Consider the following 144,179-nt stretch of genomic DNA (forward strand, 5'->3'; position numbering starts at 1 on the left):
TACCTGCCAGCTAAAGCGTAAGCTCCCCTTTCTGGCAGCTCATTAATGCACAGATTTTTGATTTTCAGTTTTCATTTTAGATCGATTTTCAGTCATTTGCATTGCTGATAAGTAGACCGGAGCCCAGCAAATAACTTAGATCCAAATAAAAGCAGGATATATTAAGCCCTCGGGTGGAAACCCCTCAAACACACACACACTCACAATTATAAGCAGATTTATCAACTGCAATAGCACTTGTTCTTGCCAGGCAAATAAAATGATTCGGAGATTCATTCGTTTTGATGGAGATGGATTAAATGCTCGCCCAAATGCGCATGGAAAAATGACCGGGTAGTATTAGGGGCGAATTTCCATGTTCCCTCTCGTTTTCCACACCACTCTATGCAATTGCAGCTGCACCTTGACCGATGGCAGACCGGCAGATGGAATAATCTAAAAGTAAGTATGCCAAGTCTGGGCGCCTTTCTGTTTGGTGATAATGACGATGCCGTTGTTGATGACCGACTGAATTTTCATTGGCCCTCAGCATTAAATTTCCAGAAATGCACAAATTCAGTGCTCACGCACTCCCGCAAAAGTGACTTCCGTTGCCAAATCCTGCATCCTTCAGTCAGCTGCCACTACTCCGCCTGCACATCCTTGCCGCCCGGCGTTTTGACTACTCCTTGTCGACTGCCAGGCTGTTGGGCCACTAAAAAATTCCATTTGTAAACGGCAACCGCATTAAACCAAACTCATCTCCGGTTGTTAATGACTGCTGCCTGCCACTGGAAGACAAGCAACGTAATATGCTCAAGCATCCAAGGCGGCACAAAGATGTTGAGAGGCCAGCACGGCGAGAAAATTATATAAGATATCTGTTATATATATAAATCGATAAATAAAAGGAGGGTCAACTATTTATAGGGAATAAATGTATAAAATTCGATGTTTACAATAAGATTACAAAAGGAATATTGCATAATTGGGAACACACATTTTTCCCTCTGCAAGACGGCGCGCATCCCGATTTCTCACCAGCTGACATCCTGAATCCTTAACCAGTTGCAAACAATTGACGCAAATGAAAACTGACGCCCACTAACTGCTACTCTGCAGCTGCCATTGAGTGATGGGCCAGCCAGCACGCATACGCCGTGTGAACCGCGACTCGATGCACGGCGCGTAAATGATACAAACAAGCCGTGCAGGTGGGATGGCCAATGGGTGGCTTATCTGGTGGTTGAGTGGTGCGAGGAGTGAAAAGCCTGCTGCCGAGTGGACAGCTTGTCGCTGCTTGTTGCGACTGTCGGGAGATGCGGCCGCAAATTAGTGCAAAGTGCCACCCGGGTTGCGAGGATACGGCGAGGATTTCGCCCAGGACGCCAGCCTTTCGTTTGTTGTGGAAAGATTTGAAAGTTGATTAATGAATACAAAATGCGGAAATACGGAGTCGGGAATCCAGAGTCCTGAGTCCAGAGAATCAAGAGTGGAAAGAGATCGTTGGCCTCGGCAGATGGAAAGCATTTGATGTCGGACGGAAATGAATAAAGTGCGAATTTTTGTGTTCTTCCCCGCCATTCCTTCATTCTCTCTGTTTGAAGAATGCAATTTTGTGATGAAGAAAAATTGATTGTCGTCGTCCTTTGGACCTCACCAAACGAAAAGCGAGCAACGACCAGCGGGAAAACTCTGCCGCCACAGTCACAGACGGAGTTTCGAAGAAGAAGAAAATTTCCAGACTTGGCGGACAGGTTCATGAATAAGAGCGGGCAAAAATTAATATTTGCTCAAATTGCGGCGAAGAAAAATGGTTTGTTCCCAGGCTCAATAGTGCGTGAAATGAATTGTTTCCGGTTTTAATTCACCAGCTCAGGAATACGGAATCCTATATCGAAATTATATCTTTAAGGTCGCGATTATCTGCACTTTAAATTCATACTTACAATATATTTATTTGTATAGCCAAAAGCCCTCTATCCGTGTCCATTAAATATGCGAATTGATAATCAATTTGTCACTTTGGCCCAGTGTTTTGCATACCAAAACTCAATTAAAACGCACACGCATAGATACAGATATAATTAAAGTTTGTAACTGCAGCTGCGACTGCGAAATGCTGAAATCGCCCGACGATCCATATATTGTATGAGCAGTATTTGCGCATGAATTATGAATTGTGTAAATTGTGGACACTGTGTGTGCTCGCATCGGGCCAAAAAACTTGTCGCCAGTGCTGCCAAGTGCCAGTGTCCCGACCGAAAGGACGAAAGGCCTTGCCAGCTGGGTCCTGGAGCTGCAGGACGAAAGGATACAGGGGAAAGGGGAAATTGGGGAAGAGAGGATGTGCTTTTCGGGGTACAACGCCGCAGATACACATAACTTTACAGCCGGAGCCTACAGACGACAAAATTTAAATCACTGCGTGGCCTCGAGTGCTTTTTGTTACAATTTACGCTTTATGGGTGACATTTTACAATTTACTTTGTCGCAGAAGCACTTTGCGACCGTGAGTGTGTGCGACTCAAAGCGAAATGGCCAATATAAATTACCCAGTTATGTGCAGCCAGGCAGTGTAACTCCCTCCTGCATCGCGCCGAAGTAACAAAATATTACTTAAACACTAAATTGTGCCAGCTCAGAACGGAACAGGACAGGACCCAGTGAAGGACAGCGACAGAGACAAATCGATGGGACGCGCTTCCGGTTGGAAATGCCATCGGATGGCCCAGGGTGGCGGTAATAGTCCGGTGACAATTACTGCGAAAGCCGTTGAGACCGAAAATTGCCACAAGAAGCTGCAATTGAAGCTGCCACAAAAAATATCAGCGAACGAACAGAAAAAAACACTTCATATACTTACCTAATGGTGTTGAAAAGTATTATTCTGCAGGATAGAAAGGTAATTCAAATAATTCTTTAAATACTATATGGAGTGAGTAAAGTGTCAAGGCAAGTTGTCAATTATATACGTTAAATTCTGGTTAAAATTCATTATACATGCTTACGACACTTTGACAGTTTAGCAGTGGTCATATTTATTTCTGGGAAATTTCTTGTAATTTTTGTTTTCCTAAGTCTCATTGTGGTTTTATTGTGGATGAAAGGCACTTTTATTTGTCAAGCACTTTGGACATTATACACATTCCCACAGAGCGTATTCAAATCAGTTCCCAGAACGTGACTTATAGATACCATTTCACTCTAAAGGCCCCACTAACTCAGCCCAAAAATATATATAATCGAGCGAAGGGTGCGTAACTCTTTCGCCGGCAGAACCGACTGTAAATGTTCGCGCCTTCGCTCTTGATTATTGGCAGTCATAATTTGGTCATGCATAATGGGACAGGCTGGATATATGAACACCACGATTTGCTACAGTTTCACATTTGAATTATTCCAGTTATTTCGCGCTACATTAAGTCGGCCGCACTTGCACAAGCCGGAGAATACGGCTCGTTCTTGGCCAAAGGACCTTATATTTGAATGCGATAATTCATGCGGGAATTTTCCTGAAGCGATTCAGATTCAGATTCAGACCCAGACCCACTGGAGATTTATCTGGCAGACCGCAGACTGACGAGCTGGCACTCGCTCCATTTTAAATTCCAAATTTTTTGCCTCACCAAAAGTTGTGTGTTGATTTAGTGCGCTTGCTTATTCTTTATTTCTCTTTATGGCAGTGTGTGGGATTTTATTTGTGTTTGACTTGCTTTCTGTGAACACTTTAGCACCCGTTCGTGTTTGCCTAACAGGCGTGTTTGTGTTTTCGTGGCTAGTGCACATTTTAATTAAAAAATATTAATAATTAACATGGCAGGCGGTCGCCCGTCCGACTGGAGGGCTCAGTTGAAGGGCGGGCCGAGCTCTAAATTCAGTTGCGTTGGTCACATAATTTCATATCTGCGTAAAGTACATTAAAGGGGCATAAAAATTCATTACGCAGCGCCAGCGCCGCCAGTTGCCAAACAAATTATCGTTAGCCAAGTTAAGAGGCAAACGGCGATGGCCTTCAAGCCGTGTCCACATCAGTCGGCCGGGAAAAGTGGAGCCAGAAAGCGGGGGAAATACTAAACTGTGACACACGGCAGAGCCCAAAAAACGCTAGTACTTTCCTGGGCTTGAAATCCCCCGTCGGGTACTTATTTTCATTATCTTACACACCTATTTAAAAATTTAAATCTCCAAGTGTGACCCCCATTAGGTGGCACCTAAGACCGGAATAGGGCCCGCATAAATAATTCACTTATTTTGGGTTCATAGTCGTCTTGAGCATGCGAACGTGTATTTATTTAGTGGCAGTTTAAGGGTGCCGGCACCCCAAATTGCAAATTCCTTGCTGAGCCATCAGTGTGGCAAGACTTTCAGAAAAGGTGCTTAGTTGTTTTGGCCCAAAAGCACCACCAGCGAATTCTACGCCAACCTTGACCCCTCTCCACAGTTTTCTAGCTTGGGTTGGTCGTGCCTTTCCCTTTTGTCTATCCCATTGTCCTTCAAGGGATCTATTGGCTCCAGCCCAGGCAATTGGTTGTGTCAAGAAGTAGGATGTTTGTTGTGGCTTAGTTTGATTTGGCTCGAACCCTATTAATATGCACTTAAAACTTTGGTTTTAAAGACTTACTCAACTTGCACTTTCAGGCGCAAAGTGAAACCAATTTTGTAATAAGTATTTTATTTTATAATAGCTTAATTTGATGAAAAGATATGTGCTTCAATTTAGAAAAAACTTCAAGAGTTGATTACCAAAAAGGAAATATGAATCCAGTTCTCTCTGTGCATTTAAGTTGTAGTTATTCGTTTGAATATGTTCCTACATGCATGCCCGAAATGCATCTGCCCTTTTCATAATTGTCAAGAAAATCCCTGTGAAGTTTTCCCCTTCAGTTTCGCGCCATTATCCTTGGCAGCTGTCATCCGCCATGAAATATCACGCATACGCCGTGTTGTGTCCACACTGCCTTCGCGCCGGGACTCTCGACTAAATACCCTAATTGGCTTTAACAATGCCTTAATTTTGTGCTTATAAGAGGGGTGCAAAGGCCCCTCCTCGAGTGAAACAACAACAATAGTACCCGATGCGCTATTGTTATGCCGCCACACACACAATGACAAACAAGCAAACATACAATTGTACGGGTGTACTTGTGCATGGTCACAGGTCACATTTACACTCACACAGCCGTGCACTTCATTATAAGCAAATATTTTTAGCCTCATTTCAGCTAAAGACGCTTAAGCACGTTATGACTTTCCGCACGATGATATTGTTGTTGTTTTCTCGTTGTTTTTGCTGCAAAGGCTCGCTCATTCACACAATCGCACACTCACACACTCGCTCACCAACACACTCATGCAAACTGGCGCTGATTTACCTAACAAGCGCAACTCGAAGAACAAAAGGCCAAAAGGCAGGGGGATCCCAGTTGTTGTTTTCATTTAAAGGGATTTAAAAATTCAAAGGGCAATTGTCACACACACAAGTGCATAGAATCGGTGAGAGCGGCAGAAGGACATGCAGAAAGAGTGGGCCAAATAAGAAAGAAACTCGTCTTTTGCATCGCTCTAACGGCCTCTTCTTATTGTTTACTTCACTTTTGTTATTACGTGAAGTTGCTGCTGTTTTTGTTGCATTTAAGCACATGCAATATGCACTAAAAGAAAATGATGTTTTTCATAAATATATAACTATAAACATGAATTTACAATTGAATCGAAATGTTTTGTAGAACATTCAACTGGAGCTGAAGTAATAAGCTGAATCCTTTTGAACTTATTTATTTTTACGCGGTAATTTTTAAAAAAATAGAAAGTTGAATTCTTTTTTTCCGAGTACATATGTGAGTTGGGGAGCAGGGACAGTGCATTCAGGACCCGTTGTCCGCCACATGAGCTATTTTATGGACACTCGACGTCTGTGCCGTGCGACGTTGATTCTATGCTAAATACGACCAGAACAATGATAATGTCGCATGGTAAATTACATGTAATTATGTATTTTCCCAACATTTCCCCATTTCACTGGATACTCCTTCCCAGCCCAGACACTTTTTCGAGCACAGCTCTTTGCAACATTACCTCAGAACACCTTCGTCCTTTCGGTCGCTGTCCCTGTCACCGCTGTCGACACGAGAAAGTATGTTAATAACGCAAAAAGAGGAGTAATAACGAGGAGGAAAGAGTGCAATAATAGGGAGATGCACCTTAAATTGCATCCTTTTTGTTGTCCTGTTTGGATTTCGTTCCAGGGCTACAATTAACGCAAGGCAATTGGCAGCAGGAGAAGCAAAGCTTATCATGCGATTAAAGGTATGTAGCTTATACAATATAACATTTCATTTTAGTGATACAAGTATAGAAGAAAGGTAGTTGCTTTTATCTGACCCTTTTCAAAATTCTTGGCATATCGTTCAAAAGCTATAGCTGTTTTATCCTATATTATATTATCTTGTTATATTACTTTTATAAGTTAATATCCTATAACCATTTGGGCGCAAGGATAGATTCAGATGAAAGTATAGAAAATATTAACATCTGCTCGATGTTATTAACATTAGCATTGTCCAGCAACGTATAACAGTTTTCAGTGCATGCCATAAAAATACTGGTATTTTCGATTGACGAGCCGCAAAAGGACATTTCTGGAGATGCTATTAAAAGCAATATGTGATAGTACGGAAAATCATTATAAATACTATGACTAAATTGTAAACTACATTATTAAATGTAAATCTTAAGATTTTTGTTTAGATCTATAACAATTTTACTTTTATATTATCATTTAAATTATAAATCAGAAAACAAGCCTTCGCAGTCAATTTCAAATGTGGCTGGCGCTTTCGAAAAGCCTGTGCTCTCAGCCGCTCGGATTCTGCGCTCTGTGGCGACGGGAGCCGAAAGGACCTGAAAGGACGAGGCTTGCGACTTGTGAATGGCGCCCGGAGCGAGGAAACGAGCCAGTTGGGATGGCGAGAGGGACGGCGAGAGGGCCGGAGAGCAAGGATTCAGCAAGGAGCAGGCGGCGCGAGTGAGAGCGAGCCATTCGTGAATATTTCATGAACGATGGCAGCGATGGCAGCCAGCTTCGTGCCGCCGTTAACCGAGCTCCTCGCCGCCGAAGAGAAATGTAGGGAAACGCATCCCGTCGTCGTCATCGGCGGCAGAGGCAGCAGCAGCAGCGGCGACAGCGATTTTCACAGCAGCAGCGACAGCGGGAAAATCGGCAGCAGGAAAATCGGCAGCCTTTCTGCCGTCGTTGCAGTGGCAGCAGCGCCTCCGAATTTTGACCAATGCGTGTGCTCCTGGCGTTCAGTAAGAAAAGCGTCGCCCAGCGGTCTAGTACGAACGTATACCGAACGCTTTGTATATCCTGTAAATTATATCCTGTGTGTGCGATTGATCACGTCTGCCTGGTTCGTGCGTAGTTCGAAACATAGACTTCACAGTTTGCCTTGCCGTAGTGGCAAATTATTCTGGGCTTTGGGCTTGAACCTTATATATTTTTTAAAGATCACCTTAACCCATACACGACATTTATCAAGCTGGTCTTATCGCGCCCTTGGAGTCACTGACTTCTAAAGTTGCCAGCAAATTCGCGCGCGACAAAAACTCAGAGGCTGCCGGCGAAATAATAATTGCCATTGCAGCCAGCTGCTTGAAACTTTCCCAGCGACTTTAGCCTTTAGCCGGCTTCACTTTTTTGTTTGGCATTTTACCCTGTTATATTCTCACACATTTTCATTATTTTTTCATATTTTCGTTTTTTTTTTTTTTTTTTTTTTTGGCCTGACATTTAACATACCAGACATTGATATTAAAGCAGAAGACGTCTGGCAGGCAGAGAACTGAACTCGTAGTACTACTCGCATGACAGGAATATTTATAATTTCCGCTGCCAGCAGACACAACAGAAAAGAAAGAATAATTTGCGATTACTGGCAGGCAGAAGGCGAAGGAAATCCCTGAAACGATATTACAAGCCAAGTGCGCTTGAGTTCGTGTATTTCCGGTTGAACAAACACATAAGCGAAACATAAAAGAAAGCGAAAAAAATATACTTACATATTCTCCACATGCCCCCCCCATACTTACGTCGATATATATATACATATATGTAGCACATAAATAGAGTAACCAGCCAGCACGAAAAGTTAAAATACATAGAGGCGAGCGAGGCGAGAGCATATTTCATAAGTTTGCACTCCGCACACATAGAAAGTAGAAAGCAGCGGCGAGAGCCAGAGAAAGCTGGCGACAAAGGCTAACGCACGACCTTTGGCACCGAGTTCAGATCCTGCGGAGGGGTCAGCAGCAAATCAATAAAGACAAAGACTCACAGCCAGAGCAACTGCATCACCAGCCAATACAGCTTCGCGTCCCGAGTCCAGCGACCAAAATTCACTCGCAAATTATGCTGACCATGTCGACCCTGATGATGCCAGCACCGACCATAGCCATGGGTGCCCCGCAGATCACAATGGGTCCGCACAAGCCGCCGGAAACGAAGCTGCTGGCCATCCATCCCGCTGCAGCGGCCGCAGCAGCCGCCCAGCAGCAACAGCAGCAGCAGTCGGTGACAGCTGCTCATTTGCAGCACAATGGCCAGCAGCAGCACTCGCAGCAGCAACAGCAACAGCAAATGTCGCAACAGCAACAGCAGCAGCAGCAGCTCGTGGGCAACAACTCCAAGCCAGGTGAGTGCAAAAGCGAGTTTCCCGGGGTGAATGTCCTTTTCGTCCCGTTTCGGTTTCGGTCTTGGTCTCGGTTTCGATTTCGATTTCGGTTTCGACGCAATTTCCACCGGCAAAAGGTGTTGCATAAATTGAGAAATGTCGCTGCCACTTTGCCCCTGAGACGTGTTTCGAATGCGGCAGACAACGAGCTCCGTTTTGTTCTGGGGGTACTATTCGCATCAACAACTGGAATACATTTTCAATAGACAACGATTTCATTCAGCGACTAAACTTCTGCATATTTGCAATATCAAAACTTAAACCAAATAACCCAACTTAGATAGAATTTTCTTTCTAATATTAACAATTATTTGTGCCAAATTTAATGAAATGCCCTATATGAAAACTCTGGGAAATGCAAACCGTTTAATATCATGTAAAGACCAATAAATCAAGTATTATTTTTAGACAAAAAAACGCCAGCATAGTCATTTGCAATTCTAAACGTATTCAGATTGGCTTTCAGTTAGGATTTAATTGAATGAATTTTATTTTGCGATATAATTGCATTTCATTTTCAGCCAAGGATTTGTGCAGGCTTAAAAAGTTAGCAAATCATTCAAACACGGCCATTGCAAAAAATAATTTAGCCTATTAGTTGTATCCTAATGAAATGCTGTTTGTGCTAAAATGTGTTCTATTTGTCAAATTTGTGCATTTATCTTAAAGCGCAATAAATTAGAGTACGCAAAAAACACATTATGCTACATTTTATATATAATAATAAAATTCGAAACTTTAAAATAAACAAGAGTTCAAGTGCAGCAAAAACCAAAAGCAAAAGCTCAGTTAACAAGAAGCTCTTGAGAAATAACAACAGCTTACGTATTCATAGCACTCTGCTCTGAACAATTACAATTCAAACCAAAAAACACCCCAGGCGATCGATATCAGGGCACGATAACGTATTTCATATTTATAGAAATTTCGTATGCGTCAGATGGCCAAAATCATACTGGCAACACATTCAATTAAACGTGGCCCAGACAGTCGGAAGTCAAGGAGGTAGATTTCAAAAATACCAATAGAGCACACGTATCACTTTCGGGCAGTTTTAAATGAGTAAAATTCCAAGAGCCAAATTCGCACACGTAATCCGAAAAATAACAAACTCGAACACGCATTTCAGAGATGAATTATTGTGGACACCACCCCTCTGTGCTGAAAATGTCAAGCGTAGGCATTACAAGCATAAATATCAGTTACAATTTTCATATTTTTAACCACAAATGAAAAATTTGATACAGCTTGGGCAGGCAGAGGAAATTGCATGCCCGTAGAGATTTACAACTTAAAAACAACTTAAGCCGAAACTTGGAAACAAAGGCAGCAGCGATAGAAACTGGGACTATTCTCCAATTTGTTGGCTCTACCATCCCCGGCCCCACAACACCCCTAAGTCCCTCAAACCGACAACGGTTGCTAATGGCAAAAACTATACACAAATAGACACTGGCAGGCATAAAACCGGAAACAACGGCACAGGAAGCTGCATGAAAATGAAACGAGGAAAAGCGGCCAGGCGACCAGGCGGCCTGACTTTGGGCTGTAATGAAAAATGGAAAATGTCTACTACTGCGACTGGGACGACTAGTGGAATAGTGGAAAGTTGAGTGTGCGTCGGTGTGGCATTTCGTTGAGTCGAAAGCCGGCAGAAAGGCAGCAAGAGCAACTTGAAAATGAATTTAATTATGGCAAAAAAGTGAAAATTTCCACACTTGAGTCTGCGAAGTTTGCCTTTCCCTTTGGCCGCCGGAGCGTTGATGAGCGGCTGAAAAGTGTGAGAAAATTACTAGACAAGACAACACCAACTGGCGGGCATGGCACATAAATAGGAGCCGGGGCGAAAGTGAAGAGTCCGCCGGTTCCGGGCATTGTGTAAGTTGGCTTAATGCGGCCCGGCTTACTAGAAGTCCGGGAAATAGAGGAAGGAACACCCTGGGAAACGAGTGCGAAAGTGGAGCAAATTCGCTAGTTGTTAAGGGCACAAAAAATATAGATGGAGAGTCATTTCCAGGACAATTGACTTTGCGATGATCCGCACTTATCCACTAATTAGCGGGGAAATAGAAAAAGTCGATGGCAGCACAGCACTAAAGCCAAGTGGTCACTAATTGAAATCTAGATAAATTTTACTTTCGAATAGATTATTTTCTATATAACGTTAGTACAGAAACAGTAACTATTATAAAAACTATATCTTTATATTCTTCAGAGATCTTACGTATTCTAAGTATTAGTCTAGTTCAACCAGTACAACCTTAATTTTTTAATCATATTAAAGTTCCATACAGCTATAGTTAGTTAGGTAGAAATCGGAAATGTTATATGGGTTCTTCCGTAGCTCTTGAATGAAAAGAATCCGATTGGGAAAAGGCAAGAGGGACAATTGACTTTGTGATGAGCCACACTTAGTTACTAATTAGCAGAGGACTAGAAAAAGTCGACAACCGCAACCGACAAAGCAAACATTGATTACCAGGCCAAATGATTGCAAATTGAAAATTAAGCACGCCGCTGAATTTCCAATTCAAATGAGAGAGAGTCGGCCAAACTGCCGGCAAACCGAAAGGAGCAGAGCGTAACAGGCACATGCATATAAATTTATATATGCACTAAGGACACACAGTGCACACCCACACAGCTGCACTGGCACACGGTGCATGAACTTTCGAGCAGCACTTACACACACACACACACTGTGAAAGGATGGTGGTGGGTCGGGGGCGGGGGCGGGTTACACCTACATGCCGCTGTTGCAAAAACAAACAGCGACTGCGAGTTTCTCAAGTGTCGCAACTGCAACAGCAGCAGCCAAGCCAACAAGTGCCACAGTAGTTGGCTGTGGGAGGACTCCCGTCCGCAGCATCACAACAGCATCCACCTCCTAATGGAGGTTCAACTACAGTGGCAGCTACCCGTACGAGATGCTCCATATGCTGAACAACTCACCTTAAATTTAGCTTGAATTCAGAACATTGAGGATTCTGGTGTTTGTTTTTTATTTAAATTTAATGAGAAAAGAATGGAATGGGTGGCTTATGCAATAAGTTATATAGGATACTTGCAACTGCTTAGTCTCAAGCCTCTTGAATGATATCCTTGGCCAGATTTAATTGGTGATGCGATTCTGCCAACCTAATTTCCACTGTATTTCGGTGTATTATCTCCATCTGGCTGTGATCCGCCTGCACTTGGCTGTTTTTCCGTGCCCCCAAATGATGCAACAACAACGGCGAGCGCGCTTTACTTTCGCTCAGGCAACGGCGACAGCAAAACTTTTAAATTGGTTGGCAACACTTGCAGGCAACATACACACACACCCGCATACGGACAAACACACATACTAAATGTTTGTTTTGGAAATGAATTTGGCAATTTTTGTACAGCAGCAAGGCTCTGGTGAGGAGCGGGCAAAAGTGGCAAAGTGAGGTGAGAGACAGCAGGCAACACCTCAAAGTAATTTGCCAGCAAATCATTGGAAGGAGTCAGTTGCGAAGGCGGAATAACCGAACAGGATATCTGCAGCCGAAAAGTATGCAACGCCAAATAAAACACACACAGAAACGTTAAGGATAAGCATGTAATGTGAGTGTGTGCGGCAGTGAGCTTGTGTGGGTAAAAAACCACCAAAGTGAAATGCATTTATCGACCGCAAAGCGTTCGAAATGAAATCTGTTTAAAGGATTTTAATACCCCAGCAGAAACGTGGAGTCTGCATCAGAATCTTTGACTGCGATTGTGAATGTGTATGAGTGTGTGTGTGTGCAAGGAGATGGTTGTGCGGGTGTGTAGGTGCATGGGTGGCGAACACAAAAAGTCAATGAATTCGTTTGGCGAATTGAAAAATTAATTCAGTTGCCGTCGCTGGCATTGATAAGGAAAAGTACAGGGAACTGGAAAAACTTTTACACGCCGCTTTTCTTTTATGTGTGTCTTTATCTTCGCTTCGTCTGTGTGTGTGTGTACTTACACACACACTGACAAGCTTTTTACTTACTAATGATTTCTCATTTCGCTTACGGTATTTCTCTCTTACTCGTGCTTTTTGTCTTACTTTGCGTTTTACAGCACACCCCTACACCCATTCACCCACACAACCGAATTACTCACTGACGTTGTTGTGGATTTTCCCTCCCAGTTTTCCCATCTCGAAAAGCGAAGGAAATTAAGCAAAAAGCGCAAAGATTTATTTCGCTTTGATCAAAATTAAATGAATTGATTTTAATACGCCCCGTGGGCAAGATATTTCCTACGCTTTCGCAAATGAAAACGCATAAAAAAGGTGTTGGTTGGCCTTGTGGGCGTGGCCGTTTCTGGGCGCTGCTCGTTGTGAGCTTTATTTTATGCCAGCGGCCATTACAATTGAGTAGCTTTGGCCATAGCTATGTGTCCGTGTCTGTGTGAGCCATTTGAATTCCCATCCGCACTGGTGTTGGTGTGGAGTGCCCGTGCTTAAAGACTCTCAATAAATTCTACTTGAATTGGGTACAAAGTGGAGGATGCGATAAAATGTTTAAGAAAAGCGTGTCGGAAAATTAATGTTGTTTGTTGTTTTGTATCTTATAAATCGAATCTTCATTGGCATTTTCAATGAGTACGTACAAAATGCGTAACCAAATTGTTTTACTCAACATCTATTTGGTAAAATTAGTGGAATATTCAAATATCTGTACGTGAAATCATTAACGTGTATCTTTGTACCAAAAATAGCACACTTGTCATGGAGTGAAACATAAAAATTGTTTGTTTGATTTGATGTCTCCCCGCTGTCCTGTTCATTCCGTTTGATTACATTTCATTTGATTGGTAACATTTTTGACTGTCCATTTTTTACACTGCAATTTCTTTTGTGCTCCGTTTTGTTTCCTGTTGGTGGCGGCAAATGAAAAGTTCACATTTCATTGCTCAATTCGACATTTGACATTTGGCAGCGGCAGTGGCATAGAAAATGAGGTTCAGTTTTTCCACAGTCTCAGATTTTCAGTGTTTTCGTTTCGTTCCCTTTATTTTCTTGCTTTCGGTTTTCAAAATTCAGACAATTGACAGCGGCGTCATTGTTGTTGTTCGTATTGTTTGTCATCGCATTTGTCGCTTTTTGTCTGTCGATTTTGCCACCTTCCTCCAGCCGCTTGTTTTGTTGGCGCCGCGTAATAAAAGTGTCTGCGGACCATTCGCTTGTTGCACGGTGTATCCAATTGCTCATGCCCACATCGCATCCGAGCAAAGCGGATTTCAGTGGAGGCAAAGGTGTGGGTCCAGCCACTGGTCAACACTTTGGCGCAATTTAAATTTCATGCATTTTATATTAACGCCAAAAAGGAGGCGACCACTCGACTGAGCTCCTCCATTACCCGGCGCCAAGGACGTGAACTGTTTTAGCAACGAGTGGCACAGCACCGGAAAAAGAAGTAACAACTTACTTCAAAGATATTTTAACCAATTTAAAAAAATTTAAAGTTAAATTTGGCATAAACTTTACAACGGAAGTACAAAACGTTCTAGTCTCCCATCTGCTAAGATGGCAAGATGGCATTTCAAACTCGAGAACATTTTTAAAGACCTCTAAGCTCGTAACTAAACAAAACGTACAGCCCAAGGGAAATAAAAGGAAAACGTTTTTCAAATGACTTTGCAATGAATTGGCCAACTGATCTGATGACCGCAAGTGTGGATTAAGAGACTGAGAATCGGAGGGCCGAACGGGAAGTTGGCTCGTCTTAAATGCCCATCTATTTTACTGCTGCAGCCCCATATACCATATAAACACACAGAAGCACTTGGGCTCGAGAACCAAGTCCCATTTACATTTTCGTACTTTTGCAATGCCCAGCGTCCAAAGGTTCCCATCCACATATATCCTTCGAAGTCAGGACCATCCTGTCGTTCGGCTCGTATCGATTTTGAGTGTCGCCTGCCATTCAAATGGTTTTTATTTCGCATTTATGTGCCCGGCCCAGACTTTGTCCTCACACTTTTCAGTTCTTCTGAGTTTGGCACGATTTAATGCATTGGCCACAGTTCCTCCTTCAGTCGGCCAAGTGGATACAAGCATACACAGAACATAAATGCACAGTACACAGTTAATTTGCATTCATGAAACATACAAAGTAAGCCATCGGTTCCTAAAGTAACAACTTTACTGTCAACTTGAATAGAGATTAAATAATTATTTTGTAATTTTCATTTTCTTACTGTGTACCGCAAACGTGTGAGTCCTTTTCCTTAACCCTTTACCGCCATGTCCGCATTGTTTTGCTCGTTTGGCATTCCAGCTCCTCGGCTTTCGGTGCCTTTGTTTTTTATGCCCGGGCCAAACTTTTGCATAAAGTCATTTGGGGCGTTGATGGAATTTTTGAACGGACCTCCCATCGCCGATCGGCGGGCAAAAGCGTTTAGTCTTGAGCTAAGTTTTATGAGCTGTGCGTGCGAACTTGTGTGACTCTGGTCTCATTTGCGCTGGCAAATACGGCAATTTATGCAAATAATAATTTATAAAATTTCGCATAGTTTTCCCGGGGCCAAAGAGAGCTTAGCCGAAAATAAAAACAGTTCGGGCTAAATAAAACAAACTGTAGGTAAATAAAACATGGACTGCGGGCTGGCCAGGGTTTCCGGCTTGGCCAGGCCATAAAAAGTGCTAAGTAAACACATGTGCCCGGCATCCCCGCTCTTTGCACATCCGCACCCGCAAAGCAAATGCCTGCACATAGTGTAAACACATAAATTTATGCATTTTCAATGGAGAGCTGTTAGCATAAATTTACGGCCCAAAAAAAAGACGACAAAAAATGGGGAAAATCAACGACTGTTGGGCGGATGGGCGGGGCAAATGGTGTTGGAGGGTCAGCCAGCAACAACACATTGTACAAAAGTGCTCAACAAAACCAAACAAAACAAAACTGAGCGAAAATAGCGTTAAAGCAACGCAAAGCAAACAGTCGACAGTTGAGTTGCTGCAGAGCTCGAAACAAACAAAAAAATGCAAACAGAAAACAAACACAGCAAAAAGGCAACTCGCCGGAAAGCGGAAAAGGGCGGCGAGGGTCCAATGGGCAGTGGGTGGTCGGTTAAGGGTTAAGGCGTGGGCTGGGTGGTTAAGGGTGTGGTGGTGGTGCGGGTGGGGGTGCCCAGCTGGGGTGTCCTGCAAAAAACTTGAAGCAAATAGAGAGACTGCTTTAAAAACCTTAACACATTTCCAATGATTGAATCAATAAACGGCGACAAGTGCGTTTGTATTGCTCGGTGTGATTTTGCCTGTGTGGGTGCACGCACTGAGAGAAAAAGTGGTTGGATTAAGGGGATTTAGAAAACAAATGTGCATTTTGGAGGATATGCATAGCTTAATATGTTAGTACTTAGAGATAGAGAGTTTGAATCAAACGTAGTTTTGTTGGTACCTTTTTGTTGCCCAAGTTAACCAAAGTACTTCCTAAGTGCATTTGTCTGACTGCCGTTAACTACTGCCAATTGGCGATAGCGAAAAGAGCAACTGCTGCTCTTTTTCGGCAGGATGCGTGTTCCGCTGCTATTTTTGCATACTTGCGTTTGTTGCCAGCTGACACTGGTCGGTACCAGGACCTTTTTTCTTGGCCAAACGGAGTGATTTTGGGCTGCACCTCTTTTTTGTGTGCTCACCTTTTGGGCCGAGGGCTGTGGCCAGCTGCGCTCCGAATTGCATATGGCAAATGTTAAAAGGTTTGCCTTCTGTCCACTGTTAAAATGGGATTACTGAGTCGATTCGATGTTGAAGCCTCAAAGCAACTAATCCGGAACATTCCCTATTATTCAGATATGATGCCGGCATAAACCACGCCAGGAGCACGCTTTGTGCTGGCTGCAAAAACTTTCTCTAATTATAAATATCTGTTGCCATGACCGTTTCACATTCGTTGCTTGGCCAAGAGTTGAATGGAAGCCGCAGAAAACAATTTGCAAACTTTGCAGGATCTGCGGTGGCCTTTTCTCATGTCTCCAGCTTCCGCAAGAGGCAAACTTTAAACATTTTCATCGCACTTTTCAACGCACAAGTCATGGCGCACTGGAGTTAGATATGTCAATAAGCACGCACACCGTACATCCCCGGCAACTTATCAATTTTTGCATGCTCAAACCCACTTAAAGGAGATTCCCAGTGGGAGGGGCGGACTGCAGACTGTACAAACATTTGACTCCGCCGGAGAGGCAATGGCAAAGTCAAAACGAAGCGGAGATGCAGTCGGAAATGCCATTGAAAATAGTTTAAAGTTGCACCAAAAAGGATATTGAGCTAAGCCAGTTGCAGCTTACAAGGCGGAGACTGTGTGAGGGTTTTTACACTGGAAACATTTTTGACCGCAAAGTAAATAGAGTAAAGTATTTGGCACAAGACCATCAAGAAGAGTTTCATGTAAGTGCCCCCGATTTTTTTCAAGTGCACAGTGTGTGTTTGCTCATGAGCTGGTGGTGTCCTGTGTTGGTTTTCTATTTGCCTTCGACTCGCTGCTCGCTGGCTGCTTATGGAAATCCGCATGATGATTGCATATCCTTCGCCAGAGACGCTGCCATATCCCTAATGCCGCCGAAAGTTTGCGTTCATTTGGCTGCTGCATGCCAGCCGGAGTCCCGCCGGTCGCCTCCTTCTTCCTGCCATGTATTTTTTGCTATCCTTTTTTTCTGTGATGCTTTCAGCTGAGAAAACTTTTACTTGGGTTTTTCCTATTTTCCTTGTCGGCTGCGGTGGCGGTGGCCAAAGTGTTTCTCTTGCATTTGAAGAGCTTTTTCTTAATGTCACTTATGCATAAGTTCCTATGAGTTTGGCCACACACAAACACACACACTGCCACACATAAGGAAGTATATATACGTATATGCATATCCATGGCCGGGGTGGAAGCTCACTCATGTTTGCATGTGGATAAAAGTGCAGCGGGTGTGCGTGTGTGTTTGTGTTTGAGACTAACTTGATGGCACATCCTCCATGGGGATTTACAAGTGCTTAGTTCTATGTCGCAAAAAAACGCTTTAATATTATTATACTTTCTTCTATGTGCTCTAGCAATTTTAGCTATTTTTTCATTTGCTTTTAAATTAAATGAAATGGATGGGAAAAGAGGAACGAGACGCGAGCGTGCAAATTGAAAGCCCAGATTCTTAAAGCTCCTCGCCACAGCCAGCCGCAAAACATCATAAATAAACACCGACGCACACATGGGCGCCTTGATGTATTACATGTGTTGGCATTATTTACTTAACTCGGCTCTGCTCTATTTTAGCCGCTCCAAAAAGTCAAGTCTACTTTTGTGGGCGCAGCTATTAGTGCAGCAGCGACATCAACGAAGGCAACGGCAAAGGCAGAGGCAGCGCTGAAATGGCAACAACAATGCCATATAGCCAGGCTATAAGGATGAAGACATTAAGGCCCAGCATGCGTTACCAACGCACCCATACACACACACAGATTGTCAGACATGGGCGTAAAGAGAAAGAAATATAATGCCAACATAACATTTAATCCAAGGAATTCCATATCGCAGCCAGTGGGAAAGCCAGGCGAAGGCAAACATTTGCCACCGTGAAGCAAACTTGCTTGTTGTCCGCTTTAGACAGTAGGATGGCAAATGTGGCAAACAAACATCGGTGTAACCCTAGAAGGACCATGTGAATTATCAGTTTAGGCGTTCTCTGAAACAGTAGAAAATAAGTATTTCATTAGACGAACTTGCTTAACGTGGCCAAAAACTATAGTCAAGAAAACCAAACTTCTGAAATTAGCTCAATCAAGCTAGAATTCGTTAATTTTTATTTGGCAGGCAGGTAACTGTAAATCTAATATCTCGAATACAAATTTCTTTAGCAATGTTTTATAACTAAAATTTAGTAGCAAACTATCCTAAAACACCTGAGCTTTCCTATTACAAGATTGCTGCCACTATCTGCCTGATGGCTAATGCCTGGACGATCATTGCGTAATCTGAGCAGTAAGTAAATGCTTCCACTAAACTCGGACCCCGTGGCAACTTGTAATGTTTATTTCCACTGTGCTTATCTGGGCAGAGTCAGAGTCCTGGCTTTGGCGCACTTAAATGGCGCACGAGGAAATAGAGGAGCGCAGCAGATATACTTTTAGCAGCTCAACTGAGCTGAGCTTCTGGTCTGGTCTGGGTTTTGGTCTGGGTTTCTGGCCGGGCTGTGCATGAGCCAGCAACGGAAGGAAGAAATAATCATAAAAATTATTTCAGCATACACACACTACACACGTAAGGCACATGTGTGCGAGTGGTGATCATAATGTTGCAGGGTGGCGCTGGGCGAATCTCTTCATTTTCGATGCCTCGGAAGGATTTACACTTTAATGGCTGAGGCAAGGAAAAAAGAGGAAGACGAAGTCGAAGGCGTGGCTGCCTTTTTTAATTTTCCTTCTTCATATTTTCTATTTAGCAAGAGATCTTTGCTTATGTGTGTGTTGGTGTTAATGGGTCTCGTGTCTGGCCAAATTGATATCCCGCCGTCGTTTTTAATGCCTTATGAATGCGGCTAATGAAAGTGTGCGTGCCGGCAGCCAAAGCGCACTTTTTATTATTATTTTCAAAGCCGCACTTAATGCTCATCGCACTCCCCCGTTATTCTCGTTACAGGTAAGCCAAAAAAAAAAGAACCGTCTCGACCGAGAGTTCATTTGCCAAAAAGGGAGCCAGGGAGAAAACACGATTGGAAGTCGGTAATTTTGAAGGTCGCTACAGCGAGTTGCAAAAGCCGCATACCGACTGGTAAATTTGATTTATTCGGGCACGTGGATGCACCCGGGGGCGCCAAGAAACTGAAATGAACGAAAAAAGGGCAACGCGGGACAACCACCGACAGCATCGTTAACATTTAATTATGCCATTTTCATTTCCGTAATGAAATGAACTTGTTAGGGCCGTCTTTGTTCTCTTATTCATTGCCCTGGCAAATTATCATTGATTTTGTTGCTTAATCCGCCTGACCGCCGCACTAAGGTGAGCATTAAATCGAATTAATTTCGGGTGCTCGGTGGTGGCGGTGGGCCACCACCCCATTTGTCGGTTTCCAGTTGTCCTGGAGAGTGGCCATTTGACATTTGTCGACAAAACGTTTACATTAAATGTCCTGTGCCGTGTGACCATTGCTCGTTTCGCCTTCTCCGTTTTTGTTTCGCCCCTCTTCACAGCTCCTTCTCCCTGTTTGTGTTATACCAAATGTCTTGGTCCCGTCTACGGGTCGACATTCCTGAAATTTTGCGCATTGTCCGAACGGAGCGAAAGTGACACGGATGGTGTCACTGGGGGCAGGGAACAGGGAGCTTGACGCTTAGCGCCCAAGTTGAGACATTTGCGTTGACAATTGCTAGGAATTGGAAATAAGATATTTGCGACTCTGGACTCTTATGTGAGGCAGGAATTCGGATTTTTAGATTCGAATTATATTTATTGCCAGTTCGGGGAATGTCATGACCAAACATTTGTCAGGACCATCGGCAAATGCAATTAAGCACGTCTTCCCCTCAAAAATCACTCAATTTGAAATTTACGTTTTCGGGTTTTTCGGGTCTCGCACACGCTCCATTAAACGGCAAACAAAGGCCGAAAAGCCGGAGTGGAATAAGCCGCCCGAGGTTTTGTACGAAAATTTTTTAATTTATTGCATAAAATGTTGTAGGGGTTTTCCCATGTTGGCAAGCCACAAAAGCCAAAGAAATTGTTTCAATTTGTCATGACAATTTCTTTGAAATGCCGCTGCTAAAAAATGTCCGCCCCCGCAAAACGTCGTCTGCCATCAAAGCACTGAATTCAATTTGGTTTAGAGGGAAGCCGGGCCGGGCTCATTCCTCTGGTAATTTCCCAAAGTTCCTCCTAGGTCTATGTCGCCGAGCTTTATTTGCTCGGCTGTAATTTGCAATTTTCACCTTGCCCCGTCGCCGAGGGAGTGGCAAAATCGCGGGAAGGAAATCGTTGAGGGCTAGACCATTATCAGAATTGCGAGTGGGCCATGGGCCGTGGGTCGGCTGGGTTGACAAATCAGCGGCGCCCTCCCAATGACATTAAAGGCAGCTCAGTTGAGCTGAGACGAGGCCGTAATGCTTGGCTGCCGCTGACGATAATGGATGCTGTTTTTGGCTCTGCCATTTGGCAAGCGGCTGCAGTAAATCTGATACATCCCCTTGGCATAAATAAATAGGCACATGGGTGCTGCCAGGGGTGGGGCGGCCCAAAAACGATCGCAATCTGAAATTGCATCTTGCCAAATCGAATGAAGCCAACTGAGGAGTCGGATGACCCAAATTAATGTTGCAAATTGGAACAACCTTGTTATTAAGCACAGCCAAGTCATTAACTACTCACAAGGTGTTAAATGACCTTAAATAAAAACATTGAAGAAAATTTTATTAAGTCAAAAGAGATATTTAAAGTTATTGAATATAAAATTTAAAACAAATCGTTAAGTGCACCTAATCTGAATACGTGGAATGGGGAAAACAATTTGGCTAATATATGCATTCCAGCATTTGCTATCCATTCGCCTGCATCTTGTGGCTGCCACTCAAATGAAAAGCAACGTGTCCCTGGGCAACGGGTCCCCAGAATCCCGGACCAAACACATCTTACGTGGCAAAACCCAAACTGAACCCGAACAGGACGATAAATCTTCAGCTGGAAGCGTTGGCATCGATGATGCGCCTTTAAGCTGCTTAGTCTCTGTCCGCATCCTGATGCCCCACGCCTTTCGCCCCGCAGCCCCACATCCCCACATCCCCACATCCCCGCAGCCCCCGGCTTGGCTTGCAATTTCCGCTGCGCCGGCGGGACGCATATTAGCTGGCTGCGAGTGGATTCAGGACTGAGGACTCAGGATTCCGGGTGGACAGGCGACGGAAGCGTCACGGCGGAAGCGCAAGAACAAAGTAGCCAGATCCGGACAGCTCTGAGCAGCCAGTGCAGCTGGAATTTCTCCGGCTCCTTCTGGATCCAGATGACTGGCAGTCGCGGATGTAACATTATGATTGGATTATTATTATATTATTGAAAGGGTCCGGCTCAAGTGTTGGCTGCTGCTCCAGAGATTGGGGCGCCAGATAATGAATGGTGGCATCGACATCGGCATCTTTTCCGCTCTTTTTTTCCTTGCTCCACTCTAGTTTTCCTCCGTCGGACTCTTTTTTCTTCTTTTTGGCCTCAAATGGCAAGCAGACATGCAATCAGCCCGGGATCTCTGCCGTACGGGCGTTTGTAATTGGGCCCTTTTATCTCGTCCACCGTTCGGGCCATTAAAGTTAGTTTGCAAAGTAATTAAGACGATTATGTGGCGCTCAAGTATCAATAAGCGCCAATTATCCAAGTATTTCGCATCGATTGTTACTCGTTGCGGCGCTCTTTTCGGTTTTCGCTTGAAATAATTTGGTTAGATAATTTTTTAGCGCCACTTAAGTGATTGCCTTCGGTGGCCGCGGCAAAAGGTTATGTAAATGGAAAATGGAAAACGTAATTACGAACACGAAAAATAATTATGGCAAGAGGGTCGAGGGAGGAGAAAGAGTTGGCTGACAAGGATTAAATTGGCTGTACGGCGTGGAGGGAATGGGGAACTTAGATTTTTATAAAATGAAGAATAGAGAGAAAAATTGTGGCTGGAAATACTATTGTAGTACTTACAGTTAGCTGTAGCGTATTTCTTTAAGCAGCAAGTCACTCAAAATTTTCCTCTGCGTGGGAAAATGTTTTCCCAGCCAAAAGTAACTGTCAAGAGCCTGAGCAGAAATCATGCAACTTCAGTAAGCTAAACTGCAGTCAATGCCGGGCGTCAATCAAGCAACTTTTGGCTTTTGCTAATGAACTTCGCATCCACTCATTTGAAAGTCACTCAGCTTAATTCACAACACTGCCACTGCCAGTGCCACTGCCACTGCAACGGCCACGCCCATCGTCCTTCGTCCGCCCTCACGAAGCAGAACTAATTCCAGAGTCTTTCGCTTCGGCAGTGTCAGAAAGCCAAATTTTAATCTGTGATGTTGCCAAAACTTGATAAAGAAAGTTCAGTCTTGTATGCCACATGTTTAGATGGATGCCACGCCACACCCAGTGGATCATTGGGTGCCGGGCCTTGCAGGGGCTCTTCTGGAGGGGATTGCAGTGGGATTGCTGCACTTTGCAGGCCATACTTCACTCTGACATCGCAATCCCCCATCTATGGCGATTCATACATCTGCTCTCCGCTCTGGCTGAAAATTCCTTTGCGTCATTGGCAAAAGTTACGCGCATTTCAGACCCCCCCGAAACCCCTTGGGGAAAAAATAAATCTTCGACTTTAGTGTGTTTGTACTGCAATGGGGCCAGGATGAAGGGGTCAAAGGGGTCCAGAAGGGGGTGCTAAAAAGCATTTGTTATCGCCGCAGCAACATAAATTCACTTTTGTAATTATTTCTGGTATTAGTAGCTGAGGTAACAAGCGGAGAAAAGTCAGCCAACGACTGCTGGCTCTGACCGAACTCCATCATGGCAGCAGATCCTCTCGCTCCACCCTTACCCCCCCGGTCCTGGGCACCCACTCATGTCCTTACACTGAAACGCAATAAATTTAAAATCAAAGCGGAGTGGGTGAAACCACAAATCTAAGGATTAGGAATATGTAATTTCTATAAATATTTCCTAATAGAAATACTGAACGATTTTCAAGTGTTGATACCATGAGTTGAGAATGTAAACCTTAATAGGGAGTTTCAGTTATTTAACGTCCCAATATTTTCCTAGGTGCATCAAAAGCAGCAAGGACTCAAAACGAATGGACGCCAGCGAGATTATTTGTTAAAGCTGGCAACTGAGCAGCAGACTGTGCTTAAAACACACACACACGCACAACCGAAAACACACCACCCACCCACACACACGGACGCAGGAGCTTAACCCACCAATACACACATAGCAACAACTTTAAAATTGAATCAATCATTCTCACTTTGATGCACATCAGCAACAGAAGCTGCCGTCGTTGCCTCGACTGCAGTTTTAGCCAAAGAAAATGGTTCATAGGCGAAATGGCTTGGTCACTGGAAAAGCGGGAAAGCGGAAGAGCGGGAAAGTCGGGGAATGGCGGTGAACAGCGGGAAAGGCCAAGGGGGTGGGGGTTAGGTGGCAGCATAAGCTGTAACTATAAACAAGCAGCTTATGTGTGTTTCAGTCGTTCGTTTTCTGCTTTTTGCACTGGGTGTTAATTTTTGTTGGTTCATGAAGTCGTCTTCTCCAGCTAGAGCTTTCTAGCTGCTCGAGCTCCTTTTCCCATTGCTACAGGCAGAGAAAAACCCGAGTAAAAGTATTCGAAGCTCACTCACTTTTAGAACTTGTCATTAGGCTTTTACAATTACCATAAAGCTAAGTACACACGCCTGCTTTTGAATGTTCGCAATGAGCGGAAAGACTTCTCAGTACTTGTTTCTCGCTGTGCAGCCCTGCTTAAACACTTCTCAACATGGCCCGGCAGCTGTGCGCAGTTCTAACGAGCAAAAACTAATAAATCCCCACCAAAATGGCTGCGGAAACGGAAGCCGTGTGTTGTGTTGTGTTGTGTTCAGCTCCCTGTTCACAACCCAATCCGAGTCCCAAAAAAGCAGCGGAGAGTCGAATGCGAATCCGAATCCAAATCGGAATCCCTGGCCAAAGCTATGGCTATGGCTCGGATGTCTGTCTGATGTGTTTTCTTGCTTAATTCTTATTATTATCCCAGCCATTATTATGGTCGTTGTTGCTGCTGTTGCCGCTTTCACACGGCGTCTTTCACAGATTTCCTTGGGCCAGGCTTCTTTTATTCATTCATTCTTTAGCACTTGCGAGCCAAGTTGCTTCGCCCTGCTGCTTCGTGTTGCTTATCGTTTGCTTGTATTATTATTGCCACTGCCATTGTTGTGGTGTTGTTGTCATGCAATAGTTCATTTTAATCTAGCGGCAGGATAATGCAAGAAGGATTCTGTAATTTAGCCTCAGTGTTTCAGCTCCTTGGGCCGCCTTTCTTTGTCTTCCATTATCGCGGCGCTATATCTGGCCATTCCGTTGATTGTGCAAACTTTGCAGTGGCCAACTCGAGTTATAATAAATTTCATCACATTTCCACGACTGACCCTAAATAAAATAAAATACGCTCGAAGCCATAACATGATTATTTCATCGCCGCTTCTGCACTCAACTTGCCACCACAGCATCCCCATTGCAGTCAAGTGGTGGCTGTAGCTCTCCAGTTGGAATCAGATGCAGCAGATTTAGTTGAATCTATTTCCGGCTGCTTGGGCGGCGGCTTTAACTTTTTAAACAGTTTGTCACATAAATTAATTGCCGGCAGTGCAAACTATTGCGAGCAAAAATGATAGCAGCAACTTTTCAGTCACGTCTGGCACATGGAACATGGAACATGGCAGCTAAATTTTAGCCCCACCCAGCCAGTTGGCCTGTCCTGGATGTCGCTTGAGTGTAGGAGTGCTTAAAGAGTTTAGTTTATGCTTAACCATCTAGAAAAAGTGGCGTTTCATCTTTGTTTATGTACCTAAGCACTTGGAATAATTATTTAAACTGTATGTTATAGAAAAAGTGTTTCTTTTCCAATCAATTTTTAAGGTTCCTTCGGATTAGGTAATACTTTCATACTGAAGCTTTCTTGGGAAATGGTAATAGCTTTAGATCTCTTACAAATCTAATGTTGAATTCCTGGCCCTCAATTACACATCAACGCGTTTGGCCAATGACCAGCCCCCAGCTACCATAAATCCCCATCGCACTGACTCCATTCTGACCCCTTTTGCAATCCATTCCCGACAAACTGCAAGACAAACTTTACAACTGCCCCAATGGATCCAGCAGCTGAAATATATTGCCGGCAATGGAGTGAATAGATGCTGGGGGAAAGTTCCATGGAAATGGGGAAAAATAAAGGTCCCGGGTGGTAGGGACAGCAAACCACAAACTTTCGTTGTGCAGCCCAACTAATGAAACATCAGAGTGCACACAGTAAATGCGCAATGCAAATGCCAAAATAACAACAAAATTTGAAATAAATGAAAAAGCCTTTACAGAACTTGGTTTCGATTACTAATCGCTCTGTAATTACAGCGCTTATAAAATGGAAGAATGTTTTTAATTCAGAGATTAAATTAATAAAATTCTGCGTTGAACAAGTTGTGTGATGGAATAGCTACGCATTGTATATAAAACCGGTAATAACTGCTAAGTATTTTGTATTTGCTTTACGAACGAGTCACCCTATTGGAAAGTTAAACTAATTAGAATTTCCGCTTTTGTTTCTCCACTTCCGGGGACTTCTCTTTTTTTCCCATTGGCCATTCAAATTTTTTAGTTGCTGCCGCTTTGATTTGTCCATCCATCCATCTTGCTATCTCTTGTGCATGAATTTGAAAAGTTTCGAGTGCGAAATACATTCAAAACCATTCGGGGCCCAGTCAATCGTTGCCATGGCCAGTGGCAAAGTGTTCGCTGAATGGCCAAAAGTTGGACGGCGCTGCAAAAGGACATAAAAATAAAATACAACAAATACATCGGATCGGATCATATTGGAAAGTTTAGTCTCGCGTGTGTGTGCGCCGCGACAACAACAATCTAATTGCGCACAAAATGAATTGATGTCGGTTGCCAAGCGCAAATGAAATGGATGTGACATCAGGGCGGGATTTGGGGGGATCTGGAAGGGTCTGGAGCGGTCAGACGACGCCGCTCAGCCTCTCGAGTGCTTTATTAAGCGCTTGTATCCAATTTCGCAGCGGGACTCAAGTGGCCGAGAAGAAGGACAGCGCCACTAATTTATGGCGTTCCATTAAAACTTGAGTTCAATTGCCAAAAATTTCATAAAAATTTTATTTAAAAACCAGAGACTACAACAAAAACACCAAAGGACCAAGTGGGGTAGAAGGAAGTACAGCATAGGGATGCGCAATCAAGTTTATTACAGCAAACAGAGGGGCCAGTGACTGGATTTCAGAAAGATACAGTTCTGTATAGGAATACTTCTTATTAGATACTGAGATATAGGATCATAATTCATTCATATTCCCACTATTATCATATTAAGTGATAAACAACTGCTGGATCTTGAATCTAGACTATTTGACAAGCCTGCTTATATATAATTAGAGCGATGTACTTTTTTCTCTGTGTAGCCCCCCAGCTGGCAGGGGGGGGTCGCGGAGTAATCGTCCTTGTCGCCTGGCTGGCGTCATGGCAGCTCCACCACGTCCGACGACGAGGACCCCCTACCATTTACATTTACCAACCAAAAACGACAAGGCTGCACTTTGGCCATGTCCTGCGCAGTTCATTTGGGGGAAAATGAAATAAATTTAAATATATTTTTAGTGCATTTCGCATAAAACAAAAAGATGCCTTGCTGTGCTGGGGTGCTGGGTGCGGGGTCTCCCATTCCCATCCCTTTGCTCCTCCGCAAGGAGGAGCAGGAGGTCCTTTGGCGCGGCTTTGGTCGTCCGCTTTTATTTTCCGGCCGTTTGCCGTCTCAGCTTTTTGCGCCTGCCGCCTTTTATTGTTGTAGTTTTGCGTCTCCGCTCTGTTTACTTATTTACTTTTGCGCTTTATTATTCTCCATTAACTTGACAAAATGAAGAAGCTTCAAGGCGTGTCCTTCAGCATGAAATTAAAAAACACAGACCGGGGCTAAGAGAAGCAAAAAAAAAAAAAGTAAATAAAATAAGGGACGGCAATGTTTCATTTAATGCGGCGGCAACTCAAAGATTTTCTGGGCCAGAAAAGGATTTCTGGGCTGGGTGTCTCGTAAAAAGCGGCAGGCTTTTCCAGCTGGAATAAATTTTCATATTTTGATAGCAATCTAAGCTAATCCTTTCATTAGAGGCGTTCCAGCAATTTCAATTCCCTCTTCACTCTTTTTTCGGTTATCCTCCGGCCCTCGAGTAAAGTGTAATTTATGTTGTTGGCGAAATTGTTGCGAATGCTTAGCGCCTTAAATGAGTTTCTGCTCTGATTGTGTTTAATTTTGACGCTCTTGTGGTTGCTGTTGCCGTTTCTGGTTTTATTGCCAACATGTGTACAAAGACAGACACACAAAATGCTTATGCAAATAGAGCTCTCCGTGTCAGTGTGTGTGTGTTTTGTGTATGTCTTTGCGGAAAATGAGAGCACAAGCGACATTCCCATTTCCATTGAGCAGCTGTTAATGCGAGCAGAGAAGCAGGGCAAGGAAAACTGTGCAAGTCTCTGAGCCAATTCGACTTTAGCAACTTTCACAAAAGCCGGCTCTTGTCTTAGTCCAATTCCCAATGCAAATTCCATTCAAACTCACACACACACACGCACTGAGCTGCAGAAGTACGCCCAAGTTGGATATTCAAGTGTGGCGAACTTTTCAGGTTTTAATTAGCCGGCGGCTAGTTAACTTAGCCTCCACTTTAATTCAACCCCGAACAATTTGCGCACGCCTCGCATGTTATTTTGCCTGCATGCATCCAATTAAGAGGTTCGTCTCCACGCCCCCTTTTCCGACCCTCGCCGCCTCTTTTTTTCCGGCCGGACCAGAGGGTCTCTGGCCCCTTTGCTTTTTGCCTTGCTGCATTTTAAGTGAAAAATACTCAGCGCTATTTTACTTATTTAGTACGTAACTACAATTTACGCCATGCATCTGCATATAAAATGCATTTTTTGCAGCATTTCTTTTTCACTTTTTTGGTTGGTTTTTTTTCGACGGGGGCGGCACGCCCATTTTTTGCACACACACACTCGCCCACGGACTTATTATTTATATCTATCTCTCTTTCGCCTCTCAATAAATGGGTGTGTGATGGTGTGTGTTGGCCCTCTCAACTTGTTTTTTATGTACTCGCTGCTATTTGCCTTGCCAAAAAAAAAGAAAAATAGGGGGAAAAGCGGAGAGAAAATGCAAATAGCATGGAACACAATGCCGAGGCGCCTCCTCAAGCTCTTAGCTCTATCTCCCTCGCTCCGCTCGGTTTTTCACTTAGCTTCTCGTTGCGGATTTTTGTGTATTTTAAATGCATTTTCAGCTTGCACAAACACTGGCAGCTTCACCCTCTCCAAATCCTGCGAGGAGGAAAAAATCTTGCCAAAGTCGTCCCTCTTCCCCATCCTTTTTATTTCGTGGGGCTGCAGGCGGAAGACCTCTCTTCCTTAACATTTGATTAATGAGTGCAACTCGAGCTGGCAGTTCATTTTTGGCGGCTTCAGGCAGTTGCCCCGAATATTGCGCATACGCAGCATTGGCCGCCATCCATTCAAGTCGACTGGCAGTACGAGCATTATGCCAGCATCGATTGGCTTTAAGTATGCCAAAAAGGGGGAATGGTCTTTTGAGAGGTCATTTTTCTATAACTGATTGGGATTTAAATTTCCTACAAAACAGCACGGACATTATTGATATTGCTTAGTATATAAACAAGATCAAGTAAAGGTGGTCACCTTTACTTTCCGTAACATAAATTAAAACGTTAAGCTAACTTGTACATGATATATTGCAAACCCCTTAAAGCGGCCTCAGAAAATATTAAGTTCACGCACCACTGAAGGCTCAATCAGGAAAACCGCAAGAGCTCAATGCATCTGTCATAATATGGCGGCTTTAAGACCGGTCAAAGTGCTTCCATTGCACCGCAGCCGGCACAAAAGGCAGCCAACGATGTGGCCTCAGTCAAAGTCGGTTCAGAAATTGAATTGTAAGTAAGGACAGCAGGCAAAAAGAAATGCCTTCGCATAAATACGAGGCGAAAGTAGGGGACTCCAGGATTCAGGGTGCAGAGCGAAGGATCCGAGGAGTCTGCGTCTGTGTCGCAATCGAGGAAGCCCCACATCAATTCAGGGATTAAGGACACAGATTTGATTTACTTTTTATTACCATTAAGCGTAAGTTGGCGAGTGGAACTGCGAATACGGCAATTTAATATCCAGCCCAGTATTGGGTATTGGAATTTAAAGCTCTCCGGAACATTCTGTACTCGGTCTTTGCTACTACAAGTATATCATCGTTCGGGGCAACGGCCATTCCATCCAGGACGCCGGGCACGAGGACACCCCTCACCCAGTCATTAGCTGCGCACCATTAGCGCTAGCGACACCCCCGCAGCACCGAAAATTCTGTTCGCCATGCCATCCTGAGTCTCCCCCCACAAAAATCGTGGCTCGTTATTATGGCTGATAACATTTTTACGATGCCGACAATGACATGACATGATTTTTTGTGCCCATGCCTGTGCTCTGCCCCTTCAAACTGATGCCGCACTGTCAGGACACACAAAAACGATTTTTTATGCCGCCCAAAATGACGCAGTTTTATTGCGCTACGGCCGATGGAGGTGGACCCGAACCCGGACCGGGATTTCTTTCCATCTTTCCATCCCAATGTCGTCCAATTCATTGCCGCTTTTCTTTCGCCCCACCCATCTGGTTTCGCTCGCCCGCCGAGATTTTCATTCTCATTTTTAAAGCATTTAAAATCGCTCATAAATTTATGGTTAAAGTTGCTGAGGACGCCAGAAATATGCTGTCATGGTAATGATGGCTTTAGTTCTGCAAACGGAAAAGCATATTTTTCGCCATGTTGATTTTTTGTGTAATTTTCTACGCTTCAGGCTTTTAATTTCCCAGATTGCTTCCGTTCGAACACAATGGAGATGTTGCTTCTCGCCTCCATAGGAATCCTCCTAACTAATAAACATCTCATGCATAAATTAACTACAAATTGTTGCAAAACCAACTTTGGCTAGACAATGCCAAGTGGAACATGTGTATTTAATATTATGTAATTAATCGGCATTAAAAGCCAAGCACCACGGTGGCTGGGAGCAAGCAAACGAAAAAGAAAATCGTCCTGGCCAACTTCCATATTGAATACGCCACAGCGCCGCGGTTGCCCCACTTCTCCACTCCACCATCACCATCATGAACGCCCATGTTTTATTAATGAAGGGGCGTGACGCGCTCTGTGTGTTTGTGTGTTCTTGCATAATTAATAATAAAACTAGGCTTTGCTGCTATTATTTTAATTATACACACGTGAGGTGAGTGGCAGGGGCAGCCACTCAGCCACTTACAGGGAATCGAATGAAAATAAACCCATGTTGCAGCATCTTTATCTTGCTAATTAGGTTGTGTTAAGCGGTTGTAATACACAAATAAACATGGTGTAATTGCATAAAAGACTCAGTATTGAAGTACAATTAGAAGCCTCTGAATGCTATAGAAAATTCCAGATAAAATGGAATTGCTGGTTATATCATTGGTTCGATATTTGAAGCTGAAAGTGCCTGCAACAAAAATGCTACACCAATTTCCTAAATACAATTGTGTCCATTTAATCTCGAACCCCATTTGTCTGCGCACACACTAATACGTTAATGAAATTTCAATTCAATATTGCGGTTGTGCCCTGCTAATGCTCGAACGCCCCTTTCAGTTCAGCTCGAAATCCGAGGCCCCCCAGTTGCCCCATTTCGACCAGCTGCACATTCAGCAATTAGTGCATCGAACACAATTCTCGGCCTGTGCACTCGGACCACCTAACAATAATTCGAAATTACCCAAATGATTATTTAATATAAGCTGGCAACATTATCGGGCAATAAGTGAAATTTGTTTTGGTCCAAATGTCACGTACCCATCGACACTGTCATCCGTACGATTGCGTAGAATCGTTCAGGAATCGGTTCGGATCTCGACATGGTAATTGCCCATGTGAACCGCAAAAACTGGGTCCCTGGGATCGATGTGCCTGACTTTCGGCCACTTAATGCCGCTCCGGTCACAGGACACTGCACAAGTCGGCCAAGACGAGCCAAGAAGGACCTCCATTCGAGTCGAGTCGAGTCCTGCCTGCAGTCTGTCATTATTATAATTTCTGTATTTGCACAAATGTCGCCCGGACGTCGCCAGACCGCAAATTGCAATTGCCAATGATTATTGAATTAAGTTAAACAGCGTTTGTCGTGGTCGGTCATCCTGTTCTCATACTGCTCATACACTCCACCCCACCCCACTCCGCCAGCTGCTTTCTTCGTCTAATCGCCAGCTGTTGTTGGCCTGTCGCCAGGACATTGCCACCTCCTCGCCCTTGTCCTTCGTCCTCGGTCGCCGGCTCACTGCAATTGAACTTCCGCTGCGCTTGCGTATCAAAGTCCGTCGTCTCCGTCTGATTGACTTCCGTTGTCCACGTTTGTCAGTTTGGCCATTTCGGTTTCGGCCCTCCTCCCACTGATATTTATACACTGGCATATATAAAGGATATGGGCAGAGTGGTTTCTCTCCTCACTTATTTGCACTTTAAGTGAATTGTTTGCTTGCGTTTTAACGCAAATGCAATTATGCTCTGGCCGGATTCGTCGACGTCTCTGTTGTGGCTAAATGCCGAGTGGAAAATGGAAAATGCAAAATGCAGAGCGTGTTCCTGCTAATGTTTGACCATTACTTTTTGTTGTAATCGTTTCTCGGGTCATTTCTCAATTGCTCAACTGCGAGCAGGAGTTTTCGCCGCTGCCCTTGCTTTGTGGGTATTTAAGTCGGCTTGTTGAGTGCGTTTGTTTCACCTCCAAATTGACTTAGCAACACATTAAAATTAGATGAGTGAGCAATTGTGTCTAAATCCAAATTACCAACACTTTAGCATTGAATATTCAACTGGTCTTTAAAGTACCCGGGTTTCCTTAATCGTTAAGTATCACAATATTTGTTAATTTTTTCTGACATTACTGTCATGCGTTGTTTTAATTTCATTGTCATGTTGATAATCATATTTCTATTTAAAATTTCGCTTTTAATATCATCCAAATGTCCAAATGATTGTAAAATGTAAATAATAATTTTCCGTGGTGTGGAAAATTGCAAACTTTTTTTGTTGTACTCCACATGTCATTTCTTAATAGGGGCGGGTATGCGTCTGGTAATTAAAGGGGGCGTGGCTCGCGCAGATGGCAAAAACGAAGCCAACAATTAAACAACAACATTGTTGTCTGGTCTACCAATCTCTCTGAAAGTTTCTTTCCCCCACACACACAAACACAAAAGCACATGGCACTCTCACTGTAATAATACCGAGCAGACGTATGAATTGTAAATTTAATTTAATCAGACATGAGTGCAACGGCAGCAGCGGCATATTTGTGTGTATGTAAGCATAACGTATACGCCACGTTGCCCCGGCAAATATTGAAATTGTATTAGGCAGACAGTGCAGTGGGGAAATGGGAAATGGGAAAAGGGAAAACTGAGCGAAGAGGATGAGTCTCGGGCTGGCTAGACACAGGCGGACTTTCGCTTTGTTGGCGCACGGCAATAATTGTTAACAATTTATGAAAATGTCTATTGGCACTGCTCCTTGCCTTGTGTGTGGGTGGATAATTGTTGTTCCAGCCACGCACAAATACAAATATATAAATATATGTGTATATGTCGATGTAGATGTACGGCAGCTCTAATTATATAGAGCCACTGGAGCACAACAAGAAGGCAGCCTCGCCGGTAAAACAAAGGGAATGAGCGTCCGACGAGGCGTGTAAATTGAAGTTGTCGTTGCAACAATGCCAATGAACGCCACAAGGTGCAGGGCCAGATCAGACACATATATAAATATATATATGCACAGGCTATATAAATACATATATGCGAGTACACACAATTAACACCGATTAAGATGGGGGCCAGTGCGATGCGATTATACATGCACACAACGGCGAACCTCCAAAGGCTTAAATTACAAAATCAGCTCCCTTTGTCTCAAATTATTAGGATTGCAATGCGGCGAAGTTTTTGTGTACACATAAGCTGATAGTACTCATTAAATTAGCGAATTTCAGGAACTCCAGAACGAATATATAACAGAAGTGTGTCCCATTTGGGGTATCTGCACTTTCGGCTGAACTTCAAAGCTTCCGCTTATTGCTTATCAATCAACACAAATTGTGGATATGAAATCAGCAAAATTGGAATAGAAAAAAAGGCAAAGATACTGACAGGACAAAGGCAAAGGGAAGCAGCTGCTGCTGCATGAATGGGAAAATATGAATGTTTATGAATAAAAAATGAGGACCCTTTCACTCCCTTCAAGGATCTTTGCCTCCCTTTGCCAATTTGAGCTAATGCCCGAAAGTTTAGCCCGCCAGACGTTGGCTTTGTTAAGCAATCGCATCGATGACCCCAAGATTGACTTCTTTGCATCAATTTTGTGAGTGTGCTAGTATGGGCTTGACCTTTTTTTTACTGCTGCTCGGAGGGGGAATGTGTTATATATGTGTTTGCATTGCCTTAAGTTGTGTTCCTAGCCCGTAATTACCTATTTAGCCAAAGCGTCATTGTTGTTCAGTCTGAAAGGGAAATGACCATTCAATTAGGTTATTTTTGTGTCAACACTTGTTTGATTTAAGTTCTATATATATGATTCACTGAGGTAATAGGTGACTAATCGAATTTGTTCCTCGGAACCTAAGAAAACTAATTTTCAAACATCCATATAACAAAAAGGTGCTGATTACAACCCTTTATCTATAGATTTTTAAATGTATTTTCAGCGCCTTTGTACACATGTAAAATATATCCTTAGTTTTCCGCCCGCTTCTTTTCATCGGCACGTGTCAAAGTCCTTGCCGACCGCTTATGAAATTTTTATTGTGCCCGCTTCTCGTCCTTTAATATGCAAATCGAAAAGTTTTGCAATAAAATTACATTAAAGTACAATTTGTCTAAGCGCCAGTCGACGGATGTGGACTTGTGAGCAGGCAGGCAGGCAGCTTAAGTGCTCCAGCCGGATGGATACCCGCCCGTATCCTCCGTAGTCCTTGCCCCGTAGTCCTGCGTCCTGCCGATCCGAGTGAATCAATCAACTGCGGAAATTATGTTAACAGCGGAAAAAGTTTCTTTCGGAAAGAATAAGACAAGTGTGCGGTAGTCGAGGGGACTTCAATTGTAATCGGGCCTCGAGTGTGGGTATCTCAGTGTGTAATATATCATCGACTGACCGCAAATGGGACTCGGATGGATACGGGTGGTGGCTGAAAAAGTGTCAGAGCAGTATCAGCAAGTGTGTAGGACCTCAAGTATTCATCACTGTCAGCCAAGGACTCTGAATGCTCTGAATGTTCCGAGCGCTCCGGCTCATGCTAATTATTTTACATTAAATTAAATAATGATTCACTTGCCAGCGACGCAGTGGCAATGGGAGCGACACGAAAGGAGTGCCGAAAGGTGGCTCAGATCCTGGAACTGCTACCTCCGCGACCACCTCCTTTGCCTCGAAAGAAATCATCGGGGCACGTGACGCAATTTGCATAAATTTTTCAAGCGGCCTTCGTCGTCACGGAAGCGAGCGCGTAATTTCAATTGCGGTTAAACAGCAGCCAAGTAGAAAAGTGGCAAAATGGCTGCGGGACAGGAGCAATCAGGCGGTGAACCCGGCTAGTTAGGGTTGCCAAAACGTAATGCCGACTTTATTGAAAACGAAGCCCTCACTTAGATCGATATAATGGTCTTCGAATTTATTGAAAAATTATGAAATCCATTGGCCAGGTGGCTTTTTAGGGTTCGCTTTTCTCGGCCAAAGTCGAAAAGTTATTTCGGTCGGCCGTCAGGTCCTAAACAAACATTTGACCCGCCCGAAACATATCTATATTTTTTTTTTGCCATTTTCGTTCCTATTTGCTGTGGGATTTCTAATGAATTTGGCTCTGCCTCAACTGTTGGCCAAAGATAACGAAAAGCGCTTGAAGTGTTTACTTGCGACAAATTGATGTGTTTGCATAAGCACGAAATAATAAATTAAGTTTTCGTAAAAGTCTTTCCGTTGTGTGTGATAAGTTGGCTTACAAATAATAAGCGGGCAAATACAAAATACTAACACAACATACACAACGTCGACTTGCACTCTAATTAATATCCATTTTTCTTGTTTTCTCCATTTCAGGTAAGCAAGCAGAGCCACTTTCCCGCCATGCATAAGCAAACGTTTCCACTTTGGCCCCATTTGGCCCGGAGAACAAAGCCCGGGGAGCAAATCCTCCAACTCGAGTGGCGTACGGGGTAAATGTGAACTGAATCTGCCGACTGGGAGTGGGGTAAATAGTGCCAATATTTTCTAAAAATAAAAGCAGACGCTTTTCGGCCACCGGAGCCCGGCAATATGCGGCGGCTAAACGTTTCCGTGCACGCGAAGACTCCGGCTTAACCCTGCGTCTAACCCACTCTGGGCCACCCTAAAAAGGACTCGGAGCCACCCCGATTCTGCATTCACGACAGGCCAGGTCATTTCTTTACACTTTTCGTGTGCATTCATATTTTTTCTTCTTTTCTAACATTAATGTGGCCACAAATTGAAAAAGAAGCAGAGAGGCGAAATCAAAAGTTGCCCTAAAGTATGCCGGCAGAATAGTACACTGTAAAAAGTGATTAATATAGTCGTCTTAGACAGTAACAACTTAAAATCAACTTCATTAAGGAATAATTCTAAGGAGAAACCCACTTCATTGATTGTTTGTATGAGTTAGTAATTGAATCATTTCATTTTTTAAGAAATGTGCGATTTTATAATCGTTCAATCATGTGTATTATTTTCGATTTTAATCGTATAGTATTCTTCCGATGTAGAGTGTAGACTTGGCCACCAACAGAGCCAAATGGAGTGGGAAAGGCACAGCGCACCTGAACTCAATAAAAGCTTCATTTTAGTTTGCTCAAGGAGCAGAAAAGTAGCAGGACTGAAGGAGGAAAACAAAAACCAAAAATAAATTATTTAAGAAAAATATGTTTTACATAAAAATGGAGCTACCGAGCGAAACAAAAGCAAAAAGCCCGGCTAAATAAACAGAGCTGAGTTGGAGGAAAACGGGGAGCGAAAGCTGAAATAAATGGCATGCAGTTGGAGCGTTGAAAATTGCAAAAGTAAACAACCCAAGTGGGTGGCTGAGCGGTGATGTTGTGGGTGGATCTGGGATGGTTGTCGGGTGGTTTTTTGGCCAACCGCAAAAAATAAAGCACGAAAGCCGCGTTAAGGCAGCCCGGCAGCAAAACAGTTGCATAAAGTTGTAAAAGTATTATGAAATTTCAAATAATAACTACATCTGCATGGCCAGAGAGTTCGGGGAAGTGAATAAGTTCCAAATAAAGTGGCACGTTAGGTTCTCGACTTGCTGGTTGTTTTCCCGTTCAGCTGGTAATGCACAAAAAATGCATAAAACGCTGTGGCCACCATAGCGTAAAAATATGGCGGCATCAGCAACAGCAAATATCCATAAGGTAGGAGTCAATTGCAACAGTGTATCAAAAAGATCACTCTTCAAGTTGATCGAATGAAACACTTTGGCATACAAATTGCCGTAAAGAGTGGCGAAATTGCAATCCATTGATGCGTGCGGTCTCCGCAGGGGTTGGTTGAGGGGCGGGGGGTGTGCCACACCCATGGGTATCAGCAGAGGGCCATAAATGTTGCAAATGTCAGAAATGTCAAGCTTCGCTTTTGGACCTGGTCGGAACAATGGCGCCGGGAACTGGAAACTGAACTGACCCATTGTCAGTGGCCACCAGCATGCAAAAATAAATGTCACACATGCAAAGTATATATAGAATAGAACTGAAATGTGGCACACAGGAAGGAACAGAGGTCTGAGTCCTGCGGGCGGTTCGGGAGTGGGGATTCCCAAAGGACACCAACCAAGTGGTCGCCTGCAGGAAGAATCGAATGCATCCAGCTTCGGGCTGTTCTTTAAACAGCCGAAACAATATACTTCTCATTTCAAAGCTAGATATAAATTTTATGTAAATAACAAAATCATAAAGTTTAAATACACATTCCTCTGGCATACTCTAACCAAATCTCCACAATTTTTAAGCTGCGAAACTGAAATGGGTACCGAACTGGGAACACACCAAATAATGGCTGACACTCGGAGCTCATTGCCTTTGTGCGAAATCCCGCCCACAATTCCATATCCTTGGCGTTCATCTGGGCTCATTTTGTTTCTGCCGCTGCATAAATTGAATATTTTGACATATGTAAGCGAGGCGGGAAGGCGGCGGTCTGTACCCAGTTCGCCGGCAAAAATGAGCACAAATAAATTTACATGCATGCAGTTTTGGTTAAACTGTCAGACCACAAATCAGAAATACACTAACACCACGACTGAGTCAGTGAGTCAGTGCCATTGTGGCCCCACTGTACTCACTGTGTATTTATATGAATTGATGGAATACCTAATATATCCTTGAAAAACCTTCCTACAAGCGCCATTAATCATATTGTTAACATTGCCAATCACTGTCTTCAGGCAGGCTATTTCCCACGGGATTGGAAGATAGCAAAAATAGTTCCAATTCTCAAACCAGGAAAACCTCCTGATAACCCTGAAAGCTACCGACCAATAAGCCTATTAAGCGGATTGTCCAAGATTCTGGAAAAATTAATTAAATTGAGATTGGTGAAATTTTTGGACATACACAACACACTACCAACGGTACAGTATGGTTTTAGAAATGGTCTAAATACCATACTGCCGACCTTAAAACTAAGAAATTATATTAAAGAAAGTATCCAATCCAAACAATCTGTAGGGCTGGTTACACTTGATATTGAGGCTGCATTTGATACTGTATGGCATGACGGACTGTTGCACAAACTAAAGATGATTGGAACTCCCATATACCTCATTAAAATAGTTCAAAATTTTTTGACACATCGATACTTTAGCGTTAATTTGGACAGTAGTCAATCTGCTAGACGAATTTTAAATGCAGGTGTGCCACAGGGTTCTGTCTTAGGACCTACATTGTTTAATATTTTTACACACGATATTCCACAAGCTACAAACTGTGTACTTTCACTGTTTGCTGACGACGCCGCTGTCTACAGTGCTGGTTTCTCGTACAGCGAGATAAATCAATCCATGCAGAGTTACTTAAATGAATTAGACATATATTACAAAAAATGGAAAATTAAAATTAACCCTAATAAAACGAATGCTATATTTTTTACAAAAAGAAGGAAACCTCGTTATCTTCCTGATAGACAGTTGCGAATACTAGACTCTCCAATACAATGGGTTGACAACATTCGATATTTGGGTATAATTTTTGATAAAAAACTAACATTTAAATACCACATCAACAACACAATTATGAAAGTTAATAAAATTATTTGCACACTGTACCCTCTAATAAATCGTAAATCTAAATTATCAATATCCAATAAGATCATAATTTTTAAAACAATTTTTAATCCAATATTAATGTATGGGTCACCTGTTTGGGGTAGATGTGCTCAAACTCATATCAAAAAACTTCAAATATGCCAAAACAAGCTGTTAAAATTAATAATGAACTTACCTTATTACACAAACACTAAGTACCTACATATAAAAGTAGGTGTACAAAAAGTTCAACAAAAAATACAATATTAACAATCTTTTGTTTCAAGTCTTAGTTTTTTAAGTTAGTTGTAAGTCAATTAAGGTTTTTCTTCTCCCTTGTTTTCCTTAATAAATAATAAATACTGTTATACAAAAAACTAAAAACAGGTCAACTAGACATAATTAATAAATATTTCAGATGAAAGCCTTAGCTAAACACTGTAAATACCAAATTATACCATTAGCTTTAATGAAATGTACATATATATATAAGGGATAAAGCACAAATAAATTAATTAATTAATTAAATATGAATAACTACTGACAAAAGTGGTGGCATGGCCATGAGCACGATGAGGACGATGAGTACGATGAGGCTGGTAGAGATTTATGGATGCGAGGCGGTTTTAGTTGACGCTCCCTATCTGCGGGTGGATGCATGGATGGTATGGTTGCATGGATGCTGGGGTATGGATGTCGTGCACTCTATATTTAATGAATGCCATAATGACTGCAGTGCAACGCATGAAATATTTATAGATGCGCCTGTGCATCCGTATCCCTGCATGCCGGCATCCCGGCATCACGACATCCATCCACTCGAGGCTTTAAGTGTTTGCTCGAACTGGCTTTAAGCTCGCTGGCAAACAGCTGGCGGGAATCCGGAATTTACATTATCCCACAGCCATTCAGCATCCTTTGATCGGGGCTTTCGGGCATCCTGTCGTTGTTATTGCGAGTGGTGGTTCTGCGGTGGTTGCCGCATTAAAATACGTAATTTCCTTTAATAAAGCCGCACAAATTTAATTAACCAGCATGCAAATGCATTTACACCTTAATTATTAATTGAATTTAAATACATAAATACGCATCCAGCCACATGCCCTTATGCGTGCTTGTGTGCACCATCCCAGCCATATACAAACAATAATTCCATCTTTTTCATCGCGGGCGAAAATATGGTAAATAGTTGCTGGTGTTATTGTCTTTGCTTTTGTTTGCGCGCTTTTGTAATTTAATATTTTTTCCGCCAACATTACAAGATAAAACGAATACAATTGACCAACACAAAGTTTTGTTAGCTGCTGGCGTAATTTTTTACCCATATTTTTTCCATCGATTCCCTGGTGCATTTAATTTGTATTTAAGTTGAATTTTTGTTAGTTTTATGGTTTCTGCGGTTATGTTCGCCTAACAATGGCTATCGAATGTTCATCGAAGGGAGTCCGACTTTTTTTATGTTGTACAGAAAACCGACATGTATGTAATTGTAATTTAAAAACCTTACAAAATATAATTCGATTACAAGCTAGCAAGGAAACTCTAAACCCACATGAACTATAGAATTCCATTGAAAACATGTGTGCATAACAACGAAACTTATGCAATAAGTAACATGGATTTTAAAACTTTACTTCTCATACGGTAACATCTGAAAACGAAGTTTAAATTTGAGTTTCTTTGTCACAATTTACATGGCAACATGATATTAATTAAATAACTTCAAATTATTCATCTACTTCCCATTTATTTCGGCCTCATATGGTGCGTCGTGTTATGAATATCTGTTCAAAATTGCTTCTGTGTGAGGAATATGTAACTGAGAATCTTTGAATTACAAAGTTGGATTCGTTAAACAAGAAATATGATCGGAAGCGAAATCCGCACATAGTTTGCAATTCCACCGCATTAAAGCACTGCCAGCCACTCTTTTCTGGTATGTTCTGCAATCTGACACATGCATTTCATCTGCAGCGATTGTCTTTTGAGGCTTTGGCTTCACTGCAGTCGCACCGATGAGGAGAAGGACACGCTGCTATTTATGAACTGGCAGTGCGAGTGGGCGGATGTGCGCGGTTGTAGCCAGTGGGTGGGTGATGGGGCGAACGGGTGGCTCACTGGGTGGTGGCTAACTGTCAACGGCAACAGTGGCTGGGTAATGAAACCGCGAGGAATGCAAACCAGGGCCTGAACAAACAGCGCAAGACACTCGAAATGAAATGGAAGCCGGTCGGTTCGCCGTCAGGAAGCTCGGTTAACAGCCCAATGGCAAGTGGGCGCTCGCTGGGGCGTGGCTTTGCGCAAATGTCATTATGTAACGGCGTATAATTAACCGAAAATCGTTTAAATGCGCGCGCAATCCGCCCCGCCGACCGCAATGTGCAAATTAAAAACGCAGCAGCGGCTGTTCGGGAAATGGGGCTGGGGAAAATGGGGAAAATGAAGCGGAATTTCCAGGTGACAGAGTGGGACAAGCGGTACACTAGAGAAATTAGTTTGAGCTAAATAAAAAAATTATATAAATTCTTTCCATAGAAACTAATATATTTGCAAGATCTTATCGGAATTATATCATTACTCATAGTACTGAGCACTTACCTTTTCGTTGGTAAAAAAGTATTCAAATTTGAAGGATTTTAAAATACTTTTTTGAGTGCACCGTCTACAGAGTGGAGAGGCTGTGACGGCGTGTTTACTTTGACATTAAATAAAGTTGTTTGACTGGACTGATTGTGCCGTCGAAGGAAGGAGCCATCACTTGTCCAACATGGCACGCATAAATAACAAATAAATCATTTATGGTCAGGGCAAAAACATTTATTGAGGCTCTGCCGGGCAAACAGACAACGTCAGCGAGACAAAGCGAGTGCTGGGCAAAATAAATTAATTAAAAGTTTCAGTTGCGTACGAGGAGGATGTGAAACTTTGCCGTGGCCGATATATACTGGCTAACACATACACGAACTCATCCACGTAGACGTTCATATACAATTGCCAAGAAGGGAATCGCAGTTGCTTCGATTAAGAATCGCTTGCCTGCGCTTGCATAAATGTCAAATTGAGGACACGAGTTGGGAACTGCAATCAGCAGCCAAGTGCAAATCTTTTCACTCCCACCGATTCTTGGCTTATTTCTGCAGAATTTGCAAGTGTTACGTGTGTGCACTGCACTAAAAACAATCTGCAAATTAAGAAAAAAAAGTGTCCAAAAAGATGCAGCTAACATCGATGATTTAACAAACGCTGTTGTAAAATCTTTCTTATTTATGTTTGATCGGTTGTCACACAGTTATACACAAGTTTTTCTCAGTGTACTCCGGTTTTTAATTTGTCTTACAATTTTAATTGCAACGCCGTCGATGTTCAGGAGGCTGGCAGGCAAGCGGGCAGCTCGCACACGTCTTCATATTCATTTTCATTTCTTATTGACATGTCAATGCACCACACACATATACATACAAATAGCCATGCACACAAGCACAGTGTGAGCCGTTTAAATATGGCTAAAAGCCGGCGCGAAAAAATTCTATAGCATGCCTTTGGGCGCAGCGAGGAAGGCAAGAAAATTAATTAAAAATGCGCAACAAACTTGCTAAAAGTTTGCCCTCGTTTCGCCTTGTTTCTCAGCAATGGCGACGGTGTGCAATTTAAATTTTCATCCTACTTAGTCTAGATTTTCCCGCAGTAATTTCAATGCATTTAAAAATTCAAAAGCCAGCACAACAAGTTTGCCACGTCACTGCTCCCGTTCCCTGCTTATTTAAGCATACAACTTTTGACGTTTCCTCTATGCCAGATGCTTATCAATAATTTATTTATAAGCTTCACCTCAGAACACATGTTGTCAGTATGCCATGTTGGCCTCAACAGGCTCCGTGTCTTGCCGTCGCTTTCCGTTTCGTATTTTGTGTTTTATGGCCAGCCGAGTTTCAGCTCAGTCTCCTAGTTGGCTAACAAGTTGCTGCCAACTACCAACTGGCAACTGGCACACACATGTGTTTGTGAGCGAAATGCTAGCTGGTGGTTGCTTCGTTCTATTGCATAATTTATGACTGCGAAATGTGTTCATTTAGTTTTGCAAATTGTTGACATGAACAATCATTAGAGCGTCGCACAGATTTCAGCATCATTTCATCCACTGTGTGTTGCTTAGCGAAAATTCCTTGGCCATGGCATTTATGCTATTAGACGGGCTAATTTCTGCTGCGAAATGCGTCTGTCAGTCGAGTTCGCAGTTCGCAGTTCCCCTCGACAGTCAAGCTAAATTCGTTGTATTTGGTTGCTAAACAACTTAAGAAGTTGACACTTGCCAGGCAAAATATTTTCATCAACAACTCAGCAAAAATTAGCAAGTGTCAAAGATAAATAAAAGACAGCAACACCCCGCTACCCCATGTTTATTTGCCTGTTGAAATAGTGTCAAAGCGAGTGGACTCTTCACATGCGGGAAGCAGTTGCCACTGTCTTGGCCCAGACGCCCGACCCGTTCTTGGCCATCCCCAATGGGGCAAAGAAAACTTGACTAACCATGCAAATAAGAGTGCCATGTATGTCTATGTTTGTGCGTGCACCTCTAGAAGTACGGGTGCACTGACCAAAATATATATATATATATTTCTTGGAAAACTATAAACTATAAACGAAATTAAATTTTTCTGAATTCAATGGCAGAGATGCCATTCGATTGGAAATTAAAGTACGAGATCAGCAAGGTATAACTTTCCACGTTTCGATAATTTTGTCGATCGGTATGACCAAAATAGAGAGTTTTTGTAGGAAACAGATGTTTCTCTCTGTGCAGTTGGCTGAAAGGAAGTAGCATAACCACCCCTACGGCGACAGTTGGTGCAGAGTAAGTGCAGTTGGTAGAAATTAAGTAAGTTTTTAGCTGCAATTTTTGCCGAAACTATGTCAAGTTTGGTTTTAGTTGCCAGCAAAGTTTTTGCTTAAGAAAATGCCAAGTATAAGTATATCAAAGGAAGCTGGAAAAGCGCGACTCTCGAGTAAGACACTAAGCAGACGTCGGCAGAACCTAATGAATTTCATGCATGACATGCAACTCACGAGTCGGAGTTGCAGTCGCTTAATTAAAACCATTAGGCGTGAGTCAAACTTGCCAGGGGAATAAAATTTGATGGCATCGGGTTAGGGCAGCAGAGTGGGTGCTGGGCGATGGGGAAACCAGCCCCTTCAGAGGCCACGCCCCCGGCAAAGCAGCAGCAGAAGGAGCAGCCAATTTACATAGTTTCTTTAATGTTTGCTGCATAATTTTCACATTTTTCAGTGTCAAGCCATGGCTGCATTGTCTCTGCTTCTTTCGCACCCAGCCCTTTGGCAAACTGCTAGCGAGAAATCTTTTGCATGTTTCGGTCATATTCTAAAAGTAATAGCATGCCACCGCTCTGGGAATCCCCTGAACCCCGGTCAAGTGTCCCACTTAGCCTGACCCTTCATGAGATTTTTATGACTCGGCCAGCCAGCGACAGATGCATCATGTGGGTATGGCTGAGGTTGAGGGTGCAGTTCCGGATGAGGTCCAGAAAAATCGGGGGCGGTGCAAAATTATAATATTCGCCTGCAACTGAAAGCGAAAGCTTAACAAATTTTAGACCAGCTATTAAACATGGCTATGGAGCCCGTGCAAGAAAATTTAGCTAGCGGTGAACTTATATTAGAATAAAAAGGAACACAATTATTTAAAGTAAGAATGTTTAATATCTTTCATTTCGATCACATTTTCCTTTAATCCAACCCACAATTCGGTACATGCTACTTTTTCTGTAGTTACTCGAAACGTATCTGCTGCACTTGGCAAAATAATGAGAGCCGCGGAAATGAACTTGTTTCAGTTCGGTGCAAACTTTTCGCCCGAGCTGTTGGCCAAGATGGCCAGGCGATGGCGCAGCGGGCTAAAAGCCCGACAGTCGCTTTTACAGCCAACCAGCTCAGCTGAGCTGAGCTATGGCCAAGGCGAAAAAAGTTTAATTCAAAAACTTGTACAAAAATGCACATTTAATGGAAATTTACAACCTGGAGTCGAGTCAGCGACAGCAACAGGAGTTTTCCCAGCCCGGAAACCCCGAAACAAGGGCCACAAAGTTGCAAAAGGCGGTTGATGGCGGAAGGGGGCAGGGTATAAAGAGAAAAGAGCAGCGCAGAAAAGTGTTAACGGATTGTTTGTGCGCCAAATGGCTGCCAAGGATGAGTCCGGTATGTTGTCCTGCAGTTGTCTGCCTTTGGCCCTGGTTCTGCGCAACCGGAAACGGAAATTGCGTAGCGCAGCCAAGTGCGTTGCTGTGGTGCAAAAACGGCAGCGAGCCATAACGTGGACACCATCACTCTACACCCACTGTACACTTTCTCGTGCACCCAACAACCCAAAGAAGCACAGGTGCTGCCCAAGCTGCCATTAACGCGTTTTGCATTTTTTAAGTGCTGCGGGGTGGGAAAATGTCAAGGCTGCGGTTGCCGGGAAATGGAGAGGAAATAATATCTGCGGATGAAATGGATCAGACAGTGCAGCTTAGAAGGTGAAAAGACTATGATTTGATCATTCGTAGCTGCTTAAATTTAGAAGGAAGGAAAACTACAATTTTAAGAATTACTGTAGTTAAAAGCACCCAAATTCGCATAATTAGGCAAAAACTTAAATTGAATTCGTTGCGCAGCTGCCTTCATTAGCATTATTCCCCATTACGACTCCACGGCCATCGAAAGATCATCCAATCAGCTCTTAACTCTCGACTCCTCAACAATGCTAAGCCATTTGCAAAACCGAATCAAAGCCAATGAAAATACGAAAAGTTTTTCATGTGCAATATCCCGCTGGCCGGCAAAAGTGAGAGGGCGAGCAAATGAAAATGGAGCACTCCATTTGCCGGCCAGTCGCTGCCACATGGCAATCCCAGTTTTCCCCGCAGTTTTCCTCGCTGCACCGCAAGAGCCAAACAAATAAGAAATTAGTTCGAGCGAAAGTTGTTGCAGCTGCAACCGAATGAGAGAAAAATCGCAAACAGCGCTGGAAAGGGCAGAAAAAGGAACGGAAAAAAAGTTTTTCGCTAATGTCTTAATGTAAAAGTTTGTTAGCTGTAAGTGGTGGGAGTGGGCGATGGGGCTGCTTGGCAAATGGGCGTGGCACCGCCACCTGAGTGGGTGGTGCAACTTATGGCAACTTTTTAGCGAGCACGTTTGATTGAAATTTGTGGCAAATTGCTTCAAGCAGCAGCGAGCTGTAATGGAATGATCAAACTGCTATCAGTAAGCGGGGTCTTTCCAACTATTGGAAATGAGGCATAAAAGGCACCACTCTTATCAATTTCACCTCAAATGAGTGTAGCTTCAACCACCATACCACCCATACCGCCCATCCCGCTCGCTCCACCCACACGTATCTGCAGTTTGTGCAATGGCCAAAATGGCAACGGCAAGAGCCAAACAAATTGCCAACCATTACCAGCCAGAAGGGTAATTTTTACTTTTCCAGCTTTTCCAGGCGCTTTATTTGCCAGCCAAATTTGTACGAATTGCTGCAGCACCACCAATACTACCATCACGACCAGTTGTAAGAACCAACAAAGCTGGCTGTCGATTTGTAATAGGTGATTTGGCGAAGGAAATTGAGACATCAATAAATGTGGCTTGCCTTTGGTCGCTTTAACTTTGCTGTAAGGGGTGGGCCGACGTGAATTGAGCCATATGCAGAAAAATTTTTGCAGTTGCATGCGTATGCGTTGCGTATACGACACGTTGCCTGCAGTGATGAGAAGCCTCATAGATTGTTTTGTGTCCACATATTTGTCATTATTATTTTTTTATTTTAATTAAACTTGTTAGTTTGAGAGTAAACGAAGTAGCATAGACTTTGTTTTATTCGATATTTATTTTTAACTTAAACACAGACTATCACTCTTTATGAATAACTCCCAACCAGAAACTTCTTATTTTACAGCGACAAAATATAGTCCTTTCCCATCACTGCTTTTCTGCAGGTATAGAATCAAATTGGGGTTGTCTTTGTTTTCGTTCTAATTGCCCGAATTGAACTGCATTTGTGGTGTACTCCGCCGTGCCGTTTGACTCGATTTCTTTTGAACTTGCTGGATCTTGGGCAAATTGGACGTTATTGCCTGGATTGCACAATAAAAGTGACCAGGACATTGCTGGGACGGCCAAAATCAATGCAGTTTGTTGACCAGCTAAATTCGATATGACAATTTGACGAAGCAAACGCTGGAAATGTGAGTCCCTTAGCAAAATAATCCGTGGGCGAGGAAAATCGAACGACACGTTTAAAGTGAAAATAGATAAAAACATGTAAGCCAAGTAAAAAGGATATTTTTTGCTTTGAAAATCAATCTCACAACTGCTGGCCATGCACAGATGATTGGGTTACATAACGCTTCAAGGGATTTCCATGACATGTGGCACAGGTGCTAAAAGAATTGGTCACACAAACACAAAATGGGGAAGGTGGAAACTAAGCGATCTTTAAAAGTGGAGGATGTGCGTTTAAGATGATAATTTTAAATTAAAATGAGTAATAAACTCTTACGCACAGATAAAATTCGTGTTGCACAAAAACAAACGAATATAATAAATAATAACGAAACAAAAGCAGCTAACGAACAACATCACGAAATGCAGACGAATGTGACAGCAGATACAGATGTGTCGCAGGATTGGGATGAGCTAAATGTTTGTGCAAAACATTAAAATAATAATCAAAACAATGATAATTGAAAGAACACAGAGCGAAAAGAAATGCGTGGAAAAATTAAAAACAAATATCAGAAACTGCAATGGAAAATCGTCTGGCATGTGGATAATTTCCAGCAGACTTGTCGCTGCATTAGTGCACAGACACACACTCGTAAAGACAATCACACATATCGTGACAGGCAGGACAATATAATCTGCCGACAATTTGCGCCTAAAAGTTGGCTGCATTTTGTTGAAATGCAAACATGGCTGGTTATTCCGCTAGAGCGCCGACACATTGGCAAATCCAAATATTGTTGCAGCCGCCTCACCCGGAAACTCTCACATATCATTTAAAATGCATAAATTCAGCCGCCTGCCGGGCATTACACACATTTTCCGTTAACAGTTTTCGTTGCCAAAGTGTCGAGTGTTTGAGTTTGAGCCGAGTTTTCCCACCAGCCAGGCAAATACCCGCTTTGTTCATATATTATTTGCAGTCAAATTAAATCTAACAGCTGTGAGCTTTACATGTGTGCGGACTACGAACACATTTCGAGGCAAATATGAATTTTTAATACAATTTTCGGCAAACTTTTGTGCAATGTTTCTGCTTAATTAAGTATGCTGCAAAAGTGGGGCGTATGCAGTAAGTCGTCAAATGGTTGAAATAATCAAATAAATTCTTATAACGTCATATTAATTTGGAGGAAAGTTTGTCGAGGAAAAAGTTGAGGCAATAATTTACACAAATTGCCAATTCTGCTGGCCAAATAATGTCAGTCAAGTCAAGCCGGGCAAAAGTCAGAATTCAGTCAAAACTTTTCTCCAGCTGCCCGACAACTTGTTCTCACTTTATCGCATCTTTATCGGCTCCAGCTCGACAAACACGTCGCCGGAAAATTCAAATGATAAGGCTGTGGCGCACCGAGCTCAATCTGTGGGCGGTTGGGTGGTGCGGGCCCTCAAAAGTGGGTGGTGGTGCTAGTGGTGGTAGTGTTGGCTGCAGGGCATTGCGCGTTATGACAACATAAACGATATTTACTTTTTGTGCCTGGCTATTGCCATTTCGCCTGCCATTTCTTTATTTCTCTCGATGCCTTTTATGCCGAGCTTTGCTTTCCCTGGTTTTCCCATTTTCCTCCACCACCAGCACCGGTCCTCTCACTGCGATTCTATATCCCTTTTCCTATGAAAAGTTTTTGAATGTTTCTGTGTGGCGTATTCTTTTTGTTCGTTTCGTTTGGGTTCTTCTACTTTTTGCTATTTGAAGTACTTCAAAGATTTTAGCATATTTTATTTGAATACTTTATTTCGTGAAATGCGTTTGTGTGTGTAAGTGAATGAGTGGGCGGTTGGGTGAGGGGGAATGAAACGACATGACTTTTTCAGCTTTGTTGGTCCCACTTTCCACTAAACCCCCCTCTTGTATCTGCACTCCTAACTAGTTTCTATGTCTTTGGTGCAAAGTTTTCCTTCAGTCGTTGGGAAATGAAATTTTTTTGAAAATTTTTCCGCGGGGAAATGAAAAAGTTTGCCCTGGTGGACACAATGCGGCTGCCCTCGATCTTTTCACCCCACTATACACACTCGCCCTCACACACACACCCTACCACTTGTCCTGCAAGTTCTAGTTAATATTACGCATACGCCGCGTATGCCCTTTTGACTTTTCGCCCCCCAAACCCGAGAAGACTTTCTTCGTCCATTTTGCATGGCAGCTGCTAACGCGGGCCACAGGACTCGGAACAAGGCGTGGGATAAGCAATAAAGGATAATGTCATTCAATGTTTTGTGTGTCCCGCGCACAGCAACAAGGACAACAAAAACAACAACTGAGGCAGCGACAACGGTGACAACAACAAAAGCGGAAACGCTTGCCATCATCAGCGTCGTGCTCATCGTCTTCGTTGTCGCTCTCGTTGTCATTGGCAATAGTTGTGTACACTGTTCAAAAATCTGTTCAGTACTATTTAAACAAATTTTAAACCTAAATTGGTTTAACAACATTTTAATAACCTTGGAAACAAGACAAATTATTTATAAAAATTAAGATACATAGTTTGATTAATAGTGACCTTTTTTTCGAGTGCACCGACTTTGTTGCTGTTTTCAGCTGCCTGAGATTCTACTTTCAGCTCGCTGCTCCGCCAGACAATAGTCAAAAATGTCTTCATGTCGAAACGAGGAGCATAACGGAAATTCGCATTTGAAAAATACTTTCTTCATTTAACAACAATGTCGGACGACGACAAGGACGATGGGAAGGTAGTAGCGACAAGACAGTGGCAGGGCGGCAAAGTGTTGGCATTACTGTAAATCGTTTTCGTTTTACGTTTCATAATGACAAAGACAGTGGCAGCGGATTCCAGGCAAGGCGATCCGAGCCGATTGACAGACAATGGGCGGAAATGAAAGGAGCTGTTGCCAAAAAATAGAACAATGAAACAAAGAAATCCGACCAAGTGTTTTTTAATGAGCGCTAAGCCCTAAGGTCAGATCAATATTTCATAATAGCTTACACAGCTTTTATAGTAATTATCAAACGCAAATAATCATATTGAAAATATTTAATCCTCCGGTGGCTTACAGCCATTGTTCCATCGTGCGGGGGGGTAAAACGACTCAAGTTTCATGGGAAAACTTTTCGCATAAGCGTGTGTACGGATTGGGAATTGATTTTTCTATAAGCCCAAGTGAAAACTTTCGGCCGCTTTCGCTGTATAAAATAAAAATAAAAAACAATCAGCAAAATGCCGGCGTCCCATATGCGCGACAAAAACACTTGACTCCGCCGACAGCTCATTTTCATCGGGATGAGAGTTGCCAGGAGCAGGAGCGAAAGCAGGACATGCGGTGACATTTCGCCAAGAGGCGTTTGCGGGCGGGCATATTTAAATCTAATCACTCAACAAACAGCGACACGCTCACATATTCTACATGCAACTGATGCTGCTTATGCAGAGCGAAAAAAATAGTTTCATCAAGTGTTTGCAAATCAATGATAAAGATGTTTTAAGCTCATATTGGAATGTCATAGAATCGCTCAAGAATTTCATTTAACTTGAGATAGAATTTCAACTGTTCCCCTACGTATTAACCAATTAAGTTGAGTTTTTCCCAGTGTAGTGTTGCTTTTGACTCACTGTAATCGTGATTTCCTGTGCAACAGACGGCGAAGCGAAGGCGACAGGGTGAGCGAAAGGAGCGGAGATAGAAGCATTGTTGTCGCCCTGCTGCTGTCTTTGTGGGACGCGTTAAAAATGTCACAGCGCATTGCATACTTATTGGCGCATGTGTTAATGCACCACCACAGGCATAGCCCCACCGAACCGCCAAACCACCGCTGCAGCGCGCTGGCAGGCTAAATGTTACGCGCTGCATGCATTTGTGGCTGGCAAAATCCATTCGCTTTTTTCCCTTTTTTCCATTCGACGTTTGCATATTCTCAGCTCACACACACACATACACACTCGGCTTTTCCTACCTTTTGTGGCAGGTGTTTGAATTAGCTTTCTGTTGGTTGGCCGGGCTTTAGCTGCAGCACAATGGCTTGCAATTGCACAAAAGCTTATTAGGTTTTCCCTGCCGTTCGTTTCACTCGTTTTCCCGCTATTTGTGTGTGTGTGTGACTGCCATTTCGTTTCAGCTGTATTCGTGTGTCTGTGTGTGAGTGTGTAATACTTTTTTTACAACAAATAATGCGCTTTGAGGTCGCGTGCTTCACGTGTTTTAATCCATTCCCTTTTAGCCCCCTACCCCGTTCGCAACTTTTGTGGCACTTTTACGCTTCGCTTTTAACGGTGCAAACGGCGGCTCCAAATCCATTTGACAATGTAAACAACAAAGGGAAACTCGGTTCCCAAAATGCATAGTTCACTTCGATAAACAGAAGTAGAGGTTCCGCCGGAAAACTATCGGGAGTTGGAAGCATTTAAAGCGGTTTAGTATCTCGCATGCGCTATTCGAAAGTATCTTCAAAACTATCTGTGAAGAGCTTAACTTAAATTATAGATTGAAGCAAACGAAAGTCAGCTTATGGAAGAACTTGACTAAAAGTACCATTGAAATGAGACTAACAAACCAAATTGAAAGTGTCCTTCTGTTGCTAGTTAAATATTTCTGCAAAATTTCACTTCTATTCATTAAATTTAAACTTTAGCCTGGAGCTTAACCTTTATATGCCTTTTCCCTTACTTATCTGCTATCCCGCATGTATTATAGCCAAAAAGCTTGACGATGCGAGTTGTCTGGCTGAGCCATGAATTATATTCGGACAACAATGGACGGCAAGGACTCTCCAGCAGATGCGTTGCCCATGGCTATAATATGGCCCGGGGCACTCGAAAATGGATCGGGGATAGCCGGGATGTACTACCATTTCGTTTACACAGCAATTTCAGCTTGAGCTGCTGTTGATTTAATTCAAGAGGCCATGCATTTGCATGAAAAATGTACGGCGCTTCGCCGGAGTGTTATCCTTCTTTTTTCGATATAATTGCTCGGCTATTCGGGCGATGCAAATACAAGTGGCATTGTAACATAATTTTCGAGCAAAATACATCAAAATGGACCATCGTGAAAATCTCCATTTTCATATGTTTGCACAGCAGTCTAAACTTCACACAGGCAGATATGTTGATGTGGTTAGTTAGCATCTGTGTTTATATTTGTGTTTGCATTTTGCATTTTCTGCCTTCGAATGGTGGAAGTGGTGGTGGAGGTGTGTGGGGGCATACACATGTCCATGTCCGTCACATTTGTCGGTGAACATGTAGCAGTGTTTACCTCCGTTCCACAACCCATTTTATCGCCTTTTTCTCTGTCGATTTGGCCTGGCACATTTGTGTTTGTTCAGCTACTTTTGCGGTTTGCCGCTTTTCGCGCACATTTCAACCACATTTGTAGTCACTCCGGTTTGGACAACCGCCAGAAAAAGAGCCGAGGAAAAACCGCTCAAGAGCGCGAACTAAGAAAAGCCAACAAAAAATTGACTACAGCTTATGCAACACCTTGCAATACTATGATCGTACAACTCGGATACATATGTTCGTGTACATTCTTATTGTATTGTAAAATGGTTATATAAATTCAAAGTAAGGGGGTGCTATTCGTCTTTCTTTTAGATATGAGGAATATATGAAATATATTTAGTCCTGCCCAAGCAGTCATTACCACTACAAGTTCATACAGTACCGTGGTACTGCATTGATTGTCCATTGATCTACCGCGAATCGCCAATTTACCGCCCAAAATGAGGACAACGCAGTTTAGATAGCCACTTCTCATTTAATGGCTCATCATTTGAATTTGGTTCGATAATCGGGAGAGCGCGGGAAATGAATTAGAAATGCCGGCAAATTGAAACGCATTACCATACAAATCCATAATTTCAACGAAATTAGTGTACATTTTTATCGCAAAGCCATGTTTTTCAACTTTTCCACCAGCTCGTCTGTGTGTGTGTGCATTTGTGTTTGCGTACCACGGGGCGTATGCGCAATTTGATGTGCTCGCAATTCAATTAAATTCGGCAAATTAAAGCGAACTGGTATAGCTGAAGTGAAATTTAATTGCATGGGGGAACAATTCCCCTCTTGTTCTCTGACTTTTTCTCTTGGGAGGTCAGGGCAAAATGCAGCACGTATTTATTAGCTGACGTGCATTGATGAAGGTCGAACTAGCGTCGAATGCGTGATCAACTGAAACAGGGAATGGATATCGGAGGTGGAAGATGGAAGAGGGGTGGCGCAGGATAAACAGGAGCTGTAGTAACCGGCAAGGCATCCCTCTGGCCGCTGATTGACTCACGATTATGCAATAAAACAGCAGACGACATGCAGGACAACACCCAAATCCCCGCAGAGACAATGGTCCGCAGACCAGGCCTCTGTTCATCAGCGTCCTTTTCCTCATTTTCCCTCGAGCTTGGGGTGATTGTGAGGGTTTCATTGGCTTCATTTCAACAGCAGCTTTTCAAAAGCTAAAACTTTTTTATGTCCAACTCATTAAAAATGTGCGCCAATGGGCATTATGCAGGCCAGTCCGGGGATCCTTGATTCCTCGCCGAATTTGGCTCAAGCTTCGTTTGGTTGCCACACATACACATAGGAATACAAACAGAATCGGGCCAAAATACTTGTACACTTGAAATAATTGACTGCTGGTTCAAACATAAGCAACAAATGGTTTAAATGTAATACGTATGCTAATTTCTTGATAGAAAACATCGTATCATGCACTTTTTACTTACTTATTTTTTATCTTTATTTATTGCAAGCATTTAATTTTTTCGCGTGTAGATTTTAGGATGTTTTTCGCTTGAATTTCTCGCCTTTTGCCTGAATTCGAGCTTACGACCAAGTTGAAGGCAGAAAGCCAAATGCAATTTCCAAGTTTTTAATGTGCGAAATTTCTAATTTAAGATTTACGATATTTTTATGTCGAATTACGTACCACCCGGCATTTCCCTCCCAAGCCTCCTTTCGTTGATGTTCGCTCATTTTCGTGCTCTGGTGTTTGGCTGTGAATTCTTTTGGCCAGCTGCTTTATGCCCGCTCGCTGGGAAGTTGGCCCGGCTTTTAATGGAGACGCGGACTCTTTAATTGTGAAACTGGACTGTGCGTATTGCAGGCCGCACCGGATGGGTATATTTTTGGACTCTTAATTATGGACATCGCCTTTTGATGCAAATTTTATGGACTGGAACTTAATTGGCCCCGGACCCGTTGAATGGCCCACACAGAGCGCGGAAAAACGCTGAAAAATCTGCCGCTGGCAAATAAAATGGCCTGTCCAAATTGTTTTGCGACTGACCAGTTGACTAAAACCAACAAGAATTTGTAACTGGTGCAGATTTAATGTGCATTTGTTTTGGGCGCGGTTTGTTTTTGTTCCGGGCGGGGAAAGGATGAAAGGGTGGAAGGTCAGGGGAAGTTTTGTAAACGCAGCGATTGCAGCTGCAGTTTTGTTAGTTAGGGCAATAAATTGTTGGCTTCATTCGTTGGCCGGGGATTGAGGGGTTGGGGTTGTGTCAGATGCAGAGATTGCATAAAATAAATTGGTCAGCGATTGATTTGGGGGATTTGCCGAACAATTTATTACCACCGAGATAAAGGCATTTGAGTGTCAACATCAAAATGGCAACATTCCATTCCAGTCGAATGCCCGACCCAGTCAAATATTTTCCCTTTAATCCTTTTTGCGTGACCTACACGGAAACCAATGTTGTTTGTGACTGATGGGCTTTTGGGGTTGCACTTTATCAGACTTTTAGTATGTTAGTAACTGATTCAAGATAATATTTAATATTTATAAAAGGAAACTATTACTGTGTTGATCAGTACAAAAGAAAATGACACTGCTGGTTAATAAGTCACTGTTAAAAGATTTTATAAACTGAGCTACATGTTAATTATTTTTACTTTAAAGTAAACTTTCCTGGCCCTGGATTTTTTGCTGAGTGAATCTTTAAGGCAACATTTTACAGCACATTAGGCAGACATCCGATTCGAGTGGAATTTAAACCGCTTAAGTGAAAAGAGAAGCGTCGACACGTGCTCCATTGCCCGGACAGGGAGACAGCGATTCCCAGCGGTGCTCGAAAAAAGAAACCGCAAAAACCGTATCTCAATTGCAATCACTCAAAACAACGGAAATGACGCTTAGCACAAGTTCCTGCCGCTCCGGCGGACGAACGGACGGACAAATGAAAGTACCACAGCTACGGGACGACGCGCAGCACCACCGCCCCAGCTACTAGCCACCACCCACCCGAATTGTAATTCATGTCGCTGGGGGAGTTTTCTTTTTTGGCATATTTGTCAACTCTGTTTCCACTGCACACATGATGAGGTGGGGCGTGGGGTGTGTGGGAGTTTAGGGCCGGCCACGCCCACCAGTCGTACTCCACTGACGCGCACATTCAAGTGCAATTTCCTTGTAATGCGAAACTATGTCATTTTGGCACGGACGCGAGCCGAAAAGCAGTTTCAGGATCCCGGATGGTCTCTGCTGGTCTGTGGGTACAGGCAAGCCTCAGAAAATCAACAAAACTGGTCAATTAAACAATAAAGCTAAATATTTAAAATAAATCACTTTTATTAGATTTCTGTACGTAAATGCTTAAACATATTTTTAGTAGAAAGATTACTAAAGTGAATGCACATACACCACTTCCGAGCAAAACTATTTATAGATGTTGGCCCGTGTTTGTCGGCAGCGCGTGCATGCAAACATGACACGTTGGCGCACTTGTGATGGCACTCGTGTCCACCTGGCAGCCGGCTCCTGGCAGTTTTCACCCGGCGATTGCATCTGCAACCGGATGCGGAACCAGATACTCTGCATCTGGCTCTGAGCTAGAGCCGGAGTGCTGAAAATAGCCGGCAACAACCGGCAAGCAAAGTGGCAACTGGAGTGACGGGCTCAGGGTCTCAGGGAAACGATTCCGGGATTCGGGGGCGAGATCCCAGGCAGCCCGGCTGACAGTCGGCATTTGATAATGTCAAGCCCCAAATCAGCAACAGACACCGGCCAACTGGGGGACTCGGAGCTCGAAACTCGGGGGTGGACAATTGCACGTTGCGATTTCAGCCAGTTGCCACTTGGTCGGGCACACATGGCCATCTTGGCCATCTCAAGTGTCTGTCTGGGCCGTCGCGTGCGGTTTGTCGTCTGGTCGCCCGATGGCGAGACTAAGCAACTATAGTTTAACTCTTGCCCAGACCGTAATTGCCGCTGAATTTGTCTCCCTTTTTGTCTTTACAGAACAGTTTCACATTTTTGTGGGCGATCTGAGTGCCGAAATCGAAACGCAACAGCTGAAAGATGCATTCACCCCATTCGGAGAAATATCGTAAGTACCCGCATACGAATTTTTAATAAACTATATTGAGCTAATATCATATGTATCAGATCTTACAATTTGGTAATCGCCTGGGTCACTACTTTTTAATTATTAGAACATTACCCACTCCAATACCTTTTCTAGCATCGATTCCTTCTTCTGCCAGCACATTAACTCCAATCAAAGAACATTTTTCCGCACTTGTGCCGGCCGAGCAAATTGTTAAATAAACAAACAAGCGGCAAATGAAGTCCCCCGTCTTTCTGCGCCTAATTTATGAATAATTAGCGAGCCGAGGGTGCATGTCGAAGGAAACCGCGAAATGTTGTGCCACAGCAATGTGAATTTCTCTTATTTCTGGCTCTGCTTTGCTTTTGTTTTTTTCCGGCTGGTTTTCTGGAAATCACGAGTGAATGGTCCATAGAAACTGCGGCTGTGGCTGGGGCGCCAAAGCAAAGGGCAATAAATTAATAATTTAATTTTCGACGTTTTTGTTTGAGCAGCTAAAAAGGGGGAAAAACAAAGTGCATCGGGGACCGGGACCAGTTGAAAGCCACAAGCCGCTGTCGACGCCGAGGCAAACAAATGATGCCGGGCGACTGGCCCAAAAAAATATTAGAGCAGAACAAGTGAAAGCAAATAAAACTGATTTATATACATACACCCCTGATTCAAGTGGGGGGCTTACCTTATATATATCTTACCTTATATATATATATATATATATATATATACTTGTGCGCGGCTCAGAAATGTTGCGTCTGCTCATCAGGTCACTAACCAAAAAAAGACGTCCTGGGAGCGTTTTTCGCAGGCTTTTCATTTGCCATTTCCTTAATTAATGAGCATCAGGCTTCGTCTCCGTCTTCCATTCGCCCCTCGCTATTTGCTCGCAGTTCTTTTGAGAAACGTTGAACTCATTTTGCCAGAAACTATTTATTCGAGTGAACACTCAAAAAAATAAAAAAAAACATTGCAATACTGTAGTCAGTATAAAATTCTCTGCTTAATTTTATATATTATACGTGTCAAACTTACCTTAAGAGTTTAAAGATAATCATTATATTCGTTTTCTTTAAACAATAAGTACAAAAAAATTTTCATTGTGCAACGGCAAACATTCGTTTAATATTTTTGGGGGCTTGGCCTTTTGAATTTTTAGTAGCTTTTTATCCCGGGGCTCCGGATCTGCAAAAACCGTATGGCGGGAGCAAATCTACGAAATAATTACATTTTCCATCTACACCTGAAGTGGTTCTCCGCTGCCTTCGGGGTCCAAGGATTCAAGGATCCAGGCAGCCGGCTTCAAAGACATCCTCATGCCAGGACATCCTTCGCCTTCGCAGCTGCCTTCGCCTCTTAATTTATTGCTCTTTATGCCTTAAGTGCCCGCGTGGGAAATAATCGCAAATATGTTGTCGTCTCCGGCTTTACCTACTTTTCATCATCAGGTTAACAGCACTCATGGGTGGATTTTTCATTTAGGACGCTAAATTTGTACAACAAATTCGCCCCCAGACTTGAGCTCGTTTTTAATTAACTGGCCTAACTTTTCAGCTGCGGTGAACAGTGGAAACTTTACAGAGTAATATGTGTGGAAAATTCGACATAACTGAAAGTTTTTGTGGTTTAAGTTTCGGAGACGGGCCACCAGACAGAACTCATTATGGAAGTCGGTGAGAAATTATTGAAAAGCAAAGGCTGCGGAAACAAAAGGAACTTAATCCCTCAATTAATTGCTTCCCTTTGGCAATACAATCGCAATCGGCAACCGTAATCGCACTGATAATCCCTTCAAAATAATTAAGTCTCTTTGAGTTTCCAAATCAATCAACACCTTGCTCTTAATCAAAACCACCGAGCTCCCAGCACCCAGCACCGTCACTTGTCCACTTTCCCAGCACACAATTTGCCTCTGGGGCACCACTAATAAATAGTTTCCCTATCGCAGATGCTTAATGGACTGGCACCCACCAAAAATCTGATTAGACAATATAATGCGAGGCCCCTCATTCTTATGAGGCTGGCCATAAAACACAACGCCCCGAGTGTGTTTGCTTTAATGCAGCTAATTAATTATTCGACTGGTCGAAAGGATCAACATAAAACCCATGACCACTTCAAGTTGGCCAATTAGGGAGATTCGCAGAAACCAATCGACTGCAGCAGCAGCAGCAGAGTAGCATTAGCAGCCAAGACGATGACGGGCAGTTCAAGGGACTCGAGATATATATAGTTAGTATATGGTTATAATACTATTCGTGACCGGGCACAAAACTGAAATTCAATTATCCGCCTGCGGTGGGCGGCACAAATTGCGTCTGCTTGTCGCTGCAGTCGCCGCAGCCCAAAACCATAACCAGATAGCAGTGCTCCTGATTAATCACTTGCAATATGTTCTGGCCTCGATTTCGAACTCGTTTCACGAGGCGCATTAATAAATAAAACCAGAATCAGATTCAGAATCGGAATGGGGATCGGAATCAGAAGCAGTACCAGCAACGTAGAGACAGAGAAATAAAGAAACAAAGGAGTTCGGCACAATGGGCAAATTGATTAGCGATCGGGACATGGACACGTTCTGGCCATTTGGCAGGACTACTGTGAGTCCTTGGCTGATTAGTTTCCTCGATATTGTTGCCGCCTCTCATAATTCAATTACATTTTTGTGCTGCATGGCTAACGAGGCCTTCTCGGCCTGTATTTGGCAGCCTTTCTTGCTTGTTGCTGTTTGCAGCCATTCATTGTCGGCCACAAAGGGCTTAACTTGGCCTTTGTGCGCAAGCTTGGTTCGCACGAATTTCCAAATTTCCACGAAAAAAGTTCATAGAGCAATTAATCTTTCAACAAATTTCAATGGGTTCCAATTAAAGCTTTAAATTAAAAAGCAATATAACATAAGCAATACAAAAGTTTGGATATTGAGGACCGGAAAGCCGAATTTATTCCTATAATCCTACTTTCCAGCTTTGACAAAACTTTTTTTCCCGTGCACCCACACAAAACTTATGCTGAACTTACGTGTAAAAGTCCCAAAGAGGTTTCCCGAAAAAAAAGCAAAGAAATCAACAAGATAATAGTTGATAGTTGCGACTGGGAATGCGAAGGTAAGTAAACTCACTCGCTATCTCGTTTGCTTTTTTCGGTTACTTTTAATGACACTTGAAAAAGTTTTGATTTTGGTTTGCTGTCTACCATCGCCAGACTACAGACTCCTTTGCCACCTGGCCACGACGTCATTACGCTGATGCTCCTTCTCTCCATTTCAATTTTTTTTCAGAGGGGCATATAATTTTGTCGCCCCGTTTGGGACCCTCGATTGGGACTATGCTGAAAATGAGCAAAACTTTCAACTTAATCTATTCAGAAAGTTGGCCAGCTTCAGCGATGGATTCAGCCTCAGCTTCGGCCTCAGCCCTTTTCATAAACTTCAAAATGCGCTTGTGCACGTCGTCAAGTTAACTTGGCTCCTTTCTGCACTTCTGCAGTTGTACAGTTCTACAGTTCGACTTTCAGTTGCAGTAAGGGGAAACGGAAACCAATGATCGGCGACAAGTGGGCGGCGGAAATGGCGCAAAAAGTTGAGCGGCCCGCGCCATCTAACTCTGCTGTTAAGTAGGCGGCGGCTTTTGTTGCGAGGCGGCGAGTGACAAATCAAAATCGCATTCAAATGCGACGCGGCGTGCAGCGGAAGTTAATGCGAAAAACTTTTGCCCCAAAACGCGCACAATCAGTCAAGCATCATCTCCTTGGCACTCTTAGCGATTTTCCCTGCACTTGGAAATAAACTTAACCCTTTAATTTACAAATATATATTTATGGTCTAGAAAGTAACTTTGAGAAATACCTTTTACTTAGCATTAAATATGACATAATGAGACTATAAAAATGTTTTTGTTACACATCTTTCATTACTATTTTTGTTCAAAATCTGTATTAAAAGTTTAGGAAAATGTAAATGCAACATTTGGCTTACTTTAGAGTTCATTTTTTCTCTATGTGATCTTCCCGGACTTTCTCGCAATCCTTCGCTCTGTTGTGTGAAAAATGAGTCTTGGCAGTTTGTGTTGCAGCCGCAAAAGCCTGACACTTTTTCATGCCGCCTGCGACGATTTATATTTGTGGCAAGTGTCAAATGTTGGACCAAGTTCTGCGACTTTAAAGCGCCACTCAATGCAAATTAAAGCAAATTGAAACCGGGCCGAGTACATTCAGCTGTGTAAACTTTTTAATATAATTTTAATGACCAGCAAAGTTTGCACAATCATTAAATGGCAAACAAATTTCGTTTTCAATTTGTACAGATTGTGTATCAATACACACAGGTTTAATGCTTAGATAATAGACTGAGAGCCAGGCTGTGGCGGCAGCATCATCGTCCCTGGATCCTGGGGCATAAATTTATTTAATTTACTTTCATGCCGCGGCCAGGCAACTTTTCCCATAAAATACGCATTAATTCATTAAAATTGACAAAGGCGAAACACGAGTGCCAAGCACGGTTGGCTGCCTTTTGGACAGTGTCTGTTGCCAAATGCTCGGCGACTGAGTGAATGAATGACTGAGTGACTGACTGGCTGGCTGGCTAGCTGGCTGACTGGCTGACAATGTCCTGCGTTTTTGGGGCCAACTAAACGGAGCCAAAACAGTTGCAAAACGGCGCCCCACAGCGGCTAAATGTATATAAATAAAAGTGCTTCAGAGCGGCGGCGCCTTTTAAAATTAAATCAACGGAAATAAAAGGGACAACAAGGGATGTAAGGGCAGCAGCCCAAACTTTTTTATCGCGCCAACAAAGCCGCGCCAGAAATTATGCTGCAATGAAGACGACAACGAGTGTAGTCCTTTTCGTCCTTGGACGAGGGGCGACAATTTTTGGCTGCCGCTTAAAATGGCACTTTGGCTGCCTGTCATTTGCAGGCAGCGCGGCACAAATTGAATTTAACTGCAGTTTCTGGGCCTCTGGTTCTTTGGTCCTCCGCTTCTCGGCTCTGCCCGGAATTGAGCCGCTGCCAAAAAAAAACAAGTAAACGGCAACGACGGCGACGGCGGCGATGGCGGCGGCTGAGGAGTCGACCCTCCGGGGCCCGCACATATGTTGAAAGTTTATCACTTGGCCAAATAAAAATTTGCTACTCGGGCCGAGCTTGCCACTCCACGGCCTTGCTCTAAACTTTTGGCTACAAATTTATTGGCAATAAATTGACTGCCATTAAAGTAAGCGAATAAAAAATGGCTGCCAACGCATAAATCCCCCAAATAATTTGACAAAATGAGTCACACAGATTGAGTGGCCCATTTTATGTGCCTCCGGCTCTGCGCCGAAGTCACAGGTGCAATTTCGACACGGAAATGTAATTTTAAAACACTCAACGACCTCTGGGCCAGCCTCCTGAAGTTTGAGTCGGGAAAAATTAGCGGAGAGGTACAAAATAATATAATCATGGACCAATAAAGTCGGTCCATACACTAAGGAATAAAATGCGTATCAAAACTGGGAATACGTTACTAAAGGGTATACATTATTGTTGCACTAAGACTCTACTTTGCATTGCTTCCATTATGACATCATTCTATGAAATCAATTAGTCCCTCATTAGATGGGCCGTGGTTTTTCGCTTAGTGTGTCGCCTGTACAGGTGCCCCTACCACTTGAGTGACACTCTGCGGCAGGATGGCGAAGAAGGAGCTGCAAACAAGAGAAATCTAATCAAAGCTAATCCAACAAAAGCGAATGCCGGGGCAATGTCAAGCGCCTTTTGTTTGCCCCAAGTGGCGTAAGCGCGGAAATTTGCTTGACCAGACTCAAGGGCCCCGGCGATGGTAGACATTTATTTAAAATACAAGCTATAAAATGAGCTGCCGGATGCGGATGTGGATGGCGAATGGCGGATGCTGGACGGCCATGCAGATCTGCCACAGAGCCATTCAAGTGTCGAGTGCCCTGTAATTGCCGGACAGAGGTAAACGCCCGAAGGGGCGGTCCCAAAGTAGAAAAGATAAGGGCAAAGAAGATCGCGGGCTGGGGGTGAATTAAATGAATTTGATTTACGTTTTTAAAGCCAAATAAACGCCTTTCAATTAAGTCGAAAGCCGGAGCAGCAGCTGCCCGTCCGTTACCTCTTATTGACTTTGGCAGTGGCTGGCTGTGCCGCTGACAGCGTTCGTTGGCAGTGGTCTCTGGCAAAATACTCGAAAAACCACAGCAAACACCTGACGAGTATTCATTCGATGCCACCTGCCCCGAGCTGGGGCCATCTCTTTCCCGCTCCTTGTCTTGCGCCTAGCTCCCTCTCCCTTTCGACCATCCACAACCGCCGTTTGCTCATACGCCCTGTTGCCTCTATTCGCTTTTGTCGTTACATTTTGGAGCTGTCGTTTTGCACTTGGATAAATTTGGCCATGGCGCACGGATCTATTATGGGTTTTTTATTATTGAAAGAAAGCATTTTTATGTGACATACTTGTAAAATGCTGTGGCAATGCTTATAAAAGAAATACCAGCCCAAAGAAATCAAGCTCCTTTCCAATTTCACCATATTAGGTGGCTTTTTGCTCAGTGCACGCTCTCCGCTTGTTGTCATTTCGGTAGTGCCTCACCGTGTTCACTGATTTCGCTTGCAAATTAATGAGAAATTAGAGACAATGCCGGAGTCGGAGCCACAGTGGCGCAGATAGGAGCCGGAACCGATGGCAGGACCATTGCCACTTCCAGGTCCGCTTTCGCCGTCGTAAAAAGAACATTTGTGCTAATTTAGAAAAAGGCAAATTTGGACAGGACTTCATTACGGGCACCTAACGGCATTGGCATTGCCTTTGCTTTTGGCCTGCTCCTTGTTTGATTGATTGAATTTGTCTGGGATTGCTCATTGGAGGTCTGGGCGGTGCGGGGGTCGTTGGTTCGGGAGTTCAGGGGTCCTGGGATTCGTCATCCGGAATAATGGGCAAAGTGAAACGCTCCGGGTCCAGAAGCCATACATATTTAATATTAAGAATTTTTCCTTGTAGATTGATATCAATTTAATGTGTTTTTTGGGGCAGCAACAATTTGCATAATGTCTTTTTGATTTCCATTTAGTTTCGAGGGTCTATCAATTTGTTTAAAAACCAGCAGCACAATGGAGAATTGAATGCATTCCAAATTAATCTTTTCCAATCGAGTGCCGCAAAGCCCCGACCCAGAACCACTCCAGCGTTAGTCTGCAATTAAATTTAATTAAAACACGTGAATAGCGGACACTGCCACGCCCCCAAATAATAGGTAGGGCCTTCTCTACGCCCCTTCTATTCGCAATGCGCTGTAATTTCAGATTAATTTGCATATTAGACCGCTGACATTTCCAACAACGGCGAAAGGACTGTGACATGTGTGTGCGTAGTGACGAGTCGATTAATTGCGTTAGATTATCCGCTCCGCACGCACACACACACACACACACATATACACATGCATTGCATATGTGGGGTTGCTTAATTTGAGCCTTGAGGTAATTTCATTTCTTTGTTGTTATTGCAAAACGCACGAAGGACATAACGATTCTGGGCGACCATCAAACAAAATTATAATTGAGACCCGGCCGCACTGAAATCCTCGAGCGCACGCGCTCTTATAAAATCAACAGCTACAGAGAGAGAAATGTTACTTAATTGCTAATTGGATAAGGTCCCCAAATAGATTCATCTATTATTGTTCAGCAAAATGACTAAATTAGTGCTTAAGCTTAAGTAGTTCCACGGATATTGGTAGTTCTAGTGAAGACACGTTCTTGGTTTCTACACAACATCAATTAATCCGCCGAATACATTATTATTATAATGATATATTTCTTAGCCGTGTACTTGCAAAGGGGGTGTGAGATGTGTTTGTATAGCTAAATAGCTATGCATGCCTAATGTCTGTATTTAACTGGGCATGAACCGTGGGCAAAGTCTGGTTCTGGGCACGCTCGTAATTATCGAAGCAACATACCCAGCCAGGACCTTCCATTTCCCCTTTCCATCAGCTACTTCGTCACCCACTCACGCCACTTAATAATCAACTTACGCATCTGCAGCGAAGCACACACACACGGACAAGGAAGGATGCGTGCGTGGCTGGGTGGTTGCCACTCCCACTCCTGGCCATGATAATGTCAATTTGTCTGTGCCACATGGCCACGCGCTTTTTATGATTAAAATAGGTAATAAAATTGTGCATGTGTGGGCCTCTCGACACTGTCATCGTGCGATGAGACAGTTTGTTTGGTGGGGGGAGGCGCTTAAATTAATTAAACCAAATAGAAAAACTGAAGCGCAAAGCCACAACAAATTAAATAAAAACGTTGACAATTCATATGAAGCAACCAGCGACAATTCCCGAAATGGTCGAAATGACGCAAAGGTGGCGAAGCAGGTTGAATTAAAAATGATAATTTGATTTTCATTTAAACGGCTTCCACCATTTCCCTATGTTCCCAGAAAATTGTATTCATTAAGGGGCTTAAATGAGTAACTTATTCAGCAGAAGAAGCTCTTTCGTATTAGGTAATTATGTTTCGAACATCTTTAATAGCTTTAAAAGCATTCATCTGGTAACATTACTTTCAAAACGTGTATTCTTTCGGAATGCAGAACTTTTTGTCCATATTACATCTATGTAAAACTATCTCTAAATAATAACAAAATCTGAAAAAGTCTCGGCCAGATTTAAATGTCTTTCTCCACTACCAAAGTGTCGCCATCTGCTGCCAGTCTCGGCCTGATGAATTTGTTGATTTATCACAGTCATCTCAACCCACACCTACGCACCCCAAGGAATCCCAGACACGGCATATGAATATATCCTTTATATGTTTGTCTGAAGTATATAGTACATGTACATACCTACTATGTCCACAAAGAGCTGGCTGTGCACGTTGCGAGGATTTTGCCAAATGGCGTGAACTTATTTTCCAGATGTAAGCAGATGTGCAGTGCGGAGTTCATTGGCATCGTGTAACAGCTGCTGCAGTCTAAAGTCCTCGGACTTTGGCCAAAAGCGGATGAGCCGGCCAAGATGCTAAGTTTTCAGACCGACTGATTGCTTGCTCCTTTGAGAAGGCGGACGGGAAGAAGATGAAGTCATCAGATTAGTTAGTTTCAGCTTTCCCCAGCTGAAAGGCTCCTTCTAAATCAAGTCGGAGATATTAATTCGCCCACACACCTCAACTGAACTGCTGGCTGAGTAATTATGTGCGCCAATGCTCGTGCTCAGGTGGAAATCATGTTGTGTATAGTATTTCCGTTGCAATTGCGAAATTTTAAACTTGTTAACAGCAAATTGAAGCCATTTCCTGTTGCAACAAAAATATGTTGCGGCATAGTGCAGCACAAAATAAATGAGAAAACCACAATGCAACAGCAACCGACAAAACACAAAAATATCTACAAAACATAAAAAAAAAAGAAAGAAAGCCAAGGCACAAGGACTCAGGACCGAAGAAAACAAAAATGCCAAAAAGGTACAAAAGCGGAAATAAACGTTGCAGGCAGGCAGCCAAGAACCAGGGACCACGGTGCAAAGACCAAGGACCAAGGACCCGTTCCCCGGACAGGATAACCTGTTGACCACGTGCATACTGCAATTCAAACAACCCAGCTCAAGTTTTGCCGAAAATGCCAAGAAAATTGCATTTCGCTGGAGCAGGAGAAACATGAAAAAGGTAGCAACCTCGAATGGCGACGGTGCAAAATAAGTAAAAGGCAGCTGGGAAATAAACTCAGGCGTATTGTGTTTGTCGAAAATAGGCATTGGGAAAGGAACACTCAAAAAAAATGCAGTGCTATTATTATTTACGTGGAAATAATTAGCTTCGAAAGTTCAATACCCACTTACAAAAATCACAGACTAATTTTATAACAAATTGATATGTTCATACTCGCAAAATAGCTGTCAAAATAAAAACAGCTAAAATTGTTTAAAACTGCAAAATCATTTACAAATTTGTTCGAGTGCATTTCCAAGAGGTGGGAGTAAAAAGGGAATCATTGAAGGGGATGGCCGAGTGAAATGCGCGCATCGCGTGCTGCGAATGCAATTTCGGAGCTGCTGCACGACCACGCCCCTTTCCACCAAACTGCGTTAACAATTTCCAGTGAGGGCGTAGAGGAAAGCAGAGGCGGGCTGGGGCGACAAATGCAATCTACAAACAATGAAATGAATTGTCAAGTGCAAACATGCCACTGACGTGCAATTGCAACGCATATATGCAACAAGCCTCCATTGGCTGCAATTGCCGCACCACGCCACCCACCACCCACACATCAGCAGCTCGCGTTGCGAATTTATTTTGCATGCGGCTGGCAGTTAAAAAATGCGAGCTGCTTAGGCGCTTCCGCCGGTCGACTTAACAAGAGCCCATCAGCCGTCAAAGCGAGCGATAAAATGCTTTTGGCCAGAAAAGGAAGGCGGGAAAACGGCCAAAAACGAGTGGCGAGTGGATGGAAAGCGCTGCCACTTTTATGACACTGCAATTCGGCGAAAGCTGTTTAGTGTGTTGTCCTGTGCTGGGTTGTTGTGACACGATTAAAGGACTCGGCGACTGGCCGACTCAAGGACGCTGTTCTTTTGCCGCTCGCCCGCTGGCTCCTTTAAGATTTATGGTCCGCGCCGTGCACTTGCAACTCCGCCGGATATCCGGAATGACACGACAAGCAGCCGAAATGCATTGGCCGTAAACGGATACTTGGCAGCGAACGATTACTTCGCCCCACAGTAGAGGCTTTATATCCACTTCGAGGACATCTTACTGGACCCTGTGACCATAATTGTACACTGAGAAATGGGATGTCAATCCATACTTCATAATTTGGACAGAGCATGGTTGAGTATGATTGAAATCAACCAAAACCTTTAAGGTTAAAGTTCTGCAGACATTATTTGCAATGTTTGCAGAATCCTCCTATGGATTCTGCTTATTTTCGCGGTACTATCCCGCTGGCTGCTTAATCTTGGCCTCATTCAGGTCACCCACTCAGGATGTTTTCAGCAGCCTTTCGGCTGACTTTGAGTTGGATTTTCGGTAAGCAATACAAGAGCAGAGATGCCATAAAAAGGGAATGGAAACTGAAAGCTGAATGCTGCCTCTACCCACAATTGTTGCTCCGAGTTGAGGCTTGGCTTTTGTTGATTTGAACTTTTGTTCATCTTTTTTTTCCTTTTTCTTTGACAAGGCGCAGCCGATGTGGGCATGGTCATGTTATCTTGTTGACATGCCGGACGTTGACATATCCATTTTTTACAAGCCTAGACAAGCCCAGTGGCCCCTCCGGCAGCCTGGTCATTCTTTTTCTATTTGCCAGCACAGGACTTATGCTGGTCCCTGCGTTTCTGTGAGCTTGTGTATTTGTGTGTATTATAGGAATAACAATGCCATTGGCCGAAGGCAACGCAAATAACAACAACGACAATCGGGCTGCCATGAAGGTAATTTATTATTTTTTTGTGACTTGATTTTTCTGTTCTGTGGGTCAATTCCTGTCTTTCACCTCGCCGAATAGAAATAAATCAATTTTAAATCACGTCATTATTAAATGGCTATAAATGGGCCAATGCTTTGTTTTGTGGCTGAATGCCGAGTGGGTTTAGATGTGTGTGCTGCACTCACACAACAATTAACACTTGGCCATTACTTCCATTTGCGGCATGTTAATTTGTTGCCACATCAATTGCTGTTGCCAATATGCGAGGCGCATGCACAAACATACGGCGCGCTCGCAATCAAAGGCGCACCCATGCACTGAAAAAAAATTGAAGAGAAGCTAGGGTCAGCCAAAAAATTGCTCTCTTAGAAATATATCAATGTTTTGGATACACAATATTCAAAAAATATTGATATTCCTAAATTGATTCAATGACTATATTGAGTAATTTTCCCCCGTGTACATACACATAGACACCCTTCAGGACTCTGGACTCAGGATGCTTGTGCAACAATCTCACCGACAGCTGGCGCTGTTGCGGTTTGCAGCTACAACTATTACAACGGCAAGGACAGCAACAATAAGCAACGAGGGGGCTGCAAGGCAACTGGGTGGGTGGCTATTGGCGAGGGTGGTGGTTTCATAGGGCACCGGCGGCTTGCTGACAATTGCCTGACACTGGGCAGCTGCTTTATTTGCGCCGCACACGTGGGCAAACTCAAACCCCCGGTGGCGCATTGATTTGGCCTGGCCAAGTCAGACAAACAGAAGTCAGGAGATGGTAGTGGGTAGGGTGGCGACGGAGGGCGGTGTCGGCGGAAAAGTGGGCGTGGCAGGGAGACCAACCAAAACTGAAAGCGAGCGAGAGGCTGGCGAGACCCAGCGGTCGAACAATAACGCTTGAGTGATTATGCAATTGACAGCTAAATCAATCAATGATGTCAACTACATGCCGGCAAAACACACATCTACACCCACAGGCATACACACACGCGCATATATCCTGCTTGTGTGGTAGCAAACTGGCAAAACGTCCACGTTGTTTTTGACATTTTCAATTTTTTATGACAAAACTCCAAATTGGTACAAGTTGTTTTTTCAGCCTTTTTTTCTGGCTGCCTCTTCGTATTGATTGCCGTAAAAAAGTTGATGCCATTTCAACAAATTTTCTGGTTGTGCATTAAACTTTTAAACTCTTCAAATATGTTTTTTGCCGTTTTGATGCCAGCTTATTGTTTTCTTCACTGGGGAATTGAGCAGTTCATAATTATACGTGTTTTTTTATAACATTCGGAAAATAATTATTTTCATTTTCGCTTTAAAAACGAAAGAGTTTAATAAAATAAATGTAAGTTATGATTAAGCTAAGATGTTATAAAAACACTTCAGGCAAAACGTGTTCTATGTGTTATGTGTAAATAGTAAAACCACTCTCTTAACTTTCGAGAATAAATTTCTCATTTAATTAACTTTTTTGGCTGTACAGAGAATTGAAATTGAATTGAAATGATTATCGTTGGCTGCCTATTTGATGGCCCCAACTTTGGCCCAATCACAGCCACTCGAAAGGAAATTAAGCAGACCCCTTGCCGATAAACCAATGACAAAAATGATGACAAATTTGAAAGGAAGCACGAGCGGTGGTATCTGCAACTCCCAGTCAGCCACACACTCGTATTTGTCAGGACTCGTCCTTTTTGGCGCTGATTGTCGGCAATCGGCAGATGCCAACGCACGTTCGCAATCGAGAATTGTTATTGGGACGTCGAGTGATACCGCCTCGGATGATAAATATTTCATTTTTATGTTTCGGTCTATCAGGCTCTCCATATACCATACATACAAACATACATGCCACCTCCCCCGACCGCAATCGATGTATCGTATCGATGACGTTTAATTTATAAATATGATGAAGCTGATGTTTGTCTAGTAAACACCAGCAGCACGTTTGGTAAAAAAATAAGAACAGAATATATATATTTTCTATGACACACACACAAAATCGGTCTTCAATCAGCTGGGAAATCGGGGGAAAAGTTTACCCTCAAGTTTACATCTCGTAAGCGGAAGTGTACGCTTTTGTGTGCGTTATTAGCTGAGGAATATTTATGTCTATGATGTGGCTGCTTCCTGTTTGTTGCCGAAACAGTGGGGTCAATATTAAATTGCCCCCCTGGAATCCACTGCCTTGGCTCGCCATCTGGCCCACTGTATTTATCTGTGGCAGCACATCATCAATTTTGGCCACCGGAAGTAACATTTTTGTCTGCGTCGTATCTTTATTTTGTTGCGAGATGAGAGTAGCATGCGAAAGCCCACCTCATGATCTGGTAAGCCCTCGCCTCAAATCCCTCCTACTCCTACCAGTGAATAATTAATGACAAGGACAATGGCAACATCCGCTGCGACGGGATATGCAAAACACTCTCGGGGGAGAAACTCATAGACATGGCTCTTGAAAACGGCAAGGACTTGAATCGATTCTGTTCTCAATAACGCGTGAAAAGCTCTTCTTTCACCACGAGTATTATGCAAATCACGGCCCGAGACGATTTCTAAAAATCTGTTTACGAATGAGAACATCTGTTGGGTAAAATATTTCCCAACAAAGGCAAAGGCTTACTCCTTTGCCATGGAATTTGATTTCACGTTTTGTTTTCTTTGCCCATTGGTGTTTGTGCAGCACAGGCTGCGTTTGCGATTCATATATCGTGCTTCAATAAAAAAATTTTCAATATTTCTAACTTAAACACCCACACAGGCGAACGCACTAAGCCTGGCCAGGATCAAACTCTCAAATCGGCGGAAAAGTAGGAATGTGCCGCTCCATCGCCATCATCGTGGGCATTGCCATTGCTACAGGCTAGATTAACTCGGCTCTTTTGCTCTTTGTTGTGTTGTACTCGCATTTCAGGACAATGGGAATGCCAGCCAGGATGCGTGTATTTCACAGCACATGTTGCTGAGTGCACTGAAATTCCTTTCAATACCGAAAATACCGAAAATTGATGCACGGCCAGTGCTCTCACGAAATAAATATTTGGCCAATGTAGTAATGTTTGCAATAACATTATGGCCCTCATTGCTCTGAAATTCCAGCTTGAGTTCACGTTAGGAATCTTCGCCGCGGAATGTTCTCCAGACTGCCATTAACTTAATGTTCGATATCAGCCGAAAGCAGGCGAAAGGATTGTCAAATTCAATAGCAACACATGTGGAAATATTGACTATATATTAATTAATCGTCCACAAGACCGAACTATTTATTTTACCGGCAAAAGCGCAATCTGTTTTATAATCATTAGGATTGTTACACATATATATTTGACTTGTTTTCTCAATGTGTAGGAAGAGAAAACCAAACATTAGCCACGTACAGATAATCAGCACCCAAAGGTGCACTCGCCACCAAACCCATAAAACGAAACGAAAAACAAAGAGCCACAAAAACCAACAAGCGGCAAGAAAAAGCTCCTGCAACTCCTGCACAGCTTAAGCGGCGATGGACTGGCCAAGACAGAGAGGAAAAGCGGGGTCGGAAAAGCGGCCGGGGCAGCGAGTGGGAATCGGGGGAAATGCAACTCCCAGGTCAGTTGAGAGGGCCAAGACCGCCGCTGCACTCGATGCAAAAGTCAAAAGCATAAAATCCGATAGCTTCCGCTAAGCTGGCTTATTCAAGCGTACGTAGGGCTAATAAAACATTTCCAAGGATTTCGCTAGGATTTCACGGCCCAGGTCAGCTTGGAGATCTCGAGTTTTATTTACGGACTTTTGGCCGTCCACATGGCCAGCAAAAGGTGGCCATCGAGTGGCAGGTGGCACTGAAAGGCCACACTTGTTAACTTGTTGGCGCCCTAAATTATTTCTTAATTGGCTTGGGTTGGCCCAGCATAAGGAGTATGCCAATTGAACACCCACGCCGAATGGTGTTGAATTCAAAATTAAAGCTGACTTTATCTACGAAGATAGAGAACAGCTATCTCAAGGAAGTGAATAGCACAATGTGCAGAATGGCGACAAACAAATTCCAGAGACAGCCAGAGATGCTTATCCTTAATGATGCTGTAAAAGGTCCTTCTCGTACCAAGTACTTTTACGCAGAAAGAGTTTATGGTATTCTTGGAAATTCAAAGAACTTGAAGCCTTAACATTTGCTTTACGTTTTACAGATTAAAATCAATCAGCCAATCATAAAGTACTTTCTTTAAATGAAAATACTTGAATACAGGGTATATGCTAGTCTCATACCGTTCATAGCCCCAGCTGTAGCTTTATCTCACTCACCGGGGTCACAGTTTTACCAAGAAAACTTTCTTGAAGCCCCCGCTATCCGCTTTTTAGCCTTTTCAGGCCCGAAGCAATCAAAGTTTCGCAGCTCAAGAAAATGGCTGGGGCATTTGTCTTGGCTTCTTCGAACTGGCACTTAATTGCCGCCAGTGCTCGACTATCAATAAAACTATGGCCGGCGATGTGACATGCAAACGAATGCCGGATGAAATTATGCTTACCAAAAAAAAAAAAAAAATGGATAACGAGCCAAGTTGCTACAAGTTTTTAATAGAGCGAAACAAAGGAGCTGCATTCCAGACATCCGAACTCCGAAAGTAGGCAGCAAACTGGCGCATAAACTGCTGAAAAGATGATGAATTTACAAACGACTCCATAAAGTTGGCCGCAGTGAAAGCCACTCGAGTTTTTGTGTGCCGCTGCTGCCCGTTGTCGGTGTAATAAACAAACTTTTGAGCAAACTTTAGTTCACTACTTTCGCATCCCACTTTTTTTTGTGGATCCACTCGGCCGGGATGCTGAGTGGTGCATGTACGACAAGTTTAACACCAGGGAGCAGCCGAACAGGCCACGCTTAGTTAGCCATGTAGATGTAGATGATGTAGATGATGCAGCCGATGTCCGGGGGTCGCTGGTCCTGGTCGCCGGTCTCTGGTCGCATCCAGTCCATTGACACGCCGGGGTCGCTCATCTTTGGCATCATTAAGCGCCGTTTTGCGGACTTCAGTTGGCCAGTTGGAGCTGCAGGTGGAGTTAGCCAAGTGCAGTCGGGCAGAAAGTGAGTCTCAACGTGCTGGAAGGGGAACGCAAAGATACAAAGGCGAATATTTCAGCTTTTATGACTTCCAGACGTCCTTTCTGACGAAGGAATAATAAAAGAGCTTACTACTTTCAAGGAAGCTCACACTTTTGTTGTAAAAGCTTTAACTCAAGAAATAAATATGGCAATGATAATGTTAAGCATAGCTTGTTGCCATTAAATGGAAGCCAAACAAGATTATTCTACTTACTGGTGAAAGTCTTAAAAGTGCCCTAATGATTTATTGATTACTTCGCATTGAAATGAATTGTAGACATACATATGCTTTGGGTAATCAAAGGGAATCTTTACCACGTTCCCGGTAAAATTTAAGCTTTGCCGCAGGAACTCCGAGTCGCCTTGGTTCGCTTGAAAACTAATTAATCTAAATGGATTTTTGTTGTTGCATTTTGCACTCGTGCATATAAAACAAACACATGCACATACTTACTTTCACACACATACACACGGGATAAAGTCGAGTTAACTGTAAGCGGAGCACTCAATGAAAGCGAAAAATGGCGAGGGGGCGAAAGGGTGTGAGCGGGGGAAAAGCGATGGCGGGGAAAACCGAAGCGAACCGCAAGCAATTTGCATGTTTGAAACCGCCATTCCATTCACCATCGCACCACCCGGCCATTGCACCATCCAGCGACCAGCGCACCACCCAACCGCCCCACTCACTGGCCATCAACTACTATTGGGGGCAAACACGAAAGGGGCCGACCGTGTGTGGCATCATGCAGAAATCGGGGACAGCGTTAAAGTAGCCTTATCGCCCCGGCATCAGCTTCACTTGCAGCGGCCAACAACTTCAATGTGGACAGTTTGAAGCAGTTTTATTGACGTGTGTCCGGGCGTGGCCACAAGGGGGGCAGGATCCATGCATCCATGGATCCGTGGAGCCATGGATTCAAGGAGATACATGAAGGGGGGCGTCGGGAGGTGCACTATTGCGTTATAAATAACGCCCTATTCATTCAGTCGGTCGGTTGGTGGGTAAATGCACTTCAGCGTTTAGCCTGCGGCTGGCATCGGTTAATGGAATTTATCCATTCTCACGGAAGCCTTAAAGTTTACGAGCAAGATTTTCAGGAATGGCTACTAGTAGTGGTACTGCTACTGGCACTCAAGTCCAGAAGGACGAAGGACCCGCAATAATTCATGTCAAATCAATGCCGAAAGGATGAGCGCGGCTAAAAGCTATATCTTATATAATTTATTGAACACACATACACGGAAGGAAAGTTGCTGGATTTGCGTGTGTGTGTGGGACAACGGCGCCATTTTAATTTGATTTTACCAGTTTTTTTCCTGCACAGCCCGTTTTGGCTGCCGCTGGCGTCGTTTTGGCCATATGTGACAGGACTGACCATTTAAGGATTTTAGCTGATGAGAATTCAACTAAGCGGACGCAAATTGAATAAAAAGAATGGCCAAATGTCCGGCGAAAGGAGCTGGCGCCCGAAAGTAGGCAACGGAAATTTTGCAAATGGGATATCAATTTTCAATTTGGGTATAATATGTTTAACTACACAGCAGATCAAGACTGAACATAACTGTAGCAGTTGCATGTTTAATTTTCAATGATAAACCTGTTTAAGCAATTATTTCCCAGTTGATTTCCATATATTTCTCAGAAAAATAGATTTTATCGCTTTCATAAAGCGGTTTTTCCTCTTATTTTTTCGGCTGACCGTCGAACCATATTGTTTACCCTTCGTCCTTTACAAAGATCCTGCCATTGTCCGTTGTGTACATGTGGTGTTCTTTGTGCGGTGCAGCTGTTGGTATTTCTGCGTGGTTTTTGGCGGTACTCTTTCGGTTTCTGTGTTTTTTATGCTTTTCGTTTTTTGCCGGCACATCGTTTATTATGCCAAGCGAGAAATGCAATATTTTCTCCTGCGCCGCTACGTGGCCGACAAAAATATTTACAATTTGGCAGCGGCAATGTCCCTTCAGTGGAGCCACCATAACCATGCAGCGGCAGCTGCTATAGAAACGGAAGCCATAAAAGGAAGCGCACTCCATAAAAAAGGAGGCCACACACCATTCGGCTAAGCTCAAAAGCGGCAACTTCAATCTTTGAATGTTTTATTTACTGTAAAATCGATATGGCTTTTTGCTCCACCCCACCCCACACACCCATCCCCCTGTCCCACACTTTGCGCTACGTGCTCGGAAAAAGGGTTGGGGTTGCCAGGGGTTAAGGGGCGAGCGGGCTTAACACACAAGTGCCAAGCGTAACGAGTTGCATGCAAATTTCTCCTTTTTGTTTCTCGTTTTGTGCTCTGAAATATCAGCTCCGCCTCTTGCTCACTCTCTCTCAAAGGGAAATTTCAATAGCAAAGCGTGGAAAACCTCGGGAAAAGCGATTGCAGGGGAAAGCAGAGGCAAACGGGAAACGTTCAGTGTCCATGGCAAATCACACACCACATAATTTTCCCGCTGCACTGGAGACACACTAACTCACTCGCACTCACACACACGCGTAATGGCTGGCCTGGAATTAGTGAGACAGTCGCTGCTGCCAGGATCCCCAGGCGCATTACGTATGCATGACGTTGGCAGGACGAAAAGGACGAGGAGCCCACCAAAGCAGCCGCGTCGCATCGTGAATGGCGTAAATGCCTGGACAGGAGCGGCAAGAGCCTGCCTCCTCCCAAAAATAAGAGGAAAACTAGCAACACAAGTCAAGCAGTCGCATCCGCACCATTCAAGCGATAGATGGCCTTCTATACACTGAGACAAATATGGCTAAAATGGATTATGGACCACAAAAATAGAAGCATGTCTAAGGCACTTAAGTTTTTTTCCTCTAAATTAAAACTTGCTGTTCATGGGTTTCTTTGTTATACGTATACCGGTTTTCTGCTCATCCCCTTCCTAACTATTTTTTCCAGTGTTGGATTGAAAAGAAATGGGGAATGGATGAAGTTGGGGGTCAGGTCTCAATGCTGATTGCGATCGCTACCGGTTTGGCCATTTTGGCCACGACTCCCCGACGTCGGGTCCCATGTTGATAATTCGAAATTTGTATTCCAATCTTCAAATTGTCTCCAAAATGGAATTGATTTTATGCAGATGAGCATGAAATTGTCTCAATGCGAGTTTTGCATGCTGGTGTAAATAAATGTAAAGATGTCCTGGCCGAGGGAACAAGGACAAGGACGTGATGAGCTCGACTTTTCTCCGGTTTTTCGATTTTTTTCGATTGTGCTTGATTTATTTTTTCATCGGTTTGGCTCTGCCACTTTTGGCCATTTCGCAGAGTGCATGCCGCATCAAAGATGCGACGTTTACGGATTTGTAATTCACGGCAATTCAGCACGGTCTGCCATTTGGATTCGGTAACCGGGTGCCTCGAACCCAAATTTATTACTTAATTCTCTGGGACGGCAGATGCCACTGGCCGGAAAATCAAATCAAATAAAAGAAGGCAGCCGCAATGGAAAGCTCATAAAATGCTCCAAGAAATCCACTTTAAATATTTGGCTAACCAAAAAGCCAGAATTGGAGCTCCGCCCCCACCCGATTTTTACCCATCAGAGCTCAAACAATGCGCTCGCTTGCATTTCATTTGAATTTACAACTGTATTCGGTATTTGAACGGGTGCTGAAGTAACTCTGCCACGCCCCCCGTTCCACGCCGCCCGCGACCTGCAATCGAACAAGGAAATGGAAATCATCATCATCAGCCATCAGGGTTATCGGCGCAGAGGAAGCCAATAAAATGCAAGCACGAGACAAACACAAATCGAATAAAAATGCTTGGCGAAAAAATCGAAAAATTCGCTATGGAAATTCAAAACTGGGAGGCGAAAAAAACGAAATGCGGAATAACTGTGTAAACATGGCCAACAAAAATATTTCAAACACGCAACTCAATGTCGATGATGATGCCAATGTTGGATGCTGGATGAGATGCTATTCCTATGCGATGCGATGAGCTCCCCATTCCCGTTGCACCAACGTTGCCAAAAAGGAAATTGAAGGACAACCGCCATTCATTGATTTAGTGCCAGGGATTTTGACTTGGCTTCAGCTAATCCTGTAGATATATATGTACATTCTCCATTCTATATTCTTCCTTGTGCTGTACGCGATATTATCGCTTTTCATTTGTTTGCACTGCTGAGTAATTTGTGTTTGCCATCGCTGTTGATGTGTTCAGCATGTCCTGCCAGCCCGATTCCTAAGCCCTTTCCTTTCCGATCGCCCGATTTGTAAATTATATGTCTGCCAAGTGTGCCGATGGGGTGCAGATAATGCTCTTAAAGTGGCCAGGAAATTGCAAATTGCTGGTTAAGTTGCGTAGGCAAGTTACGCCCTAATAAATATGTTACTAGTCGATTTCTTGGCCGTTGTGGCCTTTCTTATGTCTATATTTGAATGGCTGATAAGGAAAAGCCAATGTCTGGCTACATGCGGAAGAATTATGCACGCAAACATTCAACTGTTTCCGTGCTTATTTGTTGTCTGGCTAGATATGTTAGGTTTTCGAAATCGAACTCATATTTTGTGCTTGCCACCGGGAAAAGCCCACTCAAACTCAAGAGCCATATCTCATGCAGTTATCAATGGGCTTGCCTTACACTTCCCACTTCAACCATTTCACCCATTTCACCATCGTGGAGCACAAAAATCCCATGCATAAGTTTATTTCGCCGGCCAACTTGGAAGCGTCTATAAATCATCTATGCAATTTTAATTCAAATACAAAAGAATTTCCAACACATGGCAAAGGGGCCGGAATGGGAGCTGCATTGCTAGCATAAACCAATTGCATAGGCCAAAATAGCGAGGACTCCACAACTAATGCGCTCAGCGCGCACCGCAAACATTCCTTCGTCCTTTCGGCCCACAAATCCCCCAAAAATAGATCGGGCCAAAAGCTACTCGAGTCCCGGGCCAAAGGCTTTGGGAATAAAGCCAAAAAAATATATGCAGTATAAATAACCGCATTTGTATGAGTACGTGCGTGTATGCGAAATATTTTGTTTAACGATTATAGTTTTATGCACTTAAGATAGCAAAATATTTTCCTTCTCCTCTGGTTAAATTTATTTTCGAGTATCAGGCACAGAGCTTAAGCCATAAGCAAAACTTTTGCCAATATTTGTAAAATATATATTGATTGGCCCGAGTCGAGAGTAAAAGAGGGGAAAACAAAAAGACGGAAAGGCTTATGGATGTACATGTGCATACAGATCTTACTTATGCACATTTATCCCCTTTCCCTAAGTGTTCTTGAACTTTTACCCTTTGACTTTCGAATTCAAATTGTTCTTCATTGTTGAGTGATACAACTCGAAAAGGTCATTAAACTAACAATCATTAGCTTGTAGAGCTCGTCAGTCTGTAGGCTTAATGTTTAAATTTTTGTAATACCTTAAAGTGCGTGACACTTCAAAACAACAAATAAATGGTTGGGGTCCCTTCAATATAAAATATATCTATATACCACTTTCCAAATAAATATATGACGTGATAATTGTCAGTATTCAAGCTCAGTCGATAACTATTTTTGAAAAAACTAGTAAGTTAAGGGTATATTGAAATCACATTGAAATCAAATTTTCGTGGCTGTGTTTTGCATCTCCCGAGCGTCTCACACTTTCCCCTCCAACGACTTCGTCGCTCAATTCTTTGGACAAACATTGGGCACAGCTGGTGCCACGCCCCCAAAGGCCGATGTGCCGCCCCCATTGGCTGCAGCCGTTGCCTGCAAATTTTGCAAGCATTTCGTGCATGATAACAAACTGTGTGGCAAACGCACAAACGTGGCCATCGATGCTCCTCCACGAAAATCTCTTGGCCTGGGGCACAAAGGTTGTGTTTGTTTTCTGTTAAATGTTCAAATATATTATTGCAGCCCTTAGATACTGGAGGCTACTATATGTGTGTGCGTATGTGTATCTACATGTGTGCGGAGCGAAGAGCACTTGCAGACATTTTCAAAGTTGTATTTACATGCAAGCAGGAAATTGTACACCTCCCCCACGCCACTGATGTTGTGTCTGCATGTTAAAATATTCAAACAAAAACGTTATGAAAATATGAACTGTGATTTTTATCGATGGTGAAATATGATATACTCCGGGGAGATGGCGGTGGATGGTGGGTTAGAAGGGTAGGCGGTCTCCAAGGGAGTGCACATACTGTCCTGGCCTTTAATTTGTTAGCACAATCCTTCCCAATGGCAGTCAGCACCGCTGACAGGCAGTCAGGAAGTGTGTGTTCTGTGCACTGGGAAAAACTTTGATTGTAGTCTCAATATGAAGAAAACCTACTAGTGCTTAGTCAGGGTGTATTTAATTGTCGATGTATTGTTCTTAAAAAGAAAAGAAAATTCTTTCAATTCAATTTAGGTCTTTCGGCAATGGCTTACATTCATTGGTTAAGTGTGTTTATATACGTTCACTGTGTTTTGCCCTCCTGAGTGTTTGCCCTCCTGTTTGCATTGGTGTTGGCCAGCATGCCTTGTTTGTGTGTTTGCTTGCGTGCCGGTCAGAAAACCTTTCGCCTGGCCAAACCAGAAAAACCTCGGCCCCGAGCAATTGCAGCCGAATTCCTCTGGTAGCTAATAAATATTAAACTTTAATTAAATATGTTTTTTGTTCGATATTTATGTGTGCATCGACTGAATTGCGTTGGCAATCGCATTGCAATTTCGCTTCTGGCCAGCCCACCCATAAATTTACAGCCTTGAAGCGCCCCACCAAAGCCAAAGCGCCAAAGGCCATTAAAATACGTTTCCTTCTTTTTTTCGCCAGCCACTTAACATGGTGGTTGCGAGAACGGGGGGCAACACGGACTAAACTAAAACTCATATTAAAAATTGACTTTTATCGTGATTTACAATCAAGTTGGCCTTTTTTAAATGCCGTGGTCGACATGCGGGTTTTGCCTTGCTGGCCCCCAGTGCACTTCGAAAAAAAGATACTATGTAGAATCTTTGGAAAGTAATAAAACAAATGCTGCAAAGAAAGCAAATCAGTTTTGCTTGGATTCTTAGTAAAAGGCTGTGTTTCGTAATAGATTTCTTCATTAAAGACAAATAGGCTTTTCATTCTTTAAAAAATGTATTTAAAATGTACTCCTCTGCCTTTTTTGAGTTTTTAAATAACGCAAACTTTTTCGGAGTGGCCTAAACTGGTTGCCTAGTAGCTTCGCCAGCTTGTTGTTGCTGTTGCGGTTGCCCCACACACTCGCACACACACATGGGTGTCGAACCGAAAAGGGGGGCTAAATATTTCTTCGTGGCTTAGGTTGGACGGGCCAACATATTTAAGCCGAATGCTGACGCCCGATTCTCGAGCAGCGTCCACGACATGGCACGACACGTGGTTTGGTGGTTTGGCGGGGTTACGGCTTTTCGGAATGGGATTGGTATTGAGAACCAGGATGGGGGATGGGGAATGGCGAATGGAGGCCGTGGCAAATCCCCTTGGCCACGCCCACTGATACACCCTCGAAGGCGGAGGGCTGCAGTCTATATCTCTGCACTTTCATTACGAAATCCCCTTTTCTCCGCCAAAAGCTTCATATTTCCTCACACGTAATTCCATTGGATTTCCAATGTCGACATCGACTTTTGCTTCTTGACTTCAACTGGGCCAAGCGTTTGCCTTTTAATTCGCTCAAGGGGTCCTGCCATATTCGCAGGACCCTTGCGCTGGGTCTGAAGTGTATAAACATTAAGCTGATAACTCTAAATTACCCAAATAAATAACATAAAGCTACATTTTAATTGTTTCCCACTCCTGTTCGGAAAAGTTTTACTCGAGATTAACCATTTTTATTTCCTCCATTTTTTTGCAGAGACTGCAGAGTTGTGCGCGATCCGCAGACGTTGAAATCAAAGGGCTATGGCTTTGTCAGCTTTGTCAAGAAATCGGTAAGCTATCCCAGCAGATTTGCAACATCAAAGGCTTCCTTCGCCGGCAATTAGAAATGTTTCAATCAAACTCGCATTAGTCGCTACACAAGTTTAATTCTCTAAGTAAGCACACACACAAAAGCACACTAAGGGGGAAGTTGGCAAATGAAATCTTAATTAAAACAAGTGGAAACTTTAGCTGGCATCCCATTTGACGTTCCAGCAGCAACTTAACATATCAAAAGACACCTGTGGCTCCACCTTCCTTTCCCAAACCCACACTTTCCCCACGTTTGCTCAAGATATACATAAGCCACAGAAAAGCCAAACGAAGCGCACACATTTTTAAGATTTAATGCATTCTGCTTTTCCTTTTCTCGGTTAACTGCCAAGGGGCGAGTATTTGATTTTATTCTCTTCCTCATGGACACACTCGTATATCAAAAGCGTGCGGCTCACGAATCTGTAATGTTTTTTTATGGCCACAGATGCAGCGAATCTCACGGGCTCCCGAGGCTGGAAAGAATAACCCGAAAAGAAACCACCCTTGGGGCACTGTAAACATTTACACATCATATTCAATATGTTTAAACCGCAACTGATAAGGGTCCAAGTAACTGCTGGCAGGACTCCATATCCCTGTGTGTGTGTTGTGATTGAATTTCATGTGCCTAATAGGTAGAAAATTCGACAAAGAGGCAGCAAAATCGGGAGAATGGGGGGTTTTACCAAGTTTATGGAAGGTCCTTGCGGTTAAATCCTGTCAAGAAACTTATTCAGCTTGCGAAATTCAAGACGATTTTTAAAGAAGTGTTATTCTTAAGAAATTTTATATGACTATTTCATAGACTAGTTTTATAAAAGATGCGGCTTTAATATTTTACTTACATTTTCTCTACCTCGACTTAGAAATTTCCGAAATTCATAGAACTCAAGGCATAAACATGGTTTAAATCATCAAAGGCTGCCGAGTAAAGCCAAGTGAATTGCGTGTCAGCCAGTGGAGCAGAAAAAATTCGAAAGCTTAAGGCTTAGAATCTGAAACCAACCAACCACACACGGAGATTTATGCTCTCATGTACTTTTGGGAAAAGCCAAATCAGTTGCCGGAGAAGGCGTAAAAGCCAAAGGTGCCGCTAGTCAATTAGGCGGCAAAATGTTCCAAATTATTAATTTAATTTTAATGCTAATGCCATGAAGTGTGCAGCCGACATGGCCCAATGATTTGGCAGCCAAGCCAATGATTTGTTTGACATCGAAGAGATGAGCGCGGATTTGCGTTGGAATGTGTCGTGTGAAAATACAACATAATCTCTGACACTTGGCTGCTGCCACGCCCCCTTCGGCCGCACGCCCAGCTGTCATTCGGCGATATATGTGCACAGATATATGTATAGATATAGATTTAAGCCAAAAACGAACTTTCCGTTCGTAGCCTTTTTGCAACTGGCTTGTTTTAGTTGGAATTATGGCCAATGCGGCGTACACTTAATGCTTTTCCCCAGCTAACTAGTTAACTTTTTGTGCTGCAAGTGGGGAATGGGATGCCAATTTTCGAACTTTCTCGATTAGTTTCGATGCAAACGAAAAGAGGAAGAAGTGCAAACACACAAATGCGCACACACACTCACAGACCAAATAGCAAACTCAAATATTTCAAATTAAGTTTCTTGACATGCGTTTTGTACACAGTCGCTACGCCCTAAGCTGCCACGCCCCTTGTTCCTGAGTCCCGGCGTCGCTTGCAGCTGATTTAATGCAAATTTTATTTATGCGAAAAGTTTTATTAAATTTTTGTGCAAAGTTGATATTTTCTGTGGTTTTGCGGAAATTGAAAAGTTATTTTTCGAATGGCTTACTGCACACACACACGCACATACTCGCATGTGTGCGCACTGCAATGGCAACTGCAAGCGGAAAAGGAAGAAACAGTTTTCTTTCATTCAGCACTTCCGTTCGCCGGCGCATGAAATTTTGCCAATCGCCATGGCTTTGCATAAACCCAATGCCAAAATGCCAGATCTGCTCAAGCATCTCGAGAAATATTTAACGTAAATTGTTTGGCAACATGTTTTAAATAAACACCAGAGCATTACCTCTCCTCCCCAGTCAGCTCCTTAGCCACTCCTCGTCCTCCTCCTGGGCGACGCATACAAATTGCCATAATTTAATAACCATCAAGGCAAGCTGAGCATTTGCATGGGAAGCTCTTCTCGGGAAGACGATGCCTGTCTGCGTGTCATTAGCATCATAAATCACAACAACAACGCCAGCGAGTTCGAAAAAATTTACGCTGGCATTAAACGCAATAAACATGTCGATGCCACGAGGAGAGTACACACAGAGAAACTGGCTATCAATCAGGTGGACTCTTAAAGTATACGATTTCATTTCATACCCTTAGGTCTTCATTTACTATAAATATAAATAACTGATAAAAGAAATAAAGCATGATTTTTTGTGAACAAGTCCCTTTTTGTTACCGTGCAGTACTTCCTGCTCCACCGGAAATGCTAATGCCTTTCGCCATTGCCGACGGCTTCTGTTATTGTCACACAGCCGAGGCATATTAACATATTATTGCATACTCACATGGCAAAAATAAAAAGTGATCAGCACATTCAGGAAGCGGAAATCACCGCCTGCTGCATCTTGAGTGGCTTTTCTTTTTGACACAAAACTTATTTGCCAGCGTTATGGAGACAAAGGCAGGCTCAGGGCCCGAGATGCATTTAATCGCATTACGCCCACCGCCGTCGCCTCGTTTTGCTTTCCACGACAGATTTTTCGTTGTATAATGCACTTAAATTTATTTAAAAGTTGCCACAACAGAAGATGGCAGCAGGGCCACAAAAATACAAATAATAAAAAAAATGCAGGAGGCAAGCGAATTGACAATGTGTGCAGCGAACAAGATATAATGTCGACTTCCCGGCCACGCCCCCCATTCTTTTCATCATCTTCTTGTGCAGTTCATTGTTGCATTATTATCATTTGTTCTTATTGTTGTCGCTGCTGCCGTTGTCGCGGCGCACAGAATGCCTGTGGTTAACCTCGCACCACCCAACCACCCACTCCAATAGCAGTGGTGATGTTTCTTTTATGATTCCGTTGCGTGTTGCTCCTGTTGCCTGCCTTGTCATGTGCATGTGCACTTAAATTAAAAAGCATTCCGCATACATTGGCCTTAATTTGCGCTACGTGCCGTCTTGCCACAGCCAAAATTATGAGAAAAATCAGCAACCACCATGAGATTGATTACCCACCTCTTCGATGCCAACTAATTTTTTTGGTAATTATTCAGGTGTTCTTTGAATAAAAAGTGAAAGCCCGTCAGCAAGAACCAATCTCCAAACAAGAGTAAATCAATTATATTCTCTACAGCAGGACATATGCAGAAATCACAGCTAATTTATCAAATCCCCAAAACTCTTCCAATATTTGTGCCTGGCTTTAAAGTTTATCCCCCGCCCTAGTGCTTTTCAATTTATTTAATTTCAAGCCAGGCAATAAATTTGCTGAAGCGTACAAAACTCGGTTATAAATATAAATGGCCTGGACATTCATTTTATGCTTTCCATAATAATTCAGGAACTAGTGATTTGAGGGCGATGTAGGGACACCACGGCTTACAAACTGCCTACACACGCATAAGCTCAAGCCTCGGGGGCAGTAACTATAAAAAAATGGTAGAACCGAATGGGAATGGGAAACAACGGCCAGAGCTGACATACATAAATAAATCCCATGGAATTATGCCTTGACAAAAATGCGTTCTAGCGTGAAATACTGATTTTTTGGTCAACAACTCCCAACATCGTCGATGTGTGTGTGTGTGTGGTGGTCAAAAATCGAAAAGCGTTTTGGGCCTAAGCGGAATGAAAACAGTTTTTACCGTTGGCTGGCCAGACAGATTCAAAGATGACTGGGCCTTATCTGCGCTCTTCGATGGCCAGAACATCATAATACTGGATGCCGACCATCATTATCGTTCGAGAAGTCCGCAAATGGAAGGGCATTTTCACTGAGCAAACGATTTGCCACTTGAGTTATTTTATAAATATCAAAAAATCATCATCGGAACTGCGAGTTGTGAACTGAGATGCTGGTATATTTTTTTTTATCTGGACAACTTTAATATAGAACTTGGGATTGGGACTCGGATTGGGATTGGTTGGTTGGTTGGTTACATTCACGCTTATCTAAATAGCCACGTTAATGAATCTGACCGAAGAACAAAGCTAAACCAGCTTAGGAGCTGGGAAGGCAAGAAAACCTTTTAGCCGATGAAAAAAAAAAATAAGTGGGTAGGGGCTTGGCCAACACTAAATACTGGGCGTCTGCTACCTTTTTAAGACAAAACGGTCGCCGTTAGAAAAGCCAGAACCTTCTTATTTTCCCTGAATGTGTCCATGTGCCAAGGGTGTCGTCTATTTGTGCGGGTGGGGATTATCCCCTTTTTGTGTGCCGAGCTGCCCTTTTTTCACCTTCTTTCGCTACAGTTTTTCCTTTTCCGCCTGGACCTTTTCCGTTTTCGGCACAAACCATTTCCTTATTGTTTTAATAAACATTTAAAATGTCTTGCTTTCGGCTTACCGTGTTTTGTATACACACGAAACGTCAGCCGCAACCAGCGGCATCAACCATTTTGTGGCGTAAGATAAAGGGTTCCTGATCCCGTCGAGATCCACATGAAAAGTATGACAAAACCCTTTTAAACCACTTAAAAATTCTTCAACTTACTTTTGCTTTTCTTCATTCGCTTAATGAAGGTATTTCGCCTTTTTGGTCTTGTTTCCACCACACCGCCCCCCCTGGAAACTTTGGTCCATCCCAGCTCGTTTCCGTTGTTAGCCATGGTCCGTCCACGGAACGCAGCATTAAAGGATTCTGCGCCTTATCAAGTAATCAATATTTACAAAAGACCCGGGTCTCACTCTCGGTTCGAATTGACTTTACACAAGTTTCGCTGAAAATTCAATCTGTACGCAGTGAAAAATGTTCTTAAATTTGAGTGTCGCGGAGGGGGAAAAGTTTTCAGCCAGCCATGTCCATGAAAATTAATTAACTTATCTCGAAGGCGGAAGTTGTCATTTAGGAAATTTTCCAGCGACAAGGAAAAACTTCGAAGCAGGCCTGAAGTTTTAATAAAAGGCGAGTTAAAACTAGAAACGGTATAGAAACTAAATATTATGACATGTGCGCGTATGAGCTCCAATTCCGATTAACTATAGCACCTCAGTTAAGCTTATTTTTGTTCAGTGTACGCCAAGTTGGTTGTCACAGCGACAGACCAGAAAACGATTCAAGTTTTCCTCCTATTAGCTGCAAATTTGCCATTCACCATTAATTAATTTCGCCCAGTCAACAAACAACAGGCAAAACCGCACACAAAGAAAATGTGTCGCTCCACCAATGATGCGAAATGGGCTAAAACCCGGGCCAATTCCCATTGTCGTCTGTCTGCAGACTTGATCCAATGCCGTAGATTTGCAATTAGCCTAGGCATTCTTGCCAACAACAGTTTTGGTTTGGATTCGGTTTTTGGGTCGGACTTTCATAAATAGTTCGACAAGTCGTAGTGGGTGCCATATTGCGGTCGTCGGGCTCCCATTTTGAGCAAGATGAATTGGCAAATTACTGGAGGGGCTCTTGAGGCCCGAAATTGTGTTATAATCAACTCATTAAGGATGCTTGAAGATTTCTGTGTCGAGGTGGATTAACTATGAGAAGAAAATTGTTGGTCCTAATAGAATTATTGTCTTCGAATCGAGCTTTAAGCAATGCAAAATTGCCCTCCTCCCAAGTACTATTATTTTAGTTATTTTTTTCAGCCATTATCCTGTTAACTTGCTTTCTTCTTTCACCAGCATACACTTCCTGTTTTCTAAACAATTTGCCACCAAAATGATTGATAAAGTTTCCTGGCTTCAAAGACTTGTCAAAGCTGGGGAAACTGGAAAAACTGGAAAACTCGACCGAAAATGTCCGTTGCAGTTAGGACAAGTTTTTGTGTGTGTGTGTGTGTGTCTGCTCTTGGCCATTGCATTAGCCAGGACCAAAGTTGTTCTAACAAACTCCCCGACTCATTTCTCTAATCCACACACAATCATGGCAAGACAATTTTCATTGACACATGCGATTGCAATTGGAATTGGCAAAGAAGAAAGCGGCACAACTGCACTTGTAACTGCACTTGAAGTGTCTGTCCTTTGATAAATCCTGAATGATGTTTTCCGCTGCGAAGGACGAACAATCGGGCGAAAAAGGCTAGGCTTTAAGCTGCCGTAAAGTCATTGGTGAAATATTTAAATAACATTTCATGCCCGGAAGAAAATCGCAGGACGAGGGATGGGCATTGTGGTATTGTTTGCAGGACTTGTTCTTGTTGTGGTTGCCATTGCTGTCGTTTTTGTTGTTGCTGTTTGTGCTGTGAGGGAACGTGAGTGTATATGTAATCAACGATGCGTATCGCTTAAAAAATGTAAAATTTATAGTTTATGCAAATATGAAAAATGCAACTGGCAATGCATAAAAATGCGCACGCACGCAAACTGAGCGACGTTGCCCGGGAACAAACGCACACTGGCAAACATGGGAGTCCACACACACACACATCCTGGCACTCACACATGCAGACATTAAATTACTGACAAAGTTGGGCGACAGTTGCATGGTTTATCGCTGACGGGGCAAGCACTCAATTGTTGACTCTTACTCAAGTGGTTAAATTACAGGGCCAAGAAAACCAATACACAGCAATTTACGCTGTGGGATTTTAAGTACCACGTAAAAGCTATTTAAGAAACGACTTTAATGCGCAATTTTTATATTTTAACCCCAGGAGCTCTGTGAAAATTAATGAATTTGTACAAGATCCTGTTCTGTTCAGTTCAATTGATCTAGTTCTGAAAAAGATTGTCAGAAATCAAGGATATATGGTAACTTATTTAAATATGGATACGGTCTATAAACGCTTAGCAATTACAGGCCCCCTCGAATGAGATCTGCTCTTGAAAACCCTCGAAAGTTTTTCCCTCTCAAAGTTCGAGTCTACTTTCGGTTGGAAAACGTCGTTTTTCAGCCGGTGCACGTCAACGCTGATTTCGAGCGCTGCACGTAGCCGCCACAAAGAGTAGGAAAATTAATGGAAAAAAGAAAGGAAAAAGGATGGAAGGTGGGCCGGTGGCCTGGTGTCTGGCACGCTGGTGGGTGGGCTGTTGTAGGTGCCTAGTTACAGTTGCTGCCAGCCGCAGTCGTATCCGGATGCGGATTCGACTTTGCCGCCATTTAAGGGACGTGCAATGAGCAGCTGCAGCGTCTGCAGCGCCGCAAATGCCATTATTGCATTGCATTGCTTTAGCCGGCTCCGTTCGGTTTCGGTCTTCGGTCTTTTGGTGTGCCGCAAGTAAATTGCTATGAAACGCCCACCACACATACACGGAAACACTCTCAAGCGCACACACACATACATATACACACGGGGAAAGCAGACTGCATGCAAGACCTCCTGGCAGTTGCAATCATTTCGGCATGAATCACGTTTGATACGCACGAATTACCTTTTATGCGAAATTGAAATTATAATTTGTGCACGGCCTTGTAAATGCTACGTATAGAGTCAGCCCCTTGCCTCCTCCTCCTACCACCCACTTTGCCCCTCCTTTACTTTACTTTACTTTACACAAACGCAGCCAAGGAAAATCAAAGAGCAGCAGCAACAATGTCGCCTGCTAACCACAAGGAGCAACTTTCCAACGCGATTGTTTTCCACGTTCTTTTTCATTTTTTCGTCTCTGCTTAAGCACTCAAAAAAATTATTATTGCACTAACATTTTCATAGTATAAATAATGAAAAAACAGTTTAATCATTTAATAGAGATAACTTCTCATTAAATTGTTAAGAATTTAATCTCGTTCGATAGGATTGCGAGTAGTTAGGGGATAATTATATTTTTTCAAGTGCTTGATACTTTTGTTGCTTCTGCCTTAACACTTTCTGAGCTGTTTGTTTATAAATTTTGGGCTGGGATCTCTACTTAAAAACCAGGAGCAGTCTTTCAAGGCGACTTAGCAGCCGCCGTAAGCGGCTTAAGCGGCTAGACAAGCCCGCGTAAATGGAATGGGCTCTTAGCTAATTGCGCTCTCCATTTAATTTGGCTCGTTGCAGGAGGCGGAAACCGCCATCACTGCAATGAATGGCCAATGGCTGGGTTCGCGCTCGATACGCACAAATTGGGCCACACGAAAGCCGCCGGCAACCAAGGCAGACAGTGAGTATCCCATTCCATCAGAGCAACCTATCCGAACCACCAAGCCATCCCGCGTCTCAATGTCACATCTCGCTCTTCCACAGTGAACGCCAAGCCGCTGACCTTTGACGAGGTCTACAACCAGAGCAGCCCCACCAATTGCACTGTCTACTGTGGAGGCATCAACGGAGCCCTCTCCGGATTCCTCAACGAGGAGATTCTGCAGAAGACCTTCTCGCCGTATGGCACAATACAGGAGATACGGGTCTTCAAGGACAAAGGATACGCATTCGTGCGGTAAGTTGACAGGAAACGATATTTACATGTATAAAAGTAAGATTAAGAACTCTACTGTCCATAAGTACTTAATATGTAAAAGATACTTCATTTACAAATTAAAACATTTTCATTTGCTTCTTAAACATATGTGTTATTCATATTAGAATTTTATATTTTGTGTGCTCCCATATTTCTGAAGTACCCCACCGTAGAATAAGCGATCAGGCAATCGATCAAATAATGGAGCAATCTTTCCCCATTTTCTGTGCCCCTATAAGTGTGCTGCACATTAACCCTTTGTGGCCCGCCATTTTGATTTGCCGCCTGCATGGGTGTGCGTGTGCTGCGGTCTGCGGTGTCATCGGTGTGTTTCCATTGTCATCGTCGCCGATGCACACACACCACGCCATATAAATGTGTGCGTGGCCCCCATCCAAACCGCTCGCCGTTAATAAATCAACAACACTTTTACACTCGACAACAATAACAAGGAATGCAACAACAGCAACATCGAGAGGCAAATTTGAAGTTACAAACAGAACAATGAACCGCAATAACAGCGACGACAACGATGGCACGGCAAAGAGTAAAAACCAAAACTAAAAAAAAAAAGTGGGGGAATAAACCCCCAGCCAAGTAGTCGGCGGTGCAGGAGGCGCAGAGTTGGCTGGGTACCGGTGGTGCTGGTGGTTTTGGCGGTGGAGATCGCAGCTGCCGTCACGAATGCTGATAGGGTTTTAATGGCAGCCGTTGGCCCACGACGGACTGAGTTCACCCCACCGCAACCAAAAGGGCAGATACGGATAGGATTCGCTCACTGAGCAAAAATATGGGTGACCTGAAATATAAATACAAATATATTACTTTTACAAAACTACCGCTCTTCAATAACAATGTTATACTCAAAATAGTTTAGACGAGAAAAATTAAATGTTTTCATTCATGAAAACTCCTTACTTTCGTATATTAGTAGCCTTTTTTGTCAAGTGTATGTGTGAAGTGTGATGAGTGCGGAGGGTGGGCAACAAACGCATTGCAGTTACTGGCCATGTCCATGGGCGCCTTTTGTGCACTGCTCCAAAACTCATTTGTGTGTTGCAAACGTGATGCAAAAAACAGCGACGAAGGGGAAAAGAAAGTCGAGGAGAAAGTGAGAGAACGGGCGGAGGCAGGAGGCAGGAGGCGGTGCGCAGCGGAGGCATTGTTTGGCATTTTGTAACATAATGAGCTCGGGGACTACAAGTGCAGCAGCAGCTGTGGCAGAGTTGCTGCATCATTATAACCAATCCAGCAACAACGGAATAATTCCACAGAGGCTTGTATCACTTTTGCGCTTTGTTGCCGCAGCGGGTTAAGCGGAAATTAAACCAGGCCAATCTGCTGCCTGCTTTTAAAAAGCAAAAATCCAGTAGTGAATGTGCTCAAGATATATCTGATAGCTAGTTATAAATTAAATATTTAAAATGCTTATTTTAAAATTTAATTTTATATTTTTGTTCCGTTTTTTTCCATTATTAAACGATATTAATTATACGAATTTAAGCCTTATATATTAAGCATAAATTTGTTCTCTCACCTCTCAGTTTCTCCACCAAGGAGGCGGCCACCCACGCCATCGTGGCCGTTAACAATACGGAGATCAACCAGCAGCCGGTGAAGTGTGCGTGGGGCAAGGAGAGTGGTGACCCCAACCACATGTCGGCCATTGCCGGTGGGGCCTTGGCCCAGGGATTCCCCTTCGGCTCGGCGGCAGCGGCGGCCGCAGCGGCTGCCTATGGACAGCAGGTGGCCGGATACTGGTACCCGCCGGCACCCACATATCCGGCGGCAGCCCCCGCCAGTGCCCTTCAGCCCGGACAGTTCCTGCAGGGCATGCAGGGATTCACCTACGGTCAATTCGCCGGCTACCAGCAGGCGGGATACATGGGGTGAGTTTGAGATCCAGATCGGGGCAGCAAGGGATTAAGCTGTAACAAAGAAATACATGAATACATTTTAATAATTTGTGTTAGTTATACGCTTTATTTATGCCCTCTCTATTCTTTGTCGCTTCAGAATGGGCGTCCAGCTGCCCGGCACCTGGCAGAGTGTGCCGCCCCAGCCTCAGCTGGCCAGTGCAGCGGCAGCCACTGCGCCGCAGATCACACAGAGCGTGGGCAGCGCATTGCCGCAGGCGGCCGGAGTGGTCGCCTATCCGATGCAGCAGTTCCAGGTTAGTCCACAGGTGAGTGCTCAAGGAATTCGATGATTAGGCGGTGCCTAACGATTGTACATCGTTTAGCTGGCGGAGGACGAGTGGATGGCGCCCAGTCTGCTCGTGTAGCTGCCATGAGGGATGGCCATGTATCCCACACAGCAGCACCAGCAGCAGCAACAACAGCAGCAGCAGCAGCAGATGCTGCAGCAGCAACATGAGCAGCAGACGTCCGGCGAATATGTGAAGGAGCCGCCCTACCAAACGCAGCAGCTGCAGCACCACCAACTGCAGCAGCAGCAGCACACACACAACCAGCATCAGCAGCAGCAGCACTATATCCACCAACTGTACTATCCATCGCACTGGGTGCAGCAGCAACAGCAGCAGCAGCAGGTCGCAAACAACGAGCAGCAGCCGCAGCAACAGCAGCAACAACCACCAGTGGCTCAGGTTTATGGCATGTCCGAAGTGTAGAAGGGTGCAGCATACACGTAAACGAAATCTTACCCTAGATTAAGTATACGCCATGGCGACAGCAGCAACCACACAGGCCAGAAAGTGCAATAGTCGAATCCAAAGTTGATCTAATCAATCGATAAACCAAGACGGTTAACCCGAAAACCAAAGTTTAAATGTGTGTTATTTGTGTCTATTTTTGAGGGACTTTCCTGTGGTTCGAGGAAATCGCCTCAGTCAAAAAGAAAAATATTAATAATGATAACACGAGAAGCTCTAAATGTATTTTAGTAGGTATAAACATATACGCGAGTATGTAGGTATGTATATACCAGAGTAAGAATAGAGTGGGTGCTACGAAGAGAGTGGTTTTGATTTACCAGGGCTTACGTTTCAGATAGCAAAAGAAAGTATAACAAACCGAAAACTAATATTTAAGCGTAGACTAAGCAAACAAACAAAAGGTTAAGAGAAATATGATTTGTTGACTGAGAACTCATTTGGGAAAATTTGCCCCATCTTCTATGAAATTCACAGAACCGATGATTTTCCACTAGATTCCATTCCGATGATCATTTCACCGATATATCGATGTGCATAGGCCTAAGAATTAGCAAGTAGTCAAGGGCCATTCGACTGGCCCACCATTAGCATCGATCAGTTGAGTCACGACTATGAGTGTTATCCAGCATTATCTAGAGGAATATCAAAGTAAATGTACTAACTGAGTTAAGCACCGACAACTAAACCGAACCCGAAAATGAGAAACACACCAGAAATCGAGTAGATAATTGCACTGAAAACAGAACGGATCGATTGAGCCAGAGAATATATATATATATGTAGATGGACCCATGACTAGATCAAACTATATATCCTAAACGATACCCATAGAAGAGGCTACTACACATACACACAAACAAGCACACGCATACGCAAGCACGCACACTCACACGTAAGGATCCTTATTCATGTATCTGTGTTTGTGTAACGTGTAAATGTATTAAGGTAACCTATAAGAAACTAAGGAAATAGCGAAATATTTAGAAAAGGATATGAAAGAAAAACGTGTAGCAAAAGCAAAATACAAAATGTAGTCAATGTGTAGCTAAGAATCGTAAGAGTAACTGTAACACTATACATTAAAATGTAAACCTAAACACAATTATTTATGGTATTTACAAAGGCAAAACGGCTAAGAAACGGAAAACGAAAGCGAATACAAATTGTAAACTATTTTTTACAAACCAAAGAAAACAAAAATTGAGAAAAACTAATTCATAATGCTAAAACGGAGAAATCAAAATTAGAAATCTTTCAATTGGATAATTGGAGTGGAGCCAAAAGAAGCGAGTCTAATTTCTATAAGTTGTGATGAGAGCAAATCGATGTTACGGACAAAGGAAACTGATTTATTTTTTCAACTTGGCATAACATGTTTTTGAAAGCCAACGACAAACTGTGCATCGACGGATGCATCACTTTACATATATACAAATCTATATATATACACCTATATATATACATACATATATATATATATATATATATACATACATATATATATACATACATATATATATATATACTAAATGTTATTTGAGCAGACAAGAAAACTGTGTGTCAGAGCAAGCTATGCGTAAATATAAATATATAAATAATGAAAATATATGGAAAACCAATGAAAATTAAATAAAATTGTAGCTGAACGTATGTTGGAAATGTTGGAAAATTATGGTAAAATTACGAAATAAATTTAATGAGACGGATGAAAAAATCAGAAATACTCTACGACATATACATAATAGCATAATTATATTTAATTATATAAACATAGTTATGGTGTAAGCAAAAGAAATATAAATAAATGATTCAATGTTGTGTATGTACATATAAAAATATGAAAAAGGTATATCTAAAAAACATATAATTAAAAACAAGATATATGTGCGCATAACAAAGGCAAACTAACTAAAAGGAAATTGTATTAATATTTGCATATACATGTAAAAACAAACAAAAAAACCAAAGCCTAGAGCAAACAACGCGGCAGGAGAGCATCTGTTTTTGCAAAGGCCCAGCGCAGACATATGATAGATCATTAAATAGCGCCCATCAGATCCAAACCACCAACCCAGCCACTCGCCTATGTAATTGCATTTGTGACAGCAGCAGGAAAATCGGAGAGCGAAACATAAACAAACAAACAAACAGTATGAAAAAGAGAATTATGAAAAGTGTGCAAGCAAAATGCCATAATTATGTTAAGCGCCTATCAAAAGCCTATCCAATTCAATCAAACCGAACGAAGCCCCCGGAACAAACTAACAAATACACATTAATGCCCACACCAACACCCACGCAATCACACACAACCACACACACACTTACGCACACTTGAGTGTGTGGCTGCAAACACGTTAATACATGCATAGAAAAAGGCGCTGCCAGCGATTGCAGCCGAGCAAGAGAGAAATAATCAAATAAAACGGAAAAATGTTAATCAAAAAACAGAAAAACAAAATTAAAAACAAATGCCTTGACGTCTTCTTATTTTCTTGGGGATCCTGGAAAGGGGTTTTGAATCGAATTACCAGAAAGGAGATTTGATTTACTAATTGTGGTCCATACTTATCGATTAATAACATTTCTATGACCTATGGCCTATAAATGACACCAATAATAAATTTGAGACATCTCGAAACCTTAATAAAGGGTAATGGCTTATGGAACAATACATTTATTGCCAGTAATCACACATCAATGCCTGAATGGATGCATTTGCTGAACTTCAAATTATTGGTGATTCCACCCAGGGTTCTATGGAATTATTTCAGCCCGATAAACTGCAAATGAATTTGCAATGCTAATTGGAAATAAGAGAAAAGCTGCTCCAAAGTCACCCACCCACCCAGAATCGAGCGCCGAATGTTTCGATTCAAACCATTTTATTTTTCAGTATGGAAGTGGCCCACACCCCTCCCTCCCACAGCAATCGTCGCATGCCAGTCACGTAAAATCAAAATTCTTCCCCACATGTGAGTGCACAGAAAAAAAAATATAAAAATAGTGCAGAGAGAACACTGAAACGTCGCTGGCATTGCGGCTCATTGCACAACGGGAACTGTACAATTTCAATATTTTACTGCATTTTGCACTTTGGCCGTGTCTCCTCTGGGCCTCCGTGTTATCCTGCCCGCTGGCCTGCCAGTCGTGATGCCATGGCCACACAAACAGCCATGTCCTGTTTAATATGCGCGCTCAAAATGGCACAGCGCGGCGAAATATAAATAAAACAAATAGGCCCCTACCCTCCATAAAGTGCACATGTTACTCATACGCCCCGTTGGCCGCACAAACGCAAACGCATTGAGCTCGAAATTGGGTGCACCGTAAAAGGGTCGGGGCCAAAGTTTCGGTCGGCTCTCGAGTTAGGGAGAGCTGTAAGCTGTACTTCTTAACAAACACTTGACTCGCTTTACAACAGTTTTAGTGGATAATTCTTTATACTGCCCTGCCATGCAAAATATTCCGCAATAAAAACTAAGCGCATAAAATTTCACTGCATCATGTAGTGGCTCCGCTCCGGCTTTTGTTTTCCCATTTTTATACATTTTTTTCGCCGTGCAGTGCATTAAGAACGCCAAAAGGACAACTGCAGAAGTGCACCTAAGCTGCCAAATATAAAAACTCTGAGTTTGCATGAAGATTTGCCGGGGCTTATTACGGCACAGGGAGCGGCACATCCTGCTACCAGCCAGCCAGGACCTTAACGATGCCTGAAGGCTGGGTGGGTTTCCTTTGTCTTTGGCCCCATCCCCCATTCCCCGCTCCCCAAATCGCAATTCACCTTCCACCTTTTTATGCTCTTTTAATAGCACTTGTTTAGCAAGCAAACAACGCTGGCAACTTAAAAAACTCGCTCACACACACTAGCTGGAAATTTTTATAGCAAAAGTTTGAGTGTTTGTCTGTTTTATTAACCGTGCCTGGCTGCCTGACTCGGCTCCATGGCGCTGCCAAAGTCAAAAGCCCAAGTTTTCGTCCTGTCTTATTCATAGCACACACACACACACACATAGTCACATGTGGAAACTGCACTCGTGCTGCACCTCCACGACCACCACCACAATCAAAACTCCGGGGAAACATTTTTATGTGTGTGAGCCATCTTCGGCGTCGGCTGCTGCATTAATTGATTGCACTCCGTTTCCCTCGGGTTGTGGTAAATAAGCACAGGAAGGACGTATGAACCCACAGAATGCGATTGAGGTCTACTACTTAATATCAGATTAGGTACAATTAATATGAAATGCAAGTAGTAGTATCATATATCATTGAATATACTTTGAGTTTGATCTGAATCTAACACAGCTGCTTTTCCAGTGTAGAGTTCACCCGCCATTAAGCTGCGAAATCGCACCACCAACATTGCACCACCGCCGCAACGACAAACAACAATCTCGTTTTCGGAAAGCAAACGCTAATGACAAAATGCTAAAATTTACCGGAGGGCGGCGGAGCGCCAAGGGGGCGTGTCTGGAAGCGCGGCCAAAAACCGCACAAGAGCGAGGCATCCATTAATTTTCGCACAACCGCAAAATTCAAAATTGTTTATAAAGCTACGCAGGATGCGGCCACGGCGGCGGCATCGGTGACACGTGCGGAGATAGAGAGAAAGTCCTGCCATTCCCACTATCTTAACCCATTGGTGGCCGCGGACCGAAGGCGTTGTGGAGCAGGGCCAAATTGAAATTAATTTTAACGAGTCGCAGCGAAAAGTGTCGGCAAGCAAAGGACGACACCGCTTGGTTTATCTGTAGACATGAATGCTGTAAGGAATTTAAGATTAGAGAGCATCAAATAAAATAAATTTTGTAGGACTTAACTCTTCAAAAGTAAAGAGGTCCTGCTTCATTACTTTTGGTGTGTAAGTGTTTATTCTGCGCTTTTTAATTTTTAATTTAATTTTAAAGAATATACTGTTTTCACTTTTGGTTACCTTTCTCAGTGCACTCCCTATTTATCTGCGCAATAACCCACCCAGTGGGTCCTCCGCTGGGCTACTAAATTATACGCAACGTCGGGAAACTCCCACTCTAACTGCAACCGCCTGCCCAAAAAGCCGGGCTTGGATCCGATGCGTGGCCTAAGTTTTTAGCGCGATATCCGACGGAGCTTCCTCTAAAATTGCGAACAAATTACGCAGAAAACTATTATCGTTAGGAGCATATGTGACGCTGTTGGATAGAAAGCCAAAGGGCCGATCTGTAGCCCGGCTAACACACCTAAAACCATCGCTACCAACCCAGACCCGTTCGCATGGCAAATGACTATGACAACGGCGCTTGAGTACCTAAATGCAGCTCCAACTCCAGGATGCCGGCGGCAACTATGCCCATCTTTTTTGGCACACTCTCTGCAGGCAGGACTCTCGCCTGTTTAACCCATGTCGCCCTGCGAGAGGCGAAGGTGTGGTGCGCGGTATATGGTGTGTGCATATGCAATAACCACCAGCACCACCGTTGCAGTCATCACGAATGGCAGAGAGCTCGCTTATTGTCTGCTTATGTGTGTGGCCCAAAAACCAGATCCAGGTCCAGGGCCAGGTCCGGGTCCTCCTCCTTTTGCTCCACATCCTCGCTGGATGCGTGGAAATTGCTTTGCCATGTTAATGTTGTTAGTTGATTTCAGTTTTGGCTTTCAAAGCCGCCGTTGAACCGGCGAGTGGACAATAGGGTCACGGGTATGCGAGTGCGGGGCTTGAGGACACTGGGCCGAGGGCTGGATTTCAGGTGATGCCAGCAAAGAGCATTGCCAAAATTGTTAAATACATGATGCCCCGAAAGACTCAGTTGGGGGCCCATAGCTACACTGGGAAAATGATTCGTAATCGTAAACGCCAAAATAATTGGAAGAGGCTTGATCGAGGCTGAAACTCATGCGGTTTGGTACAAGCTATTGGTTAGAAAACTTCGGGGAAATATAAAAAAGTTATTCTCTTTTCAGGTTCCTATAATTTAATAAGTTTAATTTTTGCCAAGTGCACTCATACCCCTACATGTGCCGTTTCTGTGTGTTTATGCCTTTGAGTTATGAGCGACATTCTGTTTTTTGGTGGCAGCAGCGGGAAGTGGGAGGCACCGCCCACTTTTAATGGTAATAAAAACTAAAGCTGCTTTTGAGCGGTCATGAATTCGCCGGCGTTGCCGTTGCCGCTGCAGCTGCTGGCGAATGGCTGATGTCCATCCGGCGTTGCGACAAAATGGCCGCTGTGCGCAACGGAAGTGCACTAAACTAAACTAAGCCAAATTAATTGCCAGCTGTGGTTTAATGTGCCAAACAAAACTTTGATTGTGCCCCCAGATACGGGCCATCCGAGCCGGATCATTTGCATATTGAACGCACTCCTGCGGGGACAAGAGATGTCCAGTCCCCAGCCCACCATCACATAGCCAGCCATCTCCTTTCGCCATAAAAACATGAAGGATTCGACACGAAAAGCTATTAATTCCTATCCAGAGACTTTATTAAAGAACAAGCGCACAGCCTGCTCAGAAGCTGCAATAAAAGCGACCAAAACTTAACCCAACAACCGGCAAAACATCTAAAACCGAAAAGAGAACAAAACCAGTCGTTGCATAAAAACCAGGACGAGGCGAATGGAGCGAGTGCACAGTGCGGGAAAATTAATGGTTCTGACATGGAATTTTAATAAAAATGCTTGCGTCCGGATAGCGAGAGGTGAAAAACCGGCCAGATGCCGGCTGCTAATGCTCCGGCCACCGAGAAGAAGAGAATTCTACTCAACTGCATTGCACTGCCACGGAAGCTGCTTGTGCTCCAGCTTTTGCTTCTGCTGGCGCTGTCATAATACTGCAATTGTTCATTATCCACTAATGAACAAAAAGTGTGTGAAAATCGCACAGACAAAAACCTAAATGAAGAAAATGCCGCACAGCACTCGCTGAGCGATGAAAAAGGAGCAGCGGACGGATGACACACGGGAGGCGGACTGGAGTGGAGTGGAGTTGAGTAGAGTCAACTGAAGGCAAAGGAAACGGCAAGGGAAGACCTGGAACACGTTGCTCTGTCAGCAGGTAAGGAATCACTTCACAGCGAGAAATTGAGCTTCTAATTCGCTGGGACTTCACATAAATGTATTGTAATTAGTCAAGAGTTATAGTTCGAAGCAGACCATATTATAAAGTATCAGAAACTTATGATAGCATGAGATAACACATATAGCATATATCAGCATACGATTAGATTTTCAATGAATAAATTAACAATATATTGCCAAGACACTCAACTGATTAGAATCCATACATTATTTCCAGCTAATTAAATGGTTTCCAGCGCACATCCCAAAGTATCTCAAACTTTAGTTCAGTGCAGGCGGAATCCAACCGGCAATGGCTTTAATTTGCGCTGCTCCTCGCACGTTTTCTTATTTGCCATCTGTAGTGTTGGGGCCAGGACGCGAGGGACTCGGAATGGGGACAGATCTGGGGGCTGGTTCTCTCTGACGGTCGGCAGACGTTGCTTTGAGTGCATTACGTGGAATTTTTGAAGCACTTAAGCTGCGCCATAAAATGCTGCTGCCGTTTGCTTTGCAGCACAGCCCGCTTTCACATGTGACAGTTGCAGTTGCTACCTCGGCGAGTCCATGCCTTTGGTCCTTGGATCCTGCTCACTGCTCTGTGCTCAGTGCTCGGAGCTGAGAGCTCTGTGCTTGGTCCTTGGTGGGTCGACCGACGACCGTCGACGGCGCTTTTGTCTGCGGCGTTTTTGTTCGTGCGGCATTTTCTAATGACAATTGTTTTGCAATATAAATTGCACAAGTGCGCAATATTTGCCTTTGTTTATGCGAAAACTTCAGCATTGCCTAGACTCATGCGCCTGACACCTGCCACCTGCCCACCGAAACAAAAAAGGACCAAAGAGGACGACTGCGACTGCAAGGCACCCGGAGATCTAGGCGAAATCCAGCCATTTGTCTCGCTTTGCACGTCGCCCGTCCTCCTTTTGGCCTTTATCTCGGCCAGTTTCTTGCTGCTTCTTGTTTCATTACGCCGACTCTGGGATTCCCGAAAGCCAAAAGCAGCAGCAGCAGCAGCAGCAGTTGCATTCAATGGCTTTTGTTGGGGTCGTGATATTTGCTAAATTAAATGACGTGAGTTATGAGATACGATTTCCTGACCGGGTTCTCAGTCCCACTGCGCAGACATGTTGCAGGCAGTACAAAGCATATATGAGCTGAATTTAATTTGCTAAATGTTTTCACCAGTAAATTAAGATGAAACCTTTTGGATATATGTATAAAGATATACTTAATATTGGGAAATATAAAACGACTACAAAGCATATATGAAATTTAATTTGCTTGATGCTTTCACTAGAAATTTAATTCTTTTGAAAAATTACTATTAAGTTCGAACAAATATATGATATAGGTCAAGTAGTGAAACATGATAGCTGCTTCCATTCTAAGTTTTCGAGTTTAATGTAACGTTTGTCGAACTCAATAAAAGGTGCCAAAATTGACTGACGATTGAACTTCAGTTTATAGCTTTCGAGAATTGCAAGAATGCACAGACTTGCATGCCAGAAATATTTTCCTACTTAGAGTGGCAATAAAGTAAAATTGCAGTCCACTGACATTAAGCTTAGTTGATTTGTTGGCAGGCGGGGCGAAGCGAAGCGAAGGACGTACAATGGGTGACGAATTTATCCCTATTTGCATATCATTTCGCAAGTTAACGGTGAGTGCACTCACCACAAACACACATGCACACACACACATACACACACACATATGAATGGCGAAAGGACACGGCTCAGTTAGTGGTGCGTGCATGTTTCTGCGGTGTTGGCAGTTGGATGTTGGCAGGCTGTCCGAGGCGGCTTTTAAAATGCGCTCCGAGCACTGCAAATATGTAACATTCTGCTAATGTAAATTTATTGTTAAGCAAAAAGTGGGCGGCGACAGGGGCTGGCCGCGGACCACGTTCGCTGGGCAGGTCAACGCGGTAACCGCAGCGGCACCGCGGCATTGGACCTCAGAATACCACCAACTAAACCACCCACAGTTACACTTGAATTATTTATCAACCATAATTATTTATGGCTTAGCAAAATGATAACAAATAAATGCAAGAGCTGGTCAATAGCTCATGTTGAATCTCAGCTAAAGATCTCCGAAATTTTAAAAATATTTAAAAAAATTTTTGAAATCAAGAAGTTTATTTTTGCAAATCATCAGTATCGTCATGAATTAATGCATTTTATGTGATTGCTGATTTGTCTCCCCAGTTTCTCTAGGTGTACCTCGGCAGTCACCTGGCAAGTGCAGTGGCGTACAATAAATCTAATTTGCGTCGCATTTAATGACTTTGTCCAGGCCCCGGCTTCAGCTTTGGCCACGGCCTCAGTTGCCAACATCAGCGTGAAAATAGTGGGCGCCTCTACTCTACCACTCGGCGGATGCCTGGCCATTTGGCCAGGTGGGCAGGAGATGGAGCTGAAGGGGAAGGTGGAGCAGCGATGACATTTAAGCCGTTGTTGCCCGGGCAATTTGAGGCAGACATATTTTTTAGGGTGCGGCGCAAAGTGCCTCATAAAGTAATTAAAAGCGTTAATTAGAATTATGTGACAAAGTTAATGCGCAAATTGTAAATTAAACAATGCGCGAAAAAGTTGTTGGCTTTGGGGGTTGTCCTTTTCGACCATTAGCCATCTAACTACAAGTATGATGGGAGATCTGCTCTACTAACAACCCTATCTGCGTCAATTTCAACGGATTTCGGATATCAAAGGAAATTCCGCTGACTAAGCGAAAAAACATATATATTTTCAATAAATGGTAGCTCATCTGACAAATGAATACTAAAGTCGAGAGCCCGACAAGAGTGTCCCAAATGCAGGCCCTTAAAAAAACACACACATGACGAGCAACATTTACACAAAGTGGGGAGACTTTTTTTTCAGACTCCATGAGTCTGTGAAACATTTGTTGCATCGTGATTTGGCTGATTTATACTCTTTGATAGTCTAGAGAAAAGCGGCTTCATTGGTCCAATAAAATGCATGAAACGGCTTCCCAGTACTACAAATAAATTTATGGCAACACGGTTATGCCTAAATATGTACATTGAATTATAAAGAATTTCAAAAAATAAATATTTTATTTTATATTTAGGTTCGTGTTCTCAAAAAAGGCTTCGCATAAACGCCGTACAGAAAAGCAAGTCCAAGAGCAATTTACATATTTGATGCCTTCCACCTCGCTGTACTTTAATATTTTGCCAATGCCCTGGCATTTTGATTTACAACGCAGCAACCGAATACCCCCGGACATTTTTAAATATTTCCACTGAAATAAATCCCCTCCTTGGTGGGCCCAGCTAAGCGATCCTAATTTGCTTTGTATTCCGGACTGGAGGCTTTCCCCCAACCTCTGGACAGACATTCATTCATTCGTTTCATTTGATTTCGTTCCGTTTCATTTTGGATACGCATTTCACGAGAAATGATTTATTAAAATTCCACAACGCAGCAGTTGAGAGATGAGTTCCTTTCGCAGAGCCTCAATGACATTAATAATGGAAATGCCTTTCAGCCGTCTCTGTCCGTCGCAGGCGACTCGCATAAGTATGCAACAGTTTGGCATCTGGCCTTAAAATATTTACGGTCTCTTCGGCATGCATGCTAAACTTTGCCAGCAATTGACCTCGGTCAACCATAAACAAAAAGCGGCATGCCAAAAAACCAGAAAGGAAAATTCATTCGCTTTGCCAAATTATTCAAGTCAAACAAGACCGACAACTCACCGGTTGAGTTGCATAAAATATGCAACAGCCTTTGCGAAAGCGGCTTCAAAAGCCGAGAAATTTCTTCAGTTCGATTCTTAAGTTAGTCGCCACTCGAGCTAAGAGCATTTAAGTTCACATAAAATTATGTTGTTTCGGTTTGGTGAAGGGAACGGTGTTCCGGCTTGATTTACGCCTCCCCAGAAACCAGACTGAATCTTTAATGAGAAGCCAACTAAACTGGTCAATGCTCAGTGCTCACCATGTACACAGGGAAAAATTTATGTATATACATTTATATATCAGCACGGAACATCAGAATGCTTGGACACAGTCGAATAGTAACAGGTTGTTGAAAGAAAACTCCTTATTTTTCCGCAGTGTACTCTGTTGTCACTGTTGTGGCTGTAGCCTTGTTGTTTTCCATTTAGTAACTGCCACACGAACCCAAAAAGTACTCTGACAGGTGGGAATGGGATATTACTGCGAAGGACTTTATTTGGTTTTGCGGCACTTGCCTTTAATTTCTTTGGGAAAGTTTGTTTGATTGTATTAATTGTTTTGTTATTCTTGGCAGCCAGTTAACCGAAAATTGTAAATTAATTGCTCGGAATCCGAAGCCGCACGCACACACAAAAGAGACAAAAGTGTCGTGTGGGATGTAATTATTATCTTTTCATTTGCATAAAACTGATTACGAGTTGGCCCGGCTTAAAAGTTTTTGCATAGCCTTTGTCGACCCAACTAACTGCCAGATGGATAATTGCCATTATCTGATTTCGCTTTATGGGCCAGCTATCGAACGAATGAAATTTATTGCTGTAATTTACATAGTTTTTATTTAATTTTCAATTTTATTTAAACCAATTGCAAAGTACGATAACGAACAGTCGATTAAAGGAGAGTTTTTGCTTCGAACAACAAGAAAATAATGCTATTTACCTATGGGACATCAGAAATTCAGGCCACAAATTGCTCGGATAATTAATAATAATATCATAATAATATCAATAAATTTTATCAAATATAATGCAAGCCAAGGCATCCCGGCTTTGTTCGCTTTAAATTTTCAATTTTCATGGCATTTACAAATTTTTCATTTGCATGAACTAAATGCGCCTAAAATAAACTTCATTTAATTTGAATTATTTCCAAATTGCAAAATAGACCGTTAAACGTACGAGAAAGTGGGTAATTGAACACAATGATGATCACTTATGTGTATTTAAACAGTTTTCTTCTTGTCTGCTATTAGTGACCTTAAAGTTATGGAAACTCACTTAAGCCTTGCGAAGCACTATCCAAAATAAACCTATAGATGAAAAAAAAAACTTATAATTCCAATCAAAAATTGAATCGCATTTTTGGCTTACCAGCGCAGCTCGCACTCGTAAAATATAGAAATATAATGCCGAATGATGCCAGCTGACGCTACAGTTTTGGTATTTCGTGTGTGGCGCTTGTACTTTATTACACTATGTAGCAGGAAAGCGCCACTAATAACACCAATGCAGCAGCACAGACAAAAACAATAAATAAATAAAAAGATGGCATGGCTTTGTCATTGCCGTTGCCACAGTTTCAGTTTCGGCTTTTTCTCCTTCTATTTCTGATGCTGATGCTTGCAAAACCGCAGTGGTCCCTCTCAAAACACCAACACACTCGCACACACTTACAGACACACACACACACATGGCACACACAGATACACCAGAGAAGGGGGTACGTTTTCCGCCTTTATTTGTTTTCACAACATTTGTACACATGTGTGCAAGAGTGAGAGAACGAGTGTTATATTTTCATTTTTCGTTGCTTTGAATTCGTCGCCCCAGCGAAAATTCCCAGAAATTTGTCTTCACACGCCTGTCAAACCGTTGCACCGCTGTCATCCATTCGCTAGGCTTAGCCTGCTGCAAAACTCACACTGAGAAAAATTGTGCTATTCAATAAATATGAGCCAAGCACTCGCAGGAACATATATATTAATTTCACAAAGAAAGAAGAGCAATGATACCTTGCCTTTTGTTACTAGAGAATAAGTGTTATAGATTACCTCATGGTATTCATATATTGAAATGCCGCTGTTTTATGTGCCATCTAAGTCTAAGCATCCTTTTGTATTCTTTTTTTTCAGTGCAGCGATCTGAAGTCCACTTAGTTGGCATGCGCGACCACAGACCGAAAAGCTCGTGTACGTGGACACAACAAATTTCTGGTTCTGAATTTTTACAAAGTTTGCACTTTTTTGTTGGGCTGCAGAAAGGGTTAAGGGTGCTTAAGTGGTGGGTGGGGGTGATGGGGGATGGGCCATGGGCCATGTTTGTTGTGCCCGCTGGACATTTGGGCTGGCGTCCAGTGGAGCCTTTGTTTGCCGCTACTGCTGCACGATTAAAATGTGCTCGACAAAGGAATTATTTAATACACGTTTCACCTTTTTGCCCAAGATTTTTATTTGCACTGTGTCGCATCTGGGATCCGCATATAGCTACGTACAAGCATAGTACATATGTACGTACGTATGAACGTTTGTATCTGTGAGTTTGCCTCAAGCAAATAGCGTGTTGGTTACACATTTGTGTGCCCGTTTTTGGCTCTGCACAAATATTTGAGGGAGCAGCGAGTCGCGTTTTGCAGCAGCTGAAAATATAACGTATACGCAACATTAGCATGCATACCTGTCCTGCGTCCTGTGCCCTGCGTCCTGTGCCCTGCGTCCTTCGTCCTGCATTCTATTTGTTGTAGGTGTGTGAAACGCTTAATGCTTGACAGCGTGCATGACTTTGAAATAGACAAACTTTTGGGCCATTACAATAAATGCAAATGCTGAGCAAACAGGCAACACTTACTGCAAGAGTTCGCCCCAACCGACTGGCAGGCCATAAAAATACACACAGCCGCAGACATAAAATTTATTTATTCAGCTTTCCAAAAATCCCTCAGATAATAATTTCATTTACGCATTCCCACGAAGCCGAACCCGAAGCCCAAACCAAAACCAAGATGCCATAAAAATCAACAGAGTTGGCAAGAGCGATAAGTCTGCCATTATTCCATTGCCAGGTGAACAGGCTTCCAAATCTCGGATAGCAGGCTGAGTGGAGGTGGCCATTAAATTAGGTACACCAAGTAGAAACAAAATCACAACAGGCACACACTCACATCAATTTAGCTTTAACTACATAAAAAGTAATGTCATAGCAATGGCTGTGATTCCACGAAAAGAAATCAACTGAAGAAGCATAGAAAAATATGGATTATCTAAACCTAATAGAAACTAAAGATTAAAAAGTATGTTTTTACATCCTAAAAAGTCTTAATAATTGATCATAAATATTTCTTGGTTTGTTGGACTAACAGCTAATTAAGTTCTTGCTTTTTTAAATAATTTTTTCTCAGTGCCCGCACACTCTCAACTTTATTTACTTCATATCATTGCTGCCCCAGCCATTTTCAGATTTTCCACTCACAATTATGCATAATACCGCGTTATCGCCCAGCCAATTGCCCGTGGAAGATGCCAGTTTGGAGTGGGCACTGCTTTGTATGTTCTATACAGTATCCATATACGGTATCATAATCATCTATTAGCAAGGCAAATCTGTGGATGGCCAACTCGATTCGCTCCACTCTGCTCCGTGTGGCAGGACATAAGTGCAGCATCATTTCCGTTACATATAAATACACTTTTCTGGTTCAATTGCGGCTGTTGGCCATGACTTGGCCGGCAGCAGCGTCGGAATCGAAATCAGAATCAGGAATCGGCTGTGGATATGGCAATGGGGCTATGGGGATACGGGGCATCGATATCGGCATCTTCCGCACGGCAGTCAACAGTCAACGAGCGCAATTTAAACTTGTTACGTGCTTCCAGCATCGTCATGTTCGGCGTAATGAAATGTGGAACACAGATAGACACACTGACTACCCCATTCCGACCTAACCCATGCTCCCCATCCCATCATCTCCCGTCAGATCCTATCCAGTATCAGCAGCTAGTCAGACACGGCAGCATTTTTCTGCCTGATTTGAGGATGCCGTCGTCTCTGGCCATCCAGGCGTGCCCTTTTATTACTATCCCATATCTGAGGATACAGCCGAGTCATGTCCCTTCTCCAAGTATCCCCATGTGCTTATCTCAAGCTGAAAATTATGAATCCCCTTACTTCAGACCATTTATTGCCAAGAAATTGGTTGGTCTTTCACCGTCATCGGGGATTATTAGCATTGTTTCAGTCACAACTCGTTTCTGATTCTTAAATGACTTTTGAGTTTAAATAAAAACGATTTCATATTTTCGAAGAGTACTTACCCCCAACAAAATATTGAGTGAAAATCATCTTTAAGCCCGCAATTGCTGCTCCACCCATTGTTTAAACATTCCAATATGAATGCCAATAAATAACCAATTGAAGGCAAATAGTGCTGCAAAAACAGCAAACCATATAATGGAATTTTTAAACTGGATTGCGGGCACAATGGAGTGGCGCAGACCGCTTCTTATGAGCATTCATTCATCAGTCCAATCAATCTGCTGGCGGATCGCTGGCAGAAGCAACCAATTTGAAATAAACTATGCACAGACACCTTGGAAGCCACGAAGCCATCAACTCGGCATTGGTTTGCCTGGTTGGCCTGGTTTGGCTGGTTTCCCTGGTTTGTCCGTAAGTTAGTCCAATAAATTCCATTCGCCAGTCGCCTTTCGCTAGGCCCTGATTGCCAGTCAGCCGTTCGCAGCCTTTGATGATAAATTAAACCGTGTGTCTACCGCTCGAATTTATTATGCGCCAAAACGCCAAATGGCTGTCAGGAATCTCTCTCTCTATCCCTCTGGCGCGGCCGCGAAACCTTTTAAACTTTAAATCCGCATCAATGCATCATCGGTGAAAGCCGTGCCAAAGTAACAAACTTTGCTTTTCCCTGCTCTGCCGCGCTTTTGCTCGCGATTTTTTCGCCTTTTCCCCGCTGCCATAAATTGCAAAAGTGGCTTTGCCTCGCCCAGGGAAAACTGCTAGGATCTGGCCTTTCTTCGCTGCAATCCTGTGCGGCTTGTTTATGCGCTTCACACGCCTGTCTTTACCTGGTCCTCCGAGTCCTGCGAGTCCCCCTGCGAGTCCTGCCTTCTGCCTGCTGGCATATTGGTTATTAATGTTTATGGCCGCACGCTGTCGTCGTTTGATCTGTGCCAGTTTCTTGGCCAATGAAATTTATAATTTCATTTGGCGGCCATTACAATAATTCATAAAGCCAGACAAGCAGGCCGTAAGTGAACTACGAAAAGGGGTTAAGATCTATATTAGTGTTTGCACTTTCTTTTTAAAGATAGTAATCCTTATTAAAAAGAAGGGTTAAGTATATTGCACATCTAATGTAACCATGCATCTTCTTAATCACTTAAGAATGTTCTAGCTTAGGAGTTTTTTAAAATATTTGTTTCTGTGTAGTGGTTTCCCTGCTATTTGGATTCCAAGGGCTTACTCTCGATTTAGGCAGATTTCATATTGCTATATTTGCATGTCGTGCTTTATTGCTTTTATATTGGCTCACATTTCGTGTTTTGTGGAACGGGTGGAGCTTGGGCATTGGACTGGTCCACCGGAGAAGGGATGACTGAGTCGATTCGGGAAGGACACGGGTTGTAAATTGCGACAGATTGCCAGTGGGGCTTTAAATTTCAATATGGGCTCTATGTCATCGAATGACCGACACGACCACGCCCTCGCCCTCCGAACGCCCCCAAGTGCGGGTGTGTAGAGCCGAAAATTTATGGCGTAATTGAAACCGGAAACTGCAACGTTTTGTGGTGAATTTTAATAAAGTTGCGCCTTTGTCCGTAGTTATTTATTGACAAATAGCAGATAATTTGATTTTGTGCCAATATTTAAAAAACAATGTGACACATAGGAGGGCGCAAAGGTCCCCAAATGGGGGATGTAGATTTAGGACCTCCAGGCAATTTATGTGACTCATGTTCAGCTTATTTGCCCCAATTCCATAACGATATTTTTTATTTTAAAGTCAAAGGGCTATTTGTAATTGGATAAAGTGTCGATGGCCGTGTATGGAGCAACGATTTTTGAATTCGGAAAAAGACTATAGTATGTGGGGCTGTGTGATAAAATAAATTGAGTTTTCAGCGGTAACATTTTAACATTTTACACATTTACTTTAACATCTGCGGTCAACGATAAAGTGGAAATTTAATAAACGTTGATTAAAATCTATCGATTTGCAATCAAATGTCTTAATAGTTTGCGCTTATGGCGGCTTTTAGGTAATTCGCTTTCGGCATATTAAATAAATAAATAAATATAAATTCAAATAACTAATCAGTCTAATTTATATTCACTACTAATCTTACTTAAAGTTTGACCTACATAACTATCCGTAGTTAACCATATAAATGAATGGCAAGTAAAGCTTAAGGAAACACATATGATTAGGGGATGGACTGATAACTCATAAGCTTTAGTAACATCCGAAATCCAAGCAACCATTCCCAGAGGAACGCAAAAACTGTCAGCATTCAGAGATGAGTATGATGGTTATTTTATAGCCCAACATTGTCAACTACGCCACACGCACACACAAGCTGATTTCAGGGCAGACAAGAAATAGAATACAGGACCTTACCAGATGGGAATATCCTGGTGTAGTGCGTCCAGTTCGGGGAGAGATTTGACATCTCCATCTCCATCATATTAAGGATATTAAATACAATCAAGAAGTAAACGACAGCGGCCAATAGCAACATTAGAACTGAACATAACATAGAAGTAAAAGTTTACAAATTTGTATTTAAATTTTAAAATCAAAATCGGTATTTGGGGCCATGGTTATATGCACATCAAGTGCGAGCGGCATTATCCAATCGGCGTAGGCCATTACATCGGTATAGACGTCCTTCTTTGACTTGGAATTATGATGGCTCAGAATGCCGTATTGATGAAATACTGTAGACTTGTAAATTTGTTTGATGAGTGGCCACCCAATTTCAATGGGTTGGGGGGGTAAAATGACATCGGGTTCTGGATCTCGCACTCCAAGCCATAAGAGAAAACGATTAAGGATGTCAACTTTGTCCTTTTTAGGCACTTCATTTTTTTTCATTTCCATCTCAAAGGTAGGAGCTTTTGGTACTTTTCCAACGTTTACATCAATGCATATCGGCTGTATATTTCTTTTATATACAACACTTGTTTTCAATCTGAGCAAGGCTATATTATGTTGATAGGTCTCTGAGGAATAAGACCTATGTACAATCGCCCTCGCAACATAGATTTCTTCATACTGAAGTTTACTGCTGTTTTTAAGGGTTCCGCCAATCTCTCCCAAGCGAACGATGCTGTGAAGGGAACTTAGTGAATAGAGTATAGTGTTTCTCCTATTATTACATACAGTTCAGCTTGGTAATCTATGCAGCTCGCAGCGGTCAAGACAAACCCTTCGAAGTCAGCAACATTGTTCACAAATTTTAATACAATTGTATTTTAATACATACGTTCGTTGATAAGCGTGCCAGTGCACGTGACATTCGAACTCAGTTCTGTTCGAATTTTGACCAGCCATGGAGTGGGACTAAATACAGAACATTTACCACAATTCTGCTCTAAAAGTAATGCTGATCCCTGGTAAAACAGCAGCAGAGCAAATACCGCAAACCGGAGTGCCGCACTCATTGTTTTAAACTAAAATATACTTTCAAATGATTCCCATTAAAAGCAATCTTCCATTGAGCTGGCGCTTCCCGCTGCGCTTTTATGTTTTTTCTTATCAGCGATCAGAACATTTATTTAACTGAAAGATTAAGCCACCAACAAATAATTTATTCAGAAATATGAGTCAGTACTTAAAGAGAAGTTCTTATTTGATATTTCCGTTTCATAGCGAGCAAATGTTGAATAGGAAACCAATTAAAAATCCAACTCAATACTGTTCAAGTAATGAATTTTCCATTAACTATTTAGTATACTGATTTCATGATTGGAGTACTTATCTAAATCAGTTATTATGGGACATAACATTGATATAAACGTCAGAATATGTTTCGTTATCACGATAACTAAGGATTCCTTATCGTAAAAAGCCCTTGAAAGGATCATTTCAGATTGTCTCAGTCCAAGGACTCCCAATGGCTTTTAGGACTTTTTGTGATACACATCGGTCGTATGTGTGTCTTAAATTCCACTTTCGTTTGCAACCGAAAGATACACAAATTATTCGTATTGATGAGCGGGAAAATATCATCGGAAAGTAGGCCTTTGTTACTCGGAAATTTTCGTGGCTATCATGATTTTTTCAAATTTGTGCTTCCTTTTTAAAGCAAATCGCTGCATAACCTGAGAAACAACATGCTGATTATACTAACGATTATTTATGAGTGCTCCAGCGCAGATTACTTTAGAATCCGATAGAACTTCAGTCAGCCAGGGAGCATAGTTTGATCCATAGATCCGCTCCATGTGGTACTATCCATCTTGCTGTGATCTTCGTTCCATGCGGAAATTCAACAGCCAACTGATTTTGAAGTCGAAAGCTGAGTATCAGTTTTATTTTCTGTTTAAAACCTTGCTTATTACGAATCTTATGTGTGTTTGTGCTAATTAAATTTGTATACATATTTTTGATTCGCTGAAGGCTTATCAGCTTACACTTTTCACATGCACTTCTTATCGTATATACTCAGTGGAGAATTCTCTTCGTGTGTTTCATAGAAGAACCAAAACTGAACGCTGAAGGCAGCGGGTCCGCTATGAATTATGAGTTTAATTTCAATTTCATTCTGGGTCCAGCATATGTGTCGTCCCTTCGATATCCTGCCCTTTCTCCCCTACCGCCCCTCTTTCCCAGTTTCCCTGGCAAATCACCTGCCAGCAAGCATTGGCCATAATTCTAAAGTCAGTGACGGATCATAAATTCGAAACTTTTCTGCGAAACGGCAGTGGCAGAAACAAGCAAAGGCAACAACAATGGTTCAAGATGGGCGACCTAAGATGAATCCATGGGAACCATCGACGGTCAATGACGAAAGCATAAAACTCGAAACCCGATTGCCATCATATTGAAAATATTGAGTTCAACACTCGAGAAGGTCGGCAGCTCAGGCAAACTTCGACTGCCAAATGCTCTGTTTGAACTGTTTTAATTGGAAAACCGCGGATGTCAAATCTGAGTATGTGTTTTGAGAAATAATAAATACCATTTATTGTTTTAATATTATTCAGATTTTTCGTGTGGCAGCTAACAAACCACTCACAAAGTATTATGAGAGCGAAATGCTTGATGAAAGGTTCTAAGAGTCCACATCCAAGCTTTTCCTCATTTTAAAAGCTGGTTTCTAGGACACTGGACCTTCAGTTAAATAGAGTATGAAAAAGAGCGTTTGTCAGCAAAATAATAACAACGACAGGCAAAGCAACTGCAAATTACACTTGAATGGAACAATGGGAAAATGGGAAATGTGGGGGCGGCGACGGTAAGAGGAAAAGGTAAACGACAAGAATACGATTGGAAAACGATTTTCATTTCTGCAGCTAATATGAGCGACAAATCTAAGTGAAGTGGGTCGAAGGGGGCGTGGCTACATCGCACTCACACTCACACACACACACACACATGCAAGCATCATGCAAAGGGACAATTTCGAAATCAATATTTATGACTGCCCCAGCAGATTTATTGCAACTGGCGATGAGGGTACGAATTTCGCCTCGTTCTAGTTGAATTCTTTTCTCTATTTTCCATTTTTGTGATTTTCCCATTTTTTTGCTCATTGCTACTGTTGCTTTTTGCCGAGCTCACAAAATAATAATATGCCGTGTTTGATTTTCGTATGCAAGCGCATATCTATTTATTGTCTCGGTGTATTTGTACATTGCTTCGTTTATGACACTGCAGCATTTGATGATTTATGCATTTTAAACAAAATGTCAGCAAATGGACGTATATAAAGGAGCTGGCATTTCTTTTTTTCCATTCGTACATTTTGCGTTCCTTCTTTGGCAAAACGATCAAAGAAAATTCCAGTTGGCAATGCATTTGGATGGTATACTGCTGCAATTGCAGCTGCATTCAATTAACACACATGCACGTAGTCCGCCTTTGGCGACCACGCTCCCTTCTGCTGCAGCAGCAGTGCACAGAAAAAAATGATAGAAGAATTATCAAAATCGTTCAATTGTTAATTATAATTCTTATTTACCAGCTTCTTTCTTTAACAAATCTAAAGCTATTAACTAATTCATATTCCAATTTGATCATGGCTCTTTACCTCTTTTTCAAATAAAGACTTCAAGTACTTAAATAATATATAGACAGTTCAATTTAAATTGAAAGCTACAAGTGCTCGCGGTTATATACCGTTGATATATCAATTTTAATTCCTGTGTATTTCTGTAATTCCATTTGTTGGTCTCGGGTTTTGTTGATGCTGCCAGCCAAGCACAACTTCAATTGAATTATGAATTTCAAATTTCAATTCTACTTCTTTGGCTGCAACGGCAACGGCAACAATAACAAATGCATAAACAAACAGTAATTGCTACCTAGCCAAAGTGAGTGAAAGGCCTCAAAGCGCATTTGTTTGGTTCGGGTTTTGGTTTCGACCAACAGACGTTGAAATGTAAAACATCCCACCACATTGGCCCCCTCTGCTAGCCTAATGTCCATCAAGGTTTTAAGCTGTTTGTCAGCCACAAACACACAGACGGGCAGACAAACACACGGACACAGGGATTTGGCTCATAAAAAGGCCTAAACATTGCACATTGCACATCAAAGGGGAAGAAGGAAGGGAGCAGACTTCAATCCGACATCTGTCATCGGCAGACGGGAAGAGGCCCATGATCAACATAGTCGATTTCAATTAGGAGCTGAATTCTGATTCTGGCCGGTTATCGAATCATTTCTGTCTGATATTCAGGGTGGACTTAGAAATTACACTTGCAATACTAATTGGTGCATGCTTAAAATGAGCCATACATGCATTGTGCACCACAAAAATCTGCCAAAGCTTCAATCTAAAAGTTTGCAAGTTTGCAAGATGTCCCTAAGGCCGGAAGTGTGCTTTAATAGCACAAAAATAAATAAATACATTTTCTTTTCATTATTATATATTTTCATATGAAGAAAAATATATTTTATTATGCAGAATAGGACCACTCTAATAAACACTTCCTTTGGCCTGATGTGTGCCAAGATTCTGATTACGCTTCTGTTTTTGTTCAATTTCGAGCCTAATATTTGATATGATTGCTACTATCGGATTTCGATATGTGCTGTACAAACAGAAAGACATCGAGAATCATATTAATTTGCCGGCTCCACATGTAGTACATTCTGCATGAGTCTAATGCGGCTGGCTCCTGCCAAGGATGAGCAAGGAGCTCGAGCTCAGCCTCTTGGCGCTGCAGTCGGTTGGCCTGTACTCTGAACTCAGACCGGGCCTAATGAGAAGCATTTAATGAGCCGCAAACACGATAAACATGCACCCGAAACGGCAACAGCGGCAGATTGATGTACGGCATCCTGCTCACAGGTAACAACCTGCACCCAACAACAGCACACCCACATCAGAATTTGTCTCGCGGCGCTTTTATCAACTTTCGCGAACAAGCCGCGCCCACACACACACATGTGAATCGGGCGGCGGGTAATGGGTGGCAAACGAGGTCCTTGCTCAGGATTCGACATTTCATTAAAGGGACACAGCCTGGAACAGAAAAGGCCGCAGGGCTTTCCTGGTAGTTAGCGCTAACAATGTGGCTTGATGCGGCCAACTTTGAATGTTAGTCGGCGAAGGGGTGGCATGAAACGAGCCCTAAGTGCCCAGAATCCAAGTTTAAAGTCCAGACGAGTGGCGTTTATTATAATTTTCGAATGAATGTTATAAACTTTCCGGTTTACCTGTTATATGCAGGTAAATGCGGTTAAGGATGAATACCACTAAAAGGTTTGATGTGCGAGAAGTATCGAATGTTTAATGGGCATACAGAAGCCAGTGCCGATAAAATTTTTAAGGAATCGTTAAAAAAATGGAATTTAAGAATATATATGATAAACGAATGATGGCTTCTTTAAATACCAAATATACAATAATGTGGGTACTAGGATTTTTTAAATGTTCCACCCACGGAGTCCTTCAACCCAAAACAAAGTTTAGATTGAAGCCGACACTTTACCTATTTGGAAGCCCCTTTGAGGAGAACTTTTTAATTTTTCTACCACAATCAGCTTATGCATTTAACTATGCTCAATTAGGGAACCTAATCAGGACTCCAGAACCCTGTCGAGAAGGTCAAAGGCAGCTTTCAGTCCGGTCTCGAAAGGCCCCCAAAAGTGAGGAATGAAAAGCGCAGCTCGGCGATGAAGTATGGCACGAATAATTGTTTTGCTGCCGACACAGCCAAATATTTATGCCTAATTGGGTGCCAATTAGGCACTGCCGGCCACCACTTTGTGTAGATCCCTGCATACCCTTCGTTTCCATTACACCCATTCCGTTTTGTTTAAACTTTTTATTTTGAGCGAAAGTTTGGCGTCGGCCACGGCAAAGACAAACGAGGGACGAAAAGCGAAAACTTAATTAAACTGTCAATTGGTTTCTAATGAATGAATGCAAAGGTGAATGAGTAATGAAGCTAATTATGCCCGGCAAATACGTCAAAGTAACCATAACCGACTCACACACACGTACATTGAATTATAGCCGAAAAGAGAGGGGTGCAAATTTAGCATTTTATGTGCTAGAATTTTAATTAATTCGTGCTTAAATTGCCGGCACATGGCAGGTTCCATCGCAACTCTTTTCACAGATCAAAGTACTGGACCACCGAAATAATTGATGGCACGGGTCTTTGATATTCGATGTTTTTAAGGGTAGGTCTTTGATTTCAGTTTTGCAGTATACTGACTTGTAACAAACTCTGTTGTATGGTTAAAAGAATACACGCGATGATACAAGTATTGAGAAAACTTATTCCATGTGCTTTTCTATGAAATTGCAATAGTTTTTCGCAAATATTTTTGTGGCAACAATTGACATTTGACATCTTAATCGCAGCATGTGTAAAATTAAAAAACTTTTTTCATTTCGAAAGGCAATTCCGAGTGACGTGACTCGGCGCCAGAATGCAAATGTGCAGCAGCCGAAGGAGCAGTATCCTTTGCGACGTCGGCTGGAAATGAAATGCTAGCTAAATGAAAAGCTAGTGACGGCGGAGAGAACTGCTGCTGCTGCTGCCGGAAAAGCGAGCAGGTGGTAGCAGCAGGTAAATCAGCTTGCGCCAGCATGCAAATTGATTAGCCCAGGCTCAAGCACGAACTGCAATCTGGACACCTGGCAACGGCACAGCACAAACAATGGGCCAAGAATCGGCAGCAGAGGATTCAGCAGGATGCAGAAGGATGCAGAAGGACGCAGAAGGATGCAGGAGTTGCTGCTGCCCGTTGTTATCCCAATGCAATTTGCAAACAAGTGCAAGGCATTAGGCCTAAGTACAACGGCAACGTCAGCCGCATCGAGAGCAGAAGGATCGGAAGGAGCAACAGCGACCGAAGGACGAGCCCATTTGACAGGACTTGGAGCAACTTAAGCCCGGTTCCAGGCTTTCCTCCCGGGAAACGCATATCAATGGCCGGACTACAAGTTAAATCTCTGCGGACAGGTTACACGAAAAAAAATACGGAACCCCCTTTGAATTTCCTACAAATTCCGTTAATAACTAACTGAAAGAGTATCTACAAAATTTAATTTCAAATTTATATTAAATATAAACCAAAAGCGATTGCATCTGAATAGTTTTCGTATGTTTTTTATCGATTTAACATTAAGATTCCTGTGTACAATTATAAGCTAGGAAAAAAATACCCTTTAAAAGAGGAGGGAAAACGTACCACGGCCAATGCTATTATTTAGTGTGTAGGCATTTCAGCAGGGCTAGTGCTTAATTACTTACAAGCCCATAGACACGCCCATTTCACATCTACTTCCACATTGAAACAGGACTCACAAACACACACACACGCGTGGAGGACCACCACTCGGGCAAGATTAAAATGCCAGCTTAGTGAAGACTTTTGCATGTGAAATTAGTAGCTTAAACTGTGCAGCAGGCCTTAGTTGCCTGTGCTGCTGCTGTTTCCGCTGCAGCTTGTTGTGGCAAGGACTTTACATGCCCCCTGTGTTTGTTGCTGCTGCATGCGTATGATAAAATAATTCACTCGACTGCAACTCATAAATTCTCTAAGGTAGCGCATAAATTCTCAACAAATCTCGACAAAATGCCGCAAAGCAGCCCCAAAACCTCAGACTTGGCTATGGGATTGGGATTGGACTCTCACACTTGGTGGCGCCACATACTTACTGACATACTGTTCTGACTGCTGGTTTAGCTGCCTGCATACATGGCCACATATTAGTTTCTGCCAATTAGATGAATGGCGCCAATGGCCTTGTATTCCAAAACAAATTTTATTTGAAACTTGCTCGATGTTTACATGGACCACACTGAATAAAGAACAAGGTATTTAACAATCTACAATTAATGAATGAAAAAACAAACAGGGAAAGTAAATACATATTAATTCGAGGTATATATTTGAACCAATGGAGAAAGTTTTACAAGAAATGTAATAAACTACCAAATTTACAAAAATTAAAATTCCATGGTTTACGACACCTGCACCATTGTTTAAAAATCCCATAAAAATACATAGCAAGCCCGCATTTTACGGGAAAAAAATATCCGCATAACTAACTTTGTTTAACATGATGCAGCACAATGATTTTATGCCCGCGCATAAATTGCACACAAAACTAATGTAAATCGCCGGAGATATCAAAAGCCCACATCCACGAGGCCCCCAAATAGGAAAAATCCGCCCACCGATGCACTTACCATATTTTATTGCCCCATGCGGCGTTGATGTCAACATTTTTGATTTTTTCACTTGATAAAATCAATGCATTTTTATGCGGACAATGGCAAAACAACAAAAAACATCAGCTACAATAACGAATAATGGAAAAGCGCTTTCCATGTAATGTGCACTCCGCGGTAGCAACAAGAGAAAAGCAGATCAGTGGAGCTGGAAAATTCGTGGAAAAGGGAGGCAAAATGGTGGGTGGGCTGGGTTGCCGTACAGCGACGACGAAAAAATTACCATTTAAAAAATGCCGAAAATTGTTGCTGTTGCATTTTGTACGCATCATTGGGGCCCAATGGAGTGTGCACACACTGATACAAAATGTAGGCGTGTCGTCCTCTCCATGTGTGTGTTTGTGTAAGAGCGTGTGTGTGTGTTCGTTCGCAGGGCCATAAAACAAAAAGTTTGCAAAAGCTCAATTCGCATCGTCTTCGATTTGTATTTTGTTTGTGAATTGCCAATTGTTCGATTCTTGGAGGAAACGTGCCGCGGCCTCTAAGTAAATCAAAAGGTTTTTCCTCACCACAACAAGGCACACACGAAGTCTTGCACTCACACTCTCTCACGGTCTAATAAACGGAAACGGAAATGCGCGCATGCAACTTTTGCTGTCTGCCAAAAGCGCTAAAGAAAAACTAGCTGCAACTTTTCTGCACCGCCAAACAAGTCACATAAATTGCAAGCATTCGCAGGCTGGGCATTTAAAACTCTTACTATTGCCAGTAAACACGGAAAAAAATGTATGTACAATAAAAATATCAGTACAGTATAACAATATTAGAAGTATACCATTAACACTGGATGAATTTCGAATGAAATGGAAGTGAGCTTACTTCATATTTATGATATTTACATAGCCTGTTTTTAGGCCATTTTTTCTCAGTGAACCCTGTTGGAATAGAAAATTTCTTGCGAGAACGAAGGCTAAGAGGGCAGCAGTATTGATTAAGTCGGCCGCGATGGCAATCCCTTAAGATTTTAATTTATATCAGCGGCAAAACTTATTTCCTATTTCCGCGCGCGCGCCTCTGAAAATGTCGTACGTGATTCAATTATAAAATGCGGTCTCTCAAATCGTTGCAAAATTTATGTATTTCATTTTATTTTCCCACATCGGACATTCCGAGGCCTGCCATTGCTGTCTGCCACTGTGTTAGTGCGGGTGTAAGGGTGTGTATTTGTATGTGTGTGTGTGTGTGTGGCGGGCACATGTGTCCCCATTTTAATGGACCTGCCTCGTAAAATGCCACAAAAAGTGTCACAAATTTATGCGCGCCCATTCATAAATGGCCGCAAAATGTTCAACAAATGTGCCTCAGGCGACAGGTCTTTAAGAGAGCAAAAGAGGCAGAACTATATGCAGAGAAAGGGATAGATAATGAGGTGCTTAATGTGCACTCTTACACTTAGAGAAACCTACCGATGGCAAATCGAAAAAATAAATCTTAATAAAGTAACAGTAGTTATACTATCTTTCCGTAGATATATGTTTAAAACAACTTTTGGATTTAGTATATAGTTTTCCCCTGTGCACTCTTGATCCAACCTCATCTCAACTGAAGTGCACCTGCCTTCGAATTGGCAAATTAATTATGCAGTATTCGATTGGATCTCGAAGGAAAGCCGCTTGTGGTATGGGCATTGTTTTAGGCCAACTGCATTGGCGGCTAATTGAGCAATTGGCGCTGCGGTGCCGCAGCTAAGATGCCTATCAATTTGGGCCCTAAATTGCTGATTAACCTCAGAGTCCCGTTGATAATGCCTTGCGGTTGATGGCATCACTCTCACGGGAGGTCCTTGGCTGATCCGCAGGATATAGTGGCGTGTTTTTATGAAAATGTTAGAGTGGCGCAAGAAGTGACAGGCGGTTCGCATTTCCCTGACATTTGTTTGTACTGCCATCAGTCACGCTGGCACAAAAGTCATAAATCGCGATGCGTGGATTATGCAATTTTCATGTTTTGCATTCGCTGAGAGAAAAACTACCGAGTCCAAAAGGATGTGGCACGCGCTGCCGCTGACAACAATGCGTTCTGCAGTTAGAAGAAGCGCCACTGCTCCAACAGGAGCAATAAAATTACACAAAAAAAAGTGAGGAATGCTAAATGCATTTCTGGGTAGTGGAAATAAGGATGCGTATGCGCTTTTGACAACAAACGGGAGCTGTCACAATGGCAAGGAATATGGCAACAGGAAGCGCTTCAGCCAAAAAGGAAGCTTAAGCAGCAAGGATGCGCAGCAGCAGCGGCAGCGAAAGCCATCAAACAATGACGCGAAAATGCAATTCCATGTGCGAATCTGCCACAAGATGTCAGGCGAAACAGACACAAAGCATTATGGTTAATGGTAAAAAATACACAAACCGAGCGGCACGCCAAAAAACCATCTCCTGGTAGTTTACATAAATATGAAATATTACAAGGATCGGAATACGGCTGCTTATAAGAATGTATGCCAATTTATTTTAAACAATATTCGAAGGAATTCCCACGTTCAAAATACGTATTCTGGGAAAAATCTGGCTAGATGAATATAAATAGAGTATCTAAGTTGATTTTGCGAGCTTTGTAACTCGAGCTTCCTGCCTTTGCGCTCATCCAGCCAAAATTAATAAGTTACCACGGTGCAGCTGACAAAATCCACAAAAGCCACTTGATAACTCGCTGACTCCTGCTCCATCTGCTACCCAAATGCAGCGTAAAGCCAACAAAAAGTCTTATTAAAAACACCCCAGAAACACCCGCCCACACACACACACACACACACCTACTTGTTCCGAACTCATACGTGAAAAATTGCTAATCATAATGAACGCACCGTCAAAAGCTTTTGGCCGTGTGATCCCCCGACAGGGTTGCGTTCGAGTATATGAGTATATCCAAATGGGGTTGGGAAAACCAGCAGCGCATTTTCAACGCAAATCAAGCGCTGAAAAGTGCACAGCCAAAGTTCCAGATGAGAAGCGAATGGCGGCGGGGCTATTGTGGGCGCTTTTCCTCGTGGGGTGGAAAATCAAATTTCAGTGCTGAGTGCAAGCAAAGAGGTTGCCTCGCAGGCGACGACCGGCCAACCAACTGCCATGTGTGAAAATTTTTAATACATCAACTCAAAGGCGGGTCGCAACGCAACCCGACAGACAGCCCCATCCTTCTGAGCCCACTTACCGTAGCATCGCCATACCAAAAGTTGCCCCCAGCAAGCACACCAAAATGAAATGCATAAATAAAGCTCACGCGGAGTCTGGTCAGGACACGGACAGTGTCTCGGTGGTACACTCCCGAAAAAAAGTGAGTAAAGTCGAAACGCACTCTTAATTCAAAGCAGAGAAGCACCTAAAGACGAGTCTAAGGATATGCAACACTACATTTTCAATTAATACTGCATAGTCTTAGACTCCTTTCAAAGTGAACCAGTAAACTTCAAGTTGTTATTATTATTATTAAATTATTCTCAAATGTGTCTCTTGTGTTTTTATGTTATTTTCTTAGTGTACGACGCGCTCTCACCACTTTTTCGGCAGAGTCAAAGGCTGCCGCTGCCACATAATCATGGCCATGAAAGCCGAGGCTTCACTGTGGTGGTGGCGGGGATCAGAGGATTCGGGGGCTCCATGGCTACGGGTTCTCTGTGTGGACTCGCCAAATAGACATGCTAAACTCAAAGGCAACAACGAGTGCAGAAACCAAAACAATTTAAATATAAATAATTCGGTTACTCGTGTTCATGCTCATTGTGCGGCCTCTTCCTGTTGCTGCTGCTGTCATTATTGTTGTTGCTGCTGCTGCAACTGCTGCAGACTCATGCATTATAAAGTGTCTGGGGCAATCATTTGATGCCCGGCCATGTCAGTGAGTTTTTGGCCAGCGCCGGACTGCCAGACTGGCAGTGGTCGCAGTGCCCAATGCGCGGGACTACTTGCTTCTGCTTTCCGGCCACACAACTAAATAATTTAGTTGCACAAAGGCAGGGATTGGGGCCAAAAACCAGATGCTACTGACCATCTGCGGCTGACCATTGGTCCGACCGACCGCCCACCCGCCGACAATTCGGTGCAGGCAGGCAGGCTCATGTAAATGTTAAAAACAAAACGTTAATAAGCACACAGAGACCAGAACTCAACCGAATTCTCAGTAAATGAAACCAGTGAACAAACAAATAAACGAGGATTTCGTTTTTGTTCGGCAAATAAGGGAATTATGCCTGCAAGGGAACAGCAGCGGCTCGATGTAAATAGTAATTGCAATTGAATAAAACCGCTTGGGGCACGTTCCCTTGATGTCTAGTTATGCTCAAGAAGATCTAGCAACCTCAATCTCTTGCTTCAGCAAGTATCAAAAATATTCTACGATTGACTAATTTGCAGCTCCTTTGCCATTTTGGATTGCCCTGTGACAGCTAATTGAAATTTAATTTGATCTCATCGGCGAGAGTAAATGCCATGCCATTTTTGTTTATTATTAATTTGCATTTTGATTGAAATTCTTACACTGTCAATGGACTGACAGCTCCGCTCGACATGTGAAATAAACAAAATTACATTCGCCATCTCCTTGAGATACCAGAAACCGACAAATGATGGACGATCCGGGCGATTTGGTTGAGCATTATCATTTGGCAAGCCCTTTTTAAATAAAAATATTTTGCCAAGAGCTGATATCTGATTGTCGGCTGTTGTCATTGGCATTGTTGTCTTCGCCCCAAAAACCAAGAGCAGTAAATTGTTTGCAATAATTGATTAATGAAGGCGTGGTTGGACGCCCCGTTTTCCGCATTTTCCCCCAAACCTGCCGTCCGATTTTCCTTATCATTGGCAGTCGACTCTTGCCACTGACAGGGGGAAAACTTTTGCCATTTAGTTTGGTTGGCAGCAGCCTTCGCGTATATAATTAACATGGCAGCCAAGTGGAAACTGCGAGGCGGGAAAACTGGAAAACTTGGTGGCCCCCAAAAACGCCGCAGGCGCATTGCGTTTTGTGTTGTGCCGCGCTGAGCTAATTTAAATTAATTGAATATGCTTTGATAGTATTTCAATTAACTTTTGTGCCGGCCCACGGCCTTGTGCCACATTTTTCCCCCACTTTGCCTCATTTCCCCTTTCTCCTTTTATTTTCTTTCCTTTTTTTTGCATGAATTTCAATGCATTTCAAGTGAGCCTGGCCCGTATCTATCCGTGGGTCTACAAATGCCTCTCAGCCATTTCAGCCATGCAATATAAATGAGACGCGCTCCGTCATGACATGTCCAAACCATTTGGAACCCCAACCCTTTTGGCCCATGGTCGTCATCCGTCGCTCCATGTGCGGCATTTTGCATAATAAGTGCCGCACATGGAGAAACCATCACCCCAAATGAATGAAAAACTAATTGGTTAAAAAATACTACACAATATATAATAAAATAGAATGATAGTCATGAAGGAAGGAATAGTTGTCTCCTTCCTTCATGACTATCATTTTCAATTTTAATGTATTAGTATGAACTTAACATTATTTTTTCTCTGTGCATGGAACAGCCGCCCTAGACATTCGCTACTCAGCTCATTTCATTTGGCGAGCCAACTAAATCACCAGAAATCAGTTATAAATTCGTTTGCCGTTGGGTACTGGATCTGGTCCTGAGCACTGGTTTCCAGTCCTCGTCCTGATTCGGATGCGGTGTGCTGCAGGACATTATATCTACAGATACATATGCATAATTCCCTTAACCAGCAGGCTTGGCGCTGATAACGTTGCGACTGCCAACATACACTTCGTGTTCAGTGAGTGTGTGCGTCCTTTAATTATTCAAGTAAAACAACATTCTGGCCATGGTCAAATCGCAAGCAGGCAAAGGACTGCAAATACATCAGGTTTAGGAAAAGGACGAGAAGTCAACCGATATTCTGCACGTAGAAAATTAATAACAATTTTCCCATCAAACAAATGGATGCATTAAATATGTATTCTTGTATAAAATTATTATTGTAGTATCAGCGGATAGTTTGGTTTTGTATTGCAGGAGTCAATCATTTTAGCTAGAATAAATAAGATTCTTTGATAGAAAACAACATCTCTGAAGCCCACTCATTATCTCTGAAGCCCATGACTTTAAAGTGAAAGCCAATAAGGAAACTGCCTGTTCAGCTTTTCCAAGTCTTAACAACCTACATACATAATGCGCACATCAAACACCAATTAAGGGGCATTACAAATAATAATGCGTCCACAGGAAATCAACGCAGTAGTCATCTCCCGCAAGTGCTGATGGGTATAGAAAAAACCGAATTTGATTGATAACACCAGAGACCAAGACCAGCAGCAGATTTACCTAGTGGTTGCTGGTGTTTTGTTGCTGTTCCCGGCGATGGTGTTGGCCACTCTGTCAAGTGCCAATTAAACTAAAGCATCAGCAACAGGAGGACGCAGGACATCCAGCGTATGGCGGGGAGGGCCGATAAAAATGCCAGATATTTTTTTCACGACTTTCGGGCGAACAAGTTTTTTGCCGCCGCTTTTTCCCGAACTAATGACACACGGCCCGGCCGTGACCGCGTTGACGTTGATAGGCCACAACAATTTTCATTGGACAGCCATTTACAATAAACGTCAGCAGAGGCCTAGCTAGGCGAAAAAAAATCGAGAGTCTGTAAGTAAGCAGGAGCCGATGCTTAGAATACTCTATCTAACTATACTATATTATAAACTTAAGAAGTCGCCTACATATCAAAATAGTTTTCAAAGAAAGTGTTATACCATTGGTAGTAATCTTAAATATGTTTTCAGCAACAATATTAGTGTTTGTTTGCATACTTCCAGAAATTCATGCTACCCCTTCGCAGGGCATAAAAACTCGCCGTAGTTTAGGGCGAAAATCAAACGGCCATTGAGTGGCGGGACAGATCTGTCTGTGCCGTTTGATAAGCGCTAATGAATGGTTTTCTTATACGCTCCATTGGGCCGAAGCCGATGCCGTGGCTCCGTGGCCGTGGTGAAGAAAATCCGGAACGGGTGGTGGTTAAGAGCCCGATGAAGTGGGGCGATGAATCCGTATGGGGAGGTGGGGTGGTAAATCGCTGGACACGGCCACTTGTCGCGGTTTTGGGCAATTTAAGCGGCGGTTGCCGTTGTCATTGTCACGACGTCGAATGCGGTTGCCACTGACGCAAATGTTTGGCTTTGAGGCAATTAACGAGGCCAGAAAACGAGGGGTGGAGAAGGAAAAAAAAGCACAGCAGGGAACAAAAGTGAGGCGGTTCGATGCATTTTCCTTCATTTTTTGTTGTTGTTGCAGCTCTATTTTCCGGCTTGTAATAAAATGGCAAACGTATGCCGAGGCAATCAATAAACCCCTCCATCGCCCCCCAAAAAGCATGCTGTGGGTTTTTTAAGAGCTCAACGCAAAAAACCACAACGTTGCAAGGACATGCTGCAAAGGGAGCGAACGGAGAAGGCTGAGCGACCGACCAACAAGCGACTTAATACTGGCCAACTTGATGAAGATACAAGACAGATGGATAACGGCAGGTGAGCCGGGCATACAAATAAGACAATTTTTCCTCCTTTCTCCTTTCACCTTGCTGCGGGAGATTGGGGGCAACTACTGCCAGCAGGACTGCAAAAGGACAAAACTTTTCAACAAGATTCGGCACTCGATACAGACACACAAACAAGCACTCACTCTCACAATGGCCAAACGGACTCGGACTCAGCCTCTTTTATGCTTGGCCATAGTCCAATACAAATCGTTACCAATTTTCAGCCGGATCGGGGGGCGGGCGCAGCGAGCTGGGGGCGTGGTCGGTGGCAGGCCATAAGCAATGGTCAACTATATGGACAAACAGGAGGCGCACACCTTTCATTTATTGTTCGTGTCCGCTCTCCTTCTCTCGCTCGGTTCCTTTCTGAGCTGGTGGCGTATACGTAACGTGGGGCATGTTCATATGGAAGAGGGTACACGGTAAGAAATTCGTATGAATATAAATAATTAATTGTATGACTTAAGCAAATAGAATAACCCAGTAAAGACATCTTTCTATCTTTGTTAGATTAGGAAATTATTAGAGATAATAATAATTACCAATTGATTTTTCTCAGTGCTTGGCTCCCAATTGCAGCTGGTGGTGCTGTGGTGGTGCTGCCTGTAGAGTGGTTCAGCTGGTGGTGCATCGGCTTTATGTTGTGTATATGTCTGGCCGAGGTCTTTACGTTGGCTTGATTGGATTTGCCGATGCAAATGAAGAATCCAATTTTTAAAGTTTGTTTTTCGTTATCGTTACGTTTCTTGTTAGTGGTGGAAAACCTCCGACCGGTGTCTCCGCATTTTCCTTTCCGCTTTTCCGGTTTCTCATTCAGCTCACGACACAGGTTCTTGGACACTCTCCTGGTTTTAACTTCCGGACATTTTTTATGCTCGTCGACCACGTTTGTTTTATACGTTTCGGGATAACAATTTCTTTTTTGTTTTGCCATTTTATACTCCTTTTCGTCTCGTCTTGTTGGCCACATCAGCGGCCAGGACTCTCGGCCTGACACAAAGCGTCGGGAGGAAGAGCCAACAATAACCAGGGACAATTCAAACAAACCGACAAGGGAGGCACCAAAAATGTGTTTGCTGCACATGGCAAAAAACAGGAATATAAAAAAATAAACCACTGGGGAATAGGGAATGAAAATTTGGAAAAGAAAAGTTTTTGCTTTTTGGTTTGGCACGCCATTTGTTTGTGTCTCGATGCCTTGTGCCTTGCCACAAAATCGAATTTTCACTTTTAAACAATTGACGTTACCACATACGGATACACCTGCATGTGTGCCAGTGGGTTCGTTTTTTTCATTGTGATCAACTTTTTGCGTTCGTTTATTTTACTTTTCTCATTTCATGCCTTTCAATTTGTTGTTTACTTTTTGTTTTTGCCATGGTCAGCTTAATTCGGCTCTGCCAAGTGCCTCTCATCGCTGCCATTGGCTTTTGTGTGCAGTTTATTTGGCAAATAAATTTACCAACTATTTTGCTAAACTGGCGAGGCGGCTGGCGGGGATTTCAGGAATCGGTTTCTGTTTTCGAGGGGCTGAAAAAAATCGAGAGCGAAAAGTTGTATTTTAATTATCGGCGGTGGACAAATTGTGTTTGCATTTCAAACACAACACGATACGTGTCAAATCGAGTTGGACGCCGTGTTATAAGCACATCCGATCATCTGTAATAATCAATTAAGCCGCAGGCGATGCCGAAATGCGAAATGCCGAGTCTAACGAAAACATGACTGTTGCAATTTGTTTATTCGCAATTATTAGAATTAACAATGCATCGATGATTGATGCGAAATTAGCGCTGTGCAAACATTAACGACACGCAGTCATGGCAACGCGATATTCGAGTACGCTAAACAGCAATTAGTACGAATGAAATTTGATAGCTCAATAGTTGGCAGTCGAGCTTATTAAATAATTAAGCACCGCTTGCCGGCAATTTATCACAAATGAGTTGTACGCCAAACTGTGGAAAAAAGGCCACTCTCCGCTGCAACCAACCCATCATCCCATCGTATAAATCTCTGGAAATACGATCCCCTGACAGGCAGCTACAATTACATCCGACAATCGCCCAAATATCGATAAATTAATCAACATCCAGGAGTGTTTTGCTTCAGCTACCAGCTGCCATTAAATCGCCCGTTGCTATTTTAAGAAGCATTTCGAATTTCTTTTCCTAACCAACACGGTCAGCTATTAATGTTTTACTGGCCAATGGCATGGTCAGCGGCACTGAAAATTAGCCCAAAACGCATATGCCATAAATCCTGAACCGGGCTGAGAGCCAGACAACCGCTCAAACTATGAAACGAAACTTTATTGACCCACAAATAACGTGCAGATAATTACAAAAACAAAGGCAACTGCCCCCAGGAAAACAAAAGTGTCCGTTGTGGGGGATGAAAAAAAATAGAGAAAATGTACAGCAAGATAAAGAACAAAAGAACTCGACTGGGATATATCCAATAATTATAAGTATAGGTATTCAGGTTAGCTATTTTACTCTTTCTTTTAAGATGGTGATGAATGAACGACTTTGTATATAATAAACACGTTTTTAAATGTGTTTCGATTCTAACAACTTTTAAGTACTAATGATCCTAAGATCCCGGTGAATTGAACATATAGCAAGTCAGACCATCGCACCATAGATTTTCGAGAGTATAGGGTGTGGAAAAAAGCAAAATACCATGGCAAAGTGGAAAAACTACTTACAAGTATGTTAACATGCGCAATTGTTGCCGTTGTCCAGCTCCAGACCTCCGGGCAAACTCGAGCCAAGATGGAGGAGCAGCAGCAGAAGCAGAAAGAGCAACAATGCCACGGAAATCTTTTCTTTTCCGGCCACAGTTTCCCCGCACCACCAGTGCGCCACTGTGAGTTTTTTCCCAAAGATGCTCAATTTTATTTGTTGTGGTCATGGCAGAAAGTAATCCAAAAGATAAAATACAATAAAATAAAGGGCCAAGGCGGTGAGTTATGTCCGAACTTGTTGTTGGCCTGCATTGAGCAGTGGGCAGGTCGGATAGACAATACAATACCTTAAAGCAACCCATGCCCCCATGTGTTGTCGTCCGTCGAGCGAGTGTGCATAATTTATATGGCGAGCTTCACATGTTTTTGGCTAAATTATTTCCCTGACTCCAAAGCACGTGCTGCTCCACGGGCTCCGCGGGACCCACCGGACCCACCGGCCTTCGGGTCAACCGTTTGGGCCATAAATTTAGACGCCTGCCCTGCGACACGCTCTATGACATTATTGAACTTGAAAGGGATGCGGCTGGGCAGCAAAACAATAAGCGGAAAGCGGAAGAGTAGGTGCAGGATCAGGGGCCAAGACACACAAAAGCCACTGAATTGACCTTGTAAACTCCGGTTAACTGAAAAATGGTGTGCATGTGTGCTATTTGGGGTAGACTACAGCTTACCATTGAACCCAAAACACTAAAGAAAAGAAATTTCATTTACTTAGAATATTTGTTTTGATTATGTATGGCTCTAATTATAGGAATTTCTTAGGAAATACCGACCGCCTTTCTCTATCGCTCAAAAATATTATCAAATAAGTCATTCGCGTGCCTGTGGTACTGAAAAAATCTCGGAAGTATTTTAGTTGCTTGGCAGCCGTTAACTCGGAATAATGAATTTCGCAGTTTATTTTGCTGTTTTATCATGGATGCTGGCTAATCAGGGATCGGCGCAGCTTCTTGACGAGAACTGTGCCGAAGTTTCACGTCTTTCTACAGATTTGAGATTGAGTAGACCGTGGATGGCACTGGTCTTAATGCCTAATAAAACCTGTAGTGGCGCCCTAATTCACAAGTGTTTGTATACAAATGTGAATGAAATTTAATATTTTATTACAATTTAGAATACCATTTTAGATTTTGTGATAACATCAGCAAGCTGTGTATTCAATCAAGAGAGAACGTAAGTTCATTTTAATTCTATACTTTTACCATTTATAATAAATTTCCCTTCCACAGCATCGTCCGCTTGGGGCAGTGGAGCATTAAACAAAAGCATAGTATTAGTTATAGAATTGATGAATACCAGGTGCAAAGTTCCTACATTCATAGGTTCTATGAAAAAAGCAATTTCGGGCATGACATTGGTTTGCTTGAACTTCAGAAGGAAGTGCTCTATAAGGCCCACATACGTCCAATTTGCCTTTGGTTAGACAAATCTGATATCGACACACAAAAGATTGAAAGGTTTCAAACATTCCGCTGGGGTATAGACGAGAAGTTTATTTTGCCGGCGGCCAAGACAAGAAAAATGAAACACATCAGAAAAGTCAACTGCGAAAATGCGAAAATTTAAATTTTATCCGCAGAGTTCGCATATCTGTGCCGGCTTTGAGAACAAAAGAAACTGCGTGGAAACAGGAAGTCCGTTGTTTAATAAGATACGCTATCACAAAAACACTCGTTACAATCTTTTCGGAATTCAGAGTTATGGCGAGTCGGGAACGTGTTTATACACCGATGTCACAAAATACATAGACTGGATAATGGGAATCATTCTAAAAGTTGATGTGATAGTTTCGAATGGGAAAAATACCTACGCTTAAGATTCTTTAATAAACACAAAAAATATAATCAAGGAAACTTATAAACGTTCTTTCCAAAATGTAATTACATAAAAAATATTTTAGTGTCACATTTATGGTAGAGTGTTTTACAATTTAAATGAGTAGCGAAAGCAATCAGCATTTCGAGAACAATACAACTCTGCTGATAAGTTTTGACCTTCTCCCTCTAAGATTGTACATAAATCACATTTTGAGATTGCTTCAGTGTTCACGAATCAGTTCGTTTGTTAAGATGACCGCGGGATCATGGTGTTTTTTGCTCACTTTGGTGCTAGCACATCAAGGATCGGCCCATTTCTTAGACTCAGAGTGCGTGAACCACAAGCCGAGTAAGGATGTTTTTAAGGACTCACCTTGGATGGCATTTATTTCATCTCCCACAAAAAACTGTAGCGGATCGCTTATCAATAAACGTTTGTACACTGCCTGAATTTAAAAAAAATAAGCCGTAGTAAGGGTGTCCTTCTTTTCAGAATTTGTCATAACATCTGCTAGTTGCGTTTTCGATCAAAGAGAAAGGTAAGCAAGTGGAAACCTCTAAATGCAGCCCATATTATACAAAGCCCAAATACCTTCTACAGCACCGTTTTTTTGGGAATGTTTGACAATTTACCAGAAAATCGAAAGAGATACGTCAAACACACCGTCCTAAGCGTCTACACTCACAAACTGTACAACAAACAGACTTTCGAGCACGATGTAGCTCTACTTTTGATAGATGGTCCTGTGACTTATAAAAAGAGCATACGCCCAGTATGCATTAGGTTGGGTGAGATAAACAACTTGAACAATTTGAAAGCCAACCGATGGGGAATATCCGAAAAAATGATTTTCCGAAGAATCAACAAGGCTCAAATTCTGAAAATTAAAAAGTGTCGTGATTCATTCGGAATAACTGTAAAAAAATCGCAGATATGCGCTGGCTTTCAAAGCGGTAGAATCTGTACGGAGCCAGGAAGTTCGTTGGTTAAGCAGATAAATATCTCGGGTAAACTTTGGAAGACATTAATCGGAATTCAGAGCTATGGCGTTTCGGAAAGGTGTATATATAATAAAATCGCACACTATATTGACTGGATTTTGGGAATCGTGCTGAATGTTGATGTTATACATCCCAATTCTCGAAGCGATCCTAGACTAGATCAGTAAACTATTTGTAATGCCATAATAATATCATAGATATACCTACCGCTTTTGTAAAAGTTTTATGACTGAAATTATATAGCGTATTTTTAAGCATCACCTTGGCACATTTTATGAGACTAGCGAGCACACACTTTTGGGCCAGCAGGCAATCTCATTGGCTTTTGGTCCAAAAATGCTGCTGCCTTGTTGCTATTTTTGCTATTTATGTTGTTGTGGCTACAATTGCTCTGGGACCATTTAGCATTTTTCAAGTAACCACATGGGGCTAAGACCGACAGCGGATAGGGCACGAACCTTAATAGCCACAAAGAGGTGGGAAACGGGGATGCCGGTCGGTGCTGAAGTATTACAAAACTCTAAACAGGCGCAAAAGTTTCGCCAAAGAAAATGCTCTTAATTTGATTTCTTCAACGCCCCTGGAGTGCAGTATTGCGGGCAGGCGTCTAAATGTGCGTGTATTTTATAAATATATATCCCTACACATAGAACGGTATATAAAGCAGGGCCCGACTTAGGGCAGACAAGGTCTCATAAAAAGGCTTGGGCACAAAAGTTTTTAATAAAGTTTTTACACCCTAGCTACGAGCATAAAGACGGCCAGTAAACCGTGGGGTTGGGTAAAATGGAAATAATTGAGGCAATTTGTTACGAAGGAAATAAAGGTAAGGGCACCGGTCCGGGCAATGCAGGCTCGTTTCCCCATCTCCATCCACCTGCCAGATGTAAAGCCTTGAAATAACCAAATAATCGCTCTGATCCTGCCCACAAAGATGTCAACTTTCTACGTGGAACTTCTTGAACCAGCAACGCTGGCGAGGCATGAAGTTTCGAGGTCGCAAAGTGCGCGCACATAGCAATATGCACCGTTCCCACTGCAGTTTGAATTTCATTTCAAAACAATTTGTAACAGTCTCCATATATCTCTTATATAGACAAACTCGCACGCAGCTCGCGGCAATCGAAGTTTGGTTTGGCAGCTAAGCAAATTTGCTGCAAGTCTGCCATTGCCACTGCCGCGTCAGCAGTGCAAGGAATTCTGCATCCTGCATCCCATTCGATCAGATCCGCTTACGATGGACTGTAGGAAAAACAGATCAAATAGAGCTTGATATTTAGCTAAAATATAAATAATAATTGCAATAACTATTTAGACAATTATGTGGCACTTGTAGATCAACAAGAAGTTGTTGGCCAATTGAACTGCACTTTGCAATGATGTTTCTTATTTGTTTCAAAAATATACGGAATTTTCTTTGAGTGTATGATGCGTGTGCATGTCAATAGTTTTGCGCGTTCGCTGACGCTCCTCACTGCCTTTTTCTTTTTGATGAATTGACAGGCAATGCTATTTGTCAGCAGTCAATGTGTTTGTTACATTTTATTGCCAGCTGGTTGCTGCTGATGTAGCTGATGTTGCTGCTGCATTGTTAATGTCAGGCGTTAGGGCATACGCTAAACATGGGGAGCATATTATTTGTCTGCATTTTATATGCAATTTCTCTATGCATCCCGCCGTTCGACAGACGGCCTGACAGGACAAAAGGACGACCAGGAGAACTGGCAGCGGCAACACCAGCAAATTGTGTTGTATTGTACTCGCATGCATTTGACAGTCGACAGCTGAGAGGCGATGGCTGTAGCTACAGCAATAGCTTCTTCGATTTGCATGGTCGCTGTTTGAAATAGATTACGCATCCGGCGTGCCAATTGCCCCTTGAACTTTCAGCAGCAGGTCACTGCTCAAAGGGTACGTACCGCCTTTCATTGATTGAATGCAATCAAAGCTTTATAAATATTTCTCGATTTCCGTAGCCGGGCAAGCCTGTTGCCCCTTGCAACGATTTTAATAAAATTTATTGCGAACGAGCAGCTCAGATTGGGTGGAATTCAATTAGGTAAGTCCGCTGCTGAATCCGTTTCCTTGATACAAGCCTATCTTAATTTAATCCAAAGAATTTCCACCCCTTCCGTCGGACGCTGATTTCTTTTCATCTAAAAGCTTCAGCATTTGCATGGAAGTTTATTTTTAGCTGCAAATGAAATATCATTTGGCACAACTCAACCAACGCCAATTCTTTGGCCCCCTTAATGCAATGCTGCTTACCCTTTTCACGTAATAAGTTTCCCAATCATTTTATAAAACTGCATAGAAGAAAATAATTTCCTTGTATAGGGACTGCTGAAAAGGCGCCATAAACAGCTTAAAGGTCAGTGGGCGTGGAAAATTCAACATGCACACCCAATACATCTGCTGACGTCAGTATAGCCGCCCCCAAAAATAGCTGAGAAATCAGCGACTGTCTGGTTTCGCATGTGGTTTCCGGTTAAAATGTTTTTTTTCACATTACTGTTGCGTTTTATAAATAAGTGCATGTCAACATAAATTAAAATACTCCCGGTTGATTAATAATGCACAAGGAAAATGTCACAAAGAAATATGATTGTACTACGGCTCCCTCAGAGAATTCCCTCCACTCGTTCAGCGGCTCACTCAGAAAGGACCTGAACCAATCAGCATCAAGGCAAATGTAACAAGGCTTCTAAAAAAGACAAAGCCGAGGCTTAAACACTCTTAAAATTGATTAATATATTTTGTTGTATGACTTTTACATATTAGCAAAAACTTAAGCTTAAATTAGGTAAATTTAGATACGAACAAATGTTTTTTGAATATTATTTTGGCAAGTAGACAATATTTAACGATAACGATAGACATATGGTAATATATTCTTAGAATAAATATATAAGAATTAAGTTTATAGTATCTATAGTATAGTATAGCATTCACACCTTATATAACCAAGTTCCAACCAATACCCTGTATACCCCCTTTTGTAAGTGTGTGGAAATATTTTATGCCGGCACAAAAATAAAGTCATTAAAATTGTAAACATGTATACAAGTATAAGCCGAAGAGGAGTTTACGGGGGGAAGCGGAAAGGGGCAGCCATCCTGTGTGCGTGCAAGAAATGGAAATGCGGTTAATTTCCGTAAAGTATGCAATAATTTCTGGCACTGAGCATAAGCAAGTGCACCCAGTGTGTGTGTGCACATGCGAATATATGTGTATATGTGCGAGTGCAGCAAGCACAAAAGGCAAAAAGTAAAATACCTGCCACGCCCTCCCGCCTTCTGCAAGTAAATCTCTTTGGCAGTCTGCGAAGACGGAACTAACGAACAAACGGACATTCATCAATATAAATCAACCGGCGGCCACAGAGCAGACCCACTTGCAAGGATTTCCAGGGTATGTCCTTCTGCTTCGTGATAAAGGGTTTCTGCAAATATACATATTCGAAAAACATAGTTTTTAGAATAGAAAATTTACAACCTTTTTTTAGCAGTAATCTCTAAGTATAAGAAATATTTTTTATAAAAGAGCTATTTTTTGGACGATATCGAAACTTTTCAGTCGATATGCAGCCCACCAATGCAAAAGGATGAGGCCGCCCCAATGGAATAAATAAAAACATTTTTTGTGTAAAAATGGCTGCGAACTGGTTGGCAAGCGGGGTCATCGAAGGAATGGCGTCGACGGGAAGGGCAAGGCGGCTGTAAAAATGTTGGGCAAAGAAATATTTTCACAATTTTATTTATTTTTACTTATTCGGCAAATGGCAAGCGGACGGCTTCGGCCGGTCCATGAATTTGGGAGCTCGGTCCTTGGTCCTGCATGTCCTTGCAGCTGCTGCTGTTGCCACAGTAGCATTTTCGTTTCATTATGTTCCGCGTGCCTAAAGGATTGCCATATATATTTGAATTTTATTTTTATTTTCTTGTTTGCCACTGACTGAATCGTTTGCATGTTGCAAGGGAACGGCGCTGCAAATGCCTTTCCCCCCTTCCCAGGCACATCGGCATGCTTTACAATACACAGAATCGTTGAGGCCACGCATTTTGACTTCGGTATTTGCGGCTTTTTATGTAATTCATGGTCATTCCCCATATGCATGTGCCGGCAAATTTACTGCCTGGCCAAAAAAAAGTCCACAACTTATATGCACGGATTTGGGCAGAGACAAGCCTTCTCGAAAATTACGTAATTTATGCGATTTTTCATGCAGTTTCCCACTGGGATGATGAAAGTTAAGCAAACATCAAAGTAAAAATAATCGTGGAAAAAATATATAACCTGCAGCTATGCATTTTAATATACTGTTAATGTTTTTTATTTGTCCCAAAGAGTAGCTTCTCATTTCATAGTACTATTATAACACTTATAAAAGCCGTACATTTGTAATCAATTTGGAGGGTGTAAAGTGAGTCATTATATCAAAGTGTCATTATTTCAAATATTACCAATTATGTAAGTTCAAAAAATGCTACATCTTATTTCTCAGTGTATTTGAAAAGCATTGCGTTTTATTTGTCATTTCCGGTTTGTGCCGGAAGTTGAAATTATTGAAATCAAACGGAAATGCATCGAAGCAAATGCGTAAAAAAGCGGGAGCCGAAAAATATGATTAACCCATTTAAAATTATGGCAAATATTTGAATAGATTCGCAGACCGTATTAAAAGTGTCATGTCATTAAATGTCTCATTTAATTTAATTATTTATGTATATAAATCGAGTTAAGATTTCGAACCGCTAATAATTTAAAATACAATTATATTATTCACGTCTGCGCTTCAGTAGGTTAAGTCCCGATTCCGATAGAACAACGATCCATCTGCCTATATGTCTGTGAATATATATACGCTGTGCGCAGCCCATAAATAAATATATAAATTTAAATAAATGCCGCCGCAATACCCGCACACACACAGTTTGTTTGCCAATAAATCAGAATACTTATCAACGTCAAAGGACCGCAAAGAATGCGAGCAAACAATAAGAACTAAATGTGGCTGTGTTTCAGGAGGTGCAGCAGTTTATTAGGCGTTATTAAAGTTATTTATGAAAGTAAATGGAATACATAAAATTTAAAAATAAAACATTTTATTGAGCTAGAAACATTTCTTCTCAGTGCAGCCAGGCCTGAAATCTTCGACAAATGAAACCTGCTGCTCTATCTCGGCTCCAGCAGGCATTGTGGGCGCCAATTTATGGTTAATCTGTGCTTATTTTCCCATTTCCCAGCCCAATATTTTTTTTGGGCCTAGTCCCGAACTAAGTCCGCTAATTGCGCCGCCTTAGCCGGGCCATCTCGACCGGGATTCGGGGAAGGCCCCGTCCATAATTATGCGAAATGTGCGCCATTTCTTCGGACTGTTGCCTGTTATTGTTTGCATTATTAGCTGACAATTTCGGTGGCACTGCGATGCCAAGTGGCGGGTCTGTGATTAGGCCGGCTCTTTGGGCTCTGGAAATTGTGGGATTAGCAGGCGCTTTGTCTGTGGCTAGAATCTTGGTCGGGCACCATCAACCTGTCGCTCGATAAGCGCTCCAGGGCCACTCGAGTCCAAGAAGTTGATGTTTTTTTTGCATAATTACGACCATAAGCCAACGGCTTGTTATTGCAGGCCAAAGAAGTGGACGGATTTCTGGGAAACGCACGAGTCCAAATCGATTGAACCAATGTTGCTCTTTAAATTGGTTTAATTTAGACATTTATTGTATCTCAACTTCCTACAAGCAACTTGATTAAATTTCCTAATTTTAATAACCGGAATTATTAGACAGCAACTAATGCTGAGAAGCAAACGCCATTTAAAATATTGGTCGACTTCTTAGCTATCACTAATGATGCTATCAATTCGAGGAAATTAAGTTTTCTAGAATTAAGTAATGTGCAAGTTATGTGTAATTAAGAAAATATTAAAAATATTATTCTATTTATTGTTTGAATGCCAGAACGTTTCTTATTCCGAGCGCATATTGTAGCGTTTGCCCCTCGCTTTTCGCATTTAAAATGGAGCAAATATTTTAGAATTCACCTGAATCGCATGCAAAAGCCTTTGTCAACATCAATGGTCCGCTGTGACCACGCTCTTTGTTGTAGTTTTTTGTGAATGCGCAATTGTTCAGTGTCTTCATGGCTGTGGCATGCACAAAGCGCCGATTGCACCGCCCACCCGCCCGACCACCCACTCCCACCCACTAAAGCTTTCAGGATATGCCATCCAACTACCAACTACCATGCCGACCAAAACGCTTTTTTCGGCGCTGACATGTCCAGGCACTGGGCAAAAACAAACCCATATATGTATATTCAATAGGCCGGGCGCTGCCAGAGTGTTTTCCGACGTTTTTCTGTAATTCGTTGTAGGTTTTTTCCAAGTTGGCTTTCGGCCGGGCCGAAAAAAGCGGCCTGCCTACATAAAGGCGCTAGCATATTAAAGGCTTAAACCCACTCAACGGCAGATGCCATATTGTTGAAATATATGCAGATACGTCGCGCATACGTCATGTGGAGATGGAATCCGGTTTGCAAAATGCATTCCATTCAAGCAGCGCTCTGCGATTTTTCATTGCAAGCGGTTAAGCAATCGAATCCGACAGATTTAAGTATTGTAAGTATTGTATTTCCATTCAAAGCTCAAATCGATTTTCACTGTACCTGCACAACAAAAACCCTACACTATGGTGTGATCATAGAGCTCGGTTTTTCAAATCTCGATCGAAGTGGGCCTGGACTATTGTGCAATGCTGTCGTCCTACTGTTATACCTCATTCAGTTTCTATTTTCGCTCCGAATAACTTCCAAATTGAACAGTAAAAATTTTTAACAAAAAATAAGTATACTATTTTTCTAGAAATTTTATTTTGGAAAACTTAAGTCGAAAACATGTGCTCTCCGTGCGGCCCTTGCAGTCCCTGTGATCCCTGCTGCGGTCCTTTCGAGTGCTCACCCAAGTGCTACAATGCCGCCCAACTGGAGGCCCTGCCACAATGTGCTCCACGTATCCCACCACCCTTCCCCAAATGCATCACCGTGCAGCAGCCACCACGCATGATCTGCAAAAAACGCGTGGTGTTCACGGAGAAGATTGTGCCGGAGCCAATGGTGGTTAACCGATGCAGGCAGATCACCATTCCAAAGGTCGTTGATGCCACGCGGGTGATCAAGGTGCCCAAGCTGATTTGGGTGTCGCAGATGGTGCGAGAACCCAGAGTAATCTACTACCCCTCGATGATCCCCGACCCCTATGTGGTGTGCTATCCCAAGCGCGTCTGCGAACCACGTGAGGTGTGTCAGTCGATCCTGTGCCAGCCGAAGCCGCAGACCATCGACATTCCGCCACCAAGGGAGTACTGCTGCTATCCAAATGGACCCATCAACTACAAGCCCAGTGCAGCCTGCCCACCCTGCCCCATTGGACCATGTGCTCCTGGAGGACCCTGCTGTCCGCTTCCCTGCTTCTCCACAAACCAGTATCCTGTTGCCGAGGGCAGGTGCGGACCCTGTGGGCCTTGCGGTCCAGGATGCGGGCCCTGCGGTCCGCGATGTGGTCCCTGCGGACCCGGCCCGTGCGGACCCTGTGGGCCGAGATGCGGTCCGGGTGGACCATGCGCCGTGCCCAATTGCGGGCCCTGCGGCCTCACAATGCCGTCGGGTCCGTTTGTCCCTGCTCCGTGTGGACCCTGTGCTCCATGCGGGCCATGTGGACCGCTCGGCAATAGTCCTTGCGGTCCTTGCGGACCCTGCGGACCCTGTTCGCCCCCGTGTCCGTACGAGTCACCCGAGTGCGGCCCCTGCTACCCGTGCGCCCCAACTCCCTGGAATACCCACTGCGGCCCAGTTGGTCCTTGCGGTCCTCAAGTGCCTTGTGGACCCAGCGGCCCCTGTTAACATCATCGTTGTGCTGCCTGGATTGTTGTCGGAAACCGGTACCAGTGGACCAATTTGTCTATCACCAATACAGATTGCCATAGTGTTCTCGCCGTTCTGCTACAATCTCTACCAAAAGTCTATAGTTCTCTATACTTTGTCAACGCATGGACGACTCATTGGCTGTAAATAAAAATCAGATTTAAGCAAATAAAAGTTTTTTTCAATTACTTTTGACAGGTTATGCAATGGCTTCTATCAGATACAAATTTCTACCAAATTTTTGTTAAATAGTAGGCCTTGCCTTTGCTTGTCAATCTACCTATGCTCGTTACTCAGGTTTAGCTCGCATTTTGAATCCGGTTTCGCTTCGATACACTTCTAAATTCTCTCTGATCAAATTTTATAAGAAACAAAAAACAAAAATTAACTTTTTAATCTTTCGGTTTATTCTAGTCGAAGCTTAACATGTGCTCTCCGTGCGGTCCTTGTAGTCCATGTGACCCCTGCTGCGGTCCCTTCGAGTGCTCACCCAAGTGCTACAATGCCGCCCAACTGGAGGCCCTGCCACAATGTGCTCCACGTATCCCACCACCCTTCCCCAAATGCATCACCGTGCAGCAGCCACCACGCATGATCTGCAAAAAACGCGTGGTGTTCACGGAGAAAATTGTGCCGGAGCCAATGGTGGTTAACCGATGCAGGCAGATCACCATTCCAAAGGTCGTTGATGCCACGCGGGTGATCAAGGTGCCCAAGCTGATTTGGGTGTCGCAGATGGTGCGAGAACCCAGAGTAATCTACTACCCCTCGATGATCCCCGACCCCTATGTGGTGTGCTATCCCAAGCGCGTCTGCGAACCACGTGAGGTGTGTCAGTCGATCCTGTGCCAGCCGAAGCCGCAGACCATCGACATTCCGCCTCCAAGGGAGTACTGTTGCTATCCAAATGGACCCATCAACTACAAACCCAGTGCAGCCTGCCCACCCTGCCCCATTGGACCATGTGCTCCTGGAGGACCCTGCTGTCCGCTGCCCTGCTTCTCCACAAACCAATACCCAGTGGCTGAGGGCAGGTGCGGACCATGTGGACCCTGTGGACCCGGATGCGGACCTTGCGGACCCTGCGGACCCTGCGGACCTTGGGGACCAGGATGCGGTCCTTGCGGACCCTGTGGACCCTGCGGACCCTTCGGACCAGGCTGTGGTCCATGCGGACCGTGTGGACCCTGCGGACCTGGCCCTTGTGGCTTCGGTCCTTGCGGACCGTGCTGATCTGTAAAACAACTGGAAAGATTTACTTGACGTCTGCAAAAATATTTCGTGACAATTCCGCGTTATGGAAGTCCACATCCGCACCCAATTATATGACAGTCCAAATTAACTTTGCAAGTTTCGTAAATTAAAGAAGTTCATTTATACAATATTTAAACCACATTTTTTCTTGGGGCATTTGTTTCTGCAAGTTGTTTGCTTCATTGCATTTTCCAAATAACGATGGTTGAGATTCGGGATTTTTGTTTCGGAAGGCCTGTTGTATTGCTTTCTTATTTGACCATACATAGTCCCTTAACAACTCATACTTGTTAGTTCACCAGTGTAGCCCTGAGTCATCTGTCAGCTTGTGGACTTAATAGTAGTCGTATCCAAATTTTTCTTCATCGTAAATCATGTCGAAATATGTGGCTAGAGTGGGCCCAGCGGTTTTCTCCAAGCTAGGAAAGTGGGCCTACAACATGTCTGGATTCAACCAATACGGCCTGTATCGCGATGACTGTCTGTACGAGAATGAGGATGTGACGGAGGCAGTGCGTCGTCTGCCCCGCAAACTGTACGATGAGCGCAACTACCGCATTCTTCGAGCACTGCACCTTTCCATGACCAAGACGATCCTGCCCAAGGAGCAGTGGACCAAGTACGAGGAGGACATCAAGTACCTGGAGCCGTATCTTAACGAAGTGCAAAAGGAGCGCGAAGAGCGTGAGGAGTGGAGCAAAACCCATTGATATGGAAACTTCAATTACAATAAATGCCTAACCAGAACACAAAGGGAATTTAAATAAATCGTTAATATAAATAAGCATAATAAAAAAAACTTTAATTATCTGGCTTGAAATTAAAAATTGCTTTAGTATCATAACATCTAATATCACTTTATCGCCAGCTTATTTTAAGCGCGTCTCTCCAAATCGTCAGCCGTTTGAAAATCCACTGCAATCCACAGCAATGTCAATGCAAATAATTTTCGCATTAAGTGCATTCGCATAAATACAATATATGAAATTCATTAACAGCGAATACAATACAAATTAGTGCAGCTGGGTGGGGCGAAAGCCGCCCATTGAACATGTGTATGTCGCCCAACGATTTAAAATGACAGAGGGGGCGTGGCAGCGTCAGCGGCAAACAAAATGCGTGTGCATGGCCCGCACATCCTGTCAATCCTCGTATACTTATGCGCATCCTGTTTAAAATGCAGCAAACAGCAACAATGCCGTTGCAGTTGCGATTGCCGTTGCAGATGCAGATACTTTCGCAGTCGTATATATCTGCATCTCTGCCGCTGTCTGATTGTTCTGGCGCTGCTATTGGACCGGAAGAAATTATTGTTATTCGAATTGATCTGCCATAGTTTCGATTTCGATGTTGGCCACTGCGATAGGCAATGCTCCTGCCACAGAAGCGATATCGCTGCGTCTGCGGCCAGTAACTGCCAGAGTTCTGATAACGTCAACGCAGGAGGATGCAGCAAACGTAATGGTACCCTGTAATGTTAAGGCCTGAAGGTATGTAGCTCTTAGGTAAAAGTACCTCAATGATTAAATTACACATAATAATTCAAGTAACTGCTAATCAAATCTTTATCCTAGCCACATCAATTTCAAAATTATGACTTTTAACTCCCATTTGTGTACTGAGTATTTCTTAGTCAAATTTTTCTTGAGCAGCCCTTTTTTTCAAGCCGCCATCGTTGGCGTTATTTATTTGCGCTCACATATGCATAAATAACGGGCGGTGGACGTCACCACCCACCAAGCCACCCAACCAACACAGGAACGCCCAACTGGCGGCGCTTGTACAATAAATTGCAAAAATATTATTTTATCAACAATAATTAATTAAATGCACTTAATTGCGTGCCGCAGTTGCTGTTGCTGTGTTGTTGCTCGGTTTTCATTTTTATTTATTTTTGTTGCCTCATTTTTGTGCACATTTTCTGATGTCCCCCGTTCGACCTTGTTTTTATGCAGCTGCTACTGATGTGGCATGGTGGGTGGCATGGTGGGTGGTGGCTGCAACATGGTCATCTGCATGCATATGCTTGAGCAGGGTTGTAAGTAGCCATGTAAGTGGACAAGTTGCCAACCGTTCCCGCATCGCATTCTCTGCCTTTCTCCCCGTTTGGCCGAAACTCTTTCTGCGATTTATGCGTATTTTTAAGTGGCATTAAGTGCGCGTTAACATCTTATGAAGCTGGCAGCGGCAACAATAATTTATTGCGGCAGCAGCAACATCTGGATGGCCATTAAACGCCCCGAAACAAATGCTAATTGACGAGTGCCAGAAAGTGCGCTTTCAAAAAAAAGAGGCGGTAAGTCGCCGGGAAAGCTTAATGAGTTGTGCGGCTAATTGGAGGAATGCAATTGCAACGCCAACGGAGGAGCAGCAGAACTTGCCGTTGCAGCTGCAACCTGCAACATCTCGAGCTGTTACATTTGCATTGTTATTGCGGCAAGTTGGTGGGCTTGCTGCATTTCTGGCTTTCTGTTGTTAATGAAGTTTGTCGGCCGACATGCGGCAGGGAGAAATATTATGCATACGCCATGTTGGCCAAAAGTTTTACAAATCCCGCTCTGTCCTTTCCTTGCCCTGCCCTCCATTTCCCGGCCATGGACACTGCACGTTCCTTGGACACATTTAGTCTCAGTATGTGTATGGTAATTTACAATCCCCTGCGCTTGCAATGTACACATGCCTGCACGTGTATGGGTAAATTGTTAAATTTATACACAAAAGCAACGCTGCGCTGCAACTGCCAAAGTAATTTGCGATAAGTGCGTCAGATTCTTTGGGGAATTTTCGACCAGCACGACCACAGAAGCAGCATCACCATCACCGCTGAAAATAACAACAACTACGACAATAATAATGCAACCACAACAACAAGTGAAGTAAAAAGTGAATATTTATTCGGTTTTGGCGAGGGGTCGCCAGCCAGCATAAACGAAACGGAAATGCGCTGCGATCTGGCAGTAAGATTAAAGCCTTCTCGCTTTGGGGAAAATTAAGTTTAGCTGCCCTCTGATTATTGAACATCTTTCGGGGCGAACTGAGTTTACTGCTCTGCAATTACCTTTTTGGGAAGGGAAACGAAAAGATTGTTTATTCGATTAAGAATATACAGTGGATTTTACAAAGTGGTTTTAAATAAAACAAGCAAATATAAAGTTATACGGATAAAAATTATCGTTTTTATCTTCACTTTAAAAATATTTAAAAGACTCCATTGAACGGTGAAATTTAAATAGTATGTCATTTTTTAAAGTATTATAGGCTTACAGTTCTGTGCTTATTTATGGGACGGCCCAAAGGACATGGACCATCAGGAAAGTCCTGGTCAAGTGAAGATGGAAGGCAGCTCAAAAATCCAGCGCGCATTTCATTTGCGGCTTGTCCTCTTCGCCACAACTCCTCTTGAGTGTGTGTGTGTTGGCCAGAGTATACGTGAGCACCTCCCTCGGTAAATAAGTCACTGGTGTATGCATATATACTTAAATATATGGGTGTGCGTAAAAAAAGGCAATTTGTATTTCAGCGTGTGCTTTTTTTCAGCGCTGCCCCGCAATGCTGTAATAATAAATTGCATAAAAGTATGCAATGAAAATAAAAATGCCAGTGCGTAATTAATGAGTCAAGGTGGTGTCATATGGTGCTTACCCACATACACACAATGGCGCGAGATGGAGACATGCGACTTTGCTGCGCATTGCATGTTAAGTCGCGTATTTCATGGCGTTTATTTATTATGCACAAAGTGCCATCAGGAATGGAGCACGAGAATAACTTCCCGCCCATTCGGGGGCCCAACAAAATTATTGACTCAATTTGTAAGCTTGCACAGGAGCCACACACACAGATAGCGATTCGCGCACACTTATACAGTTTGGGGTCAAACAATTAGATACACGGATAGCCTAGCCAAAAAGCGAAAATAGCACTTTACTAAGGCACTAAACTGCTTCTTAAATAAACTAGAAAAAAATGTCATACTTATAGATTAACATAGAGGTATTTCCAAGCTATGGATGCTATTTTCTCAACCCGCACTGTACTCACACTCGCACACTCCAGAGACGTACGTGTGTAAGCTCCGCAGGCGCGTTAATTGCTTATGGGGCTCACATTATTCAGCTGTCATTCGGCAAATGGCAAGCACATACCCTATTCTCGCAATTCTCCTGGTCGAGAAGAAGAAATGGCCAAAGTTGCGGCTTTGGCAAACAATTAGG

At 43.0% G+C, this 144,179-nt stretch overlaps 8 protein-coding genes across 9 annotated transcripts; 6 read left to right on the plus strand and 2 right to left on the minus strand.

Moving 5' to 3' along the window:
* The first annotated feature begins 7,274 nt into the window (after positions 1–7,274).
* LOC6618748 (nucleolysin TIA-1) lies at positions 7,275–91,735 on the plus strand. Of its 2 annotated transcripts, none has more exons than XM_032721798.1 (9): positions 7,275–7,391; positions 8,097–8,672; positions 56,302–56,389; positions 80,733–80,808; positions 88,961–89,063; positions 89,147–89,339; positions 90,905–91,249; positions 91,377–91,545; positions 91,603–91,735. In XM_032721798.1, the coding sequence occupies exons 2-9, from the start codon at positions 8,390–8,392 to the stop codon at positions 91,642–91,644; spliced, it is 1,299 nt and encodes a 432-aa protein (XP_032577689.1). In that variant the 5' UTR covers positions 7,275–7,391; positions 8,097–8,389; the 3' UTR covers positions 91,645–91,735. The 2 variants fall into 2 exon arrangements, with proteins under 2 accessions (XP_032577689.1, XP_032577690.1); XM_032721799.1 differs by having other exon boundaries at positions 7,294–7,364.
* Positions 91,736–109,559: 17,824 nt separating this feature from the next.
* On the minus strand, positions 109,560–110,489 carry LOC116801673 (serine protease 41). Its single transcript, XM_032722653.1, has 3 exons — positions 110,284–110,489; positions 110,181–110,226; positions 109,560–110,127 (listed from the first exon to the last, which is right to left on the minus strand). Exons 1-3 carry the CDS (start codon positions 110,459–110,461, stop codon positions 109,581–109,583), a joined length of 771 nt encoding a protein of 256 aa, XP_032578544.1. The 5' UTR covers positions 110,462–110,489; the 3' UTR covers positions 109,560–109,580.
* Positions 110,490–110,496: 7 nt separating this feature from the next.
* On the minus strand, positions 110,497–111,295 carry LOC116801674. Its single transcript, XM_032722654.1, is given in 4 exon segments — positions 110,497–110,916; positions 110,918–111,023; positions 111,026–111,112; positions 111,151–111,295. Coding segments are annotated over 4 exon segments (420 nt in total). The 5' UTR covers positions 111,245–111,295; the 3' UTR covers positions 110,497–110,783.
* A 17,551-nt stretch (positions 111,296–128,846) lies between these two features.
* LOC116801492 (serine protease grass) lies at positions 128,847–129,825 on the plus strand. Its single transcript, XM_032721454.1, is given in 4 exon segments — positions 128,847–129,039; positions 129,100–129,145; positions 129,202–129,529; positions 129,531–129,825. Coding segments are annotated over 4 exon segments (816 nt in total). The 5' UTR covers positions 128,847–128,855; the 3' UTR covers positions 129,789–129,825.
* Positions 129,826–130,010: 185 nt separating this feature from the next.
* On the plus strand, positions 130,011–131,066 carry LOC6618750 (coagulation factor IX). The gene is made up of 3 exons (XM_032722466.1): positions 130,011–130,222; positions 130,283–130,328; positions 130,391–131,066. The coding sequence occupies exons 1-3, from the start codon at positions 130,042–130,044 to the stop codon at positions 130,956–130,958; spliced, it is 795 nt and encodes a 264-aa protein (XP_032578357.1). The 5' UTR covers positions 130,011–130,041; the 3' UTR covers positions 130,959–131,066.
* A 6,466-nt stretch (positions 131,067–137,532) lies between these two features.
* LOC6618751 (DBF4-type zinc finger-containing protein 2 homolog) lies at positions 137,533–138,879 on the plus strand. The gene has a single exon (XM_002042973.2). The coding sequence runs from the start codon at positions 137,686–137,688 to the stop codon at positions 138,688–138,690; it is 1,005 nt and encodes a 334-aa protein (XP_002043009.1). The 5' UTR covers positions 137,533–137,685; the 3' UTR covers positions 138,691–138,879.
* A 130-nt stretch (positions 138,880–139,009) lies between these two features.
* Positions 139,010–140,101, plus strand: LOC6618752 (DBF4-type zinc finger-containing protein 2 homolog). The gene has a single exon (XM_002042974.2). The coding sequence runs from the start codon at positions 139,138–139,140 to the stop codon at positions 139,942–139,944; it is 807 nt and encodes a 268-aa protein (XP_002043010.1). The 5' UTR covers positions 139,010–139,137; the 3' UTR covers positions 139,945–140,101.
* Positions 140,102–140,257: 156 nt separating this feature from the next.
* On the plus strand, positions 140,258–140,745 carry LOC6618753 (cytochrome b-c1 complex subunit 7). Its single transcript, XM_002042975.2, has one exon. It carries the CDS (start codon positions 140,340–140,342, stop codon positions 140,673–140,675), a length of 336 nt encoding a protein of 111 aa, XP_002043011.1. The 5' UTR covers positions 140,258–140,339; the 3' UTR covers positions 140,676–140,745.
* Positions 140,746–144,179: the final 3,434 nt, after the last annotated feature.

This window comes from Drosophila sechellia, chromosome 3R, assembly GCF_004382195.2.
Source record: "Drosophila sechellia strain sech25 chromosome 3R, ASM438219v1, whole genome shotgun sequence".
Lineage (NCBI taxonomy): Eukaryota > Metazoa > Arthropoda > Insecta > Diptera > Drosophilidae > Drosophila > Drosophila sechellia.

Excerpts from the sequence above, each read along its gene's own strand:
- LOC6618748 (XM_032721798.1), top strand. The coding sequence starts at position 8,390 with ATGCTGACCATGTCGACCCTGATGATGCCAGCACCGACCATAGCCATG. Across the intron at positions 89,064-89,146 it reads GCCGGCAACCAAGGCAGACA|TGAACGCCAAGCCGCTGACC; the intron begins GTGAGTATCCCA and ends GCTCTTCCACAG. Across the intron at positions 89,340-90,904 it reads AAAGGATACGCATTCGTGCG|TTTCTCCACCAAGGAGGCGG; the intron begins GTAAGTTGACAG and ends CTCACCTCTCAG.
- LOC116801673 (XM_032722653.1), bottom strand. The coding sequence starts at position 110,461 with ATGAGTGCGGCACTCCGGTTTGCGGTATTTGCTCTGCTGCTGTTTTAC. Across the intron at positions 110,227-110,283 it reads TGGCACGCTTATCAACGAAC|GGTTTGTCTTGACCGCTGCG; the intron begins GTATGTATTAAA and ends CTGACTTCGAAG. Across the intron at positions 110,128-110,180 it reads ATAGATTACCAAGCTGAACT|CATCGTTCGCTTGGGAGAGA; the intron begins GTATGTAATAAT and ends TTCCCTTCACAG.
- LOC6618750 (XM_032722466.1), top strand. The coding sequence starts at position 130,042 with ATGACCGCGGGATCATGGTGTTTTTTGCTCACTTTGGTGCTAGCACAT. Across the intron at positions 130,223-130,282 it reads CGGATCGCTTATCAATAAAC|AATTTGTCATAACATCTGCT; the intron begins GTTTGTACACTG and ends CCTTCTTTTCAG. Across the intron at positions 130,329-130,390 it reads GTTTTCGATCAAAGAGAAAG|CACCGTTTTTTTGGGAATGT; the intron begins GTAAGCAAGTGG and ends TACCTTCTACAG.
- LOC6618751 (XM_002042973.2), top strand. The coding sequence starts at position 137,686 with ATGTGCTCTCCGTGCGGCCCTTGCAGTCCCTGTGATCCCTGCTGCGGT.
- LOC6618752 (XM_002042974.2), top strand. The coding sequence starts at position 139,138 with ATGTGCTCTCCGTGCGGTCCTTGTAGTCCATGTGACCCCTGCTGCGGT.
- LOC6618753 (XM_002042975.2), top strand. The coding sequence starts at position 140,340 with ATGTCGAAATATGTGGCTAGAGTGGGCCCAGCGGTTTTCTCCAAGCTA.